General features: G+C 39.9%; 1 protein-coding gene across 2 annotated transcripts; it reads right to left on the bottom strand.

Annotated features, from left to right (window-relative positions):
- Window positions 1-41686: 41686 nt before the first annotated feature.
- LOC126187650 (trans-Golgi network integral membrane protein TGN38-like) lies at window positions 41687-106919 on the bottom strand. 2 transcript variants are annotated; one of them, XM_049928858.1, is made up of 4 exons: window positions 106335-106919; window positions 86417-87586; window positions 81203-81336; window positions 41687-42193 (listed from the first exon to the last, which is right to left on the bottom strand). In XM_049928858.1, exons 1-4 carry the CDS (start codon window positions 106777-106779, stop codon window positions 42053-42055), a joined length of 1890 nt encoding a protein of 629 aa, XP_049784815.1. In that variant the 5' UTR covers window positions 106780-106919; the 3' UTR covers window positions 41687-42052. The 2 variants fall into 2 exon arrangements, with proteins under 2 accessions (XP_049784815.1, XP_049784816.1); XM_049928859.1 differs by having other exon boundaries at window positions 86504-87586; window positions 106335-106918.
- Between the last annotated feature and the right edge of the window lie 37260 nt (window positions 106920-144179).

Raw genomic sequence — 144179 nt, 5'->3', positions numbered from 1 at the left:
ATTAAAATGATGTGACAAAAAATAGAAATAAAAATTACAGGTCAACCAATTAACTGAATAAAAATAATGATCAAAGTCATTTCGATAAAGATTAAAAAATCAGAGAAGCTGACAGTACTTGAATTCATAACCTTTTGCTTGCGAGACCCTTACCCTGCCCATTACGCTACACATCCAGTCTACACATCAGAAGTTTTTAATGGTAATGAACTTAAATCAAAATTACGAATTTCTTTTACGCCGATTATTTGCAAATAAGGGCCTACCCAGGTGGGTGGCTGCTGGGTGTGATATGTGAGATCTTAACTACCATCACTGTATAGATGGTTTCAAAAAGGCAATCCCATCACTAGAAAATTCTCCTTGTGAAAATTTTCAATTGAAAATTGTTTCATCTGCTTATCACAAGTTTCATCTATGTACTCTGGACCTTAGAAGCGGTGGTGCAATGTGTAGGTCTCGCCTGCATGAGAGCACTGACGCGACTGGCTGATTACAGAAGTGTGTGCGTCTGATATAGTGCTAAGGCACTGCCTCTAGATATCGACACCGTAAATTCCTGTTTACTCCATCTCGCGAGTGCAATCTGTTTGTAGAATTCGCACATTGTGACGGAGAAGTTGATAACTTCATTAACAGATAGCGCTACAGTAATCTCCATTTACAACAGTAGAGCAATGTACTTCGTTTTCACATAAAATATTCTTTTTTTAATTTTAATTCGAGTGTTCACATTTAACTTATGTGTTGTTTATAACTCGTGTCTTCTAAAAAAAAAAAAAAAACGCAGTAATGCAAAGAAAATAATGTACTTGTGCCGAAAATAAATCGAAGAAAGTAGCACATTTTAAAATGTGGTTTGTACTTCACTTACAAGGGAACCTCCCCATCGCACCCCCCTCAGATTTAGTTATAAGTTGGCACAGTGGAGAGGCCTTGAAAAACTGAACACAAATCAATCGAGAAAACAGGAAGAAGTTGTGTGGAACTATGAAAAAAATAAGCAAAATATGCAAACTGAGTAGTCCATGTGCAAGATAGGTAATATCAAGGACAGCGTAAGCTCAGGAGCGCTGTGGTCCCGTGGTTTGCGTGAGCAGCTGCGGAACGAGAGGTCCTTGGTTCAAATCTTCCTTCGAATGAAAAGTTTATTTTCTTTATTTTCGCAAAGTTGTGATCTGTCCCTTCGTTCATTGACGTTATGTTCACTGTAATAAGTTTAGTGTCTGTGTTTTGCGACAGCGCCGCAAAACCGTGCGATTAGTAGACGAAAGGACGTGCCTCTCCAATGGAAACCGAAAACATTTGATCGCAAGGTCATAGGTCAACCGGTTCCTCCACAGGAAAACATGTCTGATATATCCTATACGACACTGGTGACGGCATGTGCGTCACATGACGGGAATATGTTGTCGACCCACCTAACTTGTACACTTGGCGAATGGGTAAATAGATTCTTCTACCTTGCCCGATTTAGGTGTTCTTGTGGATGTGATAATCACTCCCAAGAACGTGATGAAAACATAAGAGTTTGTCACATAAACTGCAACAAATAAATGCAACAGTTTCACAGTCGCACAGTTTTCCTTGTGCTCTGACAAAACATATGTTTTTAACGTCTTCAAATTTTTCCACAGCTGCTCACGCTAACCACGGGACCACGGCGCTCGCGAGCTTACAGTATCCTTGATGTTGCGTATCTTGCACATGAACTACTCAGTTTGTATATTTTGCTTATTATTTTCATAGTTCCACACAACTTCTTCCTGTTTTCTCGATTGATCTGTGTTCAGTTTTTCAAGGCCTATCCACTGTGCCAACTTATAACTAAATCTGAGGGGGTGCGATGGGGAGGTTCCCTTGTTAGTATGTACACTGATAAGCCAAAACATTACGACCACTGCCCACCAAGATGCTGGATGCTGTCTGGTTGTGATGCAGGCACATGACATGGTAACAAAAGTATGGAAGCGGAGTGGGGGATCAGCCCAGCGAAGATATGGGCTGCAAATTGATAAGTCCATTGAAATATGAGACTTTAACAAAAGGCAGATTATTGTTACACAGAGCCTGTGAATGAGTATCTCCAAAACGGTGAAGCTCGTCGAATGTTCATATGCTACTGTTGTGAGCATCTATGGAAAGAGGCAGAAGGGCAGTGAAACTACAACTGGTGCTAAATGTTGGATGGCCACACATCTTCACAGAACGTCGGGTTCGGAGGCTTTTGTTTGCTCAGTAACATAGAACAGATGGCATCTCTATTGAACGAACACAAAGCTGGTGCATGCATAAGAGTCTCAGAGTACACTATTCAGCACACAGTGTTGAACACAGAGCTTCACAGCAGATTACCACTACGTGCTCACATGTTGACCCAATGACATCATCAATTATGATTGCAGTGCACACGGGACTATCAGGATTCGACCATCGATCAATGGAAAAGTGTCGGCTCTTTGGGTGAATTACATTTTTGCTACAATAGGTAGCTCGTTGTCTCCAAAGACGCTGTCATGAAGGTGAACCACAGGTCCAAAAGTGCAATGCATCACGGACATAGGCTGGTAGGAGCAGTAATATGCCACAGGAGACATTCTCCTGCACTTACGTTGGACATGTGGTAGTTATTGAAGACACGCTGACAGCTGCGAGACACCTGCATCCCTTCATGGTTGATGTCTTGTCCAATTTCAATATCATCTTCCAGCAGTATAACTGTCAATTTCTCGGAGTCGGAACCATGTTGCAGTGGTTTGATGAGTTTTCTAGTAAACTCACATTGATTTCTCAGTGACCAAATTCACCTAATGTAAATTCTACAGAACCCATCTACGTCGCTACTGGCTGCTGTCATCACGCACACAAATTAGCATCCCATTATTTACGATAATTACATGAAGCATGTGTAGACATCTAATGCCAATAACCTCCTACCAACAAACCGTCAGATCCCTAATATGCACAGTCAGTGATGTAGTTTGTTCCAAAGATGGACAAACAAGCTATTAAGCAGATTGTCATAATGTTTTGGCTCATCAGAGTAAGCACACTGCAAACGGCTGCATTTGCTCCTGGTGTGCCTCAGGCCAGGTATGGACTGGCCACACAAGCCACTGAGGTTCATTGACGCCATTCATCAAGTCGCTGCTGCCTGATATCTGCCTCCTGAATTAAAGATGACAGGTGACAGAGGCAAGTAGAGGAGCTACCATCAAAATGCTGGATTGTCATCACATCCTGGCAGTGGACATGGACTTCGTGTTGGACTTCAAGAAAACCCCAGAGGGATAAGAGGTGATGAGAAATAGAGGGAGAGGGAGAGGGAGAGGAAGCTGAAAATCCCTTTGTGGCTTCCTTTATGGGCCTGAAGGTTTTGCTGAAATTTATCAATATAAATTTTTTCTATATAAATGGAGCCACTACTCAAGAAGTTCAATAATGCAAGCAATTCTAATTTGTTTAAAAAAAATTAGTGAGCTACAAGCAAATGTTCCATTCAACATTACCAACTGTGAATACTTGAATATTAGATATGGAGAAAAAAATTGCATGGGTCTTAATAACTATTAGATATGGAGAAAAAATTTGTATGTACATTAACAACGAGTTTAAGATTATTTTGCCTGATAGATATTTGAAGTTAGTAACTGATGGCATTTTCAGTTTTTTGGAGAGGGAAAGGTTAAATTGAGATACAATGACATGAAGAAATTTAATAATAATAATAATAAACAAGAAGATTACATATTGGATAACCACAGCGACTGCATAGAAGCGACGGAAAAACAGATGCCTATAAATATCTAGGATACAGACAAAAAATAGGAATAGATAATACAAATATTAAAGAAGAACTAAAAGAAAAATATAGACAAAGACTAACAAAAATACTGAAAACAGAATTGACAGCAAGAAACAAGACAAAAGCTATAAATACTTATGCTATACCAATATTGATCTATTCATTTGGAGTAGTGAAATGGAGTAACACAGAACTAGAAGCACTCAATACACTCACACGATCACAATGCCACAAATATAGAATACATCACATACATTCAGCAACAGAAAGATTCACATTAGGCAGAAAGGAAGGAGGAAGGTGATTTATAGACATAAAAAACCTACATTATGGACAGGTAGACAATTTAAGAAAATTCTTTATAGAACGAGCAGAAACTAGCAAAATACACAAAGCAGTCACTCATATAAATACATCAGCTACACCATTGCAATTTCATAACCACTTCTACAACCCTTTAGATCACATAACATCAACAGATACAAAGAAAATAAATTGGAAAAAGAAAACACTACATGGCAAGCACCCATATCATCTACCACAGCCACACATCGATCAAGACGCATCCAACACATGGCTAATACAAGGCAATATATACAGTGAGACAGAAGGATTCATGATTGCAATACAGGATCAAACAATAAACACCAGATATTATAGCAAGCATATTATTAAAGATCCCAATACCACAACAGATAAATGCAGACTTTGCAAACAACAAATAGAAACAGTAGATCACATCACAAGTGGATGTACAATACTAGCAAATACAGAATACCCCAGAAGACATGACAATGTAGCAAAAATAATACATCAACAACTTGCCATACAACATAAACTAATAAAACAACACATTTCCACATACAAGTATGCACCACAAAATGTACTGGAGAATGATGAATACAAATTATACTGGAACAGAACCATTATAACAGATAAAACGACACCACATAACAAACCTGACATCATACTCACCAATAAAAAAAAGAAATTAACACAACTAATTGAAATATCCATACCCAATACAACAAATATACAGAAGAAAACAGGAGAAAAAATTGAAAAATACATGAGGAAGTCAAGGACATGTGGCATCAGGATAAAGTTGACATTATACCAATTATACTATCAACTACAGGAGTCAGACCACACAATATCCACCAGTACATCAACGCAATACAGCTACATCGAAACGTATACATACAACTACAGAAATCTGTAATTATTGATACATGTTCAATTACATGAAAGTTCCTAAATGCAATGTAACATATACCGTACAGTTAAAAGGAACTCATGCTTGATCAAGGTCTGCGTCACTTTCCATTTTTAACCAGATATAACGTCTGAGACAAAATTAATAATAATAATTATTATTATTATGAATTTTATGATCTGGAATTCATTCCATGAATTCCATTAAAATTTTCACCTTACTTTATTTCAAGAGAAAAATATTTTATATTTCATCCAATATGGAAATGCATGGGGGATGAACATTACCCTTGAAATTATTAGAAATATAAAGAAATCAGGAAAATTTCAAATATAAAATAAAAAATACATATGATAACACATTCCTTCAGATGGCATTCCTTTATTTTTCCCCATTTACCTACGTTTCCCTCAATTTCATACTGTTTCCCTGATAATCTTTAAAAATCAGGAAAAAATAGCTTATAGTAGATTAATTATGTAAGTTCTGGGTAATTTTTCCAGAAAAATCGTGGAAAAAATCATGAAATTTTGAGGAAATCCAAGAAATTTTATGATTTTCTGGTGATCTGGGAAAAGTGGGCCAGAATCTACATATTTGTTCTACAGAAACACTACACAGGGTGCAACAACACCTGTCGGGTGTTTGGCAAAGCAGTTATGATACTGAAACAAATTGATTAAGCCAATACAGCAAAACTGTGGACTCCCATGGGGTGATACCAATTTGGCCATTATAAAGGACAGTGTACAGCAAAGCAACTCCTCAACAACATAAATACTCCACCACACTAGCCTAGAGGCAATCAGTCAGTAGGATCAATGGTAACATCTTGTGTGAGGATGTTCCAGTACTGGTCATACTCTTGCTGCCTGATATAATGACCACTAATCTGTAATCATAAATGACTACAAACCAGCATCCAGTATTGAAGCCACCACTGATGGGTAGTCGATGAGTCTGCCAACATCATTCCACTTCTGGGCACAACTGTTCTAAAACTTCTGCATTGTTCGGGTCAGATGGCTGGCGGAATAAGTGAACCAGGATCAACTTCCAGCTTCACATTACATCATCTGATATCAAAGTCCATCTGATGGTATAAGATGGGCAGAGGCCTGACAGTTACTCTCAGAATGGCATGTGAGCTAGACACACATGTGCCAGAGTCACTTCATCTGTAGCACTGATGTGCTACAGATGAAGTGACTCTGGCACATGCATGTCTAGCTCACATGCCATTCTGAGAGTAACTGTCAGGCCTCTGCCTTTGGGAAGTGCCACTGGGTGGACAACTTGCCACACCCCAAGTCACTGCCATGTGCTCTGGGCTGATGAAGCGAGTTTTGGCAGCCGTAAGTCTGCTTCTGCAGTCAGGAGACCCCACTCCAGCTCATGAAGCCCCAGTCACCACAGAAGACACAGTTACAAGATGTATTCTGAGGAATAAAAAAAGTAACATTTAATCACATTTATTCTTGTTTTGTTTCATCTGATAATGCTACACAGGTTCCTCAGTCTTAATCCTGAAGAAACAATAGGGGTTACCAGCTCTGAAGTCGGTGAGCCCTACAAACAGGATTCAGAAGTGCTCGAACTCAGTACAGTATTCAACTAGAAAGCAAGCAGTATTGTTCAAGCCTAAGGAAGTTGTTCCAAGCCCACATGCCAACATCTGCAACTACAAGCCCACACGCCAACATCTGCAACTATCACATAGGATGAGTCGGAAAGAAACAAAGTACTTGTTCTCATGAAACTTGCATTTTATTGTGATTTGCTGAATAGGACTTAAAGACTAGAAAGTTACTTTTAGTGAGCCAAGTGAGTCAGCTGTTTTATCTCAGTTTAAGGGTAATAGTTGGCAAGAGTACCTTGGAATGACATACAAAATTTGTAGTTTAATGTGTCATAGTGCACCTTGTGACAAATTTATAGCTGTGACATTTGTTACATGTAGAAGGTATGGGCACACAGCAGGTGATTGCTCAGATTGTCACTTAACAATTGTGATACATAAGAATTACATGTAACAACCTTGGTCACAACTGTAGTTGTTGAGATACTGTTTGGAAGTGATACTAGTTTGTTCATGAAAACAGTTTAAATAAATTGCACAATCATGGTGCAGACATGAGCAGCTAGTACTAGTAATATGATAACCACCTTTATGGATCAAGTTTCTCAGTTGATAGAGGATAGTGAACAGCAGAAAGTTCGCAGTGAACAGTTATATCAGCAGTTATGTGCTTTATTGGCAGGAGAGCAGCTACAATCGGATGTGGTTGAAATTAGAAGTGTAGTAAAAGTTCCTTCCTCATCTGTAGATCCTGCAGTCATGAATCTTATAATCCCCTTCTCTGGAAAAACATCAGAGAATGTTGCTGTACTTACACACATTTTACTAACCACTGCTGAGTTAAGTAACTGGTCAAATGAAACATGCTTCCAGGTGGCCAAGCTATATATTAAGGGTGGCGTTAAAATCTATATACCTGTTATGAACTTCTTAATAAGGCACCCACAATTTGTAGAACTAGCAGAGGGTTTACAGCCAAGGTATAAAAAACAGAACAATGCATGGTTCTTTAGGGCAAAAATCAATAGTTTGATGCAGAAAACGAATGAAACAGCTGAGTCATTTTCCTACAGGATAAGCAAAGTGACTGCATAGACTGACAAGCTGACACAAAACCAGATGCAAATAGCATCATGTTTAAAGGAGCAGGAAATGAGACATTGGCTGTTATACTGAAAAGGATTCCCTCAGATTTTTCACAGTGTGTGTAAATGGAAAATCCTAAGGATTTAGCTGCAGTATTTACATTTGCAATACACTTGCAAGAAATAAATAGTGCAACAAGCATGCACAATGAATGAAATATTTTTATGTCTGGCATCAAAGTTTACTTTTATGGTCAGTAGGGGCATTTGGAGGCACAATGTCGCCAACACAATTCTACAATTTCTAGTTCTTTGGACAATAGCTCAGGATTGTGAATTCAAAAAGTAAGGTCAAATACAGTGGGAAGAGAAAACCGTTAAATGGCAACAGCAATGTTCCGCCCAAAGGAAACCATTTCCAAAAAATCTCAGAATAGTAAAAACATATGCCAAGATGGATTTTTGTTTCATAGCTTGGGCGAATAATAAAAAAATATAAATTTCTAGTTGATACTGGGGCACATTATCAGTTGTGAGTCTGGACCTAGTGGCCAAGAGGAGACTGAAGACTGAGATACAGATTCAGTAGGGACAACTCAGGTCGAGTTCAAGGTAGAAAATATGTTTTTATGAGCAAATGGAACTGTTGTCAATTGTGGGACAGGAATTTTCTGCAATATTTGGATTAGACTTTCTGGTTAGGTTCCGTGCTAAAATCAGCCTATGGCAACAAATGCTGAACTCAGAGGGAATTTTCTTCCAATGGGTACAGCAGTTGCAAATATTTCTATGCCATGTGGTACACCCATTTCTAAGACAGTGCCAAATAGTGTGCACAAGTGCATTAAAAATTGTTTCACGCAATAGAGTACTGGCAGGTACAGAAAAGCTCATTTGGATTACAGTAGATCTCAACATACCACAGCAGCCTTTATGTTTAACAGAACCACTGCTGAGTAGTGACATTTTTTTTATAACAGGACTGTTTTATATGAAGTAGTACAGCACATGATAGGAATATAGATAACCAGCTTATGGTGGCAGTAAGCCTAGAAAATTTTGGAATGGACAAAGTGAGTCTCCTGAAAGGGTTAGTGATAGCTACACTAGAAGCACATGATGAAGAAGACATTGACAGGTTAATGATAGAGCATAATGCCAAACAAACTTTCAGCACTCCTATGTTGCATTGTAAAGTTAGTCATTTAAAGGGCAACAACTGGTCAATCATGGAATCATTGCTAATGCAGTACAAAGATTTATTTAATTCAGAAGGTACACTGCCAGCCACACCCATAACACAGTATCAGATTTCGATGAGCAATCATACACCAGTGTACCATTATGCAACATAGGTCACTGAAGCACCGCCAGCCACTCATAGACTGGTTTGTGGATCAGCACCTTGAAGAAGGCATTATAGTCCACAACAGTAGAATTTGGTCAGCAAGTATAGTTATTGTACCAAAAAGGTCACATACTGGAATGAGAAAACATCAGTTCAGTTGTGATTGGAGATATTTAAATAAACACAAAGTAACCAATGCATATATATTTCATAATATAACTGAAACTTTAGATAACCTGGAACAGAGCAAATTCTTTTTCACAAGATATTTAAAGCGCGGTTTTCATAAAACTGAAGTATGCCTGGAAGATAAGTGTAAGACAGCATTTACAGCACTGTCTGATCACTAAGAATATCACAGTATGCCTTTTGGTTTAACGACTGCACCTGCAACATTCCAGAGCTTGTTAGATGGAGTCCTTTGAGGTCTGAAACTGAAAAATAACATGTTCTATTTGGATGACATCATAGTTTTTGCTGAAGATTTAGACGAATGTGTAAAGCATATAAGTGAAGTATTTGATAGGTTAAGTACAGCTCATCTGACAAAATCTTTTACACATTTTGCAATATTATTAGCCAGGTTGGAGTGAGGACAGATTCTTGTCTCACTTCAGCCATGGATGATTTTTCAGCTCCACAAACAGTAACACAGTTACAATCATTTCTTTGGCCAGCAAATTATTACCAAAAATTCATCAAAGAGTTAGTACAATTTGCACAACCACTAACTAGATTTCTAAAAGAAAAAGCGGGTGGGGTTACATTTGACTCGACATCAGAATATCAAATAACGTTACAAAATTTAAGGAAATATTAATATCAGACCCTGTATTAGTTTTTCCTGATTTTATCAAAGAATTTATAGTGACATCTGACACAAGCCATGCTGCTTTAGATGCCATTTTTAGTCATAATATAGCTGGAAAGGAGTATCCAGTGGCATATGCATCTCATCAGCTAAATAAGGCTGAGCACTAATATTCGACAACAAACAAACAGATGCTAGCTTTAATATACAATATTTCATATTTCCAGTATTACCAAGTCCAGTCAAATTAGGATTTTTTGAGGAAAATACTAGTAATAAGCTGAATGTTTGCATATTCCTTCCTTACACCTTTGTAAACAACATACTAAAAGTCCCTGTCAATCAGCATGGAGCTTTGCCTGCCATATTGGCGAAGTGGGGCAAAGATCACCTTTTAACGATTTTATAGAAAATGGCTCTATTTATGAGCAAAATACATCATTAAAAATTAAAGAACACAACATTATCTACAAAGAAGGTCCTGTGTACTGTTTTCATACGATTAGTAATGGTTCAGCTTCAAAACTATGTTTGTTAATCTGTTCTGACTGTACAATGGCAGGAATTTCATTCCTGATTGAGTATCAGTGTAATTGCTGTAAAAAGAGCATGAAATGACACATAATAAAGGTTTAATTAGCAGTTAGTGATCAAGTATTAATTGTTCATATATTTTGTAACATTACATACATAGTGCTATGATTCATAAAATTGGCTGATTATCTTCCTATGACTCATAATCATAACCTTCTTGATCATCAGGATCCTGGTCTGTTGGTATAACACTACTTTCAGCTGCAGCTGTTTCAGTACCTTCTTCTTGCAGTGCATGTGCAGAGCATTTATGAAGGCAAGATACACCTCAACAAAAGCTTGATTTATTGGAGCATTGTAGAGTAGACTTCCTCCAGCTACACTTAGACCCACATCCCTTTGCACATTTGCAGCTCATCAACTTCAGCAGGCAGTCTGGGATGGGAGGGCGCTGGATAGTTACTGGGACTAGTGTATTTACATATTTCCTCCACCTCATTCCTCAGAGGAAATTTGCAATAACCTGATGGTGCACTCTTTAAGAATGTTGTCTAGCGGTCTCCTCTGTTGAAGGATGAGATGAAAGATTTATTTTATTCCGAGCCACTAAGATTATGAAGCAGTGGTAAAGCAACCTATTCAGAGATGTTTCGTTGACAGATTCCCCGTACAAAGCCATAAACCATTGAAAGATGGACTAAAAAATGGTGTGATGTGATGCACTGGTATCCTTAAACAGTGACACTGCAGTTACCAAGTATTTACTTGTTTGAATTTATCTGAAGTTTTTCCCCCCCTTTCGTGAATGTTAACGATGTGGTGTCACATCCACTGAACGCCTGGAGCAACGACATATGTTCCTGGAAGTTCTGATTTCCTTGCAATTCTTTAATGAGTATAATGTTTGTGTCTTGTATATCTTTCTTGGTTTAAAAAAGGTAATGTCTTTCTGAGGAGTTGATGCAACAATAACAACTAATAAATCTACATCCTCTCCTACCAGAACAACAACAATTTAATCAACTGGGTAATAGCTTGTGATATCAACTGCAACTATTAACTTATTGGCATTGTCCTTTTCTGGTCTCACTTTGATACCTTGCCATTCATGTTTTTCAGATGGCATGGTTATGACCTATGTTTTATTTGTAGCATTTCCTAAGAAATTGTTCTGACTGATCAGAACTGACATAGTTTCAGTGACAACCAGTTCAACTGAGCACTTCATAGTAGCTCTCCTTTGCTTTTCTGCTATCTTTGTACTACTAGTACTCTCAGAATAGCCACCAAAGACAACCTCTAACGTTTTTGACGACTTAAAGAGTGAGTGTGGGTCTGGGTTATACTGATTTATTTCCCCAAACCACATTCCACTTCTTTACGAGATGGTTTACTTGGGGTTTGCAGCCACTCTTCTTTACTGGATAGCCAGCTGCTCTAAACTCTCTTGACTTCTTCTCCATCGAATAACACTAGGTACAGGAACTTTCAAGCCTCTTTCTACTAGTGAAATAAGTAGCCATACAAACTTTACGTTTCATCAATCAACTTCCCAGCACAATAAAAATTCTCACTTTCAACATAACGTGTAACTTCAGTAAGTCAGTAAGTATCTCAAACTGTCGTATGTTAGAAACAAATTGACTGACATTCAAAAGAAAGTCTGCTTAGACACCATGACTTTCAGAAAAGGAGATTGAAAAAACGTCTTTCCTCTAACAAGGCTGAGTCAAGATATGAGTACTTCTTCAACTGTTCTTGTTTCACATAACAATAGTCAGTGACACAATAAGCACAAAGCTGCATATAGATTCCATGGTTCTTCCATGCACACTCACTATCACGTTTATGGATTGCCCAAAAGGTACTTGTTGGTGCAGTTCGACTGCCGTGTCTACTTTCTTCCCGTGACTGATTTTAAATCTGCACACACAAACATGTGACGTGCAGTAGGTAGGATTTTACCATCCCACACTCGTATCTAGAATATTGTGTGTTCGAGACGCTAGAAGGCTGAGTGGTTCTAGAATTTACACAGAAATTCTCGAATTACTACATATCCCCCCCCTCTCTCTCAGACTGAACACACGATATTTTATACATAATCATTATTCACGTATCACTCATAATAACATTTCATATCTTAACAGTATACATTTCTTACATATGTTTATATACATATCTTTCGGGAGGGAAGCGGCTAAAAATGATCAGTGATGTGGGAAAATGGAAATAAAGTGATTTTTCCCATATCACTGATCATTTTTAGCCGCTTCCCACAGGTTTTAATGTCATTATACATATCTTTCCTTTGAGTAACAATTCTCTGTCCTTTCTTGCACAATCTTTCGTTTATTCTTTCTCTACTCACTTCTTATTTTACTTTGTTATTAAGCTATGAGCATTTATTCATTGTTTTAGTCAGCTTTACTAATATTTAGTAATTGTGGGGACTCTTTTATTTTTCTTTAATTTTTTTTTCAATCGTAAACTTCAAGTGTTTAGGACACTTAAGTAGTCTTTTTTTTCTGTTCTTATCTTTTGTACTATCTTTTCTCTAGTGTGTACTATTTTCATTATTTGTGGGTGAAGGAACTCTGGACGAAGTGAAAGTGTTATTTTGACACTCATTTACTTCCACGAAACATAATAATGCTAGTCATTCATAGAATTTACACTTTCCAGAATAATTCCTATAAAATTTGTGATTTTTGTCATGATAGTGTCCCGTTCTCGTAGGATCAGCACCTATTCCTTGCTTGTGGGTTGACCTTACGAGAACACTTCCTCTTTCCATTCTGGCAGGTATGCCCCTTACAAAAGATCACTATTTTTTGGGCCACAGATCGTCCTATCTCCATGTAGGTAGGCCTACATCTGCCTTTTGTACTTAGTGAATGACAGGTACACCCCCCTTATCCTTCCTGAGTAGGCCTCACTGTTCATTACCCTACTATGTATACCCTACTATGTATACTATGAGTAATTAAATATCTTCTGGTAAAGCTATAAATCTATTTTAAACTTCTCATTCATTCTTTAATATATCATTCACTCCCTAGAGTACTCCTCTACTTATCAACTTCTATACTTTCAATAGATATTATGTCTATTTATACTACTTCTATGCCACTATCCTTCAATTCAACAGAATTTTTATTGCATTGACGTTGCATAGTGATCAACCTGACTCATTCTACTCCTACTTTCATTTTCTTTCTTTGCTCATGCCTCTCTCTTATTTATCCATTATTTATTACTACTTTTATATTGTTCATTATGTATGTGCACCTCTTCTTAAGTATATGCGATATAGAACCGTCATAACTCCCTATATAAGTGGGCATAATTCCCAATGTACACACCTTTTCCCCTACAACACCTGGCAGTTCTCATATAATGACAGGCTTTGTCTTATGTAATTTAATGTTTGCATAGAAGTGTATATTTGTGCATATGTGGATGTGTGTTCGTGTAGTCTGATTCTTCAACCTTCTTATCTTTAGATAAGATGTAGGTTATTAGTAACCACAGAAATAAGGAAGAGCTTCAGTGACAGAAGTTTATGAATATGAAAAGAGGGAAAATATAAGACAGGTCCTCAAGATGGGAAGTAAGAAAGAAAAAAATGGTTGTGATTGCTAGGATTGAAGAAGAGAAAGAAGATAGACCCAAAGACAGGAAACCCTTCCAACCCCACTTCCCCAGGATCCCTACCTCTCAGGTACTTGAGAGAGATGGCGGTGGAGGTTTGGTGTTATATCATCTCCTACAGAACGGACTTGCCTCACCTTCACCCTTTGAGGTCCCCGAAGGAAATCCAAGGAAGCCTATGGGAATGGCAAATGAAGAAGAATCAGGCACACTTATTTGTGCAGGTTGTTTGAAAGGTGTGATGTGTATGTTTGTGTTAGTCATCATTTATCTGTTCTTGTAAATCAAGCTCTTAGCTACAATACCCATCCATTTCAAAATTTATAGAACCCCCCCATCTACATCACATCTCATAAAAGGTATAAAATACTCTATACAAAATAGAAAAGTTATACATTTTGGTATAACAATTGTTCTGTTAGTCATATCATATTATATTTTCCATGAACATAATAGTCTATTCAGTTTATTTCGTCTAGACATCACTTTCTTTTGTGATTCTCTTAAGTTGTTCTCTATTTCTTGGTCATATTCAGGACTTTTTTAAGCACTGTAAATGTAAATGTCGTGTGACTGGGGCCTCCTGTCAGGTAGACCATTCACCGGGTGCAAGTCTTTCAATTTGATGCCACTTCAGTGACTTGCGCGTCGATGGGGATGAAATGATATTGATTAGGACAACACAACACCCAGTTCCTGAGTGGAGAAAATCTCCGACCCAGCCAGGAATTGAACCCGGGCCCTTAGAATTGACATTCTGTTGTGCTGACCACTCAGCTACTGGGTATGGACATTTTAAGCAATAAGATTATAGGATAGTTTTAGATTTTAAAGGAATTTGGTACACGAAAACTATTTTGGAAGAAACACTGAAAACAACTCGGGATCCGACGGTCGTCACTCTGCCCATTAACGTCCCTGGGGAATATACAATTTTACATCTTTTACATTGTATTTCCCCTTTTCAAATCCAGTTGTGGGATCTGCTAAAAATAACATCTTAGGGTGGACCACAGTTTGTACCTGGTATGGCCCCTCATATTTTTGAAAAAACTTATGAGTCTCTTTCTTCAGAGTTGAGCTGGAAAGATGTTGTTTTATAAGAACCAGGTCATTGACTTCGTGCTGAGGTTCCACAGTCTTTTCATTATGCTTACTTACTTTTTGTTGTGCCTTTTCAATAAAATTTTTAGAAATTGTTTCCTGATATACTTTGTAATTGACACTAGGTTGTTCAGGCCAATTAAAATACTTAATTATAGGTTCTCCTACAAAAGGTTTGCCTATAACATCTAAAGGTGTCAACCCAGTCAATAAATGGGATAATTCATTTAGGATAAGTTCGAAGTCCTTAATTTTCGTTGGCCACGAAGTATGTTTTTCATCGCAGTTGTTGTTGTTGTTGTGGTCTTCAGTCCTGAGACTGGTTTGATGCAGCTCTCCATGCTACTCTATCCTGTGCCAGCTTCTTCATCTCCCAGTACCTACTGCAACCTACATCCTTCTGAATCTGCATAGTATATTCATCTCTTGGTCTCCCCCTACGATTTTTACCCTCCACGCTGCCCTCCAATACTAAATTGGTGATCCCTTGATGCTTCAGAACATGTCCTACCAAACGATCCCTTCTTCTGGTCAAGTTGTGCCACAAACTCCTCTTCTCCCCAATCCTATTCAATACCTCCTCATTAGTTATGTGATCCACCCATCTGATCTTCAGCATTCTTCTGTAGCACCACATTTCGAAAGCTTCTATTCTCTTCTTGTCCAAACTATTTACCGTCCATGTTTCACTTCCATACATGGCTACACTCCATACAAATACTTTCAGAAATAACTTCCTGACACTTAAATCTATACTCGATGTTAACAAATTTCTCTTCTTCAGAAACGCTTTCCTTGCCATTGCCAGTCTACATTTTATATCCTCTCTACTTCGACCATCATCAGTTATTTTGCTCCCCAAATAGCAAAACTCCTTTACTACTTTAAGTGTCTCATTTCCTAATCTAATACCCTCAACATCACCCGACTTAATTCGACTACATTCCATTATCCTCGTTTTGCTTTTGTTGATGTTCATCTTATATCCTCCCTTCAAGACACCATCCATTCCGTTCAACTGCTCTTCCAAGTCCTTTGCTGTCTCTGACAGAATTACAATGTCATCGGCGAACCTCAAAGTTTTTATTTCTTCTCCATGGATTTTAATACCTACTCCGAATTTTTCTTTTGTTTCCTTTACTGCTTGCTCAATATACAGATTGAATAACATCGGGGAGAGGCTACAACCCTGTCTCATTCCCTTCCCAACCACTGCTTCCCTTTCATGTCCCTCGACTCTTATAACTGCCATCTGGTTTCTGTACAAATTGTGAATAGCCTTACACTCCCTATATTTTACCCCTGCCACCTTTAGAATTTGAAAGAGAGTATTCCAGTCAACATTGTCAAAAGCTTTCTCTAAGTCTACAAATGCTAGAAACGTAGGTTTGCCTTTCCTTAATCTTCCTTCTAAGATAAGTCGTAAGGTCAGTATTGCCTCACGTGTTCCAGTATTTCTACGGAATCCAAACTGATCTTCCCCGAGGTCGGCTTCTACTAGTTTTTCCATTCGTCTGTAAAGAATTCGTGTTAGTATTTTACAGCTGTGGCTTATTAAACTGATTGTTCTGTAATTTTCACATCTGTCAACACCTGCTTTCTTTGGGATTGGAATTATTATATTCTTCTTGAAGTCTGAGGGTATTTCGCCTGTTTCATACATCTTGCTCACCAGATGGTAGAGTTTTGTCAGGACTGGCTCTCCCAAGGCCGTCAGTAGTTCCAATGGAATGTTGTCTACTCCGGGGGCCTTGTTTCGACTCAGGTCTTTCAGTGCTCTGTCAAACTCTTCACGCAGTATCGTATCTCCTATTTCATCTTCATCTACATCCTTTTCCATTTCCATAATATTGTCCTCAAGTACATCGCCCTTATATAGACCCTCTATATACTCCTTCCACCTTTCTGCTTTCCCTTCTTTGCTTAGAACTGGGTTTCCATCTGAGCTCTTGATGTTCATACAAGTGGTTCTCTTATCTCCAAAGGTCTCTTTAATTTTCCTGTATGCAGTATCTATCTTACCCCTAGTGAGATAAGCCTCTACATCCTTACATTTGTCCTCGAGCCATCCCTGCTTAGCCATTTTGCACTTCCTGTCGATCTCATTTTTGAGACGTTTGTATTCATTTTTGCCTGCTTCATTTACTGCATTTTTATATTTTCTCCTTTCATCAATTAAATTCAATATTTCTTCTGTTACCCAAGGATTTCTACTAGCCCTCATCTTTTTACCTACTTGATCCTCTGCTGCCTTCACTACTTCATCCCTCAAAGCTACCCATTCTTCTTCTACTGTATTTCTTTCCCCCATTCCTGTCAATTGTTCCCTTATGCTCTCCCTGAAACTCTGTACAACCTCTGGTTCTTTCAGTTTATCCAGGTCCCATCTCCTTAAATTCCCACCTTTTTGCAGTTTCTTCAGTTTTAATCTACAGGTCATAACCAATAGATTGTGGTCAGAGTCCACATCTGCCCCTGGAAATGTCTTACAATTTAAAACCTGGTTCCTAAATCTCTGTCTTACCATTATATAATCTATCTGATACCTTTTAATATCTCCAGGGTTCTTCCATGTATACAACCTTCTATCATGATTCTTAAACCAAGTGTTAGCTATGATTAAGTTGTGCTCTGTGCAAAATTCTACCAGGCGGCTTCCTCTTTCATTTCTTAGCCCCAATCCATATTCACCTACTACGTTTCCTTCTCTCCCTTTTCCTACACTCGAATTCCAGTCACCCATGACTATTAAATTTTCGTCTCCCTTCACTATCTGAATAATTTCTTTTATTTCATCATACATTTCTTCAATTTCTTCGTCGTCTGCAGAGCTGGTTGGCATATAAACTTGTACTACTGTAGTAGGTGTGGGCTTCATATCTATCTTGGCCACAATAATGCGTTCACTATGCTGTTTGTAGTAGCTTACCCGCATTCCTATTTTCCTATTCATTATTAAAGCTACTCCTGCATTACCCCTATTTGACTTTGTGTTTATAACCCTGTAGTCACCTGACCAGAAGTCTTGTTCCACCTGCCACCAAACTTCACTAATTCCCACTATATCTAACTTTAACCTATCCATTTCCCTTTTTAAATTTTCTAACCTACCTGCCCGATTAAGGGATCTGACATTCCATGCTCCGATCCGCAGAACGCCAGTTTTCTTTCTCCTGATAACGACATCCTCTTGAGTAGTCCCCGCCCGGAGATCCGAATGGGGGACTATTTTACCTCCGGAATATTTTACCCAAGAGGACGCCATCATCATTTAATCATACAGTAAAGCTGCATGCCCTCGGGAAAAATTACGGCCGTAGTTTCCCCTTGCTTTCAGCCGTTCGCAGTACCAGCACAGCAAGGCCGTTTTGGTTATTGTTACAAGGCCTGATCAGTCAATCATCCAGACTGTTGCCCTTGCAACTACTGAAAAGGCTGCTGCCCCTCTTCAGGAACCATACGTTTGTCTGGCCTCTCAACAGATACCCCTCTGTTGTGGTTGTACCTACGGTACGGCTATCTGTATCGCTGAGGCACGCAAGCCTCCCCACCAACGGCAAGGTCCATGGTTCATGGCAGTATGTATGACATAATTTACCAACTTCCTTCATTACCTGTTCACACAGATTTGATGATGGGTTATAATAGGATATTAACAGTTGTCAAATACTTTCCCACATGAGGAATTCTCTAAATTTGTTGCTCACAAATTGTGGTCTGTTATCTGTAAGAAACCGTTATGGTTTACCTACTTCTAGAAAGTATTGTTGTAAAGAGTGTATAAGTGTCTTCGTATTTGCTCTCTTAATAGGATATAGTTTAACATATTTTGACCAGCATTCTATGATAACCAAAATATGAACAGAGAAGCATATGTTATAGAAGATGTGTGATTTAACTGAATGTTTTTCACACTTTTATTATTTTGAATGCAAATAGTGTGCTTTATTTTATTGTTTGTTAGTGTTTATAAAGCATATATTACGCCATTTTGGAATAGAGTAGTCAATTAGAAACGTAGCTTTATTTTCGAAAATCTTAAATTTCATGCTGTTGTGTGTCAAAAAGATTTCGACACTCTTGAAAGAGTTTGATGAAGTAGTATATTAAACACATTTCTGTATCTGTGCCGTGCCCGAATCTCGTCCGAGACAAAGCGAAATGAAACAATTAGTCCATTCCAAGCACAAGTGGACTGAAACAGCATTATTTTGAAACAACGATACAGTTTCTGTGGCTGGCTTGAGGCCGAAACTGGTCCTGTTATCCGACACAAAGAGAAATGAAACACCACTGTTTCGAAACAGTGAAACAGTTCCACGTATCGATATGCTGTACCAAAACATAGAAACAATGGCCAAGTCTAGTTAAAATAAAAAAATCATCTATCCATATGGCCATGATTGCAATTTCTTCATTGCTCCTTTTATGATATATACTTGGATCTGCCTTTGACTGTAACATGCCTAGTTTTATCAAACTTTTATGCAAACATTTATTCCAGCAATGGCCACTTTGCTTTAATCCATATATGCCTTTCTACAAATGCCAAATTCTCCTTTTCCCTTGATAAGGTCACTTAACTTCCTCAGGTGGAATCACATATATTTCCTCTTCCAGTCTTCCATTCAGGTAGGCTGTTTTCACATCCTTTTGATGAACTAATAAGTCGTCCTTTACTGCAAGAGCCAAAAGGTATCTTAATGATGAATACTTCAGCACTGGTGAGAAAGTTTCATTGTAATCTATTCCTTCTTTCTGAGAATATCCTTTAACTACCAATCTGGCTTTGAATTTTGGTATGCACTCTGAGGATTTTTAATACTAAACATCCACCTCGTTCTTAGTGCCTTTTTATTTTCAGGCATGTCAACCTATTCTTATGTATCATTATCCACAAAAGATTGCAGCTCCTTCTCAGTAGCATTTTTCCAACCTTGAGCATTTGAACTTGCTAAAGCTTCATCATCTGTGATTGGTTCATTGTTGATTGTTTGAGCAGCATACATTTCATAATCCGCATATGCTTTTGGTTTTGCTATATGTGAAGACCACCTTAAACTGACTTCCTCTGTTGAATCTTCTTCCTCAATTTGATTCTCGGGTAGCATATCAGCTTCCTCTTTATTCTCATCTTCCTCTGTTTCAGTTTCCATCTGTTTCAGCACTATCACATGTTATGCTTGGTTGCATTACTGTATCATTTTGAGTACTTTCCTTTATATTAGGTCTATAATCCTCCAAAAATACTACATCTCTACTACTTAATATCTTCTTATTCACAGGATTATAAAATCTGTAGCCTTTTGATTCCTCACAGTGACCAACAAAAATATATTTTTGAGATTTTGCGTCCCACTTTCCTCTTAATGGTTTTGGAATCTGAACCATGGCTTCACATCCAAAGACTTTTAAGTGCTTTAGATCTGGTTTCTTCACAGTCCATACTTCATAAGGTGTCTTGTGTCTCACGGCTTTGGTAGCTGATCTATTAATTAAATGCACTGCTGTTGACAAGTCATCTGCCCAAAAACACTTAGGTAGCTCAGCATCACTTAACATATTTCTTGCCTTTTCCACAATGGTTCTGTTGGAACGTTCTGCAATCCATTCTGAGAAGGACTGTAGCGAATGGTAGCCTGATGCCTAATACCAATTCCATTCAACTGTTCCTTAAACCGTCTGTTTACATATTTTGATCCTCTGTCTGATCTAATAATTTTTTCTTCCAAGTGTGTCTTTCAACCATTTTGCAATAAACAACAAATACATCAATCACTTGATCCTTGCTACTTATAAAATAAACATGCATGTATCTATAAAAATCATCTATGAATGTCAGGAAATAGAAGCTACCTCCTAAGAATTTATTCTCCATAGGTCCGCAGAGGTCTGAATGTAAGAGTTGCAAGACTTCCGTAGATCTGCTCTGACTCGATTTAAATGGCAATCTAGCCTGCTTCCCTTGCAAACACACCTCACATTGAACGTTATTCATTCCATAATTTTCCATCTCAATTGCCATATTCTTCACTAAAGTCCTACTTTTCCTATTCAGATGTCCAATTCCCTGCGCCACAAGAAACCTTTTGCAGCATAAACAAAGTAATTTCCCATTTCAGCAGTATTTTGAACTGTATTCACCTTGTAAATACCCCTTACATTACTTGCAGTAGCTACAATACTAGTGCCAACATTGTGAATGCTCTGTTGCCTGTGTCTATGTGCCTGTGGTTCTGTCAGTGTGATCATGTGATGTATCTGACCCCAGGAATGTGTCAATAAAGTTTCCCCTTCCTGGGACAATGAATTCACGGTGTTCTTATTTCATTTTCCAGGAGTGTACATATGGTTAAATTCCACAGAGCAAAATACACTGATTTGTGATAGAAGAATGTTGTGTGAAGAGGCATGGCACTGCACTTTGGCACACTTAAGACCAAATAACTTGTCCACAAAAATGAACATATTTTGGAAAAATCTATTTTTCTTTTAAATTTTTGACGTTTTATCTCAAATGCTCAAGTGTGTGTGTGTGTGTGGGGGGGGCGGGTGGGGGGTGGCTTTTTTAGCCCAGTTTGGAAATATTGTAGATCGGGGGCTGGGTTCATGATAACTCCTTTTTCCTAGGTGGTGTCAAAGATTATGTTAAAATATGTTGTTATGAGCATAGTGGTCTTATACGTATGTGGGGCAAAAGTAGTTAAGAATCAACCTTTGGAAAATTGAATCTGATTCTCACAGCAACTGTACGTTCTTCTTGCGAACTACAAGTGGTCCCTAAAACTCACTTTTGACATATGAGTGTTATGAAATGAAGTTTGATGATTACTGGGTATGTTCAGAGACTTGTTTACTGACGTAATCAAAGGAGAAATGCTAACAGATATACATTATGAGTTTCAGGAACTCAAGTTTTCCTACAAGAAGCTATGGATCAGTTGCTGTAACCAACAGAGATGATTCCAGAGTTGCTAACATGAACAAAGATAGGTTGATTAGGTGCTGTTGGAAGGCTGTTAAAAACAATATTGTTTGATAATGAGGATATCATGCACGTTAATGATGTGCTAGGAGTGGCACAAGAAGTAGCCACGAACACAGATACAACTGTATGTTGGCATATGACACAGATCACAAATATGGAACAGAGAATGTTGAATATTACAAAACCTATGCACAAAATAACAGCCGAGTTGAACCAGTGTGCAAAAGGAATGATGAAAACACTAAACAACATTTGAGGGGATACAAATCATTTACGGACACTAGATGAGAAACTAGTAGTAGCCAATTTTTTGTTTTTTTTGTTTTTTTTTAGGTAGTTATGTTTTGCTGAATTGGAAATAATACAGTTTTTACAAGAAAAGGATCTGCATACTTTTTGGACTTACAATAACAATGATTTAATTCATATCTTCAAGAGTAAGGTAAAAAGAAAGTATTTGTCATTTTTTGTATTACTTGTTTTTACACTCTTCTCTTGTTATCTGTTCCATCATTTTTCTCCTGGTTGTTTCTGTACAGCATGTAGTCCATGTAAGCTGACTTGTTGAATAATAAGATGAAAAGAAATCTATTGCATTGTGGCCATTTTAATCACTATTATACTAGCTCCTCTCACAGGACAACCAGTGCATTTTTCTAATTAGAATTAGCCAGTTCGGTCACAATCTGTTCAGCCACCATTGTGGCCAGTTCATTAAGATAATTATTACTCACATACGTTATATAAAACCTGCTCCAAACGTTTTGAATTGAAACTCTTGCCATGTGTGAGCAGGCATTATCTTGCTGAAGTGTAAGCCCAAGAAGCCTTGCCATGAAGAGCAACAAAACAGGGCATAGAATATCATCAACATACCACTGTGCTGTAAGGGTGTTGCAGATGACAACCAAAGAGACCCTGCTATGAAAACAAATGGCAGCTCCTGGTCGTCAGACTGTATGGTGGGCGACAGTCAGACTCGTGTCCCAGTGATAGTGAGTCTCAGTCTCTTCTTTCTTTAGCAGTGCACCGACACGCTCTTCCATAACAGGATCAAATTGAGATACCAACTTTACTATTTTTAAGAAATTATCATTATTATACCTGAAGAATTTGTCACTGCTACCTTGGAATCCCACACCACTTTTACCAAGCATTTTAGTAATTGCTACGATTCTTAAAAGCACCTTGTTCCAGTGATTTGTTTTGGCATTAATAATTATTTAGGCAGTCCCATCTATAGTTTTACAACACTTTAACCTTTCGTTTATTTATAGCCATTATTTCTGGGATTAAATATGATTTTTTGAAATTTCATGCTCTTTTAAAGTGTCACTGAGGCACTTACAACTCGTAAAACCCTTCTGTGAAAGAGAACTATCTATGCAACCAAAAAGTTTGCAACAGAAACAATAAATGTGATTATGTGCAAGTGTGTACACTAGCTAGTCTCATAAAACTTGCTTAAAATTCATGTATAATAATTTGTGCTAAAATCTTGACATGGTCATTGGAAGGAAATTTGTAATTATGCAATGGTTTAGGTGGATACTGTCTTACTAAAAATTTATTTCATCTTCTAAAATTCTTGGCCATAATGCTGGATCTGTACTCAAAGTTTGAATGTTTTTTGTGGGTGTCAGTTTTTTCAGTGCTTTCATCTGATTATGACAGAGATACCTGACTACATAGTGAACCAGTTTACAAATGATTTAGTCAGCATGGCCTACTAAGGATGCATTTACACTGAGTTCAAAACATGTTCTGCAACATGGTTTGCAGCTAGTACTGGACTGCCAATGTTGTCAACGCAAAACCAGTGTTCTGTGGCTGCGTCAGTGCAGATAAAGGAATAATGTTCCTGTCGTGCTATAATTAAATCAGTGTTCCCGCTATTAGAGATTTCACCTCTTTTTTGGGCGAAATGTCTTTTATTATATGTGGTTTAGGGCTCTTTTATTTTGCCGGGGATTTAGAGAAATTCGAGGTAAAATTGGACTGAATGTGGTAACCCTATTAGTTAGAGTAGACACCACTTAAAAGTGTTCCTCAACTCTGTTGCCCCACTGATTTATTAATTTGGATTCCCCAAAACACTTATGTAATGTGTATAATTTTAGTTTACTATATTAATTGTGTTTGCAGCATTGTTAAGGATGATATCGGAACTTAGTCGTATTATACCTAGAGTAATTGCATGAAAAGTCGACTGATAACACCAGGTGTTCAAAGTATAGAGGAAAAGCACGTATGCCACTGCGTGGTGCTGGGACACAAGAGTGTAAATGTTTTCATGTTTGTTCTCCAGGCTGTCAACTTCACAGCTGTGTGCACCTCACACCCATCAACTGATATGGGAAAAATAGCACATGCAACATGGACTCGTGTATGTGGATTATACACTTTTCATCTACAAATGTGTCACTTATATCTGGCAAAGAATATAAAATTAAAATAAGGCTGCTGTAATACCATGCAATTAGTAGTGCACAACTATTAGTTCACTGATGCTGGCTGCAAGGGGACAAGAAACCAGTCAATTCGGAGTTTACCAACTGGTTTGACATGTAACAATCAATTTCTTTGTGCCCTCGGCCACTTCTCGTGCACATATTGTACAGTTGGTGTGTTTTTAATTCTGCATTGCAGAACAATACCAACAAAATATTCTATTAATTATTCATTTGATTGTTGTTATAATCAAAAATGGAGGAAAATGGTGAACAAGCTCCTTCTTTCCTTAAGGTTTATGATCATCATTAGGTAAAGGGGGGGGGGGGGGGGAGTGCAAAAATTTAAAGCTTCTTGATTGAAGTATGTTTAAAATGTCTGGCACTTATTTGTGTCATGGAATCTTTGTTTTTAATATATTTTTCCCATGTGGAATGTTTCTTTCTATTCTATTTATATCATTAATTTGAACCCAACAATTACGTTTGTTATTGTCACTGTTGCATTTTGAAATCTTTTCTGTCATCTTACTTTCTCTTTTTGTTTGTACAAGTAGTTTCACTTTGTATTCATCTTCCCTTTATTCCGTAATCTACCATACATTTTATCCTGCCTAAATATACTCAATAATACGTAATTTACTTCCTAACCATAACCTAAAAAATTTTAACGCTTTCAACATTACCACTGCTATAAAATCCACTGTTCTCAGTTTGCAAACATTTCGTGTAACCTCGTGAATACTATTTCACAGCTTCAGTTCCTTTCACCCATTAAACAACCATTTCAGCTATTTCCAACAACTTTTGTTTTATTTCCATTCCCGTTTTTTCCCACATAACCGATCATTTTTTAGCAGCTTCCCACATGTTTATACGTTATTATTTCTTCGTCAGACAATTGTTAGCCCCATTTTCATAATCTGCCAGCACATAACCAGTCCTTTAAATACATTTACACACAGTTTTTTCGAAATTTTCCTGAATTTCTCCACCCTTTAACGTGTTTTGGAGGCAACACAACTACCTAACCTTTGTACCCATCGTTGTTCACCAACCTAAGTTCAGCACAGGATCACCATAGCTCATCTCAAACCAATACTTTTTCGACTTTTTTCACACCTTTATCTCTCCCTATATATTTTTATTTTCACTTTAGCCTCATGTTACCATTTCCACCTTCTAATACCATGTCACCCTCACAACATCCCTACAACGACCCCATTAAATTTTATTTACATTCCCTCCGCAAACATGCCTTCACCCTAGCCAGATTACGCTCCCATATTTTATTTACTCAGGCTTGTCTGACATTTGGCATTACCCCCAAAGGCCTCACACTTAAAGTTCCCATCTGTGGCTGTAATCCTTCTTTCCATCAGTCCCTATACCAGTTCCAAACTGCACACTCTTTGCCTTTAAATATGTCTGCTTGTGTCTGTATATGTGTGGATGGATAGGTGTGTGTGTGTGTGTGTGTGTGTGTGTGTGTGTGTGTGTGTGTGTGTGTGTGTGTGTGTACCTGTCCTTTTTTCCCCATAAGGTAAGTCTTTCCGCTCCCGGGATTGGAATGACTCCTTACCCTCTCCCTTAAAACCCACATACTTTCATCTTTCCCTCTCCTTCCCTCTTTCATAGAGAAAGAGAGAGAGAGAGAGAGAGAGAGAGAGAGAGAGAGTGGAATGCAGATTTTTTTTTTTTTTTAAGTACGACAATATAATTGACAGGATGGCGAAAAGACATCTTCCAAACAATAAAAGATGAATCTGTAACACGTGAAATATAACTTTTTCATGCCTTTGTATACACATCACATACAATGGACATTAAGATGGCAAAGCACAATTTGCTTCAGGCTTTACTAAAAAAAAAAATTTCTCATCTTGTCATTATAGGTTGCTCATGTCATTTAATTCACATTGTGACATTACATGCCTCCTAGAAACTACCTAAAAATTTAGAAGATTTGTGACCTAACAGATCTGCATACTGTGATATTGCGACATTACCTAATGGATATTCTGCTCAGTAGTAGTTTCTCAAGTAGCATTCCATACAAACAAACCAACTGTGACATATATGTTGTTGCATGCAACTAAGATAATTGGATTACACATGGTTGTGTTTAAAAAGAATAGCTCAACAATGTCATAAGGCTGAATTGCACAGGACTGCTTTCAGGTGGAGCAGCTAACTTGATGTAAATAATACACTATAGCTGTGCTCCTGCAGTCAGATAGTCTATGCACTGTTTAGAATTGCAACTTAATAACATGTAAAGAGATACAAAATAAAAGGTAAATGAAACATTAATAAAAATGGTTCTATTCTAAGGTCTGAAATTGATGTAGATGACACCAGAGAACTGAGTTGAACAATGTTTATCCAATAAAGTATTTTGGTTCTGCAATAGCCAATTACATTATATGCAGAATGATAACTTTATTAAACACAGTGAAGCTGGACTGGGAGTATTACAAGAATTGTAGCAGAATTTCCAAGCTAAATAGTTATCCAAGAAGTACATTTCGTGATCACAGTGCACAAAATTCGCTAGCTCAGTATAATTCAGAGTTTAGCATGACGATCTGTACATTAACACACAAGAGATAATGAGTCATACTCTGTCTATCTTGAATTCCTTAATGCAAGTGAAAAAGTTAAAGTTCAAACCTCACCAGAATTAGAGTTCCTTCAAAAGTTAAAGAACTGTAGCAGCCTTTCACCACACAGAAACAATCATGTAATGGCCATACAACACATTACCAGAGACAGGTCCTCATTCTTCCAGCCATAACGTAAAAGCGTCCAGAATCACTCCCTTGAGCATATCACCCAAAATATGTTCATCTCAACTCAACTCCAGTAATCGTCTGTCACTGAATATTTCACTATTGGCTGAAAGCTATGTGTATGTCATTTGTTTCCTTCATTGAGGCCTCTCGCTACCATTGCTTCGCTGACATCGTCTTTTCAGCATATCGCACATCTACCGCGCTTTCTTCTTTGATGTGGAGTCCATTGCCATACATGTTTTGGCCATCTTGTGTCTGGCATATGCTGTAAGTGACCATACGAGAGTAGACGCTTCCTTTCTATGTAGTCTAGGACTGTGCTTTTGACATTCATAACCTCCTATCATTTCTAATACGATCAAGCCTGGAATATCCACAACACCCTCTCCAGAAATCCATCTCGACAGCCAGCAGGCAATCTTTCTGCTTCTGAGTTAGTTCCCACAACTCTGCACCATATGTTGCGATACTTTCAATAATTGTGTGGTAGGTGGTATGTTTTGTTCTGAGCATTATGTTTTTGTTCCAGAGAATACCATTTAGTTGTTTTATGGCTCACTTGCCCTGGTCAATTTTATTGTTTATATCATCCATACTTCTACCACTGGACGACAGTGTCACTCCCGGGTACTTAAAATTATGACAGCCTTTAACAGTATCAGGATCGAGTTGTAAGTTGTTAACAGCATTTTCTCCCACTTTCAGACATTCTGTTTTAGATACTTTTGTGACAAGATCCCATTTTTCATATTCTTCTTTTGATTTGCAGGGCATGTAATTTGCATTTTCCTCAGCTTGAGCTACTAACACTTGGTCATCAGCAAACAATAAAGTGAACAAGATCTCATCATCTACAGGGATACCCATTCCTCCGCACTTGGCATAGTCCCTTCGACACCTCAAACTCTTGACATGGTCGATTTCTCACTTTTACCATTGCCGTACAACCTTAGTAGAGGAGTCTGACAGCTGTCACATAGCTCGGTGACATGCCATTATCAATTAGACTTGTTCATAGCTTGTTCTGTGGAACTGTGTCATAATCTTTCTGGAAGTCTACAAAGACAAGGTGGGTCATAAGGCCCTTTGCTGTCCTTTTCTCCATTAGGTTTCTTAGGGTAAATACATCAGTACACGAGCGACCAGATCTGAATCCATTTTGTTCTTCAGATTCAGTTATTTCTTCTTCTATCCTCTTTTTTAGAATACAGCCATAGACTCTCACCATGGATGGCATCACACTAATACCACGATAGTTTGCACGATTTCTCCTGTTGCGCTTCTTAATATTGATGTAACTGTTGCCTTTTTCCAATCTTTTGGGGCTTCATCACCTCTAACACATTTGTCAAAAACCACTGCCGATATCTCAAAGAGTTTTGATGGTGCTGCTTTAAGCAGTTCTATATAAATTAATCCTGGACCTGGCAACTTTCTGTTTTTCATGGCATTAATTGTATTTTGGACTTCCTTTGAGGTTATTGGTGGTATATGGTCATTACCAGTTTCAATGTCCGGGGGGTTCTCAATGAATGCTGCTCTGTTCTCTGTTAGTAGTCCTTGGTAGTGTTGTACCCATTCCTGTATGGTAATGAGATTTATAGCTGCTTTATCTTTATTCTGTGTTCTCATTGTTTTTAACACCTTCCAGGCTTTATTCACTCAGGTATTCCCCTTGCTTTTTTCTACCTCTTCACCAGTTTTCTGCCAGGCTTCATTTTTTGCCTTAATTATTGTTTTCTGTGCATCTTTTCTCCTCTCTCTGTATTCCTGCCAATCATTGTCTGATCTTGAGTGGTTCCACCACCCATCACATATTCTATTACTCTTTCAGATTTCTTTTTTCCCCAGTGCTTCATAAGCTGCATAATGGATGGCTTCTTTAACCATCTCATACATCTTATCTGCAGGGGTTTCTTCACTGGCAGCAGGTTTTTCTGCTAGCCTTTGCTGATACAAGAAGTGGTTAGAACTACGGTCAAGGATTTGTAAATTATATTGGATATTATTGGCTTTCTCTGGCTTGGTTTCCACTTTAATTTCTGTGTCTTTGATAAACTTGAATAATATCTTAGACATCAGCAAAAAATGGTCTGATCCGCACTCTGCAGCTCTCATAGCCCTCACGTCTTGTACTACTAGCTTTGTTGTTTGCTTTATTATGACATAGTCTATAATGGACTTGTGGTTAACACTTAGTTTTGTCCATGTGTATTTGTGGATGTCCTTATGCTTGAACCATCCATTCAGAATTCTTAGGTCATTTTGCATGCAGAATTCTGTCAATCTTTCACCATTATTATTTATAGTTTCTTCACCATATTGTCCCACTACGTTGTCATTAGCTTTCCAACCTGTTCTGGCATTTAGGTCTCCTCGTCAAATGACTTCTTTGCGATTCCCTATATTTTCAAGATATCTTGTCAACTGAGTGTAGAGTAAGTCTTTCTTTGCTACATCAGTGTTGTCGTTAGATGAATAGATCACAATAATCACCACAGAATGGTCCTTTATTTTCACATGTACTTGCAGAATTCTGTCACTCACATATTCCCAGCAGTTTAGGTTTTTCTTGAGTTGTTTCTTTATGGCAATGGCAGCTCCACTTTGGGCTCGTTGTTCCTTTGGTACACCATTATAAATGTATATGTAATTATTTTTGTCTCTTCTGTACCATGCCCTTTCACTTTGTTTTCCTTTAGGCCCATTATGTTGACATAAAGGCACTTCACATTTCTTTGTAGAAATTCCTTGTATATTCCATGTTGCAATTTTCATTGTCCTTCTTTGTGCCTGTTGTCTTCATTTTGATCCATTCTGTTCCTAGGCTAAAGCTATGCCCATCAAAAATACATCATTCTTGTGTTATCAGTATATATCACAATGAAACAATGCATTCGTACGTTGGAAATAATATTGTTTTATTGGATACACCCTACTTCCTGAGATAGCAGATGAATTAGGATTTGCTTTTTTATGTAATGATGCCATATTTCCGACTGTCTTACATTCCGCCATTTCTGATGCATCATCTGTTCTTAAGCTGACTGAGCAACCACATCATAATTCCTTATTCTGGCTTTTACCCGTTTCTTGCCTTTCTGACCTCCCTTGTGCCTGGGCAGTGCTGGACCAGTTGCCTTACCAGACAGGCCGTGGTGCACCCTCACCCCAACAATTAGTGTTCACCTACACAAACAAATTTTTCTTACCTCCTACCAATTCTAGGTGGCTGAATAACTCATCTATATATGCATAATGTTACAGTAAGAGCCTGAAGCAAACAGAATCATTAAAGCAGTTTCAAGATTTTCTTAAGACTAATCAACATAAATTACTTTCTACAGCTAATATGAGGTGGCCGTCACTTCATGCTTGTATCGACAGGATACTAGAGCAATATGATGCCCTGAAATATTACTCACAACAGCAGTTTTCAAGGACCTCTGTAATACTAATGTTTCTATATTGAACAGTCTTAATAATTCATTGAATGAAGCACTATTACATTTCATAAGTTATGTCCTCAGACCAATGTTTTTAATGCCATCTTTCAATCAAAATCCTTAAAAATGTGTATACTACCTGAGATGGTTGGAAGATGTTTCAAACTTTTCTGTGCAACTTCATAGAAAAAAAGAGTAGCTGAGCACTAGATCTGATTTAAACAGCCTCATGAAACTAGAGTTTAGTAAAACAGAAATTCGCCTAAATAACAGAAGAATTTATGTTGTACTGGAAACATGCAATACTGGAAAATTTATAGACAAATGCTTCAGTAGAAGAAATGAACAAATTTTATGCAACTTGCTAAGAATTTTATGCATAAGAGCCATCAACAAGTTTATGTTTGAGAGCCTTGCTGTAGTGTATATGCAACAGAGCGCGACTCTAATGCAGCTGTAGAAGTACCAACATGTAGGTAAGGGGTTAGTGTGGCCTTCGATTGGAAACTTCTTGATTGGCCCTTATAATACTGTAGAAACAACATCAGGTTGACTTGGACGAGACATTTCTTGACTTACTGAAACGTGCAGGTCCATAAGCAGCATGAAATCTGAAATAACAGCTGTGAAAGATGTGATTAGTCATATTACTTTTTTGGTTACAAAAAGCAACATGCCAAAAGTATACAATGACTGGAGTCAACAAGATGTCTTTTAAGCCAAGCATTTTAGGATTGAAAGTGAGCAGGAAATTAAAACATTTCCAACTGAAATTTAATGGAATTAGGTACTAAGCTTGAAAGATCACCATGGCAATTTTATTTATGTAAACCTCGAAGTGGTCATTTAATTTTTACTAGCAATTCCATCTTCAGATACTGAGGTACAAAGATTAATCAGTGTTCCACAAAGTGTAAAAACAGACAAAAGAATAGATTCACAGCGAAATTTTTAATGTGCTGTTTCATACAAAAATGGGAATTCTAGCACACAATTGCTCAATTTTAGAACTCAAAGTGTCGTGTTAAATCCTGCAAAAAGGTGTAAAAATAATGTTTCAGGTTCTCATACAGTAAATGTACAAATGTTTTTTATAGTGTACTGTAGGTATTTTATGTTATTAAACACATAAAATAATGTGCTGTTGTTTATTATAATTATATGCCCAAAATCTATGGATTTTTTAAGACTTTTGGCAAGGCAGGTGGGTATTTTAAGGGATAATTCCAAAAGAAACTAAGACAAAACCAAAACTAAGCCGAAACGCTGCACTAAATGCCACTGTAAAGTGTTAGTTCTTGTATTTGCTCTGACTGTAGTGTTGCATGTTCTCTTTACAAAATGAAATTTTCGTCATGCTGTTTCGCATCTAGTTTCTTTAACCAACAACTGATTGCCCTACAATTCTAATTTCACAGTTGGTTTACCGTTTTTATAGCAAGTGATGCTTACTGTTTCAGGTGTAAACATGGAGTAAATCCAGTGATCTACTTTTTTCTCACAATCTACTGTTTCCATTTCCCCTGAGAGCAACTGGATTTCACACGACTTCTTGTTCATGTCACTGTTATTGGATACATCCAACATTTTCTCTAGTACAATCTTTTAAACCTGCTACAGATATAACGACATGAGCATCTATACATAAAGTAACAGTACTTTGTATCTGTATCCATTTCCCAATTGTGCTGTGTAAGTTTTTGATATCCTCATTATCGGCTGTTCCTAGGGTAGTTTTTAACAGTTTTCCTGCTGTGTATAACCAACTTTGTTTTCTATGCACCGATATTAGGGTTTGTCGTACCATTTTTGTTGATTGTTGTGAGTGAGTCCTCAGTTTCTCATACGAGTGTTTCATTTTCTGGGAGAAAAGGAATTATTGTCAATCCCCTCCCTCCTTTATACAATAAACACAGAACATGACAAGTAAAGAAAATTAAGACTTACCCAAAAAAACTCACAAATACCATACATGAATTTTACCTTATGTTTACTCTATTTCCTAGACCTAAGTGCATGATGTACATTTCTCTGATGTTCCTTTTTTCCTAGGTAATTCTTCTTTCCCGACAGCTGAAGTAATCTGTGGCAATGCCTCAGTCTTACCTCTAAATGGTTTGACTCCACTTATACAGACTAGCTGGCAACGGTAATTTTATGTTGACTGGCAAAGTCATTTTGATAACTTGGCAAGGTCCATGATATTTCATTAAAAACATTTTTGTTTTGCCCTTTGGGGTATATGGATTAGCTAGTAATATGCACCATCCTATTCTCTATTGTGGCAGTTTGCTTGTCCATTGCCCAAGATGTTTTTGTTTCTCGAAAGCTTTTGTGTTAGCATATTTTACCCTTTGTCAAATTTCTCTGTTTCTAAACATAATTTTTCACTGGATCATCCTGCAGACCCAGCTTAGGTTGAATTACATAAAAACGTGATGGCACTTTTCACCCATATACTACCTTGTATAACGAGAGGCCAGTTCCAGTATGAACTTTTGAAATGTAAGCACTGATGACAAAATTTAAATAGGTATATGTCCCAAACTGAATGTTGTGAATTTATATAATGCCTTAACATTTTGGATCAAGTATGGTGAACTAGTTCTATCCATCCGTGCTTTGAGGATGGAATGGGCTGGTGTGCAATTCTTTCATTTTGAGTAAGTGGCATAACTGTTTCATCAGTTAACATACAAAGTTAGTACTCTGGTCTCCAATAATGGTTTCTGGGGTACCATGTTTCAGTAACTAGTTCTTTGTAACAGCCTGTACTACTGTACTCACCTTCTGATCTGGGATGACTACGATAACTAAACATTCCGAAAAATTAGCTGACATAGTAAGGACATATTTATTACCCAATTGTGTGCTATTAAAAGGTTTTAAAACATCCAATCCTATCATAAAAATTGGTTTGCCATTTTCTGGTAGCCTCTGTAACTGAATCTTTTGATGACTCCAACTTGCTCTTTATGAACACAGGATGCAGTTTCTCACATATTCATAATTTTGATTTGCACCTCCTTGTATTGGCCGTGTTTGCAGTTAAAATTGCTGGATGTGAGGTCCACCAGTTATGCAAAACACCATTTTTTCTCAGTACCGAAACATGTTTGCATAACTGGCGGACCTCACATCCAACAATTCTTACACACTGTTCTACATTACTGTGAAGTATTTTCCAATAAAATGCTAACTTCCTGCTTGACTCCTGTCTTATAAATTACTTCATAGCAGAACTTACTTAATTTTTATACCTACCTCATTAACCAACATTAAGGATCTTTTAACTGTAACAACCATTTTAAAGATGTGTAGTCTGTAATCACTCTGAATATATGAGTGTACCAGTAGCAATGAAAGTAAGAGCTTCTGTGAATAACTGCTAATATTTCTTTTTCGGTTGTAAAATAATTAGTTTGAGCCTTATTCAATTGCCTGGATGTAAGCCCCCAGGTGTTCTTTCCCATCAACATACTGACATAAAATACAACCCAAAGCATTGTTGGAGGCATCACACACAAGTATGAACTCCTGCTCAAAGTCAGTGAATATTAACATAGGATCTCCTAGAGTTTTTCGAAAGCTTATTGATACTGTTATCCACTGAAAACTAACACCTTTTTGCACCAGCTTAGTTATTGGCTGTGCAGTTTCAGTGAATCCCTGCACGAATTTTACATCTACATCTACATCTACATCTACATCCATACTCCGCAAGCCACCTGACGGTGTATGGCGGAGGGTACCTTGAGTACTTCTATCGGTTCTCCCTTCTATTCCAGTCTCATATTGTTCATGAAAAGAAAGATTGTCGGTATGCCTCTGTGTGGCCTCTAATCTCTGTGATTTTATCCTCATGGTCTCTTCGCGAGATATACATAGGAGGGAGCAATATACTGCTTGACTCCTCGGTGAAGGTATGTTCTCGAAACTTCAACAAAAGCCCGTACCGAGCTACTGAGCGTCTCTCCTGCAGAGTCTTCCACTGGAGTTTACCTATCATCTCCATACCACTTTCGCGATAACTAAATGATCCTGTAACGGAGCTCGCTGCTCTCCATTGGATCTTCTCTATCTCTTCTCTTAATCCTATCTGGTACGGAACCCCCACTTGTGAGCAATATTCAACCAGTGGGCGAACAAGTGTACTGTAACCTACTTCCTTTGTTTTCGGATTGCATTTCCTTAGGATTCTTCCAATGAATCTCAATCTGGCATCTGCTTTACCGACAATCAACTTTATATGATTATTCCATTTTAAATCACTCCTAATGCCTAGTCCCAGACAATTTATGGAATTAACTGCTTCCAGTTGCTGACCTGCTATATTGTAGCTAAATGATAAGGGATCATTCATTCTATGTATTTGCAGCACATTACACTTGTCTACATTGAGGTTCAATTGCCATTCCACACACCATGCGTCAATTCGTTGCAGATCCTCCTGCATTTCAGTACAATTTTCCATTGTTACAACCTCTCGGTATACTACAGCATCATCCGCAAAAAGTCTCAGTGAACTTCCGATGGAATCCACAAGGTCATTTATGTACATTGTGAATAGCAACGGTCCTACGACACTCCCCTGCGGCACACCTGAAATCACTCTTACTTCGGAAGACTTCTCTCCATTGAGAATGACGTGCCTCATTGTGCTGATTTACCCAAGAAAACTTGATTTCATTCCAGGCCCAAACAGCCTCACAGGCGGATGTTCTACGTAAGGGGTTAAACTCAGTCTGCTCATTCAATGAAGAATCTGAAGCTCTCTTTCTACAACAGTACATCTCCTACTTTTCCACTAAACGTAATTTCCTTCCTTTGGGTGCACTGTGTAGCACCAGCATTCCTTGTATAATACCCCGCACTGTGTTCCTCCTTACTAACATGTGCACCGAAGACCATCTTATTTTGGGTGTAGGTGTCTTCTTTAATGCAGACATTGAACGAAGTACCAATTTTGTCCATATAATAGTAGTGAGAGCCATTAGAATTTATCCTATATACTACTGAATTACTAAAATTGTCCTGTCTTTACATATGTACACTCCTGGAAATTGAAATAAGAACACCGTGAATTCATTGTCCCAGGAAGGGGAAACTTTATTGACACATTCCTGGGGTCAGATACATCACATGATCACACTGACAGAACCACAGGCACATAGACACAGGCGACAGAGCATGCACAATGTCGGCACTAGTACAGTGTATATCCACCTTTCGCAGCAATGCAGGCTGCTATTCTCCCATGGAGACGATCGTAGAGATGCTGGATGTAGTCCTGTGGAACGGCTTGCCATGCCATTTCCACCTGGCGCCTCAGTTGGACCAGCGTTCGTGATGGACGTGCAGACCGCGTGAGACGACGCTTCATCCAGTCCCATACATGCTCAATGGGGGACAGATCCGGAGATCTTGCTGGCCAGGGTAGTTGACTTACACCTTCTAGAGCACGTTGGGTGGCACGGGATACATGCGGACGTGCATTGTCCTGTTGGAACAGCAAGTTCCCTTGCCGGTCTAGGAATGGTAGAACGATGGGTTCGATGACGGTTTGGATGTACCGTGCACTATTCAGTGTCCCCTCGACGATCACCAGTGGTGTACGGCCAGTGTAGGAGATCGCTCCCCACACCATAATGCCGGGTGTTGGCCCTGTGTGCCTCGGTCGTATGCAGTCCTGATTGTGGCGCTCACCTGCACGGCGCCAAACACGCATACGACCATCATTGGCATCAAGGCAGAAGCGACTCTCATCGCTGAAGATGACACATCTCCATTCGTCCCTCCATTCACGCCTGTCGCGACACCACTGGAGGCGGGCTGCACGATGTTGGGGCGTGAGCGGAAGACGGCCTAACGGTGTGCGGGACCGTAGCCCAGCTTCATGGAGACAGTTGCGAATGGTCCTCGCCGATACCCCAGGAGCAACAGTGTCCCTAATTTGCTGGGAAGTGGCGGTGCGGTCCCCTACGGCACTGCGTAGGATCCTACGGTCTTGGCGTGCATCCGTGCGTCGCTGCGGTCCGGTCCCAGGTCGACGGGCATGTGCACCTTCCGCCGACCACTGGCGACAACATCGATGTACTGTGGAGACCTCACGCCCCACGTTTTGAGCAATTTGGCGGTACGTCCACCCGGCCTCCCGCATGCCCACTATACGCCCTCGCTCAAAGTCCGTCAACTGCACATACGGTTCACGTCCACGCTGTCGCGGCATGCTACCAGTGTTAAAGACTGCGATGGAGCTCCGTATGCCACGGCAAACTGGCTGACACTGACGGCGGCGGTGCACAAATGCTGCGCAGCTAGCGCCATTCGACGGCCAACACCGCGGTTCCTGGTGTGTCCGCTGTGCCGTGCGTGTGATCATTGCTTGTACAGCCCTCTTGCAGTGTCCGGAGCAAGTATGGTGGGTCTGACACACCGGTGTCAATGTGTTCTTTTTTCCATTTCCAGGAGTGTATTTTGTTTCCCAAGTAAGAACTTTTGTATTTTTGTATTCTAACATGACAGAATCTTAGGTTTTTCATGTGTTTTGAAAAAAATTCTGAGAAATTGGTGAAATAATGTTGTGAATACCAGTTTTTGGAGCTGTACCATAATAAATTCCAACAACTGTGATCAAGCAAATTTTTGTGATTCTTTCTTGCATGGCCTATGTGCCAAGCCAGCCTGTCCTACAGGACAAAAGCAATTCTTTCTAGTAAAAGATGCTGACAGAGTACACTTTCATCCGTCTGCTGAATGCACTAACATTTCACGTCACCAGCTAGTGAAGAGGGTGGTGTGAGAAAAGTGTTATGTGGCTGCTACAAGATGCGTCCTGGGGAGCACAGGGCAGTGAAGTTGTTCTCTTTGTTTCTAACTTTCAGACTGAGCAGACAACTTCATGCCATCTGCATCTATGTCTATGTCTGTGTCTGTGTCTGTTCTCTCTGACTGCCCACTGGCCAATTCAAATGTGAACCACCTTTCTCTCCCCTTCCTAGTCTTGTTATTTCCTTTACTCTCACACTGGCAGACATCCCTACAGTCTGGCCTGACTGAGCTCTCATGCACCCTGTACTGATGGAATATAGTCAGAAGTTAATTTTATTTCTTCTTTGTATATCCATAATTAAAATGGACAACTTGGGACGTCAGCTGGTATAATATATGTTAAAAAATGACGTAATTCCTCCAGTTGTATTAGGGTGTTGGTTTTATTGGCAACTAGTTTCAATGTTGTTACATCATCATCTTCAGGCCCATACTTGTTGACAGTAACCGTATGTGTCTAACACATACTACTACTGTTAGACACATACGGTTACTGTCAACAAGTATGGGCCTGAAGATGATGATGTTGCCAATAAAACCAACACCTCAACACCTTAATACAGCCAGAGGAATTACGTCATTTTTTAACATAGGTTCAAACCCTCTCTACCATCCTTAACACAGGCAACATCCACACAGGTGCGATCTGTACACAACTTTAAACATGCCCCACAGATGAAGAGATTGAAACAATGTACAATGAAATAAATAAATTATTCAAATCACTGGAGACAAAAACGTAAATGGAGCCTGGAAAACGACAAGAAGAAACTACATAATATAATTTTGCACATAGCACAATTTAGCCATTCCTAATACAAGGTGGGGCAATAAAAGTGGCCCAGGGAACAGAGTTCCAGGGTACAAAGAAACACAGCAGAAGAAAGGAAATACAGTACTAACCTGACAATACCAGATGTTGAAAGTGACCACCATTCATCTCTTCACACTTTTGGCTACTAGTCAGCAAGTTGCTGAAGGCAGATTGAACTTGGTCGGCTGGAATTGCTGCAATGTCATCTGAAATCATCAGTCTTGAAGACTGTGAGGGTTGTTGCTATACATCTTAGACTCCAGGGCTTGCACACAAAGTAATCGTACACAGATGGATCAAGTGTTCTGGGTGGCCAGTTGGGACCGTGACCAGGCTGACCTCTGCAAACAACTCTGTCAGTGCGAAGATCGTGTAAATGTGCTACAAGATTCAGCAGGCTGTATGGACAGTTGCTCCATCCTGTTGGAAGCAACTCTGTGTCTTTTCCTCCTCCTCAATTAATGCTGCCACTAGTCCAGGCCACTTTTATTTGCCCCTCCCCCCCCCCCCCCCACCCCTCCATACTTGACACACAAATCATGTGTAACTGGATACTATAGAAGACGAATGTGTTGTTTTGAGTAGTAGCATAATAAAGACAGCAGTGGGACAAATAGGCAGAAGCCCCACTAGAAATCCTTGTGTAACACAAAAGATACTGAATTTAAATGAAAAATGGGTACAATATATAAACACAGCAAGTGAAGCAGGCGAAACAGGAAAGGACTCATGGCTATCACAGAGATTCCATGCTACAGAAGCAGATAAAAGCTGCCCATTGAAAAATTAGAGAAACATGTGGAGAAAAGAGAACCACCTATCTGATTATCAAGAGCACTGATGGAAAGCCAATATTAAGCAAAGAAGGGAAAGCCATAAGATGGGAGGAATATATATAGAAGGGGGAAGGAAGGAAGACTGGGTTTAACATCCTGTTGACATTGAGGTCATTAGAGACGGAGCATAACTCGGATTGTGTCAAGGATGGGGAAGGAAATGCACTTTCAATGGGACCATCACAGCATTTGGCTGGAGCAATTTAGGGAAATCACAAAAAACCTAAATTTGGATGGCAGGACTCTGGTTTGAACCGCCATCCTTCCAAATGCGAGTCCAGCATGCTCACCACCTCGCTCGGTGGTATGCGTATAGGGACTACACAAGAGAAATGAACTTGGAATGCAATACAATGGAAAGCAAAGAAGAATTAGATGAAAAGTTGGTAGGTATGATACTGTACAAATAATCTTACACCACACTGAAAGAAACCCGACACCTGTAATATGATACTGTACAAATAATTTAACAGCACACTGAAAGAAACACAACACCTGTAACAGACACCCCTTCAGAATTATTGAGATACTTGGGAGAATGTAACATTCCACCTAGTATGCAAGATATGAGATGCAAGAAATATCCTCAGACTTCATGAAGCATGTGCTGACATGTGTGAATATTACTGTCCTACCAGTTCAATAAGTCATATTCAGGGTACTGATAGTTTACTGAATAATTTTTAAACAAACAGATCAATACATGGAGTCATTACTAAAAATAAGAATAAACTTTGTGAAGATTGAGTTACTCTGTTTCATTATTCTGGAACATATATTCTAAACAGCATACCATGCACTATAAGAAGTTCAGTTACTGATTAAGTTCAGTTCACAAGGAGCCCGAAATATTTATTGGTGGCCAACTCCTCCTACTCCAATGACCATTTATATAATAAAACCAACCGCACAGTTCAACACAGTAATGTGATTGCCATAAATACGTATTGTGAACTGTTTACCATTGCACAATGTGTGGTTGCAATAGCCTAAGAATGAGCTTACACACTTCCATGTGTAAACATTTAGGTACTAATGAGAAATACAAAGGACCATTTCATTTGGGATCCGTGGAAGAAACATTAAGACATCTTCCCCCCTCTCTTCCCCATAAATATGTATTATATATCCTTGTTTCATGACAGGTTCTACACTGTTGAGGAGCTATGAATCTATGAAATGAAAAGTATATTTATATTTCAACTGCTCTTTGACTATTGGAAAAGAGAGGCACTGAGCCAAATGATCTTATTCTTGTTGATGTAATGGGCCACAATTTTGGTTTAACAGGCAGATTACAACCTTGTGGCAAATACTTTCTTTCATTGAAGAAAAACTGATTTCATCTGTTATTAGCACATTCAACAAACCAACTGACGTTTTACTAGGCTATGACAATTAGGAACAGTGTATTTCCTTTAATACCATAGAGGAAATTATGAAATTTCATTTTCAATTTAGCCACTCAATGCTGTAGGCCCCAAAAAGAGATGTTTGGCTTTTCACCTGCTGAAGTTAAGTATTCACAAATGTCACATTCACAATGGAAAGATACAACTGATGACTAAACAGTACAAGACTTCCCATCAAGGAGAAGCACATTGCCTATTTCATCGGTGAACGAAAGACGGTATAAAATAATTTTGGTTTATTTGTGATAGAGCAAATTCAAAAACTTCTAACTGGTCCTAATAACAGTTGCAGTAAAGCCTTTTAGAATGCAAGAAATACTGATGATGGATATGGAGGGAGATGAAGGGTACTGGAAATGGAGCATGTCAGCAAGGAAGACAGAAGAATGAAGAAAGAAAGTAACAGAGCTTGTTATTACTTTAAGAACCAAATAAATGCATAGAAAAGAACCAGATTCCTTATTTATTTTTCTTGTTGTGTATATTTTGAGTGTTTAATCTGAACTAATGAAAACTACTGCAGATCACTGTAATGCATGGAATCAGCCACAGTGGACAGTTTTCCAAAGTTTTTGTATTTCTTCAACTGACACATAAAGCAAGAAGTTACAATGAACATGTTTATGACTGGTGCAAAATATAGTTATTTGTTTGTTCAGGAAATTTAAATAGGAATAACCCATATTTTTAAACAAGAAACTATGTTTCACAATGATCCAGTCTATAGTTTTTACAGATCTATGCTCAGTATTCACTATACAAAACCAACTTGAGTCTTTGTTGCAATTGTCATTACACTGACTCTACTTAAAAAACTAAGTTTCATGCTATTAAAGTGAACTGTGGCAATAAGAGTAAAAATAACAAATTTAGTGAAAATACTTGAGATATATCTTTACTTAGTGTCAAATGCTCGTCATTGTCTCTACAGAAAATACACTGAGGCACACACACTCTGATGACACAATATAACAAACATTCAGTTATTCAAATTTATTTGTTTAGCCTTGAGAGGGTGACATACACAATTTGCAACAAAATTCCATGTTTCAGTAGCTGTCAAAATATCTCTTGCCGCACTCCACCACCTTTATTAATTGGTCAGTTAAAAAACTTTCATGTAGAAAACAGTTGTTACACACACACACACACACACACACACACACACACACACACACACACACTGCTCAAGTCCAACAATGCCTTTAAGGATCACTTGAATATTTCCTTTTAGGATTCTAGAAGTTACTCTTATTCATAAGATCACAGAACAGCACTGTCATCTTCGGTTGCTTGCTTGTTCTTTCACAGCAACATAATTACAAATAAAATGGGCAGGAACATTCAATATATAACTTGTGTGACTGAGGCACTCTTTGACGATGAGATAGCTTCTTCCAAGTTGCTGTCCAGTTTGCGATATCCTGACGTATTAGGTCGTCTCCTGCCACGCCTGGAACGTCCTTCCAGTGCAAGAGCCAATATCTGCAACAATGCACACATTGCACACAGCCTTCCTTTGTACAATTATATAATATATACAAATATCTACCTTTTAAAGTGCTGTTTATCATACTGTGTGAAAGTGCTTCAGAAAAAGTGGTAGCACTGATTTTAGGACACTGGCAGAGTTTTGTTATGGCACTAAGCTACGTGTTTGATGGAGCCCATTTATGAAAGGTAAAGACACTGTAGAGGCAGTTCTGGCATTACACTTGATAATGGAAGCAAGGCTTAGGACAAATGAAGACATAGCCACATTATCTGTCGATCTAGAAAAATGGTGCAGGATGTTCAAAATTACAAGAAAATATGTATAACTTATGTGGGATGATAAGATGTACAAGCACCAAGAGGGAACAATAAAAATGGAAGACCAAGGATAAAGTACTTGGATTAAAAATGGTATAAGGAAGGGGTGTAATCTTCCACCTTATGTTCCATCTATACATTGAAGAAGCAATGACAGAAATAAATGAGAGATTCAAGAGTGGGATTACAATTCAATGTGAAAGACTACCAATGATAAGATTTGCTGATGACATTGCTATCCTCAGTGGAAGTGAAGAAGAATCACATGATCTGCTGAATTGAATGAACAGTCTTTGAGTACAGAATATGGATTGAGATTAAATTGGAAAAGGATGAAAGTAATGAGAAGCAGCAGAAATGAGATTAGTGGTTACTCTAACATCAATCTAATCACAAAGAAGAGGAAGTTTAAATATTCTGGACCTTTGGAATCAAAATAACATACAATCGACAAAGAAGGCAGACATAAAAAGTCAATTAGTACAGGCAAAGAGGGCATCCCTTGCCAAAAGAAGCTTATTAGTGTCAAACACTGGTCTCAACATGAGGAAGAAATTTCTGAGACTGTACATTTGGAGCACAGCTTTGTATTGTAGTGAATCATGGATTGTGTAGTGAAAGATTGGAACAGAAAAACTGGAACAGAAAGAAAACAAACCACTACAGAAGATGTTGAAAATGGGTGTACTGAGAAGCAGGCATTCCAGGTTAAAGTGAACCTAATGTGCGATTTTTGAAACCTGACTTTTGTAATAACAAATGCTACTTATAAATAACTTAAACACTGAAAACAATCAATTTTTGACAAAATAATTTAATTGGATAGATAAAAAATCTACTCACCAAGCGGCAGCAGAGCACACACATAAAAGACAGCTGTAATTAGGCATGCTTTTGGGGTTCCTTCTTCAGGAAGAAGGGTTGAAGGAGAAGGAAGAAGGGTGAAGGAAAAGGACTGGAGAGGACAAGGAAAAGGAGTAGAATTCGGAAGAGTCACCCAGAACCCCGGCTCAGGGGAGACTTACTGGATGGGATGAGAAGGAAAGACTTATTATCGGGGATTGCACCGGATGAGATTTGAAAACCTGAGAGTTAAAAGGTGGAAGAAGGGGTAATATGCAAGACAGAGATTGCTGCTTTAAAAGCTTGCAGGAGTTAATCAGAGTCGTCTTACCTGTCTATTCTCCACCGACCTTCTCCCACTTCTGTTACATACAATTAGCTTGAAGTTTAAGCAGTAATCTCTGCCTTGCATATTACCCTGCCTCCCACCCTTAAGCTCTCAGGTTTTCAAATCCCATCCAATGCAGTCCACAACAATCAGTCTTTTCTTCTCATTACATGTGATAAGTCTCCCCTGACCAGCAGTTTTGGGCAACTTTCTCAAAATCTAGCCCTTTTCCTAGACCTCTCCAGTCTTTTCCCTTCACTCCCTTCCCCTTCAACCCTTCTGCCTGAAGAAGGAGCCACTGGCTCCGAAAGCTTCCCTAATTACACCCATCTTTTATGTGAGTGCTCTACTGCCATTTGCTGAGTAGATGTTTTTAACTATCCAATTAAATTATAGCTTAAACACTGGATTTCTTACAAATAAGATTTGTTATTCAAAATATGTAGTATTTTTATTTCTAGAAAATTTCTTTTTGGTCAGGCTTCAACAAAATACATAACAGTAAATTTGCCATAGTAATGTTTTCTGCCCCATACTCAAATTAACTTTAACAGTACTTATTTTACTGCAACAGGAAGTTAGATAAGATTATTGAGAACATTATTACACTTACTGTGAATGTAAGGAAATGAATGATTTTAAGATAATTTTAAGATAATTATAATCTTTTATAAGCATGCTGTGAAAATAAAACTGTTAAAAAAATGAGAAAAGTTTCTATAAATTCCTAATTTAAAATGGCAGGATATTGCATTTTTGTGAAAGTTGGACTAAATACGTGGTATTTAAGAAACTACACCACAATTCTAATAAATATTTAATAATTATCTGATAATTTCCTGTAATGGGTGTTACATATTTTTTGTACTGGGTATTTTAAATGATTTTGTATTGAGAATTACATAGCACCTATATGGGTTTCCAGATAAAATATTACATGACCTAAAAATATTACACTGAATTACATGAAAATAATAATTTAAATTTTAATTAGAATTTAAATAATTGAATAACTCAGTGTGCAATTTTTGTGAATTTAAGGCTACTGTACATTACATGTTCATAAAATGGAGTCTCCAATAGTAACTGTTAAGTCTAGTCAGGAAAAGTTGAAATCTGACTCAGTGAAGTGGAGGTAACATTTAGAAAAACAAAAAGAATGTGACAAAGCTAGGAGACTGAAAGTGAAGGAAAAGGTAGATAAAAACAAACATCTTGAAGAAGAGAATAGAAGTAAGATTCGAGAAAGAGTAAGACTGCATAGAGAGAAAAAGAAAGGTGTAGTTTCAACTACAGGTGCTTCTGACTCACCTATTGGGACTTATCAATGTGCTCAGTCTTTTGGAAGGGCAGTAAATGAAGCAAAAACGTATTTCCCAATCTGTCCCAATAAGAAGATAATTGTTCTTAAACAACTGGCATTATTGGACCTGCTATCCCCTCAGCCCCTAAGAAAACCAGGCGATCATCAACTCTGACAAATGAAGTCAAATTAGCGATTCAACAGTTGTTCTGCAGTGACAAAATTAGTTGGCTGGCACCTGGCTGATAAGATGTCAAGTCTGACAAAAATCTTGTATCTGGGGAAGATCCCACATACTGAAGAGATATATAGTCAATGTATATGAGGGGAAGCATATGAAGAATTTGAGGCTTCTCATCCAGAAGTAAACACTGGCATGTCAGCATTCTTTTCTTTAGGTCCTCAGCATGTTATTTCAGTGATAAAACTCCTCATAATGTTTATGTTTGCATACACCACAGCACTATCATTAATTTCGTAGAGGCTCTTTCAAAACACATATTGGGCTTCCCAAAGACCCTTAAACAACTAATATTAGCTTTAACATCTGACTTAGATGATGACAAATGTATATGTGTCTGAAATGTTCCAATATTAACTTCCACATTAAAAATTAATTAAGTCCAATGCCATTAAAAAAAATTATCAGCTGGCAACAATGGGATGTTGATGTCGATGAGTGCCATAAAGCAAATAACACTGATGGAACATGTGAATTAGCAAGAGTTTAACTTGTGGGAAAAAAACACATTTAAAGCTGCATATTTTGAGACACAGAGGGAAGACTTACTTGAAAAAAAAAAAAAAAAAAAAAAAAAAAAAAAAAAAAAAAAAAAAAAAAAAAAAAAAGAGCAGTACTCCAGGGCGACTTTCCAGAAAATTATTCAATGATACCCCAAGACAAAATTTGGTCTGCTCATTGGAGTCATAATCAAATTTCCATTTTCATTTCAGTGGAATATTTCTAGCTTACATGAAGAAGCATGTGAAGGATATCAAAAGTGTACATACTGACAAAGAGAAAGTTCTTCAAAAAGAGTTGGCATTTACAGAAAGATAGGATCATGTGTGCTCCATACCACAAATACAGGGGTAACATGACTTCAGGCTGTATAACCAGAATCATTGTTGATATCTGAAGCATTTCAGTCAGAAGTAAAGACAGTTGGTATTTGTTCTCTGGAAGTTGAGCAACTAAGTGCTAGTACAAGGCTTTACTACAAGCAGGTCTACTCGATTGTGAAGAAGAGTTAGGCAAAGTACAGGAGGAGGATGTGAATGCGGAACTGTTTGTTTTTGTTCAAGTTGCTGCTGAAAGTAGCAAACAGAAAATATTTACAGAATATAAAACAATTTGTTAGTGTATGCCAAAGTGCTGTGGATAAAGAAAGTGATGAAAAATAATATTTGTGCAATTTGTGAAAGTAGTAAAATTATTTAAATGAAAAGAAAGTGATGTTTCTCATGTAAAATTAACAAATATAATGGCTAAATTACTTATGACAAATATTACAATGGAAGGAGGGAGAGTTTTTATGAAGTTGGCAAAAATATTGATGTTACAGAAAAATATGTTTAATATAAATGTATCGCACTCAGAACCTTGAAAAAGGTAACTTTGATTCTTCTAGAACATTGAATTAATAATGTTAATGTTACAAAATTGACAGAGTTTAGAATGTAAACAAGTCTACAATTCATAAGAATGATGTAGTACGTGATTCCCGTTACAACCTGCGTAACACCTGACGCATCATATTTATTTTTTTATATTTTGATGATTATTCAAATTACTTACTCTGCAATAGTGGGGAAAATCTTTTTGTTCTTTACTTGTACCTCAGAATTTTATCAAGACTGAAGTTCAAATCTCTCAGAATTTTTAGTCTTTACCCGGTTTTAGAAATCCATTTGAAATAACACCCGTTACCTTACTCACTCAAAAAAAATCCTAAACTTATGCACTTTCCTCTTCAAAACTCAATCTACCTGCTCATGCAATTCCTATCAATCATCTTATTTTAAATGTGAAAATTTTCAGCTTTTATTGCTTGCAAATGTAACACCCGTTACAATTGAATGTCTGTAAAATAAGGAATGTGGAGGTTCTTTACAAGAAATACTGAGTGGAGGAACTTATGGAGAACACTGCCAATAAGATGGAGCATGAGGATAGGGTAAATATGAAGACATCAGAGAATAACTTTCACAATACTATAAGGAGCTGTAGAGTGGAAATATTGTAGTGGAAGACCTGATTTGAATGATTTGAATATATCCAACGAATAATTGAGGACACAATGTGCAAGTACAACTCTTGAGATGAAGAATTTGATACAGGATAAGAATTAGTAGTGGACTGCACCTAACCAGTCAGAATACTGAGTTTTGTATGTACGTAAAATGTGTTTCAAATACCTAAGACAAATATATATAGCTGGTTCATATAGCCAGTACACTGAAACAGAAGCTACTACACACTGGCTCACCCATATTGCATCTGCATTCAATCCTGCACCTAACAGTTTTCACTTGAAACCAAGCATTGGTCTGCAGAGACCACTTCATGAATGTGGAGACAATTTATATACTAATGTTATTGTATTGCCTCTGAAGTCATTTTGGGCATCAGTGAATTATCTTATCACACCCTTTAGATGTTGCTTAACCTTTATGTATCAAGGCAATAAGATCTAGCTTGTGACACTTTAAAAACCACAGATTTTGTGGAACACAGGCCCATACCTTATGTAGACATAAGACTACATTACAGTACTTAGGAAACAATGCCTATCTGAAGTTAACTTAACAATGGAAGTGTTCTTCACATATCATCCAGCCACACTATACATGTACAACTTCTTTTCCATTAATCTACAGACATACTGCTCCTATTACCATTACACACTGTAAACAGCTTCTAAAACTACACAACAATTCATCACATTCTAGACTGAAAATTAATAAAAATAGTAAAAACTAACAGCAGTATAAAGTTTGTATGTTATTTTGTTTTTGAGGTCTTCTCAAATGGACAAGTCAGGGCATATAAGATACAAGATGGTACCCACTGAGGAGAAAATGTTAGTGCAGTTATGATATGTTAACTTTTTGTGCATCTTTACGCGGAAAATTAAGACGGCATGGATATCACAAACCAAAACCAGTCGATAAGATAAAAAAATGACATGATCAGTTTCTCGACAACAGACTGTTTATACATCTACATCTACATTTATACTCCGCAAGCCACCCAACAGTGTGTGGCGGAGGGCACTTTACGTGCCACTGTCATTACCTCCCTTTTCTGTTCCAGTCGCGTATGGTTCGCGGGAAGAACGACTGTCTGAAAGCCTCTGTGTGCGCTCGAAGCTCTATAATTTTACATTCGTGATCTCCTCTGGAGGTATAAGTAAGAGGAAGCAATATATTCGATACCTCATCCAGAAACGCACCCTCTCGAAACCTGGACAGCAAGCTACACCGCGATGCAGAGCGCCTCTCTCACAGAGTCTGCCACTTGAGTTTGCTAAACATCTCCGTAACGCTATCACGGTTACCAAATAACCCTGTGACAAAACGCGCCGCTCTTCTTTGGATCTTCTCTATCTCCTCCGTCAACCCGATCTGGTACGGATCCCACACTGATGAGCAATACTCAAGTATAGGTCGAACAAGTGTTTTATAAGCCACCTCCTTTGTTGATGGACTACATTTTCTAAGGACTCTCCCAATGATTCTCAACCTGGTACCCGCCTTACCAACAATTAATTTTATATGATCATTCCACTTCAAATCATTCCGCACGCATACTCATACTCCCAGATATTTTACAGAAGTAACTGCTACCAGTGTTTGTTCCGCTATCATATAATCATACAATAAACGATCCTTCTTTCTATGTATTCGCAATACATTACATTTGTCTATGTTAAGGGTCAGTTGCCACTCCCTGCACCAAGTGCCTATCCGCTGCAGATCTTCCTGCATTTCGCTACAATTTTCTAATGCTGCAACTTCTCTGTATACTACAGCATCATCCGCGAAAAGCCGCATGGAACTTCCGACACTATCTACTAGGTCATTTATATATATTGTGAAAAGCAATGGTCCCATAACACTCCCCTGTGGCACGCCAGAGGTTACTTTAACGTCTGTAGACGTCTCTCCGTTGATAACAACATGCTGTGTTCTGTTTGCTAAAAACTCTTCAATCCAGCCACACAGCTGGTCTGATATTCCGTAGGCTCTTACTTTGTTTATCAGGCGACAGTGCGGAACTGTATCGAACGCCTTCCGGAAGTCAAGAAAAATAGCATCTACCTGGGAGCCTGTATCTAATATTTTCTGGGTCTCATGAACAAATAAAGCGAGTTGTGTCTCACACGATCACTGTTTCCGGAATCCATGTTGATTCCTACATAGTAGATTCTGGGTTTCCAAAAACGACATGATACTCGAGCAAAAAACATGTTCTAAAATTCTACAACAGATCAAAGTCAGAGATATAGGTCTATAGTTTTGCGCATCTGCTCGACGACCCTTCTTGAAGACTGGGACTACCTGTGCTCTTTTCCAGTCATTTGGAACCTTCCGTTCCTCTAGAGACTTGCGGTACACGGCTGTTAGAAGGGGGGCAAGTTCTTTCGCGTACTCTGTGTAGAATCGAATTGGTATCCCGTCAGGTCCAGTGGACTTTCCTCTGTTGAGTGATTCCAGTTGCTTTTCTATTCCTTGGACACTTATTTCGATGTCAGCCATTTTTTCGTTTGTGCGAGGATTTAGAGAAGGAACTGCAGTGCGGTCTTCCTGTGTGAAACAGCTTTGGAAAAAGGTGTTTAATATTTCAGCTTTACGCTTGTCATCCTCTGTTTCAATGCCATCATCATCCCGGAGTGTCTGGACATGCTGTTTCGAGCCACTTACTGATTTAACGTAAGACCAGAACTTCCTAGGATTTTCTGTCAAGTCGGTACCTAGTATTTTACTTTCGAATTGACTGAACGCTTCACGCATAGCCCTCCTTACGCTAACTTTGACATCGTTTAGCTTCTGTTTGTCTGAGAGGTTTTGGCTGCGTTTAAACTTGGAGTGAAGCTCTCTCTGCTTTCGCAGTAGTTTCCTAATTTTGTTGTTGTACCACGGTGGGTTTTTCCCGTCCCTCACAGTTTTACTCGGCACGTACCTGTCTAAAACGCATTTTACGATTGCCTTGAACTTTTTCCATAAACACTCAACATTGTCAGAGTCGGAACAGAAATTTTCGTTTTGATCTGTTAGGTAGTCTGAAATCTGCCTTCTATTACTCTTGCTAAACAGATAAACCTTCCTCCCTTTTTTTATATTCCTATTAACTTCCATATTCAGGGATGCTGCAATGGCCTTATGATCACTGATTCCCTGTTCTGCACTTACAGAGTCGAAAGGTTCGGGTCTGTTTGTTATCAGTAGGTCCAAGATGTTATCTCCACGAGTCGGTTCTCTGTTTAATTGCTCGAGGTAACTTTCGGATAGTGCATTCAGTATAATGTCACTCGATGCTCTGTCCCTACCACCCGTCCTAAACATCTGAGTGTCCCAGTCTATATCTGGTAAATTGAAATCTCCACCTAAGATTATAACATGCTGAGAAAATTTATGTGAAATGTATAAATGCATGAAGGAGGACAGTGTATTTATAATGAACAGGTAGCTGATGACTGTGAAAAATTCTGAATCCACACTCTATCCGCATGCCCTACAGGAAATTCCACTGCCTACAACTACTACGTTTGCTCATCTCGAAGACCTGTCAGAGATGTAGGCACACAAAGTGCAAATCCTACAGAAACTGCTGCCAATAGATCAGTCACAGGGATGTAATTCTACGTATCAAATCTTAAAGCACATTGTTTCTGAAAAAAGAGCAACACTGTTCTTAACATTAAATAACATTTGATGGTCAAAACTTTTAAACTAACAGCTCATAACATTCATACGATATTCAGGAACACCTGTGACATCAACCCCACAATAATGTCTGCTGTAGACTGATGTGCAAATGATCAATGAGCCATTTTTCATCTTGAAGCAGACTATCAGAACTTAAGTTTGCCTGGACAGGCTGAATTAATTTTCATTTTCACAGCTTACATGCCCGAAGCAAACAATGTACTTTCAATTAGTTGTTGCCCATCTCTCATCACCAGAAATGTAGGGTACTCTTGATGAAACTTTCACAGGACGGTAGATCAATATTGGTGAAACAATACCATGGTCCACATGTTTTGGAGATTGCACACTTAAGTTCCTTGTGGCAATCATGATGCAGTTAAGTCAGTAAGTAACTGACTGCTCCTTTCTTCCTGCCAAGAAAAATTTACCCATTCTGCATCATATCTACTTGTGTTTGAAAGGCAAGCAACTCAATTGCAATAAATGTGAGTTCCACACTATTGAAAGTTAATATGATTGGTATGAAGGCAGGTTTCTAACTGTGCACTTTCTCGACATAACATTAGACAATATTATTGTTAATTTTTTGGCCTCACACTTCCTCGCGACATACTGACACACTTTTTTTATGCCTGAGAGGTGGATCCCATGAGAGAGCCTCATTACCAGTAGATGCTGAAGGAGAATTCTTCTCTGGCCAAGTGCAGAAAGTGGTTCCCAAAAAGGTATTACGAAAACCACAGGAAAAGAGAGTGGTGGGAGATCTGATTTGGTGAAGGTTTATGTGTGTGTGTGGGGGGGGGGGGGGCAACAATGATCATGATGTTAACATAATTGATCAATTTCGTCCATAGCTCAGTATATGACAGAGGTCAATAGATTTTAATTCCTGGATCTTCTGTTCTTTCTTCAGAACTGAGCGAACTAGTGAATATGGAGGGTGATGTTCTGCACAACTGACACACAAAGATGGATCATATTCACATGGACTGTCTTTGTGGAGTGATCACATACAATTACTGTATTTTGGGTCCACTGTGCAGTGGGATAACATATGCCAAAAGCGTAAACATCTGGAGCACTTCACAGGCAGTGGGACACGTCTCACATCACAACTGTACACCATGACCTTTACCTTTTCCAGGAGGACATTCTCCTCAAATGCTAATATAAAGGCACCTGTATCTGTGTGATTATGCTTGGTCCCTTTTAGTGCACGTCTGATAAAATATACTCCTCACTGCTGGAAATTAGTCAGGGGTTCCTTATCTGTTTGGTGCAATAAAATCTCTGTGGAAGATGATTCCTTGGACCATGTTCAAAGCCTTGTGTGGAGCAATGGTCAATGTATGCCACCTAGGTGATCAAATGCCTGAAGAGCTGTCCACTGGACAATAGAGGAATTAATAACAAATCATTTTGCTCTCTTCTTCTTCTTCTTCTTCTTCTTCTTCTTCTTCTTCTTCTTCTTCTTCTTCTTCCTTTTTTTTGGGGGGGGGAGGGGGGGGGGAGGTTTCATAGCAATAGAAGTATGCCCATCCATCCAAAGTACAGACCAGGTACTGGGTGAAGTATTTTGCTCCCAGACGTCTGGTTTGACCCTCTTCCCACTGCATAACCGGTGAAGGAAATGTTCTAGGCCGTGATGGCATTGCAAAATGACCTGATAGTAAGCGACTGCCTTTGACAGTGTATCGAAAAACAGTTTTGTTGCACTTTAGCAATGGTGCTTGTTTGCTTTTAGCCAACAGCGAAGATGAACTTGCTGAGCTACTAACAAGGATAAAGGACATTCGTCTAGCATATGGATTAGACATCAACCTAAGCAAGTCTAAATTCATGATAATTGATCGAGAAGAACAAATCCAGCTCACAGGTCAATTAAATGAACTGGAAGTCGTGCATTCCTTCTTCTACCTTGGGTCAACCATCTGCAACATGGGAAGTTATGAAGATGAGATAAGAAGACTGATCACACAAGGGCAAGTGGCTATGAAGCAGCTCACCAAGATCTGGCAGAGTGGAGCAATAACAAATAGCACGAAGATCTGGCTAGTTGAAACACTCGTGTTTTCTGTCTTCTTTTATGGTCGCAAAACACGGACACTCAAGGCCAGAGACAAACAGCACATTGATGCGTTTGAGCTTTGGTGCTGGCATAGGATGCTACGCATAAAATGGACCGAAAGAAGAACAAATGTGCCCATTATGGAACCCCCCTATAGCTCCAGACACCTTAATCTTGCAAGGAAAGATCGAGGGCACAAGACCAAGAGGAAGAGCAGTGAGCACATGGATGGATCAAATCAAGAAGATCTCCTGTCTACCTCTTCAGCAGGCACTAAGAGAAGCTGGCAAGCGTCTGGGATGGAGACGCTTGGTTCATGGGGTCATGACACTCAGCTATGAGCACAACAAATTATTATTATTATTATTATTATTATTATTATTATTATTATTAGCAATGGTATATCCTACTTCATTATTTTTTCTTGATTTTTGTGTATTTTATCTTTTTTACAGGTTAGCACATAATTTAGTTTACTGGTAACATTCTGATGTATATATTTAGCACCTACTATGCATGAGCTCCAGCTACTTAACAGATTAAGCGAGGGGAAAAATCAAACAGTTGGATAAATATACTATGAACATTAAAAATATGATATTTTGCTCTCCAAAACACAATTAATAATTCTTAAAAAACTGAAGCTTCTTGCTGATGATATTGTTGGAGAGCACCAGGGAGCTTTACAAGCTGGAGGATAACTGTGGATCAAACTCTCACCACAAGACAAACCTGGGAGAAGTGATGGGAATTCAGCCATCAGTTACAGGTGAGATCTGTATAGTTTTCAAAGGATTACGATTGTGTACACAGATTGAGTATGGACATCATATTGAGGGAGTTAGCCTAAGTGAGATACAGGGGATCTATTGAAGAAATCCATCATCAGAACAGGTGTGGGACAAAGTGGTGCCATTTTACGATTGCTTCTTAATTTGATTGTGCAGAATGTAAATCGGGAAATGGAAAGTGAAGGCAAAGGGGTGAAGTTAAATGAAGGAACGCAGTTACTGAAATACGTAGATGACTTTGCAGCCACAGAAGAAACAGAAAAAGAAATGGCAGAAACTATACGGTAATCAGTAACAAATGCCAGTAAAACTGGCCTGAGGATTAACTTGGAGAAGACAAATGGTAGAGATGTCAAGGAAAGTCCCTAATAGTGTCACATTCCAGGTTGGAATATGAAAAACAGCCAAAGTGGAGAAAAGTTTAAATACTTGCGCAACTAGTTCAACAGGCATAACAACCTAAATATAGAAAGTAATTAATGTATTGTCAATGGCTGTAAACCTTATTTTAGTCTGCAGCAAATAATTACATAAAAAAATATGCCAGTTAAGACCAATTTTAATGCCTATAATGCAGAGATAGTACCAATGTTCGTATGTGGGACAGAAACCTTACATATCACAAAAAAGATGAAGAGAACTTGTAGAGCTTTGAATAGAAAATCATGAGAAAGATCTTTGGATCAATACGTGAAGAGAACACCTGGAGACATGGCAAGAACTAGGAACTGTAGGACCAAATGAAAAAGCTGATCATACAGAAAATGAAAATGCGGAGAAGAAGCCTGATGGGGATTGCCAGGAGGCCAGACATTTGCCGGGCCAAGGCCACACTTATGGTAAAATCTGATGACACTTGCTGAAGACCTAGGAAGTGATGGTAGGATGACTTGCAGAGGTGCCTTCAGCAACTGTTTGTCTATGAAAACTGGATCTACGGTGCACAACATCGGCATTTATTTGAATGCAGGTACACGAACTTCAGGGACCAAGGCCAGTGTTATGTATGTATCTAACATTTAACCCTGCATCAGGGTAACTGCACACCAAGATTTCATGTACTAAATCATGTGTGAAACCCATCACAAATTATTTTGTCATACATCTAAGACACAAAATGGGTGCTCTGCACAGTATGGCAAGCAGGGTTAAGTCAAGACAGTATGTACACTGCTCCACTAATGTACACTGCTCTACTAAAGTTTGGAACACTATCATAAAATGTAGTCTATATTGCTAGAGGTCTTACTGACCTAGGCACTTCATGCATTATCCAGTTAAAGCCCACATACTGTACGGTATTTACTATTGGCATACTTTGTGGCTGTTTCCCAGTCATGTAAACATACCAATGCTGCAGCGGCACACCATGAGCAGTCCAGCATCAACAGCAGCTTCATTCAGTTTGTGTTCAGCACTGCAGTAACGTGCCATGCAGTGGCACACAACACTTTGATAGTGTCAGGACAGTGGCTTTACTTTCAACAGGTTATACGTAGCATGATATTGCCGATAACTTACATGTCACTCAATGTGGTGTGGAGAAAGTACAGAGAGATGGGAAACGTGAACGATAGACCTCACAGCGGTTGTCCTCGTATGGCAACACCAATGCGTGATTGTTTCCTGAAACTGTTGGCTTGCAGGTGCCCCACATCAATTGCCAGAAACATTGGAAATGACTTCTCCCAGGCAACAAGGATTCATATCTTAGACCAAACTGTAAGTAGAAGATAGGATCATGGTGGTCTTCATTCCACAAGACCAATGAGAAGTTTCGCACTGAACCAATGGAACCAAAACAATCTAAGGATCTGGACTCTTGCACATCAAAACCAGATCATTGCAGAATGAGTAATGACTGAGTCCAGGATTGATTTGCGACCAGACACTACACGTGTTAGGGTTTGGAGAAGTGCTACATGACATGAGGAACACTGATATGTTCAGGAAGTCCATCCTTTGCAACAGGAAGGGTAATGTTCTAGGTGACAATAATGATGGTACAGCAGACCCCTAATTCCAACCTATGGCAATTTGACTGGTCCCCGATATCTCCAAGAGGTCCTACAAATGATTGTAAGACTTTACAGATGTGAAATCAGTGACAGCTTCATCCTAGTCGATGACAATGCAAGACTACATCGTACTCTAGCAGCATCTAAGTATCTTCAAAGATGCAGCAACCAAATGCATTAGCCAACAAAATCCTCAGACACGAATGCAACTAAGCATGCATGGTATGCATTGCAGGTGCCCGTTGCACAGTGTTTGAAGCCACCTGACTATCTTCAGGGCCTCACTGAAGCTGCAATTGAGGAGTAGGACCTCATACCCCAAGATAATCTTGATGGTCTCATCCAGACCATGCCTTGCAGAATGGAAGAACTCCTCTGTGTGCGGGATAACATAATAACTACTAAAGACTGATAATCATCATCATGAGATAGAGATTTTCACTGTTTTTGCTGTTGAGATGTACACTTAGAAGAAAGCCTACTTTGTTTAGTAATTATTTTTGGTAACTAACCAAACTCGTTTTTGTGTTCAGAGGGAATTGTTGATTTTGTTAATAAGGTATTGTACAAACCTCAATGGCCATGCTATAAGAAGTCTGTTGTGAACTCTATGACATTCCAAACTTTAATTGAGGTTTGTATTACCAGAACAACAATTACACCAACAAGGCAATATTTATGGAATTCAACACACTACAGGCAGTGAATTCTTTCTCGTAAACACGAGACGAGCACCTGTCTATCATGTTATCTATCCAAGGCCACAACATTAATCTTTGAGCAGATACAAAAGTAATAGTGAACTTTCAATTTAGACACTTTTAGCATATTACCTTGCCTGCACGTACACACACCTGATGACAAAAATTAGTTTCAAGTTAAATACTTGTTCACCATCTGAAGACATGTTTACACCCATGCAACTCGTGCCTAGTCCTCGTGTGCCTGGGCTTGTCCCAAATGCATGTAGAGGCATGCATGTTGGTGCATGCCTCTTTTTCAATGGTGCATATGAGTGATTTCATTCACATCCAGAGGGAGCCACGCACACTACTCCAGTAATCCAGCTGCAGCTGCAGGTTAAATGCACCTGTCTGGCAGGCCAGTAGGCAGTGTGTTTTAATTAGAGCCTGCCAATTGTGGAAGCATAAATGTGTCCTCTAAGGGTAGACCAAGAACTACCTAATGTTACTTACTCTGCCGAACAGAAAATTTGCTAGATTATTAATATTTACAATGAACAGGTCAAGAATATGCAGTCACATTTATTTCATTTATCTTGCTAAACATATAATCATAATGATGAATTCTAATCATGACGAAACTTTATATTAATAAAAGAAGTTCCTCACAAAATCAACAAGCTTGTGTAGTCCTTCAATTTACATTATGAAAATATGTTCATGATTTCATTCTGGAGCTCACAGATTGAAGCATCACAATGTGTCTGCAACGTCTCGAAATTTTGTTGTTGCTTTGATGATACAGATTTGCTGTCTAAGCTGAATGTGTTGGGGGTTGATATTTGTGAACAATGCTGTATATTGATCTACAACAGGCTGTTCCAGCTCGTCAGCTCCGCTGTGAGCCGGTAGAGCGCTCCCTGCTCCAGGGAACCGTGTTGCTCACTATGACCATTGAAGTGGGCCAGCACGCCGGCACGTGACACGGCTGGCTGAGGCAGGTGGCAAGGCAAGGTAAGCATTCTGATATGCCAGCTGCATCCTGCAAGATCTACGACCTCATACTCTTAGCTGCTAAGACGTGGTGACATGCTACACCAGGAAATACAACGTTCAGGAAATAAATAAGAAACAACTGTTTTACAAGAAATTGCATAGTAAATTTATTGGGCCTCTGTAGCTGGACATTTTCTATTCATTAGAAGATTGGAAATATCAGGCGTCAAAGTGTTCGCAGCATCTTTTCATTGCTGAGAAAAGCTGCTCACAACAATACGCAGATCCAAACATGCACATGATCTGAGCGGCATTGTTGTGAAGCTTGGGAAATGATTTTTACTGTAATGAACAATACCGTCGTGACAAATTCAACTTGGTGTAGTACCTCTCTTTCAACAAAGTTGAATTTTGCAAATCAATAATCTCCAATTGAAGTGATGATGACAAGTCATTGGGGGTAACTGAAGAAGGAGTGCTGAACACCTTAAGTTCCATTGCCAAACTAGTGAGGCCTCGGAATCGTGTTTCAAACGACGTGATGAGCTGCTTTAACTTTGCTTGGTAATTGCTGAAAGACGTACCTTCAGGTAGTTTTAAAGAAGCAAGACGATTGAAGAACGTTGAATGTTCATTACTCATCTGCCTCTCAAATAAACGTAACTTTTCCATGAACACTTTGATCTGGTCGTGCATGTCAATGATTAGCTGCCCTTTGCCCTGCAATGACAGATTTAAATTATTCGGATGCATAGTTATGTCAGCTAGGAACGCCATGTCTGATATCCATTTTATGTCTTTCAGACAACTCATTTCTTCCCCTTTCATTTCAAGAAAAAGTGATATTTCCTCGCGAATGGCAAAGAAAACATCAAGGACTTTTCTCCGACTCAGCCAATGAACTCCGCTTCCATATCTTTTAGAAATCCTTTGAACTGGCGATGTTTCATACCGTGACACCACACAAAATTCACACACTTTCCAACATCTTTCATTAGGCCACCTAGCTCTACTGTTTCAGCACACAGTGCCTCTTGGTGAATAAAACAATGAAGAGTCAAAATGTATTTCCCGAATTCGTCACCGAGTTTATTTTTCAAATGAGAAGCAAAACCTTGGTGACGTCCGATCATTTGTGGGTCACCGTCTGTCGTTAGAGAATGGAACTTATCCCACGGCAAATTCATATTGTCCGCTGATTCACAAACAGCTTCAAAAATGTCACATCCTGTTGCGGTGTAATCGAGTGGTACCACATCCAACAGTTCTTCAGTTACTTGAGGCACTGCAGTCTGGAACCGAGCGACCGCTATGGTCGCAGGTTCGAATCCTGCCTCGGGAATGGATGTGTGTGATGTCCTTAGGTTAGTTAGGTTTAATTAGTTCTAAGTTCTAGGCGACTGATGACCTCAGAAGTTACGTCACATAGTGCTCAGAGCCATTTGATCCAAGCCATTTTTTCAGTTACTTGTAGCTCCATGTCGACACCACGCACAAAGACTGCAAGCTGAGCACAGTCCGATATGTCGGTGCTTTTGTCAAGCGCTAGCGAAAATGAAACAAAGCTCTCCGCCTTTTTCCTGACCTGTGTCTCTAAATCCGCTGCCATGTCCAGGATTCGACGAGACATTGTTTGCTTCGACAGGCAAACCCCTTCAATTGCCTGCATCTCCATTGGAAACAAACATTCTGCAACTGCTACCATGCACGATTTTACGAGTGTTCCCACCGAAAACAGCTTGCGACTAGTCGCAATGATGTGAGCGACCCTGTAGCTTGCTCAAATAGCAGATCCAATAGTGTTTTCTCCGCTCTCATTCACCTGAAAATTATAAACGCAATACAGAACACGAACTATGTTGCATGTTTTGATACCCTCCGTATTACGAAACCATTTTTAAACTTACGTCTCCTGGTATGTCGTTCTTAAGCCTGGCTACCAGTTCTCTGCGTGCAACGCCTTCTACCTGATCGTAGTGCGCTGCGTGAAGACGCGTATAATGTCGTCGTATATTGTACCTCTTCGCAGAATTAAATACTTCATGACATACAAGACACTGCGGACGACCATCCCTCTCAATGAATAGAAAGGTATCCTCCAATACGGGTACAGGGCTCCCACAGCTAGTCATAGCTGTCATTGAACACAGATTATCGCGTCAGTTGCGGCTGCATGCAGCCAGGGGGCAGTGAGTTCACTTTCCCCCTCTACGCTGGCTCCGAGCTGCCGCAGTGAGCGCTCCGGTTCCCTGGAGCTCGGTTGGAACAGCCTGATCTACAACATACAGAGACTGGCTGGCAGCTACAGAAGAAATACCAGATATTAGATTTCACGTTTCTGATGTTGTTGTTGTGGTCTTCAGTCCTCAGACTGGTTTGATGCAGCTCTCCATGCTACTCTATCCTGTGCAAGCTGCTTCATCTCTCAGTACCTACTGCAACCTACATCCTTCTGAATCTGTTTAGTGTATTATCTCTTGGTCTCCCTCTACGATTTTTACCCTCCACGCTGCCCTCCAACACTAAATTGGTGATCCCTTGATGCCTCAGAATATGTCCTACCAACCGATCCCTTCTTCTAGTTAAGCTGTGCCACAAACTTCTCTTGTCCCCAATCATATTCAATACCTCCTCATTAGTTATATGATCTACCCATCTAATCTTCAGAATTCTTCTATAGCACCACATTTCGAAAGCTTCTATTCTCTTCTTGTCCAAACTAGTTATCATCCATGTTTCCCTCCCATACATGGCTACGCTCCATACAAATACTTTCAGAAACGACTTTCTGACACTTAAATATGTTAATAAATTTCTCTTCTTCAGAAACGCTTTCCTTGCCATTGCCAGTCTACATTTGATATCCTCTCTACTTTGACCATAATCAGTTATTTTGCTCCCCAAATAGCAAAACTCCTTTGCTACTTTAAGTGTCTCATTTCCTAATCTAATTCCCTCAGCATAACCCAACTTAATTCGACTACATTCCATTATCCTCATTTTGCTTTTGTTGAGTTCACCTTATACCCTCCTTTCATGACACTGTCCATTACGTTCAACTGCTCTTCCAAGTCTTTTGCTGTCTCTGACAGAATTACAATGTCATCGGCGAACCTCAAAGTTTTTATTTCTTCTCCATGGATTTTAATACCTACTCTGAATTTTTCTTTTGTTTCCTTCACAGCTTGCTCAATATACAGATTGAATAACATCGGGGATAGGCTACAACCCTGTCTCACTCCCTTCCCAACCACTGCTTCCCTTTCGTGCCCCTCGACTCTTGTAACTGCCATCTGGTTTCTGTACAAATTGTAAATAGCCTTTCGCTCCCTGTATTTTACCCCTGCCACTTTCAGAATTTGAAAGAGAGTATTCCAGTCAACATTGTCAAAAGCTTTCTCTAAGTCTACAAATGCTAGAAACGTAGGTTTGCCTTTCCTTAATCTAGCTTCTAAGATAAGTCGTAGGGTCAGTATTGCCTCACGTGTTCCAATATTTCTATGGAATCCAAACTGATCTTCCCAGAGGTCAGCTTCTACCAGTTTTTCCATTCGCCTGTAAAGAAAACGTGTTAGTATTTTGCATCCGTGACTTATTAAACTGATTATTCGGTAATTTGCACATCTGTCAGCACCTGCTTTCTTTGGGATCGGAATTATCATATTCTTCTTGAAGTCTGAGGGTATTTCGCCTTTCTCATACATCTTGCTCACCAGATGGTAGAGTTTTGTCAGGACTGGCTCTCCCAAGGCCGTCAGTAGTTCTAATGGAATGTTGTCTACTCCCGGGGCCTTGTTTCAACTCAGGTCTTTCAGTGCTCTGTCAAACTCTTCACGCAGTATCTTATCTCCCATTTCATCTTCATCTACATCCTCTTCCATTTCCATAATATTGTCCTCAAGTACTCCATTTGCAAATTGTAAAGTACTTTATGGGTGTGTATTTCTGCTAGAAATTTTAGTGTTTTTTTATAACTCTCGCTGATGCAAGCTGTTTATGAATCAAAATGACTTGTGAAGGGACCAGAATGTCTTTAACAGAATCTCTCTTTTTCAACACGTGATCATCTGAGGCACATACAAAGGCTTTTTATTTTGCTCTTATTGTAGTGGTTTACTCCAGGTTGTTTTTATTTGTGAGGAACTGTAGACAGTTATTTACCTTCACTATGTCTTTATGCTCCATGGAATTAGCCATGTCTTTATAATCCACGGAATTAACCAGCCAAAAAACTAAATACAAGATAATAAAGGATGTCCATCATTGAAGTTCCAGTTTCAAAAAGCTGTAAAAAGAGAACCACTGCCAGGATGACATGAATTTGAATGACATATTATTGACATGGGAAAAACCACCAGGGGGGAGGGGGGGGGGGGCCATGACTAACAGATGGTGCTGTAAGCATCAGAATATGCACACTAACAGATGGGCAGCATATGGCTGTTCTTTAGTTTGCATCTTAGATGCCCAACATGACTGTCTCTATGAAGGATCACATGCTGCTGGTAAAGGTCTTTTACAAAAACGGTGACTGTGTGCCAGTAGCTCTGCAGAAGTTCAGGACACTCAAGGGTATGAAAGAAGGCATTCGTATTATGTCTGCTAAGGGTCAGGAGAAAATGATTACAAAATTTGAAAAGACAGGTGCTTTTTAAATGCAATGTGGAGAGGGAGGAAAGCAGTGGATCCGATATCTGTTGAAGATACAATCACAGCACTGCCAGGGGGGTTAAGCGGTGGTATCCAAACATGTAGTGCAAGGGGAATTGCCTAAATGTTCAACATGTCTGCGAGCACAGTGCGCAAAATCCTATGGAACATCCTGGATTCCTATCTGTACAAAATCACCCATGTTCAGAAGTTGCTTCCTGCTGCCCTACCTGCAAGACAAACATTTGCTCTGGAATTCCTGTTCACATGGAAGTGGACATTGAAAAGTCTTGGAATATTCTGTGGACTGACAAAGCCCATTTCCATTTCCAACTTCAGAATACGAGAAACAGAAAAAATACATGCACGCCAACTGGTACCACTTCATTCTGCAAAGGTGACACTGTGGTGCAGGTTGGTGGCATTTTTACTGTAAAGCCGTATTTGTTCAAGTATAGTAGCCCAGTGGGTCCTGTTACCTGTACCATTACTGGTAAATTTTATGGGAGTCTTTTGCACACCAACAACATTCCAACCATTTGACAGCATGGATTTGTGGGTAGGATTATTTTTATACAAGATGGCACTTCTTAGCATATTGCACAGTCAGTGAAGTGGCTGCTGTGGAGGCATTTCGGAAATGTTAGAATCATCTTATCCGACCATTATTCCCCTTCATCCTACACTCCAGATCACCTGATCTTAATCCATGTGACTTCTGGTTGTGGGGTTATCTGAAAGATGCTGTGTTCGGTGCTCCAATTACGAATGCAGCTGAAGTGAAGGCATGCATCGTGCAGCAAATTCTGAATGTGACCTCCGATACAATCCAATCTGTTGTGAAACGACCTGTTTTTCAATTACAACTTGTGGCAGAACACGATGGACAGCATATGTAAAATCTTGCACCAGCATCGCAACAATTAGGAACTGACAGAATTTTGCTTTTTTATGTGGCTTTTGGCTTCAGGACAATAAAAAACGATTTTACCCAACTGATGTGGTACACAGCATTGTCATGATGGATGTGCTTACTTAACTAATGGTGCCACAACTGTTGACTGCCGAACCTGTGCAGTCACGCACACTGAACAGCATGGGTGGTGTAATGCACAAATCAAATCATAGCCATTGTATTGTGATTCATTTGTCAATTGTAGCTGACCCCATTTACAGTAAGGCACTTACAGCATCACCTATTGGTAAAATTTCTGTTTCTCGTCAACATCCACCCAACAAAATGCTTTTAAAATTTGATGTCATTCTGAGCAGTGATTTTCTTTTTACAGTGTTTTGAAAATGGAATTTTCATTATGGACAACCTGTACTGTTTAAATGCTTGCATGCAAAAAAACAATCTTTTAATCATCAGACACAGTGAAACAAGCACCAAATAGAGATAATTGTGGAAGGGCTCATGAATGTTGCATGTGTCTCTCCGTCTGGGATATGGAGACACTTTCGCACGGTAGCCTGTGCACATGATTCGGAAGCATGCATGGCTTTGCACTAGTGCATGCATCTCCTTGTCCCTTTGTGCAATGGCCACATGCAAACAGTGCACATGGAAAGTTGCACAGCTGGAAAAGCACCTTCAGAGATATAAAAAGTGTCCAGTCATTAACTACAGTAAGAGTAGTTAATTAGCTCGAAGTCATGATATGTCAGAAAATATGCACAGATATCAAACAAATTCAGAGATGCACTGCTAAGACCATAACAGATTAGTATAGCTCATATGAATATAACATTAATTCTGAAAGTAGAGAATGTGTTTTTCCTACAGAAATTTTTATGTTATATAATTAAATGAAACTTTTCTATGCAGTCACCATTCATATAATTTTAACTGCTTTTCTGTATACTCAGTTGCCACAAAGTCATTGAACCACAGATTGAGGGCTTCTTAAAGACCACCATCACTTCCCAGTAGGAGCTAAGCCTGGACTGCATGGCAGATATTGAAACATTTCCCACTGAGACTGATAAACCAATTCCTGTGTCACTAGCATTGCATGCGGACATGCATCTTGAAGGAGGATGACTCTACTGGTTAACATTACTCATCACTTGTTTATAAGAGCGCGGCGAAGTGATTTAAGTATCTGACAGTAGGCTGCTGCATTTATGGTCTCAACTTTAGACATGTAGTCGATAAGCAGGACACCCTTATGATCCCAAAACACTTTAGCCAAAATCTTCCTGGTGCTCAAAATTTGTTTTCCTTTGATTGTTTTTGTTGAAGATTGTGAATAATGCCATTCCATTGACTAGAGCTTTATTTCTGTTGTGAAGTATGTCAGACAAGTCCAATAACTGGTGACAATATAATTCAAAAATCCATTGCCATACTTTTCATAGTGACTAAAAAATGTCAATGTAGCTGCCATTTGTTTAGTTTTGTGTTCATTTGGCAAAATTTGAGGAACCCACATGTTTTTATAGCCCATATATGCACTAACAATCTCGTACAACACACTTCTTGAAATGTCTGGAAAGGATGAGTGCATTCCACTAAATATGAAACACCTATGTTCTTGGATTTTTGTTTCAATCCTTCCTTTGACTCTGTCAGTCACCATTGAGGGCCAGCCTGAGCAGCCTTCATTGTGAACATTCTTCTGTCCACCATTCAACGTTACACACGACTTCTGAACTGAAGCTTTGTTCATCACATTACTGTAAACCAAAGTTATCTGTCTAAAATTTTTGATAGTTAAGAGTTTTTGTGAAGTTAAAGCAGATACCACTGCGCACCTCGAACTTGGCAGGGTTGTCAATTTGTCACACATTTTAAAGTTGCACAGCTAAGCAGTAAGCAATCATATTGGATCATAGCTGCTGCCAAACTGAAGGAGATGAGTACCAAGATGTTTGGCAGTGGTGATGGGAGGATGTGGTCACATGTCAAAACAAAACATTCTTTACTTTCTGAATGACCCTCATGTATATATATCTCTCAAGAGGTTTATAAGAATAAGCTAAGTCTTCTGAATGATTTGGTATGACCTGCCAGGATTTTCTCTCTTGTGCCTTCCCTTTCATCTCACTTTTGCACAGTAACTTCATACATTCCAATATCTGTGTTCCATTTATTGTCTGCCCTTTATGGTTCTCTTCAGTATTATGAAGGTTATTCCCTAAAATCTTGTCACATGTCCTATCATTTTCCCTTTTTCTTCCTGTTAGCATTTACCAAGCATTCCTGGTCAATTCTACAGCAAACTATCTCACCTCTTATTTCACAAATGCAGCTAATTTCAAGCACCTTTCTTCAACATAATATCTCCAATTATTTGAAGATTCACTGTAATGCAGTGCTAGTTTGTTTCTATCCTCATTTTAGCCATAATGAATTATTTTGCTCAGCTATATAGACAAAAGTTTTTCACCTCTCTAATGCAATAAGACAGAAAATTACTAATATTGGCAGGAAGTACACACTGCCAAGCTCTTGTACAGTGGCCTGCAGAGAGAGAGAGAGAGAGAGAGAGAGAGAGAGAGAGAGAGAGAGAGAGAGAGAGAGAAGAGAAACCAATAAGGTTGTTTTCAAAAAGTATTTCCCTCATGCCAATTTTGAAAGTAATTCTTCAAGTTTCTTTTTTAAGATTTTCTGTGTGTAATGGTACATACACAATTTCACAAAGCATACAGTCAAACAACAGTCTAGAGCAATGGGCACTGGTGGAAGAAACTGTAATAACATGGCATTTTTTCAACCATTTTGACAACTTTTGTTTTAAATTTATTACAATTTCTGTGTCATTAGTTACGGTTTAAAATTGAAGTAACTGTTTAAAAAAAAAAATAAATAAAAACTTCAAAATAAGCAGGGTGTTCTACCAAAGTATCAGGACTCTCAAAGTTGGGGAAAAGTTTGGGAATCTTTATCTCTGGTCTGGTGACTGACGGAGTCAAAGCAAGGACTGAAACAAAAATCCAAGAACATAGATGTTTCACATTTAGTGGAATGCACTCATCCTTTCCAGACATTTCAGAAGTGTGTTGTACGAGATTGTTAGTGCATATATGGGCTATAAAAACGTTCACATGATGCACAAAAAATTAAAACTGAAGCCTTGATAGGAATTTAAACATACTCATACATATTAAATTCACCTTGAATTAAGTTTTTAAAGCACATAATCTTATGTACTTCAGGAGATTTCAAGTGTGTGATAAACTGAGTCTAAAATAAACAAATAACCCATCTCTTAACCAGAAGATCTATTTTTAACAGACAATCTCAAGATGTAGGCATTACAAAAGGAGATTCTACGCTTGCTATATCAAAACCATGGGGATAAACATAAGCAAATCAACTGGCTTCTCTACATCTACACCCATACTCCGCAAGCCACCTGATGGTGCGTGGTGGAGGGTACTTTGAGTACCTCTATCGGTTCTCCCTTCTATTCCAGTCTCTTATCGTTCGTGGAAAGAAAGATTGTTGGTATGCCTCTGTGTGGGCTCTAATCTCTCTGATTTTATCCTCACGGTCTCTTCTCGAGATATACGTAGGAGGGAGCAATATAATGCTTGACTCCTCGGAGAAGGTATGTTCTCGAAACTTCGACAAAGCCCATACCGAGCTACTGAGCATCTGTCTTGGAGTCTTCCACTGGAGTTTATCTATCATCTCCGTAGCGTTTTCACGATTAGTAAATGATCCTGTAACGAAGCGCGCTGCTCTCCATTGGATCTTCTCTATCTCTTCTATCAACCCTATCTGGTACGGATCCCACACTGGTGAGCAGTATTCAAGCAGTGGGCGAACAAGAGTACTGTAACCTACTTCCTTTGTTTTCGGATTGCATTTCCTTAGGATTCTTCCAATGAATCTCAGTCTGGCATCTGCTTTACTGACAATCAACTTTATATGATTATTCCATTTTAAATCACTCCTAATGCCTACTCCCAGATAATTTATGGAATTAACTGCTTCCAGTTGCTGACCTGCTATATTGTAGCTAAATGATAAAGGATCATTCATTCTATGTATTTGCAGCACATTATACTCATCTACATTGAGATTCAATTGCTGTTCCCTGCACCATGCGTCAATTCGTTGCACATCCTCCTGCATTTCAGTACAATTTTCCATTGTTACAACCTCTCGATATACTACAGCATCACCGCAAAAAGCCTCAGTGAACTTCCGATGTTATCCACAAGGTCATTTATGTATATTGTGAATAGCAACGGTCCTACGACACTCACCTGCAGCACACCTGAAATCTCTCTTACTTCGGAAGACTTCTCTCCATTGAGAATGACATGCTGCATTCTGTTATCTAGGAACTCTTCAATCCAATCACACAATTGGTCTGATAGTCCATATGCTCTTACATTGTTCATTAAATGACTCTGTAGAACTGTATCGAACACCTTGCGGAAGTCAAGAAACACAGCATCTATCTGGGAACCCGTGTCTATGGCCCTCTGAGTCTCGTGGACGAATATCGCGAGCTGGGTTTCAAACCATCGTCTTTTATGAAGCCCATGATGATTCCTACAGAGTAGATTTCTAATCTCCAGAAAAGTCATTATACTCTAACATAATGTGTATTCCAAAATTCTAGAACTGATCGATGTTAGAGATATAGGTCTATAGTTCTGCACATCTGTTCCACGTTCCTTCTTGAAAAGGGGATGACCAGTGCCCTTTCCAATCCTTTGGAACGCTACGCTCTTCCAGAGACCTATGGTACACCACTGCAAGAAGAGGGGCAAGTTCCTTCGCGTACTCTGTGTAAAATCGAACTGGTATCCCATCAGGTCCAGCGGCATTTCCTCTTTTGAGCGATTTTAATTGTTTTTCTATCCCTCTGTCATCTATTTTTATATCTACCATTTTGTCATCTGTGCGACAATCTAGAGAAGGAACTACAGTGCAGTCTTCCTCTGTGAAACAGCATTGGAGAAAGACATTTAGTATTACGGCCTTTAGTCTGTCATCCTCTGTTTCAGTACCACTTCCTGCAATTTACTATTACCACATTAATATCATTATTCCCTGTTGCGTTTTGCCTACTACTACCTTGTCGCGTCTCAGGAGGCGTCTTGTCAGCCGCTTCCTGCGTGTAGTGCATGCCTGACCTATTCAGAGGACCCTACATTTCTCCACCCGATAGAAGAGGTCTAGAAATTTGCACCCCAGATCTCCGCAGAATCGTCTGCGCCTCTGGGTGAAGCCTTCCACTTGGCTTCAAACCAGGGGACCGCGATCAGTCCTGGGAACGATACTACAAACAGTTAGCTCAGATGCCACCCTGCGAGACACCAACTCCACCAACCGCCTGTGTGAACTGAGGATGACCTCTGAACCCAGGAGTCATTGGTGCCGACATGAACAACATAGAAGTTACTGGACAGGAGGGGAGATTGCTACAGAAATCATCACTCACCAGTGTTAAATGAGCTCCATGCATCAAGCTGCTCTATTCAAACTCCTGATTTGTACCTTGCAATTCTCTGAATGATAATCATTGGCTGCGCTAGGCCATTTTTTGGCTCAAGTATACTTATTTCAATTTGCCACACTCAGCATAACTGTTGCTTACATTTGGTGATGAATGGTGAGAACTATAAACAAAACCTTCTCCGTCCAAGGCCTACTACTACAAATGGCGGCAAAAAGTAACAGATCACAGATCAAAACCAATGATTTTTTGCGTTGTTTTGCACAAAAATATTTCTTAACCCTTTGGTGCACATGTTCATTGCAGTGGACAGCTGCTAATATTGCTTCTTTGGCATATTCAATCAGTCCCGAGGCTTCAATTGCATGCAGTCCACTACAATGGACCCTTCCTACAGGTGCTGTGCCCTGTGTGCTCAAGACTGATTGAAATCACCAAAGAAGTGACAAATACCAGATGTCCACTGCAGTGGACATGTGCACCACAGGATTAAGCATTTCCTTGTGACTCCTTTCCATCACAAATCAAATGACAGAAAACCCAGGATAGAATGTAACAATATTATGGAGAGGAAAGCTGCTACGCACCATACAGCAGAGATGCAGAGTCGACTCAACATCTGCACTATATCCTGAGTAACAGCTTTCATTTTCATAGTATTGTCACAAATCAAATGAGAAGGACAAGAAAATAGAATAATTAAGAACCCTATGGAAAAGCAGTCCATACATCAAAAAAGCTCAAACAAACTTACTCTTGGAATAGCATATTGCCCCCGTGAATGGTAAGAGCTGAACAGAATTATTTAAAAACTCATACAGTACTCATTCAGTTGATGGAAACAAATTTATATATCTAATCAACAGGGGAAAGAAATACAGTAGAAGAAGAATGGGTAGATTAGATTAGATTTACTTTCATTCCAATTGATCCGTAGTGAGGAGGTCCTCTAGGATGTGGAACATGTCAGAAAAACAACAATACATGACAAATATTTACAACTAAAACAAATAAGCTAATGTACCATTCCACAGGTCCCAAGTGGAATGATCGTCATTTTTTAATGAACACTAAGAGTCATTTTACAAATACTAATGCACTGAATTTAAAATAAAAAAAGTTTTTATTTATTTATAAGGTAATAAACATGTAATACAACTACTGTAATACTTATTTACAATGAACACATTACTGCACTGAAATGGTGCAGAAGTTAGATTATATACACACACACACACACACACACACACACACACACACACACACACACACACACAAATTTTCAATGAACACATTACTGCATTGAAATTGTGCAGAAGTTATGTTGTACTTATATACAGATCAGTTGGTTTTACTAAGAAATTCATCAATGGAGTAGAAGGAGTTGGCCACCAATAAATCCTTTAGGCTTCTCTTAAACTGAATTTCATTGGTTGTTAAGCTTTTTATGGCTGCTGGCAAGTTATTGAAAATGTGTGTTCCTGAATAATGCACACCTTTTTGTACAACACTAAGTGACTTTAAATCCTTGTGAAGATTATTCTTATTTCTAGTATTGATTCCATGAATTGAGCTGTTGGTTTGAAAAAGTGATGTATTTTTAATGACAAATTTCATTAAGGAATAAATATATTGGGAAGCAGTAGTTAGTATCCCTAGTTCCCTAAACAGGCTTCTGCAGGATGTTCTTGACTTCACACCACATATAATTCTTACTGCACGTTTTTGTGCCCGGAAAACTTTAGCTTGGCTTGATGAATTACCCCAAAAAATAATCCCATATGACATAATGGAATGAAAGTAAGCATAGTATGCCAGCTTTTACATTTTTATATCCCCTATGTCTGACAAAATTCACATTGCAAACAGAGATTTGTTAAGACGCTTCGGCAGTTCTGTGGTGTGCTCCTCCCAGTTGAATTTATTATCAAGCTGTAATCCCAAGAATTTAACACTGTACACTTCTTCTATCTTCTTGTCATCGTATGTTAGACATATACTCTTGGGACACCCCTTACAAGTTCTGAACTGCATGTAATGTGTTTTTTCAAAGTTTAGTGACAAAGAATTGGCTAGGAACCAGTGATTAATGTCCACAAATATTTTATTGGCTGATCTTTCTAAGACTACACTTGATTTACTATTTATTGCAATGTTTGTATCATCGGCAAACAAAACAAACTTGGCATCTGGTAATGTTACTGATGAAAGGTCATTGATATACACAAGAAAAAGTAAGGGCCCCAAAATGGAACCTTGTGGGACCCCACATGTAATTAGTTCCCAGTTGGATGATGCCTGATAGCTTGATACATGTCTCTTTCCTAATGAAAGATGAGATAGTGAAGGCAGCAGAGGATGAAGTAGGTAAAAAGAAGAGGGCTAGCAGAAATCTTTGTGTAACAGAAGAGATACTGAATTTAAATGATGAAAGGAGAAAATATAAAAATGCAGTAAATGAAGCAGAGGGAAAGGAATACAGACATCTCAAAAATGAGATCGATAGGAAGTGCAAAATGGCTAAGCAGGGATGGCTAGAGGACAAGTGTAAGGATGTAGAGGCATGTATCGCCAGGGGTAAGAGATACTGCCTACATGAAAATTAGAGAGACCTTTGGAGAAAAGGAACTACCTGTATGAATATCAATAGCAGATGGAAAACCCGTCCTAAGCAAAGAAGGGAAAGCAGAAAGGTGGAAGGATAATACAGAGGGTCTACACAAGGGCAATGTGCTTGAGGGCACTATTATGGAAATGGAAGAGGACATAGATAAAGATGAAATGGGAGATATGATACTGCGCGAAGAATTTGAAAAAGCACTGAGAATTGTAAGTCGAAACAAGGCCCCGAGAGTAGAGAACATTCCATTAGAACTGCTGATAGCCTTGGGAGAGCCAGTCATGACAAAACTCTTCCATCTGTTGAGCAAGATGTATGAGACAGGTAAAATACTTGCAGACTTCAAGAAGAATATAATAATTCCAGTCCCAAAGAAAGCAGGTGTTGACAGATGTGAAAATTACCGAACTATCAGTTGCAAAATTACTTACACAATTTCTTTATAGACGAATGGAAAAACTGGTAGAAGCCAACCCCGGGGTAGATCACTTTGGATTCAGTAGAAATGTTGGAACATGAGAGGCAATACTGACTCTACGACTTATCTTAGAACACAGGTTCAGGAAAGGCAAATCTATGTTTCTAGCATTTGTAAACAAAGAGGAAGCTTTTGACAATGTTGACTGGATACTCTCTTTCAGATTCTGAAGGTGCAGGGGTAAAATACAGGGAGCAAAAGGCTATTTACAATTTGTACAGAAACCAGATGGCAGCTATAAGAGTCGACGGGCATGAAAGGGAAGCAGTGTGTGAGAAGGGAGTGAGACAGGCTTGTAGCCTATCCCCAATGTTATTCAATGAGGAATTAAAATCCATGGAGAAGAAATAAAAACTATGAGGTTTGCCGACAACCTTGTAATACTGTCAAGAGGCAGCAAAGGACCTGGAAGAGCAGCTGAACAAAATGGACAGTGTCTTTGAAAGAAGATATAAGATGAACATCAACAAAAGAGAAACGTGGATAACGGAATGTAGCTGACTTAAATCAAGCAACAATGACGGTATTAGATTAGGAAATGAGACACTTAAAGTAGTAAATGAGTTTTGTTATTTGGCCAGCAAAATGACTGATGATCGTCAGAGTAGAGAGGATATAAAATGTAGACTGGCTATGGAAAGGAAACTGTTTCTGATGAAGAGTATAGATTTAAGTGTCAGGAAGTCTTTTCTGAAAGTATTTGTATTGAGTGTAGCTGTGTATGGAAGTGAAACATGGACAATAAACAGTTTAGACAAGAAGAGAATAGAAGCTTTCAAAACGAAGCAGCAAGGGCTCACCAATTTGGTACTAGAGGGAAGCATGGAGGGTAAAAATCGTAGAGGGTGACCACAAGATGAATACACTAAGCAGATTCAGAAGGCTTAAGTTGCAGTAGTTATTCGGAGATGAAGAGGCTTGCACAGGATAGAGTAGCAGGGAGAGGTGCATCAAACCAGTCTCCGGACTGAAGACCACAACAACAACAACACATGTGGGTTCTGGGGACAATCACAGAAGGTTTGCAGTTAATAACATTCAAGCAGCTCATACACTTTGAGAAAGTCACAAGACAGTGAAACGAAGTATACCAGTGGTACAGTAATGACCACAGTTGCACAATAAGAGTACTGCGAGAAACAATCATTTTCTTACAGTAGGTGTTACTCAGCTTATGAGTTCCAATAATGCCTCAAGAATCACTTGATAATGAGGAGCACCACACCAAGCCCTACCCACATGAATTGGGAACTTCAACACTTCAATCTTCACATGACAAGAACTCTAACACTGTGGAAACACGATCTGTCCTTTGATACACAGATTATATATTTCCCGAATGAAATTTTCACCACAGTGTGCTCAGATATCAAACTTCCTGGCAGGTTAAAACTGGGTGCCAGTCCAGAACTTGAACCCAAGACCTTTGCCTTCCACAGGTAAGTGTTCTGGCAACTGAGCTACCTGGGTACAGCTCACAATCAATTGGTTGGCTGGCTAGTTTTATTTTTAAAGGGACCAAACTGCGTCGTCATCAGTCCCTTGTTCCATTGAACCAAGTCCATGGGATAAAACAGAAAACAAACAGTACACACCACAGGAATTCTAGAGGGGGAAAAAAAGCTGAACACACTGGAGGCAAGAGAAGACAAGAAAAGCACAGACACACAAGAAACAGACAGAAGAGCTTAAAACAGTAGAGTAGATGTCCTGGTCTGGCTGGTCACGGGGATAAAAAAGGATGAGCCAACCAGGTTTGGGTAGACCAATCTCCAGAAGCGACTTATGAGTGGCCTGTTTGGTCAGCCTATCAATGAGCTCATTTCCCGGAATTCCGACATGCCCCGGGGTCCATACAAAGACCACTGAACGACCAGACCGTTTGAGAGCATAAACTGGCTCCTCAATAGTTGCTACCAGAGGGTGGCGTGGGTAGCACTGATCAATGGCCTGTAAACTACTCAACAAATCACTGCAGACCAGGTAGGACACACCAGGGCAGAAACGAATATGGTCAAGGGCACAAGAGAAGGCCACCAGCTCGGCAGTGAAGACACTGCAGCCATCTGGCAAGAAGCACTGTTCGATATGTGCCGAGTGAGCATAGGCAAAGCCTATGTGACCATCAACCTGCAAGCTGTCGATATAGATGACTTCAGAACCTAGGGACGCATCAAGAATTGATAGGAAGTGACTGCGGAGCACCTCGGGAGGAACGGAGCCCTTATGGAAACACGATAGGTCTAGCCGTAGTTTCGGTCGAGGCATACACCACAGAAGCGAATGTTTATGGACCCGCATGGGATGCTGTAAAGGAAAGGACTCAAGTTCAGACAATAGGGAACAGACACGTACAGCGATCTTTATCCCTGACTGAGGTCGCCATTCTGGGAGATGAACCACTGTGTTCGGGAATAAAAGACAGTAATTCGGATGCCCGTGGCGCCTGAAGTGCCCGTCGCTAGATGAACCCCGCAGTGGTGCACAGGATCAAGCAACTTCAATGCTGAGGGCACCGACGAGCCATACACTACACTCCCATAGTCAAGTTGTGACTGAACAACGGCTTTGTAGAGCTGCAGCAACGTAGAGTGATCTACCCCCCAAGTGGTGTTGCTCAGGCAGCGGAGGACGTTGAGATGCCGCCAGGACTTTCGCTTAAGCTGACGAATGTGGGGGAACCGTGTTATCCGGGTGTCGAAAACCAGTCCTAAAAAGCGATATGTTTTGACTACCCGTAGTGGATGGCCAACAAGAAAAAGTGCAGGGACAGGATGGACTGTCCGTCACCAACAGAAGTGCAAAACTCAGGTCTTGTCGGCAGAGGAGTGAAACCCATGGGCAAGAGCCCATGACTGCGCAGTCCGAATGATGCTCTGTAGGCAGCGTTCAGTAACACCAATAGTTGAGGAACTGAAGTAAATGCAGAAATTGTCAGCATATAATGAGGGAGACACTGACAGCCCGACAGCAGCTGCTAGGCCATTTATGGTGACTAAAAACAATGGAACACTGAATACAGAGCCCTGTGGGACCTCATTCTCTTGGATAAGGGAGGAGCTAAAGGAGCCCCCGACTTGAACACGGAAGGTACGGAGGGAGAGAAAATTCCGTATAGAAATGGGGAGCGAGCCACGGATGCCCTACTCACGCAGTGTGGCAAGGATGTGGTGGCACCAGATTGTGTCGAAGGCTCTCCTTAAGTCAAAGAAGACGGTGACCACATGCTGGCACCTGGAAAAAGCTGTTCAGATGTCAGACTTCAGGCACACCAAATTATCTGTTGCTGAGTGGCCTCGACGGATACCACCCTGGGATGGAGCCAGAAGGCCCCGAGACTCCGGGAGCCAACACAACCTCCGGCTCACCATTTGTTCGACTAATTTGCAGAGAACGTTGGTAAGGCTAATGGGGTGGTAGCTGTCCAACACTTCAGGGTTCTCCCCAGGTTTCAACACTGGGACAATGATGCTGTCCTGCCAGTGGAATAGGAACATTCCCTCACCCCCAGATGCAATTGAAGATAGACAGAATCTGACGCAGTGAGGCCACAGACAGATGTTTAAGAAACTAGGAGTGAATTCAGTCAGGGCCAGGATCTGTGTCAGGGCAATGGGCAAGGGCACCTAGGAATTCCCACTCAGTAAAAGGAGCAATGTACAGCTCAAGGTGGCGTGATGTAAAAGACAAATGCTGTCGTTCTGCCCGATTGATAGTTTGCAGATGCAGAACTCCGAGCAAAATGCTGGGCAATTTCACTTGAGTTGGTGCACACTACCCCATTTACTGAAATCCCAGGCACCCCCAGCGGTGTCGGGTAACCATAAAGGCGGTGAATCAGAGTCCACATCTGCGAGACAGGGATACGAGAACTAATGGAGGAAACGTATCTTTCCCAGCATTCTTGCTCCTGTCTTCGTATCAGGAGGAGGGCATGGGCACAGAGCCACTTAAAAAGAATGAGACACTCCAACGACGGATGCCGCTTATGTCATTGGAGGGCCTGCCTATGCTCTTTGATGTCCCCAGCGATGTCTGGCGACCACCAAGGCACAGTTTTACGCTAAGGGCACCCGAAAGAAAGAGGAACTTCGCATTCTGCAGCTGATAGGACCAACACAGTGATCCGCATGACCACCACATTAATAGCGCCATGTGTGGGAGTGTCAACAGACACAGCAGATGTGGAAGCCAGCCAATCGGCCCTATTAAGGACCCATCGCGGCAGACGTCCAGAAGTGTGACACTTGGCTAGTGACAGGAAGATCCGAAAGAGGTCACTGCCACAAAAGCCATCATGAACCCCCCAGTGGACAGATGGTGAAAGTCCTGGGCTGCAAAGCAATAGGTCAATGGACGAATAAGTGCTGTGAACCACACTGAAGTGTGGGGGGTCTCCTGTATTTAATAGGTAGAGGTCGAGCTGATAGAGAAGATTCTCGACATCCCTACCCTGGCCAGTAATCAAGGTGCCACCCCACAAAAGGGGTTATGGGTGTTGAAGTCCCCCAAAAGCAGGAATAGTAGGGGATAGTTGGGAGATCAGAGCAGCCAATTTGTTAAGAGGTACTTCACCATCCGGAGGAAGGTAGACATTGCAGATGGTAACATCCAAGGTCGTCCTTATTCTCACAGCAACAGCCTCTAAAGCTGTATGAAGAGGCACTGACTCAGAATATACAGAGGTAAGGACATACATACATACGCCACCTGACGCTCTGTTACAGTCAGTCCACCCCGATCATGAAGGGCAGGGGTCCGCATTGTTGGGAACCAAGTTTCTTGGAGGGCAATACAGAGAGCAGGTGTTGAGCTTAAAATCTGTCTTAGTCCAGCCAAGTGGTGGAAAAAACCGCCACAATTCCACTGGAGGATAACACTTTCTGTGTTCTGGGAAAGCATGAAGGGACATAGAATGTAGGATAATACTCCCTACTCGGGAAAGGCCACTGTATTTATCTTGACAACTGGTACACCACTACAGATTTGGTGGACAAACTAACCAGCAATAACACTGATGATGTCGGCACAATGCAGCAAGACAGGAAGGGGTTCCCTGACTTCATAAAAAAGGAAAAACTGAAGAAAGGGGAGTACATAACAGGGTACAAAGGCAAGCACATGGTAATGAAATGGAAAGACAAAAGAGACATTGTTATGGTCAGCACCTTCCATGATCATACATTTGTAAATGTAAACTCGACAAAGGGAATCGTTCAAAAGCCACAAGTTGTCATTGACTACAACAAGAATATGGGGGGCATGGATAGGTGCGATTCTCAGTTACAAAGCTACCAGATGGCCAGAAGCAGGCTGAAAAAATACTATCAGAAGCTTTTCTGCCACTTGTTGGACATTGCATGCTACAATGCATACATTCTGTACAAGAAGCATGGTGGCGAACAAAGTAGAACGAGCTTCCTGATTAGTCTTGGTGAACAGTTGACCATATCTTCACCACATCAAGGGACATCAGTAGGACGCCCACCTCGAACACCAAAAGCAACACGCCTTACAGCCAGGCATCTTCCAGACCTTCTGCCATCCACAACGAAGAAAAGACCAACAAGGAGGTGTGTGGTGTGTATGAGAAAAGGCCTTCGCAAAGAGACTTCATACTGGTGCGCAGAATGCGAAGTTTCCTTGTGTGCAGCACCTTATTTTAAAACGTTTCACACTGAAAACGATATGTAATATTGTGAAAATACAGTTTTGTTAACTTCTGCAATACATTTTATTCATTTCCACCCAATATCAATTTAAATTCAACAATGAAAATGTGAAGGAAAACGTGAGAACAGTGCACAGCACCACCGCGAACGGGCGTGCTGACGTATATTACCCACTGTGGAAGAGGCGCATGCACACAAACTACCCACTTAACAGGTTAAAATCGACTGTGAGACTGAGAAATCTCTTACGTTCTTCAAAGTTAAAAACAGTAGCTCTCATTCTCAGTTCAGGAAAGTTAAAAATGGAATACTAATGGTGCAAAGGGCACAAACAGAATTCCCAGCTGGGTCAAATCTCTCTTTTCAGTCCATTCTGCCAGCCTACTAACTGGTAGATGTCTCAGACTATTTGCTACTTATTGGCTGTAGGGGAACACAAAACAGAGAAGTCATTCAAAACTAGGCACGACTTACTTTCAACATTACACTATTTAATAACTACAGCAAAAACACTAAAGCACTACCTCAAGGTGGTAACTGGAGAGGATTCTGCCACTTCAATATTTAAAATAACATGGAGAAAGGAAGGACTGTATAAAGACAGGAAGAGGACCTCAGAAGCCACATTCATTGAACTGTATGAGGGTACTGTATCGCTAAGTAGTAACATGGGCTTCCTTGGTGTCAAGAAATATACTTTTATGTAATGCCTGAGCAGGAAAGCCTGTCATACAGCCACTTTCAGAAGGGCCTGGTCATCAAAGGTGTAGTGATATCCCCTGAACCCACACTGGCAGTGACTAATGACCTGGTTGGATACCAATCCAGACAAGGCAACTTAACCATTCTTTCCCATTTATCTACTAAGAGCAACATAATGATTACCTGAGCCTGTATGGTCCTTCCTGGTCTTTAAGAACGGGGTTAAAATACACTTCTCTCTGTGAGTTGGAAAATTGTCCTAATCAACAAATTCAGTTAAAAATAAGGATAAGTATGTCTTTGCATCTCCCTATGATGTTCCACAATATGCTGTAATGTATCAATTCATGACTGGATAATGCCACAGACAGAGTACTATCCAGCTCACACATGTAGAAGGCACAGGTATTTGCTTCTTCACTGGTGGAGCTAAATTTCTAGTGGGCACTCTTAGTGGCCACTATTTGGAGTAAAAAATGCGTATATTGACTGGCAATGGCAGCAATTTTAGTGAAATTCTCTGCCATTGTCTGGATTATATTTTCCTGCGGGCCCATCTGGATACATCCATTTACTGTGTTTATGCATAAGTTCTAAGTGTTTTGAACTTTTCCCACTGCATGCAAATGTCGCATATTGGTGGAATGATCACAGTTAATCATGTTTGCCAGTTCTCGAGTACTCTGGCACAGATCACTGTGGATTAATGAATTTTAACCATCTTCATCAAAACACAAACGTCTTTCTGAACATGGACAGTCACTAATGTCAAAAATATCCTCCTTAAAATGAGAAAGCCATTTTCTTGCTGTGCTCTATCCAGTGACATTATCCCCAGACATCATGCAAATGTTTTGGCTGCCTCTGTTGTTGTCACCCCTCTCCTAAACTCAAACAGAAGAATATGTCATAAATGTTCTGACTTCTCTATTTCGCAGTCCATTTTCTAGCATCCACAGCTCATCACTTGACACTCCATTATCTAGCGTCCTCAGCGCCACTTTACTATCTCCGAATAACAAAATGACAATATGTAAACTCAAATAGCAGCAGTGAACTACAAATAAAAATAGATAATTGATGAGTAACCCATACCAACTGGAATACCAACATGCAAAACAAAAATGCTATGAACTTTTGCACCAAACTAATAGCACTGAAATGGTGACTGGACACCTTTCCCCTTGACCTGAAATTCTTTTGATGAAAACACACATCAGAGTGTACTTGCATGGACACAGTAACTGCTTGTAGTCTGGTGGTGAGGTGAGGATACTTTGAGTGGTAGGCACGGCTTAAAAATAGCTACTCTTCCTTCAACTTTCCTCCTACTAAAGTTTTCCTTCCCATGGAGGCTATATCCACCAAGTACAGGGACATCAATAACTTTAAAAACTGTGTGCAAAGACACATACTCTCGTCGTTTTTTCCTGTGATAAATATCTTAGTTCCTCCACAGTAACAGCTCACAGTTACAGAAGAGAGGTGCTCACCAGTGCCCTGCTGGAGAATCCCAGCACTAAAGCTGTGCCCAACCGAAGCAGGCAAAGTTTGCTCAGGAGCACATCGTTTGACATGGTAAGAGGCCACAAGTGACTTATCGAATACCATTGATGTGATAAATGTTACCCCCTTTCAAAAAAAAGATCATCCACCAAACTTCAATGACAAGTTTTGACCAAACATCATTCACATCTTTCAGTTACATGTTTTACTGACGGTGGTCACACAAATGTGCATAGAATGAGATACTCCCCATCAGCCACAGGCCCAGGTTATGCTGTTGTTCTCCTCCACTGTCTCTCATGATATCTCCATACTCACTTGCAGTCTGTGACAACTTTCTGCTGTAGTGATTGTTAAAATGTGTGTGCTTTATTTATTTAAGATCTGTGCATAGACAGTAGATCAAGAGGTCCAGGGCTGCCAAACATGAATTCAGCAGTCAGTTTTACTAATGACAAGATCGTTATTTAGTATCATTTGAAGGAATGCTAACATTGTGGTTAGCATTACAACAAACAAGAACAGGAATTTAGTCAAGCATAACCAAAAAACAAAGATAGCAGTCTATGTGCAAAGGGCCTAATATAAAAGGAACTGAGGTTCCTTTTCATTAGCTATTATTGTTTTATCCTGAATGATTCAGTGATTCCGCAAAAGATTTCAATTTCATGGACATGGCCAGCCAGTACCAGTCAGTTTTGTGTCATCTGTTTTTAGTAGTACTTTGGAGGTGCAGAACAACACTAAATAACGACATGCAGATGTATGTGCTATCTCTGGTTCCTTAAAGTGGTCTTACAAATTGGGAGTATAACTTCTTCCTTCACAGCAGGAACCACAAGAAGCTACATCGAAACTTATATGGCCACTACTTTACAACAGGCAGTGACCCTGTCCACTCCATTCCTGTACGAATTGTATATGGCTTTCAAGAACAGGCCTAGCCAAACGGCTGACTATCACAGCAAATCATGAATCATTGTTCTCACTGATGCAGCTTCTCTTTTTTACTAAGTTCCTCTCACACTGTCATGCTCATGCTGCAGCTCATAATAAGAAAATGAAACCTGTCAGAAAATGTGCATGAATAGTGCCATTTTTCAATAAAATTTTCTCAGTCCAGTACACAGTTTTAATCTACCGGAAAGTTTAATATCACAACAGTTTCTTCACAGAACTACAGAGTATCCAACTTAATTTCAGTATAGTTCATTTATGAGTATGGAGGAAACTTGGCAAAGAAAATGCGCGAATAAGATGAGTAATGTGGCTGGGTGGAGTGGGTGGAAGAGAGGAGCACAGGGAATGAGGAAGGGGCAAGAGAGGTGTAAAGAATGGTGATAGAAGGGCTGAGGAGAAGATGGGAGGAGGGGAGGGAAGAGGGGAGGGGAGGGGAGGCAAGAAGGAATGGAAAAGCAGCATTCCACTGTTGTTAAAGGTCATAAGAAATGGGCAACTACACTAATGGTAAGAGCTGACCACTTGTGACCAATAAAAGGAACCACAACACTAATTTATGGAAACAAAATTTGTGTAACTGTAGAAAGTCGTAATGTTTTAACCACTGATAACTTCATTTAACACATGGAGAGAAATTATATAAATCAGTTATAATGTCACTTGCAGCACTTTTCAAGCAACAAGCAGATGTTTAATACTAAAACTTACCTTCTGTTTATTGTGGAACAATAAGTACCCTACGATACAGAAAACCATTGTTGTCATGAAGTAAGCGAAGAAATGGGAATCATCATCATATTTTCCACGAATCACTGCAGTTCCAGCTCCCATATTATTTTTATCTGCAAAAAAAGGAGGAATTAATTTTTGAAATTGGTATTTACCTTTTTTAAGATTGCAGATAAAGCACAAAAGTCTGGTAAATGATCTTCAAACTTTAAGATACTGCAACATTTTCTTCATTTGAATGCAATGGAATTTACCCTATTCTACAGATGTATTACTTAATATAAGAATATCTGACTAAACAGTAATAAATAATGTGAATTAACCTGGGCTGCAAAATCATTTGGAAAATTTAATTTCTTGTATTCTTTTAGTTGCAATGAAAACATAAAATGTCACTTCAGTCATCAACCGTATTACAGAAACCCAATGAAGAAATTTATATTTATGCTTTCAGTTTGGAAGATTATTTTGCTTCACACATTTGCCTACCCATTGTCTCCTTTGTCTTTTCACAAAGTGCAGCTACTTACAGTTATTGCCATGGTTTATTTACACAATGCTCTTTTTGCCCAAGCTCTCACCTTCCAACTCCTAACTTCTTCAACCTTTTGCCAGAACACTGCCACTGCTGAAGCTTCCAGTCACAGCACACTATCACCTTCATATAAATTCACTCTCCTATATACTTTCAGTAAATGTACAGAGCCATCTAATTTAGTGCCACTAGAAGTACTTATATCTACAGAATGAACATTTTTTTTTAAATCAGAGGCAATGTTAATCTACTCACTCTACCAACTAATGGAGCACAGGAAGGTACCTTCGGTACAGCCAATAAATAAAAATTGTGTGAGTATTGCCTGACACAGACTTTACAGTCTGATGGCATATGATCACCAAACTACTTATGTTGATCCCTAGATTTAGGCAGGTAGTTTTGTCAGCAACAAAAATGGATGTGCTGCTCATCAACCCACACTGTAGACAATGTGGTAAGATAGTTTCTATTTCTGCTACCCTGTCAACTGGAATACTTTACAAAACATACAAAGAATTACAGATTACTAAATGAAAATTTTTACTGAAGACTCATGAGCTGTGGCATCCAGCCAGAATATGAACTGGTCAAATTGATCCGAGATTCTGAGATTTTGCACTCGGGCCTGGACTGAGACTGCTGTGAGCGTAACTCTGTCAAGGCTTAGCACAATTTGAAAAAAAAAAAAAAAAAAAAAAAAAAATTGGGTTTATGTCCCTTGGATGATGAGGTCATTAGAGACACAGTTCAAATTGGGATTGGGAAAGAATGCGGAAGGAAGTCAGCTATTAAAGGGAAGTATGGGAAACATAAATTTGGTTCACTGGATAGCGATTTGAACTACTGGCCACCCAAACCTGAGTCCAGTGTCTTAATGAGTACACCAACTCACTTGGTGCTCAGCAAAAATCAGATGTTTGGTCGAATTCTTCATACTACGGCAGGCTAGTGTGTCATTCATAAGGTTGTTGTCACATGCAAGAGCTTAAAAGCATGTTAATCAAAAACCTGAACTGAACACAGTAATTCTTGCCACATATTCTCACTATGGAGAAGTTTCATGGACACATACTGGTAACTATTTACGTAATGTCTGTTAATGCCAACATTTTGGAGAGCTATGAAAGCCATCCTTTCAAGCCAGACATGAAAGGAGAATACACTACAAATCCAAACAATACTAACACTGTCATTCTTAATGTTGGGTTTAAAGTTGGTGGCTTTGTACGAAATTCCTCCTAATCACTGAGAGGGCCACAAAGAGGGGCAAGATGACATTTAAGGTGATGGATTGACCTGAGACGCATGATCTCAGTCCTAAAATAGAAAATCCTTTAAGTTGGCTACGTGTGTAATGTACAGAAACTGCACTTGGTTGGTTCTGTGACACCTTCTACACTAGTGTGCCACATTTAAAACAATCTAGTGTAAGGTTACACACTCCAGTTACTGAACATAAGCCACATGCACTATATCTAGAAATGAACTAAACACGCTCAGATTAGCTATTAGAGATGAAAATGTGTGTATAAGAAATGTTGACAAAAGAAATAAGGTGACAGAGGAAATATGCGAATGATGATGTCATATGAAGGAATGGCAGTGCATCGACAGTGAGGAAATGAAAAGCTTGCAAACAGCATATAAGCACTGTGTGATGAGTGAAGTGTTGTGTGGTGTCAGTTAACAAGAACACACCCAATTGTAAAACAATGATGGAAACTCCTGGATGGTATAATAATCAGCTATATGTAATTGTAAGTTATCTCACAAATCACGAGTCACAAACAAAGCATCACGGGCAACTACAATACAACATTTGAGTAGTCAACAGCTCGCCATTATGCGACTCTTATCTGCCTCCACACATAGGAGTAATGCATCGAATGTGCCATACGCTTTGACCATTAACTTTTCACCTCTATGCCTCAGCACTGCTTCACCATCAGAATAATTCCTAAAACACATTACTGAAGTGCACTGGAAGGGAGTACCTAAGGGACCCCTTCCTAGCGAGAGAAGCCGAAGAAGACTTACGCTTCTCTGGCTTAGAAATAGGGACTGATGGACTGATGTCACCAATGGTTTGGGGGGGGGGGGTGCAGCTCCCAAGGTAGGTGGTGGGTGTTGTGGGAGCAACAGGGAGGGAAGTGCCCCCCCTCCCCCCCCCCCACCATCAAGGGGGCAAAGGAGGCAGGAGTCATTTTACGGCTCTGAGAGCTGACTGCAATTGGTTCAACGGATGGGGCTGCAACAGTAGTGGCGTAAGATCTTGTCACGCGCACGGGATGGAGCCTTTCAAATTTCCTTTTAGTCTCAGTGTGTAGATTACTCGGTCCAGGGTCTTTTCTTCCATTATCTTCCTTTCTTTCTGTAGAATCTTACAGTCCGGCAAGCAAGGGGGATGGTGCTCTGCACAGTTAACGCAGATGGGAGATGGGGCACATGGAGTATTGGGATGGGATGGATGACCACAATCTCGACATATGACGCTGGAAGCACAGCAGGAAGACATATGGCCGAACTTCCAACACTTAAAGCACTGCATCAGGGGAGGGATATATGGCTTGACATCACAGTGGTAGACCATCACCTTCACATTCTCGGGTAATGTGTAACGCTTTAAGGCCAAGATGAAGGCACCGGTGGCAACCTGATTATCCCTCGGACCCCGGTGGACGCGCTGGACGAATTGGACACCTCGTCACTCTAAGTTGGCGCGCAGCTCGTCATCGGACTGTAACACAAGATCCCTGTGGAAGATAATGACCTGGACCATATTTAAGCTTTTATGGGGTGTGATAATAACAGAAACATCCCCCAGCTTCTTACAAGTGAGTAATGCCCGTGACTGGGCAAAGGATGCTGTTTTTATCAAGACTGACCCAGACCACATTTTTGACAAGCCCTCTGCCTCCCCACACTTGTCCTCTAAATGCTCTACAAAGAACTGAGGCTTCATGGACACAAAAAGGATTCCCCATCAGCTCTCGTACATACTAAATACCGGGGCAAATAAATCTCGCTGTCATTCTTAGCCTTTCGTTCCTTCCAAGGTGTGGCCAGGGAGAGGAACGATTTGGGGTCATATACATTTGCATTAAATTGAGCCCTCGAACACTTAAGAGACTGCTGGCAGCTGGCCACCAGCAAGAGATGATGTACCATGCTTCATTGCGGGTCATCCGCCCGATGCCACCCACTCCGACCAAGGGCCGTCCCCACGGGTGCCATCCAGCCGCAGCAACAGCCACCTGGCAGGATGGCCATTGCCAGGAGTCCCAATGCCCCAGGGAGACAGGCATCTACTCCTTGGCATACGTGGGAAGTTAATGGCACAGGTACCAGCAGAGCAATTCCTGTGTTGTGAACAACCAACAGGGTACATGGTGGCCCCACCATAACGGACTGGCTACTGTGCTGGATATTAGACGCAAAGAAGTCCATGGTCATCGTCGGTGCAGATGGTGGAAACTGCACCCAAGAATGTATCCTCGCCCAAGAGATGGAGAATGAGCAGGGCTGTAATGTGACGATGGGAAAGTGGGCTAAAGATCTCAATGCACAATGGATACGATGCACCAAGTACAGTGCCCTTCCCCAATTGGCTCGCTCTTCGGAAAAATTTGGAAATATGGAGGTCAAACCCTACAGGTAACGATCACATAATGGCCGAAATGTGTGAAACTCCTTTTAGTCACCTCTTACGACAGGCAGGAATACCGCGGGCCTATTCTTACCCCCGAACCCGCAGGGGGGGCTCGAAGTAAAGCGACTTCTGGCTCCACTGGTACAGAGGTTCACAATGCAGCTGAGACAATCACCGCTCTGAGCTCTCAAGATACACAAGATATGGCCCAACAGACTTCTCAACACAGCTGTGATGTGCACACAGGCATGCTTAGCAAGCCACAGACACCAGCAGAAGCCAGCACGTTCACACTATAATGATGGTGAGATTTACGGGCAGCGCTGGCAGTATAAGTCATGATGAATTTAATGACAAAAGTAGCCCAACAATTTTAATTATATTCCAAGAATAAATGCAATCACTGCTATTACGCTGCTGATTTGGGTCAGTTAAAATTTAATATGTTAAGTTGTTGTTGTTGTTGCACCTGGAGCAACTTCTGCTGAATTACTTGACAATGTTTTTAATGAATTCAACTTGTGGCAATAACCTCAGGAATTTATTGTATCCTTGAATTTCATTTCATTTCATAGCTATTCATGTCTGTGAATTTATTGTATCCTTGAATTTCATTTCATTTCATAGCTATTCATGTCTGTGTATCATTAAGGAAACTATTTGATTACTCCCACCCACAGTTCCATTGCTGTGCCAAAAATAATAAAAAAAAAGCATTTATTACCTCTGTTGCATACACTTTAACCAGTATGGTTCAGCATGAGGGAGATATCTAGACAGATAACTAACTAGCACCATTTCTCACTTTCTTTAATAACAAGGAAGTTATCACAAAATGATGCTTTAATGTGAATGCAGCTAATTAACTATGCTGTTATCTGGATGGGACACGTTCCCTTTGTTTTCACAAGGCAAATATTTTTATGCAACAGAAGCATTTTAAGAACTGTATATACTTTATCTACAACAATATCATGCAAATTCTACAATGGAGAAAGAAACTTACCTACATCAAAGGCATCAGAATCAGGTGTACCATAATCTAAACCTGTTCCTCCACCACTAGGGTACCCTGTGTTGTCATTTGACTCACCATCTTCTGGATTGTGCGTGTCTTGTTCTTGTACACCAGCTCCTGTATTCTCTGTGAACTGCATTTCCTCGCTGACTGCCTTCTGTGTACCATCTCTGCCCGACTGTTGTGCAGTTTGAGAATTTTCATTTGTATATGCTTTTCCATTATTCTGAGTGGTTGTTTGCTCATCAATATTGCTCTTTGGCATTATTTCAGTCATGCTACTAATTTGTATCTCTGCCTCATCCTGTGGGGAACTTTCTGTTTCTTTATTCTCAGCTTGTGACTTTTTGCCATAAACAACACCTTTGTCTTCCTCGACATTTGGCACCTTGGAAATACTTGCCCCTTTCTGATGGGCTGTATCTACTTTCTTGGATGTTAATCTATTTTCAATGGTACTGATCTTTTCTTGTACGTTAGACCCTGTTGCAGTAACCTGGTCATTTTTATTATCATCAGAACTCTCGGGCAATGCAACTGAAGAATGCTGTGGTTCCTTTTCCCCAGATAGTGTGTCTGGCTTTCCCTGGTTTTCATTTTCAGTTACTAATCCTCTAGTATTATTTGAGTCCTTCTTCAAGTTTTCAGTTTTCTTCAATCTATCACTGACAATATTCATGTTTGTAGTGGTAAGAGCATTCCCCTCCTGTGTTCCACTTGAAGATTCATCCTTCGCTCTACCTGCAACTGGCATCTCTTGGCCACTAGTCACCTTTGGCTTCTCTTTAACTGAGCCAGGTCCTGTTAGGTTTACCTGTTGTGTCAGTCCATCCAGTTTACCTACATCAACTGCTGATGCCGAATTTATTCCCTGAGACGTTTGTTCCTGGTGGTTACTTTCTGTCATTTGTACTGGAGATTTATCATCTCCATGTAATTTTTGTTCTTTAGATGCCTGTGCCTTTTCTTCATCAGTTACAACACCTTTACCACTGGCTTTCGGTTTCTGTTCATCAGGAATTCTATTGGGAACCTGTCCCATAACATTTCTTGACTGCTCAGAGACTCCATCATCATCGTTATCTGCTTTTTGACCAGGTAGTGTAGTTGAAGGAGTTTGAGCACCACTTCCAATACGATTTTCTTTGGAATGAAGACCTGTAAAAATTAAAATAAACACAGATAATGATGAAAATTTAAAAAAAAAAAAAATCATTGTGGAAGGTCTTCAAAAGCAAATTTCTATCTTCACCATAACACTGAACATGATGAAGACAGCAAAAACACATTGTAAGTGTAATTTATCACATCCACCAATAAGCAAAACATTAAAGTTACAACACTGCCCCCATCTTGGCATTCACAGGACATGGAAAAAGCACTTCCCTAACCATATCTTTCAGCACCTCATCAAAACAAATAGGTCTGTCACCGCAATATTTTACAGAAAATAAAATTATCAATTAGATGATGACCATCTATAAATAAGCGGTACTCATCCAGAGATTATCTTGTTTGCACACCGAAGTGAATAAAACAGTAGAGCCTAGAGGCTCTGTCTACTACCTTCTGTACATATAACCAATTATGAGTCCTTTACACTAAGTCAAGTTCATGCACAGGCTCTGTTAAGGCAAAAATATATGGTGTGAACAAACATAGATCTGTTCATGTAACAATGAAGCACTCAGCTGCAGTAATTTAGAGAAACACTGAGTACTTTATTAGGATGGATAGCCTTAGATTCTATGTCTAAACTTATCATTTATGACAATGAAAACAATCAATTATTGACAAAATGATTTAATTGGACAGATAAAAAAATCCCTTCTGCTTGAAGGAGTCACTGGCTCTGAAAGCATGCCAATTACAATAGTCTTTTATGTGTGTGTTCTGCCGCCACTTAATGAGTAGATTTTATCTATCCAATTAAATAACTTATCATTTACAAATATTATTTCACCACTCCAAGATAATCTACGTCAGTATGAACGATACCATCAAACACCAGCAAAATACAACTGTGCTTATTAAAATAAATTTCTTTAATGTTTGCCCAACAAGGACTACACACACGTCTGTATTGCTCTTGGCTTTCTTGCATCCTTTCCTTTCAAATATTCCTTCCTCCAAGCTACAAATTATGCATTCTCCTCAGATGTAAGATAAAAACTTCAATAAACTTCAATGTAAATGGAATAAACATGAAGCTCTGTTATCAAGGGCAGGGACTCAATTCAAATTTGACAAGAAACTTAATTTTGTAAGACTAAAAATCGTTTCTACAATAACAGACCTTTTAGCTGAAAGTGGCAAGTTAGTGGTTAAAGTCTTAAATGTTGTCTTCAGGCAACTGTCAACAGCGGGTATACGTTTCAGGAACCTCCTAACACTTGGTTCCATTAGAAAAATTTATTAATTTGCCACTGGTTTCGGTCAACAACCGTAATCTGGACAAAAAATTGGCTAATGCAAGGAATGTGTCAATCATGCTGAACCATAAAATCACTGCAGCACTCAAATTCATGAATAATAATAATAATAATAATAATAATAATAATAATAATAATAATTACAGATAACATTAACTTTCCCAATCAGCAACCTTTGTCATGCACACAACAGGAAACTGGACATGTTGTTCTATATTATTACTGAAGTTGAGAATTAATACAATTTTTATGGTTCAAAATGATTGGCATATGTCTTGCATTAGCCAATTTTTCATGCCAGATGATGGTAACTGACAGAAATGAGTAGCAAATTAAGAAACTGTTCTAATGCAGTGTTATGAGTTTCCTGTAAAATAATAACAGCAGGGCTATTCCACGTGACAGAATGGAACATTTGCATTACATTTTAACACATTTCAAATTCCAAAATAAAATTTCTATTTAAGCAATAACACACTCTCTGTGGCCATAAAATGGTATAGACAGAAATATAATTTTAATAGTCAAATTATTGAAATGTCCTTTAGTGCTGTGTAAATAAGTAAAGATTTGTGTGTGACAAAATGGGACTCTCACAGAATGTAAACATACAGTAGTAAGATACTAGCATAAGAACTCCATGATACTACAGCCAACTGGATTCCAAATTTTTTATGCTTCATAAGTCAAGAGGCCATCTGCACTAAAAATCTTCTATTCCCATCTGTTATTTCAATATTAAAATTATTTCTTCTGGCAACAGAATGGGTCAAACACTGTGACAGAATGGGAGTAGTACCACAGAATTTCAGATTAATCTGTTTTATTTCGAAAATTTCCAAATGAATGCATATACTTTTCTTTTTAGCCGCAAGTACACCAGCCTATGAAATATTGGTATCCAAGCCACAGAATGAAAACCTATGTTGATGCTTAGTATCAGGCAAATGAAGTCTGAAGAATGTTATACCTTTGTAACCATGCTATATTATCAGCTGGAAGTGTAAATTTAGAAAAAATAGATGGCTGCTCGCAACAAAGAAGGTGATGAGTCACAAGCAGGGGCAAATAAAGAAGACTGCTGAAATAGTTAACCTTTCCGACAAAGTCCTTCTTCAGAAATAGGAGCACTCATACATTTACACAAGCACAACTCGCACATACATGGCCACTGCCTCCAGGTGTTAGGATCCAACTCAGCAGTTGCTGAAACAACAGGGACAAAAAAATGATCCATTGAAAAACTTACTTAGACGACCAACACATAATCTAGCACCAGAGATCAGTTTTGCCAACTTATCTGTTAGAGAGACCACAAAAATCATAAGGTAATTAAAAAGTACAATTGGAGCCACGAATGATAGAAGTCAAATTTAATCTTCTTCTGCACAGCTACATCACACATTCTCTGACAGCCAATGAGTGTTCAGTAATGTTTTAATTGCTCTGTTGTGAATGCTGTAGCTTCTGCAAGCATTAAACATGACTTTAGTCAGTTGTTTAGCGAATTTCTGTTCCATTTGTTGCAAGATGTCATCACAGATGGCGGTGCTAAGTGACAAATCCTGCATAAGCAACCGAGAGACAAATTGCAAGATATGTGATTTCTTCAAGCGCATGCATGTACTGCAACTTTCACTTGGAATCGGCAACCATGCAGTCCCCATCCATGCCTTGATGTGCGCGAACCACCATCGTTCGTGGATCGAACTATAGTAACTCTTCTGGCTATGATGGTATCTCAGCCAAAATAGAGAGCTCTTGTGCTTACTTGGTAGTACTATCACTGAGTTACCTCTGCAACCGAAGTACGCATCGGTAACACAAATATACACATATGTGGAGGCAAAACAACAGATCTCTAATTGTAGACTGCTCCTTGTGTTCTAAAAATTTTTGAGATAGTTTTTTATGACAGAATGCTGAATCATTCTGAAAATAACTTCTAAAGAACAGCTTAGTTTGGCTTCCACAGAGCCTTCTCTACTGAGAATGCAATACATGATCTTAAAAACTCTATTCTCCTATAACCAGACAAAAAGATTCTTCTGTGGGCATTTTCTGTGATCTTTTGAAGGTCTCCGATTGTGCAGGTCATATCTTAACAACAGAAAACATATACTAACTGTAGCAAACAATATGACACGAATAAAATTAAATTCCAAGTGATGAAACATAGTCTCAGATAAAAAACACTAGGGAAATGCAATCAGTCTGCAGAGGAGACTACATACAAAACACTTGTGTCACCCATCATCTTTGGGAACTGTATCAAACAGGAGAGGGGTTATTGAATGTATACAGAAAAGGGCAGCACAAATGGTCACAGGGCCAACTGGCCTCAACACCTGGTGACAGTGACAGTGACCGTGTGTGTGTGTGTGTGTGTGTGTGTGTGTGTGTGTGTGTGTGTTTTGCCTTCCCCCCCCCCCCCCCCCCCTCGGGAAATTGACTTTATCTGTAAACATTTCAGCAGTCCCTTTCATTGTTCTTGCAGTGACTCAATGCATCCTCTAAAAGTGGTGAGTAGCAATCTATTCCTTCCGTTTTGATGTTATTCCATCTTGGACTTTCCACTGTTTAGGTGTGAATTTGGTGGGTTAACTATAGCATTCTATACCACTTCAACTCATAAGCAAACCTATGTTAAACTTCAGATTATGCTACATATAATTCTGTTTCCACCCCCAAAACTTCCAAATCTAATATAGGTGCAAAACAAGTATTGTCAATATCTCTTTCTGTTTACGTAGATATTGACCTCAAAAATAGCATCATCATTATATTATGGGATGAAGTTGGCATCCAGTATCTGCGGGTTCAGCTGATTCAATCTACTGTCTGCAACATTCTTTCTTGGGACTGTTACTTCTTGTTCATCAATGTGTACTGTTAGAATTCTGCCTATGAAGAGTATAATTGACTTTTTGGTTGCAAATTATCAGCAACATTGGAACATACACACAAATTTTTCTTTTTCACACTCATCTAACTTCGTTATTTTAGCGTGTACTCAGCAATCACTGTTGCTGTTTTTCCTGAAACAAAGATAAAATCAAAAGAATTTCTGGCGTGGAGTGCTCTTCATAAATTATCATGTAAAGTGATAGCACTTCCATACAGTGTGCAGAGTGTGTGTCAGGTGTCGCATGGATATCATGAATAGCTCCATCAAATAAAGACTTGTGCTGCTGAACTTTATCTTTAGGGCACAATGTCACCACAACTGATTTTCTCTCTTTTTAGCAATCTCAATCCCATGAAAGGACACTGCATTTGAAACCCAATATTTTCCACCAAAATTTGCCTATTATAACAACACAGATTTCACTGCCAGCTCCTTCAAAACCATCTTTTCAACGAACTTACTAGCATGCTATGTTAGGCCAATACTATATAGAACATCATCACTGTAATCATGCTGGGGCCAGTCATAACTGAAGAAATGTTAAGAAAAACTTCTTGTTGTTTTTGTTGTTGTCATTGTTGTTTAATTGGCCCAAAGACTGGTGTGATGCTTCTCTCCGTGTTAGACTGCCCCACGCAAGACTCTCCATCCCTGCATAACTACTGCAGCCAACATCCATTTGAACCTGCTTCCTATGTTCACATCTTGTCTCCCTATACAGTTTTTACCCCCTCCGCACACTTCTTTCCACTACCAAACAAACAATTTCTTGATGCTTCAGGATGTGTCCTATCAACTGACCTTTTCTTTTAATCAAGGTGCGATATAAATTTCAGTTCTTTCCAATTTCAGTAGCTCCTCGTTTGTTATTCAATCTACCCACCAAATTTTCAGTGTTCTTCCATAGAACTTTTCAAAAGTTTCTATTTCCTTCATGTCCATGTTTCACTCCCATACCAGGCTACATTCCTGACACATACTTTCATAAAATATTTCCTAACATTTAAATTGATATTACAAGTTGACAAATTGCTCCTTCAGAATAGTTTTCTTGCTACTGCCAGTCTGCATTTTATATCTTCTCTAATTTGCCCCAGATAAGTTACTTCACTGCACAAATAGCAAATCTCATCTATCACTTTCAGTTTATTTCCTAATCTAACTCCCACAGCATCACCTGGTTTAGTTCATTTCCTAATCTAACTCCCACACCATCACCTGGTTTAATTTAATTTCATTCGATTACCTTTATTTTATTTTTGTTGATGTTCATCTTATAATCTCTTTTCAGGAGACTATCTATTCCATTAAATCATTTTTTCAAATCCTTTGCAATCTTCTGCAGATAACAATGTCAATGTCAAACTTTAAAGTTTCTATTTTTTTCTCAATGAACTGCAATTACCTTTCCAAATTTTGCATTGGTTTCCTTTAATGCTTGTCGAATGCACAAACTGAGTAGTATTGTGGATAGGCTACAGCCCAGTTTCACTCCCTAATCAATTATGGCTTCCTTTTCATTTCCTCTGACTTTTTATAACTGCAGTCTGCTTTCTTTACAAACTGTAAATAACCTTTCACTCCCTGGATTTTTAACCCTACTACCTTCACAGTTTTAAGTCCAGATAATATTGTCAAAGGCTTTCTCTAAATCTACAAATGCTATAAACCAAAGTTTTGTCTTTCTTCAACCTACCTTTTACAATAAGTCGTAGGATCAGCACTGCCTTGCATGTTTCTACATTTTGCCAGAGCCCGAACTGATATTCCCAGGGGTGAACTTTTACTAGTTTTTCCATTCCTCTGTGCATAATTTGTATTTAAAAACTGTTGGTTCGATAGTAATCACATCTGTCAGCACCTGCCTCGTTTGGTGTTGCAGATTTTAAATTCTGAGGGTCTTTGGCCAGTCTCATGTATTTTGCACACCAAGTGTAATAGTTTTCTCATAGCTGGCTCTCCCATCAATATTAATAGTACCGAGGGATTGCCAACTACTCCAAGAGCCTTTATCGACTTAGATAATTTAGTTTCCCATCTCACCTTCATTTACTTCCGGTAAGTTTATTTCTCCTGTAGATTCTCTCTTGTAGAGTCTATTCCCTCCTTGTTTCAGCTTTTCCTTCTTTGCTTAGTACTGGCCTGCCATTTGAGCTCTTCATATTCAATCAGTTACTTCTCTTTTCTTCATGGATCTCTTTAATCTTCCTATAGGCAGTATCTATCTTTCCCTTAGTTATACATACTTTACAGCCTTACATCTGTGCTCTAATCATTCTTCCTTCACTATTTTACACTTTCTCCAATCTCATTTTTTAGACTTCTGTATTCCCTTTCGCCTACTTCATTTGCTGTATTTTTATATTTTCTACTTTCATCAGTTAAATTCAGCACCTCCTGTGTTATACAGGGAATATTGCTAGACCTTGCCTTTTTTACCTATGCAATCTGCTGCCTTACATGCATTAAGTTGACAAAAGTCATGGGATAGCAATATGCACATATACAGATGGCAGCAGTGTTGCATACAATGATATAAAAGGTCCGTACATTAGTGGGCTGACATTTGTACTCAGATGAAAAGGTTTCTAACATGATTGTAGGTGCACAATGGGAATTAACTGACATTGAATGCAGCATGGTAGTTGGAGCATTCAATTTCAGAAATTGTTGTGGAATTCAACACTCAGAGATACAAATTGTCAAGAGTGTGCCAAGAACACCAAATTACCTCTCACTAGAGACAATGTAGTGGCCGACTGACTTCACTTAACAACTGAGAGCAGCATGGTTTGCTTAGATTTTTCAGTGCTAACAGACATGCAACATGGCTGGCTGACCGTGAGAATAAAAAAGGAGAAGCCAGCCACTCTGCAACACATTAAAACCTCCACTCTAAAAGCCCTAGGGTGGAGGATACAGAGGGACAAAGGACATGCGCTAAAACTCAGATCAAATTATAAAACCCACCCTCACTAATAAAACGTAAATCTAAAGTTGCTGTTGAGGCACTGTCGCCAACACCAAATGTAGGGTGCTGGGAAAGTTAAAAGTTCACCGCAGAGCGGCTAAAAGAGGGCAGTCCAGCAAGAAGTGAACGACCATCATTTGGGAGCCACAGCGACACTGAGATGGGTCCTCGTGAAGGAGAAGGTAACCATGTGTGAGCCACATATGGCCAATGCAGAGCCAACAAAGGACAACTGATTCCCTGCGAAAAGCCCGCAGGGAAAACTTCCACACATTCACTGTCTCCTTAATGACATGCAGTTTGTTGTGCATACTGTTATGCCACTCTGTCTCCCTAAGCCAAAAAACCTGGATGTTCACTACCAAAGGGTGGCGAGGGTAGCACTGATCGATAGCTTCTAAGGTGCTCAGGGAGTCATAACACAGAAGAAATGACTACCCAGAATAGGAACGGATGTACTGAAGTGCACAAGAGATGACCACAAACTCTGCAGTGAATACACTGCAGCCAGCAGGCAAGGAATGCTGTTCAGTATGGCCTCTGAGGACATAGGCAAAGGCAACATCACCATCAGCCACTGAGCCAGCAGTGTAAACAACATCAGAGCCCCGGAACATGTCAAGAATTGAGAGGAAGTGACAGTGGAGAGCAGCGGGGCTAACGGAGTCCTTAGGGTCACGCAAAAGCTCCAGATGAAGCTTCGGCCAAGTTGTACAGCATGGAGGTGTACATGAATGGACCCCAAGTAGAGGTGGTAAAGGGAAAACTGCTGCAAGTGGGAAAAGGAGAAGGTAATTCGGATGCTCAGGAGAACTACGAATGTGTGCAACATAACTGGCGAGCAGCTGTGCACATCGGATCTGCAATGGAGGGACTCGGGCCTCTAACAGGACACTGGTCACCAGGCTCATTTTAAAAGCTCCCATCACTAGTCAAATGCCACACTGGTGCACTGGGTCTAGTAAACACAATGCTGAGGGCACTGGCGAACTGTAAACCAGACTCCCATAGTCAAGGCGGGATTGAACAAGGGCTCTGTAGAGCTGCAGCAGCATACAGTGATCTGCGCCACAGTTGGTGTTGCTCAGGCAGTGGACAGCATTGAGGTGCTGCCAGCACTAACACTTAGGCTGACAAAGATGAGGTATCCAAATCAATCAGGCATCGAAAACCAGTCCTAAGAATCGACATGTCTCCACTACAGTGAGTGAATCGTCATTAAGATAAAGTTCAGGTTCTGGATGAACGGAATGACGCCGACATGACTTCGTGGCTGAAACCTGGAAGCCACGGGCAAGAGCCCATGAACGCGCCTTGTGAATGGCTCCCTGTAGGCACCACTCAGCAACACCAGTACTGGAGGAGCAATACGAAATGCAGAAGTCATCCGCATAGAAAGAAGGGGAGAGAAACGGCCCTACAGTTGCTGTTAGGCAGTTAATGGCCACTAAAAATAGAGATATACTCAATACAGAGCCCTGTGGAACACCATTCTCCTGAATACAGGGGGAACTATGGGAGGCACCAACTTGGACACAGAAAGTCGGAGCAACAGGAAGTTATGGACAAAAATCGGAAGCGGGCCCCGGAGACCCACTCATACGATGTGGCAAGGATATGATGTCAATAGGTTGTGTCGTATGCTTTACACAAGTAAAGAAAGATGACAACCAGATATTGGCGTCTGGAAAAAGCTGTTTGGATGGCAGACTTGAGAGACACAAGATAATCAGTGGTAGAGCGACCCTGGTGGAAGCCGCTCTGACATGGAGCCAGTAGGTCACGTGACTCCAGTACCTAATACAACCACCGACACACAATACATTCCAGCATCTTACAGAGAACGTTGGTGAGGTTGATGAGTCAATAGCTATCCACATCAAGCTGATTTTTATCGGGTTTCAGCACTGAAATGATGGTGCTCTCCCGCCACTGCGATGGAGAGACGCCATTGCACCAGATCCAGTTGAACATGACGAGGAGATATCACTTGTAGTCAGATGAGAGGTGTTTAATCATCTGACTGTGGATCCAATCTGGCCCAGGAGTGATATCGGGCCAATGTGGAAGGGTACTGAGGAGCTCCCACTCTGTAAATGGGGCGTTATTGGGCTTACTGTGGCTTGTAGTGAATGAGAGGACTTTCCTTTCCATCCACTGTTTGAGGGTGTGAAAAGCTGGGGGGTAGTTCTCTGACACAGAGGCTCGAGCATAGTGCTCATTAAAGTGCTCGGCAATCGCATTGGCATTGGTAGAGAGCACACAATCGGATGTTAACACCAGGGCCACCTATTGGGGTCTGGTACCCGGAAAGACGTCTAATCTTCGTCCAGACTTGGGAAGGTGACATAGGGCACCCAAGGGTCGACACGTACTTCTCCCAACACTCGTGCTCCTGTCGCTTTATAAGCAGGCGAACGTCGTCACAGAGCAACTTAAAGGCTATTAGGTGCTCTAGGGATGGGTGCTGCTTATGTTGCTGTATAGCTCACTGACGCTCTTTAATTTGCTTCGGCGACTTCTGGCGACCACCAAGGGACTGTCTTATGCCGGGAGCACCCTAGAGAATGAGGAATCGCGTTTTCTGCTGCAGAAATTACTGTTTTAGTGACCTGTTCAATCACAACATCAATGGTACCATGTGGGGGAGATTCAACGGTGACAGCAGAGTTGAAGGCTACCCAGTCTGCCTTGTTTAAAGCCCGTCTGGGTAGGCATCATGGGCATGACGCCAGGGCAGTGATAGGAAGATGGGGAAATGGTCACAGGTCGTCATGTGATCTCCAGTGGATGGATGGGAGAAGTCATGGCTTCAAATTGATAAATCAATGGCTGAATAACTACCATCAGCTACACTGAAATGTGTGCTGGCCCCAGTATTTAAGAGGCAGAGGTCAAGTAGGGACAGTAAATTTTCGACATCTCTGCCACTGCCAGTAAGCATGGTGCTACCCCACAAGGGCTTATGGGCATTAAAATCTCCCAAAAGTGGGAAAGGTTTAGGGAGTTCATCAATCAGTACAGCCAATACATTGCGGGGAACTGCACCATCTTGAGGCTGATATATGTTGCAGGCAGTTGCTTCCTGTGACGTCCGTATCCTGACAGCCACAGTCTCAAGAGTTTGGCAGGTTCACTACATAGTGAGTTCAGGACATAAACGTAAACTCCACCTGACACTCTATTACATTTGCTATGGTTCTTGTAATATCCCCTGTAGCCTCAAAGGGCAGGGGTCCGCATTGCCGGGAACCAGGTTTCCTGGAGGGCAATGCAGAAAGCAGGTGTAAAGCTTAACAGCTGCCGTAGCTCAGCCAGGTGGTGGAAAAAACCACCACAATTCCTCAGGACGATGGTGCGACTGTGAGACTGGGAAGACATGAAACACTCAATGAGGCAGTCTACGCCTCAGGGTCACCTGCTGCCACTGACTTATTTCCTAAACAGACCATATCCATTGTGTCTGAGTGTCTGGCGAGATCAAGGTCCTCAGAAGATGGCAGAATCTTCACCTACTCAGGCGCAGAGCTTGTAAGCAGCAGTGGTGTAGGTGCCACCGCAATTCCTTGGGTCTTGGGGGTCTTCTTTCTGGATTTGTCTCGCTGATCCTTGGGTTCCTCTGGCTGGGAGGGCTTCACCGATTCAGTCTCTGGGACTGAGGATGATTGTGAAGTCCTACAACCAGCTGCTTTTGGGCACCCTTGAAGGCCAAGATGAAGGCACCGGTGGCAACCTGATTATCCCTTGGACCCCGATGGACAAGCTGGACGAAATGAACTCCTCATCGTTCTAAGTTGGCGTGCAGCTCATCGTCAGACGGCAAAAGAAGGTCCCTGTGGAATATAATACCCTGGACCATATTTAGGCTCTTATTAGGCGTGATAGTAACGGTAACATCCCTCAGCTTGTCACAAGCGAGTAATGCCCATGACTGGGCAGAGGATGCCATTTTTATCAAGACTGACCCTGACCGCATTTTGGACAAGCCTTCCATCCCCCCAAACTTGGCCTCTAAATAATCTACAAAAAAATGAGGCTTCATCAAGACAAAGAAGTCTCCATCAGCTCTCATACATATGAGGTACCAGGGCAAATAAGGTTCGCTGCCATCCTTAACCTGGCATTCCCCCCAAGGTGAGGCCAGGGAGGGGAACGATTTAGGATCGTACTTCCTTGCACTGTACTGAGACTTGGAATGCTTAGGTACACTTCATTGCGCGTCACCCACCCTGATGCCACCCACTCCAACCATGGCCCTCCCCACAGGTGTCAACCAGGTGCAGCAAAGGCCACCTGGCAGGATCGCCATTGCCAGGAGTCCCATTGCCCCCGGGGTAAGGCGGCTACAACCGACAGGTTACATGGCGGCCCCACTACAACGGGCTGGCTACCTTGCTGGATATGAGGTGCAAAGAATTTCATGGTCATAATCGGCACAGAAAATGACAGTGCATAGTTTGTGGTGGAAAATGCACCCAGGAAGATGTCCTCGCTCAAGAGATGGACAAGATAAAAGAAAAATCTAAGACAGCGCTACCCATAATCCAGCAAGAGGCATACCAAGACCGTTTCCTGAAGTGGAAACAGCACTGGTAGTGATGTATAAATTGTGGAAGAAAATATTTCGAAGGACGCCATGTACAATAAGTAAAAGGTAAGTGAAAAATTTTGTGGATAATGTTCCGGAATTTTTTGAACAGACCTCCTATTTGCACTAAAAACATCATTTGTACAATTTCTAGTAATGAAAAATATTGTATGTTTTACTGTGATGAAATGGGACAGTAAAACATCCATTTTTTGATTCCTTTAAGAAGTATGTTTGTATTAGAGCAGAACAATTAAATTTCACATTTGTTATAGAGTTACTAAAGAATATGTGTTGTTTTCAATACGATTAGATTAGATTCAATTTCTGTTCCATAGATCCAAAAAATGAGATGATTCTTGTGGGTGTGGAACAGGTCAGAAAATATAAAACAATTGAATATAATACTTACTACCTGATCATTTATCAGGATATTGTCAAAACAGGTGAATACAATGCGGTTAACTGTAACAGCTAATATTTACAGAATTAACACACTGTCAGAATGAAACACTGTTATGCACTATTAATAAATTTATCATACACAAATACCTAATCTTGACTGTTGTGACCGAGTGCTGTAAAAACTGAAATCTAACAGATATTTTTGCTTAAGCTGGCTTAACAATCTCTGTTAAGATATTCATCTGTGGAGTACAAGTTGCCTATCAAAAAATCTTTCAGACTTTGTTTAAACCGTGCTTTATCTGAAACCAAGTTTTTAATGGTTGCTGGCAATTTACTGAAAATGTGTGTTCCGGAATATTGGACCCCTTTTTTGCCAAGGTAAGTGATTTTAGGTCTTTATGAACAGGGTCTCCCACTCAAACCTCCCTGATTTCAAGGACCCAGGAGAATAAAACCACAGCAGATACAACACTGAAAAATGCACCACACTGTAGAACATCTCAAAGAATTTATATTCCCGCATGAGAAGTGCCAAGTATCATTGCCACAGTGCAGCATGGTTGCATGAAGTGAAAATGGCGACTCCACAGCAGTGCGCGCAAGCAGTAGTGTGGTTTGCAGACACAAAATCACTGATTACTGTGCAAAGAAATTATCGCTGTATGTATGAATGTGATCCACCGGATGTGAAAACAATTAAGGAATGGTATATGAAGTTTCTGGCAACAAGAAGTGTTCTGAAACATTCTGGCGGTGCACGTTACAGAGTTTCAGAAGAGACAGTAGAGGACATCAGACAAACATTTCTCAGAAGTCCACATAAGTCAATTCATCAGGCATCTAGGCAAATTGATGTACCTCAATCAACATTGCATCGTGTAGTTCACCAGCGTCTTCATATATCTGCTTACAAAGTGCAAATTCTGCAACATCTGATGCTGTACGACAAACCACGCTGACAACAATTTGCTGCGGATATGCTGCAGCATATTGATATGGATGCCAGCTTCCTTAAAAGAGGTTTATTCTCAGATGAGGCAACCTTTCACCTATCAGGATGGGTTAATAGGCATAGCCTAATGTTCGGATTTGGGGTTCACAAAATCCGCACGTTGTCACTGAACATATTCGTGATAGCCCTAAACTAAACATTTATTTGCAAGTTCTGCCATATGGTAGGTACGATAGGCGATAATGTCTCTATCAACAAAACTTTCAAGTCCAGGTACGTTAGGAACTCCCGTACCTCCACGTACAATGGCTACAGTGAGCCAACGATTACCATGATCAAAAGTATCATTAATGTCAATGCTAAAATTAAGTCTACAACCACAGAAAACACAAGGTCCGACGACAAGTGCAGTAGCAGCAACACTCTTAACTGGTATGCGGTTGTTCTTGTCTCCAGATGTTGTGGTGAACTCGATGTTTTTTCCCCCTGGGTCTTTGAAATCTGGGAGGTTTATCTGGGACACCCTGTAGGATTCTTGGACTGTTCTTCCTTGCAGAACAAACAGTGAATGGGTCAGTGTATCTGGACATGTCGGAGCAGTTTGTGTACCCGCAGATACAAGACTTGCAACCCAACATCATTTTTCAACAATATGGAGCTCCACCGCATTGGTCAATGGCTATTCACAAGTTCCTGGATAGGAAATTTCCCAATCATTGGATCGGACATGGAGGACCTATTGTCTGGCCACCACATTCATCCAACATTATGCCGCTTGTTTTCTTCATGTGGGGATTCATGAAGGACCGCATGTATGCGACCAAAGTGGACAATATTCCTACGCTGCGACATCATATCACTAATGAGATTGCAATAATAACAAAGGAAATGTTACAAAGAACTTGGCAAGAAACTGAATATAGACTAGATGTTCTTCAAGCTACAAATGGTTCACATGTAGAGGTGTAGTGATGATAAATAAATAAATTCTTTGCGGTGCTCTACAATGTGGTGCATTTTTCATTGTTGTTTCTACTGTGGGTTTTTTTCCCCCTGGGTCTTTGAAATCAGGGAGGTTTGTCTGGGACACACTGTAGATTGTTCTTATTCCCAGTATTGATAATATGTATTGAGCTATTGGTTGGAAATAGAGACGTATTACTTGCAGCAAATTTCATTAAGGAGTAAATATACTGAGAAGCAGTGGTTAGAATACAAAGTTCCTCGAACATGTTTCTACATTATGTTCTTGAATTTAAACCACAAATGATTCTTATCACACACTTGCGCACCCAAAACTTTTGCTCGGTTTGATGAGTTGCCCCAGAATATGACCCCATCTGACCCAAAGACTGGTTTGATGGAGCTCTGCATGCTGCTCTACCCCATACTAGCCTCTGTATCTTCAAATAATTATTGCAATATATATCCTTCTGAACTACTCACTGTATTCAGCTCTTTGTCTCCATCCACAATTTCTAACCCCACTTCCCTCAAATACAAATGCAGTAATTACCTCAGAATGTGTCGTATCGACGACCTCTTCTTCTAGTCCAGTTGTACCACAAATTTCTTCTCTCCACAATTCTATTCAGTACGTCCTCATTAGTTACATAACCTCGCCATCTAATCTTCATCATTATTCTGTAGCACCATATTTAAAAGGTCTCTCTTCTCTTTTTGTCTAAACTGTTTATAGTTCATGTTTCACTCCATGTATGGTTACAGTCCTTACCAATACTTTCAAAAAGGACTTCCTACACTTAAATCTATATTTGATGGCAAATTTCCTTTCTTCCGAAACTCTGTTCCTGTCATTGCTAGTCATGTTTTATATCCTCTCTACTTCGGTCATGTCCTTTGTTGTCTGACAGAATTACAATTTCAACAGCAAATCTCAACGTTTTTATTTTCCCCCTCCTCCCTACTCCAAATTATTATTTTTTTCCCCTCCTTTACTGCTTGCTCAATGTATAGATTGTATAACAACAGGAATAGGCTACAGCCCTGTCTCAGTCCCTTCTCAACCAATAGTTCCCTTGCATGCCTCTCGAATTTCATAACTGCCATCTGTCTTCTGTAGAAGCTGTAGATAGCTTTCCAGTCCCTGAATTTTACTCCTGCTACCTTCAGAATCTCAAAGAGAGTGGTCGACAGAAGTGTCCGATCCCATGTGTTTGCTTTTACCCGAGACGTAAGGGTGTTGTCGTGTGTGACGTCATGATGGCGCGGAGTTTCGTGGCGTGTTTGTAGATGTCGTCATGTTGTGGTTTGTTGTGCCCTCTGGTGGTATGTTCAGGGTTTTCGTTTGTGTTGTGTAGTGGGCTCAGTTTGCTATTGCTCATTATCAAGAATTGTTCGAGTGTCAGCTGTGTTTATAGTGGAATTCATTTCAGAGAGTTATCGATTTTGTGTGAAGGTTAATTTAGTGTTGTTCGCTGTACGTCGTGGGATAATTTTAGTAAAATTAATCAGTTGTTTTTGCTCAGGAATGGATATGACGGATAAAATTAACACTGTGCAGGTCAAGGGATGTGTCCGATTCCAGATGATATTGTGTTTAGTGGTATATGGGTAGTTTCGTGATGTTGGTTTTTTTCGTCGTTTTGTGTGGTTTTGTATGGGGGTGGGTGTCTAAATTTGTTTATATTTAGTTTGCACCCACCCAAAAACACCCCATTTTCTGTACTTGTCCTGTTAGTGTCATTAGGCTATTTGTGGAAAGTGTGTGTGTTTGTTTTTCGATGTATTTTCGTCCTCATAATATGTACGTAATGACTTTATATGTGCCATATTGGAATTGTGGTTTATGGTTGTTTCTGTCATAGTCTATTTGTGACATCATGGGTCAAAGCAGATGGGCGGGATCAGACGCTTCCGTATTTCCTTAAGTCTAGAAATGCTATAAGAGTAGATTTGCCTTTCCTTAACTTATCTTCTACGGAACAGAGAATTTATTGTAACATAGGCCTATCTTAGAAAACTTGTCCTCTGAAATGGTTGTTCAAGAGCATGCTTTTTTATTAGCAGATACCAAGGGTAAAATTCATGGTTACAAAGGAATTGCAGTATTCTTGTGTGCATATTATATAATGTACGTAATTTTGGACTCTACAGCAAAAAATTTACTAGTAAACAGATTAGAAATCATAAGAGTTTTGTTTCACTCTTTGTGCACTGGGCCAGCTGAGTTTGTAACAACATTCTGAGTGAGAGTTAAATGGTAACTGACCCGTGGGTATGAACTAGCTGGTCCTGGGATCAGTTGTGGAGACCACTGTGGCTTTGGTAATCGGGAAAGAAGTGCTATAGGCTTCTTTTTTTTCTTAAAAAAGGTGGGGGTGATCTCTGACTGATCCAAAATTTACACCTTATAGTCAATTTGGCTTTCACGGATGTTTTGTGAAGACTAAAAAACAAAGTGACAGTGTGGTTTGTTTCATAAGTTGAATTTTAAGCCTCCCCAAAACTGGATGGCTGTCGGCTTCCAATTCTGAGAATAGCAAAGATATTCCATGCACAATAGGCCCTACAGACCTACCTCATAGAACCCTGTGGTATTTGAACAAACTGATGAGCTGACTGACGTATCAACAACCATCTTAAGCTGTTGGATTTGGTAAAATGAAGATGGAACATTGACACTACGTATTACACGCTGATCTGGAGTTTCAAGTGATGGATGAGAAAACAGCAGTAATGTGAATCTCAGCTCTCTCTCCGTTTGTTGAAGAAGAGTCAGAAGGCAGTAGTAGCACCCATATTGATGCTGTGTTCTATTTTTTTTAGAATATGTTTAATTTAATACAAATCCACATTACTTACTAGTCAATAGAGTAAAATTTAATGTTATGTAAGAAAAGTTTTGTGATTACATTTATAATTTTCTAGGTTTTTTTAACAAACTCAAAAGAAATAATCATTGAGATATGAAATCATCTTCAACCATAGAACCACCCGAAGGAAGTGTTACAATAACTGTAGCCTAATGTTAACCACATATGATTCAAAAATAACCTATTCAACACTTTTCACTAAAGAAAAGTAAAACTGCAAGCAAATTCAGAAAACCCACATCTGATAATTGACAAGTCACTGATGAGTATTTTGACACCCATCATGTTGGCTCCATAAATTGTGAAAACTCTATTTTTAACTGTCTTTAATACAGAGAAAACAGTAAAATATATACAGTTACACATCTGGAGTGATATTTGGGGGAACACTAGCCAAATTAGTTGTAAAAAAAGTAGAGGGCAGGCACAGTGGTTAAAGAACTCTTCAGGAAATGTAAGGGACACAAAGCCCCACTTAACAAATTATTTAGTAAGGCTTATCTGGAAGGACGCACTACCAAGTATGATTAATACTGAATAAAGTCAAGATTCAAAGAAGACCTGTGCACTGTGTCGTGTGTGCTTAGCCGGTGCAACACTTTCATTGAGATTCCCATCCAAATCCACTGTTATTTTTGCATCCCCAAGATGCTTCTGGTTAAAATTATGTAAAAATAAGATTCCACAAAATGTCAAGCAAGGCACCACTTCTTATAATATCACAATACGATCATGACTCGAATAAGCGAATTCTAGCCTAAATCTATGGTCATCAACAATTTCCTCATTGACACTATTTGCAAACAAAATAGTAGTATGCTGGGGGGGGGGAGGGGGGCTGGCACACAGAAATGATAGTGGTACATGCCGTTCCCCATGCCATCACACCATAAGAAGGCTTCTGAAGTACAAATGTAAATCTATAATGATGCTTTCCAATCCTTCCGTAAAATTCAACCAAATAATTCACAGGACAGTCGAGTCTTTCCGGTTATATCTGTGAAAGCCACTGTCTCTGTTTTATAATTAATGACTGAAATTTTCTGCTACTCCTCCATGCTTTAGAGTATTGTCCACATATCTATTAATAATAGCAGTATTGACATGTTAAAGGTACCAGTACTTTAATGCAATTGGTGTATGGGCGCATCAATGATCTGAAATGTCAAATTTTATTTTTATTAAGAGATCTACTATAAACATGTCTGAACAAGTAAGTTGCCTGGGAGCAAGTGAAGATGCAAATTATGCATTCTTATGCTATTATTTCACACACCTGTCTTGAAACATGTAGGAACATTTTTATGCATTTATCCGATTGATTAGTTTTGTTGATTTACACTCTGCTATGGCTGATTCTTAGGTTATCTTTTAAGAATGAGAAAATTTTCTCGCACTGTTGCCTGCACGACTGCAGCTTCCTAATTCTGTATCCTACTTATTAATTTTAGTAATTTCTTGGAACTTCTGCTCGTAATCGTCAGCACTTGTGAACTATGAGGCTCTAGTTACGACATTTAGTTCCTTCAACCAGTGTCCATAATAAAATAACATGTAACGAAAATAGTTCGAATCATTCCACCCATAGGAACGTACTAATTATCACAGGTTCCCTCCCTTCTGGTCCCCCATATAGTCGGTAACTTGTCATCCGGGAATTATTGTTAACTAACAAAGAAACAACAATACAAAATAGGATCCTTACGTCAACATATACATTTTCTCTGAATTACGAGAACGAAAACAACATAAGATTGTGGTGGTCTGTAGGATCATCCAGATACTATCAATTCTGTATGTATTGTACTTACTTAACGCTAATAAAATGCTGCAGATAGGATTAACATGCTCCATAATATCCAGACAAACTCGTTCACATGTGTTCTTATCGCGAAATTGCTGATTGTATATTACTACACTATTATTCATATTTCCCAGCGGGGAATTCAACATCATTTCTTGAAAATGTTCACAAACATCTGTATCGGATTGCTTTTGGACTTCTTCAAAGACTTCACTTTCCGGTACCCCGCCAGGAAACTGCTGAGAAAACACTTTCAGACCGAAACATAATAGGGTGTCTTGCTCCAAAAAACTGTTTTTTGTTATGTCATCATACACTTCCTGGCATTTTTTAAATATGTTCTCAACATTATTTAAACCATCAGGACGCTGACGGGGTTGGGGTATACCAAAAATACAAGTACACGCACAAAACATTAAAAGGTGTACGGAATACAAAAACAAAGTCTTCATTGCTGATACTAAACACTTCAAACGAGATACCAATACAAACTTCCCACTCTAACTCACTTAGCTAAACACTGCAGAGTGCAGACAGTCCAGAACACCGCTTTTCACGCCAATAACAAATACAACTGTTCTTCAGTACGCCAACATTTGAAAACAAGTAGACTTTACTGTCTTGAAATTACCCAGCAGCAATGACTTCGACAGAGATTGTGAACAACGAAAATTTATTTAGTAAATTTAGTACCGTGCAGTTAATCGCAGAACTACATGTAATTTTATCTCTAGTGCTTTTAAAACGCTACTCCTGAAATTTTCAAGAACGTGAATAAAGTCCAGTCTCGTCGGTGGTGCCACACCTGCTTTCTGCACATGGTCGGTAACTAGTCATCAGGGAATTATTGTTTACTAACCAAGAAACAACAATACCAAATAGGGTCCTTACGTTAATAAACATTTTATGTGTAATTATGTAGTAAGCAAATCAATGGGAAAAACGTTAAAACGTTGCTGCACTCTTCCTAGGACCCAGAACTGTAAAATCTTAGTATGATTCACGACTTGAAACCAGCAATGTATGATAACATTTGCCGTAGCTACTTTTGTCAACATTTCAACCTTAGCAAGAGAAAGCTTTTTGTGGTTTATTTCCACGCTACTTTTCATATACTTTCAGTCAAACTGGAATGAGCGTGATATGGAAGTGTTTTGATTATGATATGCCCCTACGCCATAGGCAGTTCGCGGATCTGGTAGCGAGTGTCTTTTTTCTACACGTTCTATTAACACCACTTCATTCATGCTATGTTCGAATTTCGCTGAAGGAACATTTCTCTCTATGAAAAAAATATCAGTTTTCTCTGCATTGTTGGAGTTTTATGTTGAGGTATGGCAACTTGTCCCATTGCTCCTTGCTACTGTCGGATTCTAAGCAATATTTTGAAGCAGAAAATCAGAAAAATATACCCATTTACTTTTACTATTGTTGAAATATAATGAATATTTCGATGCAGAAAAACAGAAAACCATTTCCTAAAACATAGTTTTCCTTGCAATAGTGACCTTGCTTTTTGGAACAAAACAGCAACAAACTGTTTGGAATTAAGTCACAAGCCAAGTCAGTTTGGATGACGGTTGTCGTCCAACCCTTCCTCATCTGTCCTTTTGTTGTGTAATCCATCGAGCCTTTTGTCAATGCATGACATACATTTACTCTCTTTTGTCTAGCCACTGGCTTTCGACTACAGCTTCAGTTAATGTAACGAGCTGAGTTTAGGGAGTACAAACAAATTTAAGTGATTTTTATGTGGTTCGCAACATGAGAAAAGGCTGAACTTTATAGCAGATCACAACACTGTATTACCATTGAAACTATACATAAATGCTCTGAAATGAAATACGTTTATGAAAAGTGTATCTTTTATGTACATGTTCTCTGCTGGTGACAGCAGGAAATTCCATTGATACTGTCAGAAATTTTATTTCAGTGGGTAGACTGTCAAAGCCTTACAGCTGTATGTTTTACCACTTTCTGTACCTAAGTTAAATATTCATTAAAGGATGTCAATAATGAAGATCATTTTTCTTTACAGTATTGTACTTATGAGTACCACTGTTACTCTCTAACTGAAGTGAACTTTTGAAAACGGATTTCATAAGTGAATAATTGTACTGTGAGGCAATGGTTAATATTCCCAGCTGCTTAAAGAGAAACTGGTTTAATGTACATGTGTAAAACTCACACATACTTCTAATTATTTGTTTTTTCGATGAATAATTTTTACCTATTTGAGGTGTTAATCCTGAAAATTATCACATAAGACATCAGTGAATGAAAATATGCAAAATAACTTACTGACTTCCATATTCAGGAAGTTAGCTATTACTCTTACAGTAAAAATAGACAAACCCAAATCCTTTAGCAGATCTACACTGGTATCCAAAATTAAAGCAACAAACCGTTATTTCTCTGTCCTGAGTCTAATTCACTACATAATCATACAAATTGTCAACCACATGTCAGTACGATCTTGTCCTGCATGGAAGATGGCACTCCGGTCAACGGAGAACCACGCCAATCATGACGTCATGGCACCTATGAAACGAGGTAGTGTTTGCTGGGAAGTCCCACATCCACAATCTCAGCGTACAAGGTCACAGACTGTGCAGTACGGCACAAAGAAGATGTCTACCAGACTCTCTGCAGCGGAGGGTCATAGAAAAAACGGAAGCAGGACAGTTGCAAATTATGTGGCCTGATGGCTTAGTGTGAATAGTTCTGTTGTTTCTCGGATGCGGCGACAATTTATAGAGACCAAAACTGTATTCTGAAGACCAGGGCAGGGCCGACAATGTGTTACTTCAGAAGAGAGGACCCTCATTTGGCCGCAAGGGCACAACTGTACCACCTCAGTACTGCAAGGCAACTGACGTGTGGGCTCGCAGCATCCGCTGGGCGTGTTGCATCGAGGCAAACAGCGTGCAAAAGGCTTCGGCAGAGTGGCCTTTATTGTCGTAGACCCGCTACATGTCTACCTCTGACGCATCTTCACAGAAGGGAACATCTAGAGTGGACTTCTCAGCATGTCATCTGAGTGGTCAAACAGTGGGTCAATGTTGTTTTCAGAGATGAGCCCCGATTTAGTCTGGAGAGTGATTCTCGAGGGATTTGCATCTAAAGGAAACGTCGAACATGATTTAGAGACCCAAACATTGTGGAAAGAGACCGATATGGAAGAGGATCCCTAATGGTGTGGGCAGGGATTATATTTATCACTCGAACCCTTCTTCATGAAATTGTGTGGGTGAATTGGCAAGGTTTACCTGCTATCAGGTATTATGATGAGATTTTGGGACCTCATTTGCGGCTGTTTCGATGTGCTGTGGGCCAAGACTTCCTATACATGGATGTAACGCTCGGTCTTATAGAGCATGGGTGGTTGGTATTTTCTTGAAAACAGAATATATTGCATTCATGGCGTGTCCTGCTCACTCTCCTGTTTCAGTTCCATGGAGCATGTCTGAGATACACAAGGGAGATGTGTATCAGCATCCACCAGTCACTTTTCAAGACTGCAGGCAGCTCCACAGAAAGAATGGGCATTATTGCCTCAATATGAGACTGATGGCATCATTCACAGGATGCACCATCGTTGTCAGGCCTGTGTTGCTGCCAGAGGGGGTCACACCCCATATAGAGCACCTTAAGCAGCTGTCAGAATGTATCCACAAATCCATTCAGTTGGAAAAAACGAAGAAAGTTTTTTTGTCTGCCATTATGCATGTTGCAATTGTTTATGTTCTGAATTCTTTGCAATGTCCCTACTTTAATATCACCTGTATCTACAGTTTTGTGTCAAAATAAAAGCAACCTTGTAAAATTTCCGTTTGTTGCTTAAGTTTTGGACACCAGTGTATTATATGTTTCTCCTGTTTAAGCTTTCATCAATAACCACACCTAATAAATTCGTTTTCTGTTTAGTATTTCTTGTTGTTATACTAGGTTAACAAGACGTGGAACGTTCGTAAACTGTGATTCTTAAATGTTTAAAGTTAACCCAATCGTGAAAAATGAGTAATGACTTGCTCAAAACATTTTTTTTCTGTTGATGCTTCTTAACTCATGTTCACAACGTTGCTTTCATCTTCTGCAAACAAGATTAACTTAAAATGATAGATCATTAACATAACACAAGAGTAGTAGTGTACCAGTGTTCGAATCCTGTGGGAATCCTATTATAGTTTCTCCCTATACAGATAATGGGGTGTCCCTCTTTGCTTGACTTGAACAGCCTACAGAAAAACTATACACCACAGACAACTATAATCAAACCTGAGGAAATGCACATGAAGCATTAAACTATCTGTGTTACAATTTACACACACATTATGGATCCTCAAGGTACATTAAGGAAGTGTTACCTCTGGGGATTGTGACTACATCAGCTTTAACTTTGTGGCAGAAATAATTGCATTACCCATGACCTATGAGGAGGGGTGCTATTTAGACTCGAAAAGGAATTGATAAACGCACTTGGCACATTACTGAACAATTAGTGAAGTCCAGGATCTACTGTAATAAGAATCCACTCAGAAAATACGAAATAATTGAAATAAGTAAAATGAAATTTATTAATAAAATGTTATGAAAAATCAAACATTACCATGACATTCCTAGAGACTACATGAGGCCTGATAATTACATCTTACTCAGTCTCCTCTCAAATGAAACAGTGGAGCGAGGTACACATATCAGTCTGCACCATGCTGAAATCAGACCATGATAGATAACAAACTTTGCATCTCAAAACTTCCTGCCATCCTATGAAAAAAAGTGTGTCAACAACTAGGCGTCAGCACATGTGGCAACATACACTGATGATGTCACTGGATAACATAATGGGTTTTCACCCGTCCCCTGCTTGTCCCCTCTGACCTCTCACACCCCTTCCCTTTCCACTCCCCTCCCTCCACCAGTCTGGGAATTGGTAGGAAAAGTTGTCTATGCTGAGCTATTGGTGTGATGGGATCTCTTTATTTCATCAATTTTTTTCTTGGGGTGGGGGGCGTGATGTGCAGTCGTTACCCCATTGGAAGAATTTTGCAATGCCACACGAAATTAGCAGACAAAACTCATTCACTCATCAGCTTCATTGGTGTGCACGATGTTTTCAATTGACATGATGTTGGTGCCAGACAAAGAGGACTTTAGTAATTAAAACTTCCGGGCTAAGAGGCCGTGGTCCAACAGTAGAAATACTTCTCCCTGACGTTTCGTTGCCAGCTGTGGGTAACATCATCTGAGGTGAGTCTACGAGTAGTATGTTTCAGTCGTAGACTCATCTCAGATGATGTTGCCCGGAGCTGGCAACGAAACGTCAGGGAGAAGTATTTCTACTATTGGACTATGGCCTCTTAGCCCAGAAGTTTTAATTACTGAAGACGCCGGCCGTGAAAGCCTACACGCTATGAAAAGAGGACTTTAATAACAATATTACCTGTGAGCATGCAGCTGAGGTCTGCGTCCATAGCTTCCTACATGAGGTTTGGAAAGAAATGATAATGGAAGATTTTTAAAGCCACATTTGCATGCTGAGCTTTTATTAGCAGAAAGCGTAATTACAAGTAATAAAATAAATAAATAATTTGAGCCATAGAGATAGACCACGGCTGTATAAATGTACGCAGGCACTGGAAACATTTGAAGATTTTTTTATAATCAGATTATTGGCAGAATAAGAGGCACCTTTTGTTTTCTAGGTCTTGTCCAGATCGGACGTATTTTGGCACACCGCTATTGACACTACATTATTTTATTAATACATTCACGAGTTGCAACAAAATGGCACTCGTAATTGCATAATGCAAGCCTCTATGTAAGTGTCGTAATTTAAGTGTGCTTCATTTCAGAGTATACTGTTATTACTAACTTATGTATGTTTTATTTTGTATCTTTAATTATTCTAAACAGCCGACCAGTTGCAATGGATAAAGAATTCTTTACCTAGGTTTCGACAAATGTAAATTTGTCTTCTTCAGAAGGTGGCCTAAGGACAATGAACATCATAGCTTACACTAGAAAAATATGAAACTTAAGTCAAGAATAGATTTTTAACACAAATTAGAGAGCTCTTGCATTACAGAAATATGAGAACGACGACTGGTAATTGATCTTGCAGAGCTCACAACCGACTGAGTGTAATCAGCCAGCGTAGTTACTCTGCGACCAGGGCAGGTGGCGCTCATGGCGCGAACCATGTGCCAATTGGCATACAAAAGCAACATGTAAATTATCAGTATTAATAACGTCCTTAGATAAAGTAACAATAAAAAGAAGGAAGGCGTTTAACACTCCCGTTATAACAGTATGGGAGCCTTGGTACAATTAATGTAATTATACATCAAAAAGGCAGGTGGCGCTTACGCCGAGAGAATTACGCACAGTGGCATATGATTGATTACTTGTTCAGTAAGAAAACTTCCCAAAACTGTTCGACTTTGAGCAACAACCTCCCCACTGATAGCAAAGAAGCCAAAAAAATTCATTTCCATTCCTTTCTTGGGTAATATATCATATATGATAAAACGTCTTCTAAGGAAAAAATATAACTGTAACGTCTCCTTCTCTGCAGATAACAGTTTAAAAAGAAATCTTGTACATTCAGTAGAGATTGCCAGCGATTGGTTTTCCAATTCAGGTGTTTACAAACTAACCTGTAATAACTGTCCTTCATATTATATTGGTCAAATAGGCAGAGCTGTGAAAACAAGATATAAACAACACCTATTAGGTAAAAAAGGAGCGAATATACATAGCTCTACTTTTGCTGAACACCTCTTGATAGCCGGTCATACACCTAAACAGTTAGAAGACACTGTTATCCTACACAGAGAAGTCAAAGGGCGTAGATTAGATCTGTGGGAAGAGTTACAAATTTTTAAACATCTAGAGCTCAAGGACGGTAATATACTGAACGACCAGTTGAACCTTACTTGAAGACAATTTTTCGAAGGCTTTAAACCTGTACTGTTTATGGTATAACATTAATGCTGGTAACCTTAGTGGTCTATTTCCTCAGGAAGCTACGATGCACCTTCAATGCTTTAAGCTCACTACCCTTTATGTAATGTGGTTTTCTCACGATGTATGGCTGGCACTACATCGGACCTTATGTGATTTTGTCTGGCTCTAAAACGTTGGTTCCCTGCGAATGTGTATTAACTGGATTGTGTACCAGGGTTCATAATTCTGTCTTAAGAGCCATTATTGTCAATTTTAAATTTCTGACATATACACCGTTTGTGGGCTTCACTGACATAGTAATGTAATTTTTATATTTTGGCTGTATATGCCACTGTGCGTAATTCTCTCGGCGTAAGCGCCACCTGCCTTTTTGATGTATAACTACATTAATTGTACTAAGGCTTCCATACTGTTATAATAGGAGTGTTAAACGCCTTCCTTCTTTTTATTGTTACTTTATCTAAGGACGTTATTAATACTGATAATTTACACGTTGCTTTTGTACGCCAATTGGCACATGGTTCGCGCCATGAGCGCCACCTGCCCTGGTCGCAGATTAACTACACTGGCCGATTACACTCAGCCGGTTGTGAGCTCTGCAAGATTCATGTACTAATTTATATTTACGTGAAAAACTGTAATTCTAGGGCTATATTTAAATTTTGACAAATGGATCTATGCCGACATTCGTAAAAACGGCGATGGTACATTAGTCCTTACTAATGTAAAATTGTAAGTACCAGTCGTCGTTCTCATATTTCTGTAATGCAAGAGCTCTCTAATTTGTGTTAAAATCTATTCTTGACGTAAGTTTCATACTTTTCTAATGTAAGCTATGATGTTCATTGTCCTTAGGCTACCTTCTGAAGAAGACAAATTTACGTTTGTCGAAACCTAGGTAAAGAATTCTTTATCCATTGCAACTGGTCGGCTGTTTATAATTTTATTACGTGGAACCGTTGCTGTTGTGCAGCTATGTTTAAAATATTGTTGGGTAACTTGGAATGTCAAAAGCTTCCGTACTTCTAAGCAAAAAGTCGTCCAGCTCGATCCACCATCGTCTTCGGGTGCTGTCTTGTTATGAAGTCCCATTTTAGTGAAAACACAGAGAGAAGAAACACAGTTAAAATACATGAACGGACCTTTAACTAAGAAAAAGCCATGCTCAAGCGCCGAGAGTTTGTAGGATATTTAATATTCCTTTCTATACTTCACCACATTGTCTCAATACAGGAACAAACGAGCTAAAATTAAACTGACGATTTCGTGTCTGGACACATTGTTATATATACTATACTGTCTTCCTTTTGTTACATGTTTATTGGTACTACAAGCTGGATACGTGACCCTATTATTGGAGTACATTGAAGTAAGACCAGTTGTATGTCGACACCTGAAATTATGCTGCAATTGTGGATACAAGGTAAGGCACCAGCAATCTTGTCCAAGCGCTTTGTATTATTGTAGCTTGCTTGGTAGATTTATCACAGTTTTCTGTTTCCATAGCAGTGATTTTTAAGCTACATCATGGTTTCCAAAATTATTTTCATTATTCATACAATGCCACAATACAGTTTTATCATTTCACGATATGGTCGGCGTTAGTCCTGTGTGACGTAATATGGCTTGCAGCCATTAGTGTTCAAAATTCCATCATTACTTATGACAATTATTTTCTTGTTCAGACATTGTCGCACAGTGATATTAATTTTTAAATTTATTCTGATTATGCACACGAGTTAACATTTTTCTTGTGTCATACATTACATGTGGCATGGTATTGAGAAGAAAATAATTAGCAAAGATGGAGAACCAGAGACTGCAAACACAGATGCAATCAGACTCTGAAATGCTATCAAATAATGAAAGTGACATTAAGGTCATTGACTATTCTGTTGACACAAATTTAGAAAATAGACTGTTCACCAGTAATATGCCTAAATCTAGTTTCAAACCTACTTTGGTGTCTGACACCATGTAGTAGCAGTAGTAGTATTAGTTGTAGTAGTAGTTTTATTCATCCATAGATGTCTTTTTACAAGGATAAAGGACATGTCAAAATTATTTACAAGTTTAGAACCATTTAAAATAAACTAATTTGTATACAAATACACTTACAGACTTCTAGTTAGGGACAATCATTAGATATACACCTGGTATACAATACTAATTTTACAAATAACTTATTACATAATGTAATGCCACACTGTTCACTGATATCTCACTGCCAGTCACTGCACACACTATACACACATTGCTTTGTAACACTTCACTCACTGTGCAGACACACACACACACACACACACACACACACACACACACACACACACACACACACACACACTGATGATCTCTGGGCCATTTTTGTACCAATTTGCTATCCTGAAAAACTGAGTCAGCATCCCTCTGTAATGAGTGAGATGTTGAGCTCAGAAAGAGGAAGAGGTGTTAGTACTGTGCTATGCATAGCTTGGGGGTAAGTTCTTCTAGAAAAGGAAAAAAGAACGAAAGAAACATAGTGTGAAGATGTAATACGGTATGTTGGATGTTTTATAATCATTATTATTATTTATTTGTGTAACTTTTTTAACCAAACCCCTACTCTCTTTTGTCTAAGTAATTCTTCAATGTATAAAACGTATTGCATAACAGGTACCTTTTAGCTGTCTTTTTAAATAAATGTATTTTTGTTGTTCCCCAAAAAAGAATGCCATAGCTAAGAACTGAGTGTACTTATGAATAGTATGCTACTAAAAGACATTGCATGTTACACACTGATGATAGGACTCTTAAGGGCATAACATGCTGATGACATTCTGTTTGTAAGTACCTTTGTGTGTTCACACCACTTAAACTGGGAATCAATATTCATTCCTAGAAATTTTGCATTGGTACACAGTCTATAGAGGTACCACCTACATTTAATTTAACATTGTCATTTTCCCTCTTCAAACTGAAATTCATGGCATTAGTTTTCTTTATGTTCAATTTCACGTTATTGCTTATTGACCAATTGTAAACTTCCTTCTTTTGCTATCTCTGCAAGGAGTTCTCTTGTTTCCTCAGTGACTATAAAATACTATTGGTCCTAATATGCTACCTTGTGGAACCCCTATATTAATGTATTTTGGTTCTGATAAGTGTTTTAATAAATGTTTAGATCTATTTGAAGTATGTGTTATCCCTAGTCTTTTTTCCCTATCTGCTAGGTATGATCGAAACCAGTCATTAGCTACCCCTCTTATTCCTGATGCTTCTAACTTATTTAATAGAATCTTGTGATCCAGAAATATGCCTGTGACACACTCATCTTTGTCAAGAACATCAAGTACAACTTTTGTAAATTCTACTACAGCTAACTCCGTATTTTTGCCACTTCAGAAACCAAACTGTGATTCGCTTAAAATATTGTATTTATTCAGGTTATTGATTAATCTGTCTTTCATAACTGCTTCAATTAATTTTGAGAATGGTGACAGCAGAGAAATGGGCTTGTAATTCTCTATGTCTTTTGCATTACCTTTTTTAAGCAAAGGTACAACTCTTACCTGTTTTAGCTGCTCTGGAAAGGTCCCTGATGTGAAGGATTCATTTATTATATTTGTTAAGGGGCCTTGTATAATCTCAATGCTTTGGTTCAGTACACACATTGGTATTTCATCTAAGCCTACTGACATTTTATTTCTTAGTTTTTGAACAGTTTTATTGACTTCATTCTCTGTGGTTGGAAGTAGCATCATTGTATTTAGTGCAACATTATTTACAGGTGTTATACACTCCTGGAAATTGAAATAAGAACACCGTGAATTCATTGTCCCAGGAAGGGGAAACTTTATTGACACATTCCTGGGGTCAGATACATCACATGATCACACTGACAGAACCACAGGCACATAGACACAGGCAACAGAGCATGCACAATGTCGGCACTAGTACAGTGTATATCCACCTTTCGCAGCAATGCAGGCTGCTATTCTCCCATGGAGACGATCGTAGAGATGCTGGATGTAGTCCTGTGGAACGGCTTGCCATGCCATTTCCACCTGGCGCCTCAGTTGGACCAGCGTTCCTGCTGGACGTGCAGACCGCGTGAGATGACGCTTCATCCAGTCCCAAACATGCTCAATGGGGGACAGATCCGGAGATCTTGCTGGCCAGGGTAGTTGACTTACACCTTCTAGAGCACGTTGGGTGGCACGGGATACATGCGGACGTGCATTGTCCTGTTGGAACAGCAAGTTCCCTTGCCGGTCTAGGAATGGTAGAACGATGGGTTCGATGACGGTTTGGATGTACCGTGCACTATTCAGTGTCCTCTCGACGATCACCAGTGGTGTACGGCCAGTGTAGGAGATCGCTCCCCACACCATGATGCCGGGTGTTGGCCCTGTGTGCCTCGGTCGTATGCAGTCCTGATTGTGGCGCTCACCTGCACGGCGCCAAACACGCATACGACCATCATTGGCACTAAGGCAGAAGCGACTCTCATCGCTGAAGACGACACGTCTCCATTCGTCCCTCCATTCACGCCTGTCGCGACACCACTGGAGGCGGGCTGCACGATGTTGGGGCGTGAGCGGAAGACGGCCTAACGGTGTGCGGGACCGTAGCCCAGCTTCATGGAGACGGTTGCGAATGGTCCTCGCCGATACCCCAGGAGCAACAGTGTCCCTAATTTGCTGGGAAGTGGCGGTGCGGTCCCCTACGGCACTGCGTAGGATCCTACGGTCTTGGCGTGCATCCGTGCGTCGCTGCGGTCCGGTCCCAGGTCGATGGGCACGTGCACCTTCCGCCGACCACTGGCGACAACATCGATGTACTGTGGAGACCTCACGCCCCACGTGTTGAGCAATTCGGCGGTACGTCCACCCGGCCTCCTGCATGCCCACTATACGCCCTCGCTCAAAGTCCGTCAACTGCACATACGGTTCACGTCCACGCTGTCGCGGCATGCTACCAGTGTTAAAGACTGCGATGGAGCACCGTATGCCACGGCAAACTGGCTGACACTGACGGCGGCGGTGCACAAATGCTGCGCAGATAGCGCCATTCGACGACCAACACCGCGGTTCCTGGTGTGTCCGCTGTGCTGTGCGTGTGATCATTGCTTGTACAGCCCTCTCGCAGTGTCCGGAGCAAGATTGGTGGGTCTGACACACTGGTGTCAATGTGTTCTTTTTTCCATTTCCAGGAGTGTATTTTTTTTGGGAAATTTTTGCTATAACTTCTCTGTAATACTTGAAAAATGCTCGTTTATATAGTTTGCGAAGTCCTGTGGATCATTTATTACTTTATTCCCCTCCCTTAGCAGTATATTATTCCGTGTTTGTTTGTCTCTCCCACTTTCGTTTTTTATAATGTCCCAGGCTACTTTGCTTTTATTTTCTGCATTTTATATTATTTTGTCATTAAATGACTATTTTGAAGTAATCAGCACCTTCCTATAGATCTTTTTGTATCTATTAGTTGGTTCATTGCTTTTGTTATTTGCTTATTTGTAGTTATGCACTTGGTCTTATTGCTGATGTGGGATGTCATGCCTAATCGTACTCTAGTTCTTCAAAAAGAATTCAGCATTTCAAGGTTCTGCATTGTGTTTATGCGGGATACATTACTGAAGACTTTGGAAGTCCCAAGAAAACAGACTTGTGAATTTAGATGTTGCTGCGTGCCGTATGTTAAAAAAATACAAATAAGATCTATTATTTCGACTCAATTGCTGACCTGCAGCTTCCAGAAGAATTACACTACTTCATTCGCATAAGAGATGTGTTCTACAATTTTCAACACTATCACGACTTTAACACATACCTGTGTGGTCATCTGTGCATTATGTTCCCACTGACGTTAATGAAGAATGGTATATAAGGAGGTGCATTAAGCATCCATTTACCAGTTGAGGTTCAGATGCGTCATACACTCTGATTTTAAAAGAATGATCGTCAGTACTACATACAAATTACTTTGCACCAATTGTTTTGTACACTGGGGACTAGAGTGTCGCGCTGATTGGGCTGAAGACATACAACAGAATACCAAATATCACAAAGGCTACCAATAAACTGCATCTGGAAATGAATGGTAAAAAAGAAATTGTAAAAACAGAACCCAGCGTATACAATACTGACCATTTGAAACAGTATGGAAAAGTGACTGAGCTATAAGCAAACATCAATTCACTTAAATCTGAAATAAGAAAGACAAATGCAACGACTGACTTTAACCACAAAGGTTCTTTAGGACGACTACTGGGTTTCATAATGGGACAGGTTGTGAAGAATAATTCTACTAAATTTTACGTGTATGATCAGACTGTGTATATATTCCTCATTGGTAAAATCTGTGTTCATTGCAACATTGTAAGAAACTTCTATCTCAAAGATAGACTGATTCACACAATTTCCAGATTCTTCCCCTCAGTTGGATCAGGATATAAGACTGTAGAGACTCCCACCAATGTTGTATACCTTCCAGTGACAATTCAGACACTGGACAATCTGGAGCAACGTATGGTGGACCAGAATAATAAACTTGTTGAGTTTCATGGTGAGGAAATCGTTGTACCACTACATCTAAGTCAGGATGGGCGTAAGGCATAAAACCAGTGCACAAAACTTACAGCAATTCACAGCAGAACCCCAATGTGATAACACATACAAGCTTTAAATTTGTTAAAACAGTAGATATGAAACCCTGCAATGGCATCAGTCAATATAACTGTCCCAGTAGAATTTGATGAATGAATTATATGCTAGGAATAATTCTCACAAAAGCCTTATGCTTCAGCCATATTTAACAACCTCAATGAAATTAGGACTGTTTTCCAGTATGAAGATACTTTAACCCCCCCATCCCCCCCCCCCCCCACCACACACAAGAGATTCATATATCTGAATGGAATATTTAAAAGAAAGGATGGTGCTTCTACAGTGAAATCGAAGCTTACAAGTAATGCTTCAGCACTCCTGTTTCAGGAGGCGCTGTATGAACTTAACAGCATTGAGACTGACTGTTCCTGTAGTGTAGGCATAACATCAACTCTTAAAACATATGTCTATGCTTCACCCTCGGATTTGAATGGTTCAGAAATTGCAGGATGGTACGTAGACGAGCCAGTGGGTAGAACAGTGGAAGAGTACAAACGATTTACTGCATGTGTACCTCTAAAACTGTTTGTGGGGTATTTTGAGGATATGCAGCGAATTATTATGAATGCTAAACATGAACTTATTCTGGTACGGCATGTGAGAAATAACCTCTGTTCGACTGGAGTAACCTAGATTCATCATATTTGCATTTCACACTGACAGAAGTGGGAATACAGCAAATGATTCTACAGCATTTGACATCTGCAAGTTAACTAAAGCCAGAATCTATTAGAATTCGAAATTCTATCTATATGACAATTTATTGGTACAGTGGGATGAAAATGTGTACAGTCTAGCATTTGATATGTATTCAAGATTTCGCACTTCTTACTTTGAAGCTGCTGAAGACAAATGATATCTACTCAGACTATGGAAATTTAAGGAGATGGCACCAGTCATCATAAGACTGCTAAAAACAGAACGACATAATTAAATCATGACCAGTAGATGTATGAACTTAATTTGAATCTTCAGCATATTTCCCAGAATGCTCTGCACATATGCGCTAGTTCTACATGACCAGTGTTTTTGCAGCTAGCTGTATAAATGAACAGGTGTTGTGTCATATCCAGAGCATTTTACAAGTGTGAACATCATTGCAGACATTCAATACGTCTATGATGATGAGTGCAGACAGTTCATATTTAATGATACTGCATTCATAGCGTTCGCAAAAGATGCCAGTGTAATAGAGACAATCTCAGCAACTATTTTATAGAGGAAGGCTCTCAGGATGTGATGTGTGCTAAAACATGGAGGAGTACAATGTGTTTAACACGTTTCTTCCATGACATTCAATGGGAAAATCCTGGTATATCCTAAAAGATACGGTGGCATTGCCTCGATTATTCTTCGTCTGTGTCAAAGGCAAGGAGAAGATCTCATGGATACATGGAATCTACACGTATGCAGCTATTCAAAACCTGGAATTCTGTGGGTGCCCTGCACTCCATCAGCTCAAGAAGACATATGGATATAAACAAACTAGTGGTGTGTCTGCTTCCTGAAATGTAAAATTACTTTGAACTTAAACAAAAAATAAATGTATTTTCTCACATTGTGTACTTTTAGCGATTTTACCTGCTCTCACTTTGATACGTGTGTAGGTGTAAAGCTTTGTCCAGTTTGTCCAGGTACTGTCTGTGGTTTTCTTCAAGCACATGTGATACAGTTTTAGATATGATTGCTATATGTCTTTGTAAGTGGATAGGATGATGTGCCACCTGCTCTCATAACCCAAAATGTGTAGCAAAATGAATTCATTTATTCAATTCACTTAGACAAAAATGCATACAAATGGTAGATAGATTTCAGTTCTTAATTTTTTAAAACATTTTGCATCTCTTTTAGTTATAGAAACATGAAAGAAGATAGATACAATTTGGTTCTTAAGAAGTTTTCATAAAATACTCTTTTATCACTGCAGAAATACTTTTTTACAATTACTATTACTATTACTATTACTATTACTAGTAACTATAACATGACAATAGTCCATGGTCCACTCAACACTAACACTGGTTGCATCCAGTGGACTTTAAAAATATTTTCAGTTTCGATGGACAGGAGACCAATAGTAGTACTGGTTGAGGCTATTTACAATTTCGATGGACTGGGAACTTATATGTACTGTAAAATCTAATCTGACTAATATAGCAACAGGTGGAACTTGACAATTACTCTGTTTACAAGTGCACTTGGTACATACAAGACGTACAGGGTATAAATATCTGTAAGTGATATTTTTTCATGACATGGATGTGTTTGGAAGTGACATTCTGATTACATAATATGGAAGGTGTATTTTTTTGTCAGCACACATTGTGTAGCTATGTACTCACATTTTTTCAGAGCACAGATGCACATGTACCACACACACACACACACACACACACACACACACACACACACACACACACACATTTACATACTTACATGTGAAGGGCTTAATTCAACAGTGGTACAAGTCCACTTTTGTTCATTCTGAGGTACAGAGTCCTAAAGTTGAATGAGCATTGAAAAATCTGCAGTTGAGATACCAGAAATATATAAGCATATGGCTTCTTGCTAGAGATGAACCCTTCTTTCTGTTTGTTTGGACCATTAATGTCAGAAGCATTACAGACAGAAAAGTGGAGGTAATGGACTTGTATCAGTATTGAAATAAGTCCTTCTAATGTACATGGTACAAAAATATGACAAATTGGTAACACTGTTCCACAAATATGTATACTATTCACGCCCACTATCACACTCACTCTCTCTCAATCTCACCATGTTCATCAAGTGAACTGTGTGAGTATAGGCGAGTTTCAAAACCATCCTCACAAACGACCTGCTTCCCATCATGGGAAGACAGTTCCACTTTAGACTGCAACACAGTGTACACCTTGTGTCCTGATAACTGATTACTAGTTTTCTGCACCATATACTGCAGCTACAGTGGAGCACTGCATACATTACTGTACAAGAACTGCGAGTAGTCTTCAGTCATGAGAGACGTTGATGTTGCAAAATGCACACTCTTCACTCACCTCTGGGTGGCACCTCCTAGTGTGCAATAGGCATACCTCTTTGATCTGAGACCAACAAACTCCACAATCAGGAGCCCACTCACCTCATCTTTCATAAGGCCAACAACCTTCTTGTTCTGTGGAACAATACTGTAATAGTTATCGACCATGTATGAAGACATGTTGAACGCATTAACATGGCCCCTTATTGCTTCATATGGATCATGTGATGGAACATCACATAAATTGATATTTCGAGAAAAATTAAAAGGATTTTTTTGTGTGTTAAGAAATAGTGACTTGTCAATTATAAATTACTGAAAGACTGTGTCCGTGTGTGCGATGAATATCAAATATTAAAAACTGTAGTTTATTATCTATAAAGCTCACAAACACCGATGCTTTTAACAAATAGCCTTTTGTTTATAGTATCTGTGTAATGTAGATGAAGAAGAACAGAGATAATTTCTTTTAGGTTAGAATTTTTTTCCTAGCTTGTTTCGACTGGTGGAAGGCCGACATTGTACCACAATCTGATAGTTAATGTAAGTCCATCTGTAAGTTATCAGAATATATGTCCAATTGTTATTAGAAAGTGCTGGTTATTGAAGTAGTGAACACCTCCCATAATAACCACCATTACTTGTAATTAATAAAGTGAAGACAAATTCCATTCGTTAATGTTTCCCTACTGAATGAGTTCAGTATGTTTAAGATTGGCTGCTTAACAGCATATGAGAGTTTTTGCCTTGCAGATAACGAGTAGTAAATACAGAAATATATTCCGTTTAATAAGCATAAAAATATCTCAGTTTCTTTGTGAAAGTTGGTACATAAATGACCAGTAGCCCCTGAGAACCAAATTACTCATTACAGTTTGTGTAAAAGCACGCATATTTTCTCTCCATAATAGCAGCACTACACTTACACCACACTTACAACAGAGGAGACTTGGTGCTGCCAAAGAACCATCCGAAGTCTTCGAATATTAAAAAGATTAACAAAAAGTGGCAACCCTTATACTCAGGGCCAAACAGAATCATGGATGTACCTCATGACGGGTATTACCTTCTGGCACACCCAGAGACAGGGAAAGTAAGAGGATTATATCCTCATAAGGATCTAAAGCCATTCATACCCATGGGTGCGCAAGCAGATGCATGAATGAACAGAAAACTCATCTGGGTAGTGTACAGATATTAGGTATAAGATGTAAATACAGCACTGGTTAAGATTCATTTCATGTATGTTAATTTTGGGTGTATGCTTGTTATATACCGGTATATGTGGTAGTTTTTAAGTATGTGTGAGTAAGTTTCTTGTGAATGAGAGTCATGCATTTAAATGTGTGCATCTAAACAAAGTAATAGTAAATGAATCCGTTTAGTGGCGCCTTGCACACACTTGGAAAAAAGGCATTGTGCATGGTTGCTGGAAACACATACTAGCCATGGATGATTAACAGAATGTGTGAAATCTAACGATTTATCGTTTAAGGAGTATAATAATCAAAGGTATGTCAGATGATTAATGTCTGCATAGATTCCAGCCTGGAAGTGCTTGCAGCCACACAAGGAGAATCAAGGCAACTGCAAGCGCAACAATAATAAAATAATTAAATGGTTCTAAATACCATCTAGGCGCTCAGTCTGGAACTGCGCGACTGCTACGGTCGCAGGTTCGAATCCTGCCTCGGGCATGGATGTGTGTAATGTCCTTAGGTTAGTTAGGTTTAAGTAGTTCTAAGCTCCAGGGGACTGATGACCACAGATGTTAAGTCCCATAGTGCTCAGAGCCATTTGAACCATATTTTTGTAAATACCATACGTAAAAACGTTCTGAACTCATAGGTGCAGGAAGACCAGTTGGTCGAAACTTTAAATAAGAGGTGCTGGCTAGATCAGTCACTTTATGCAGAGTGAAAAGCCATATCTAGAAGTAACTCTGATTTACCTAATGTATGAAATATTACTATGTAATTTTAAAGCCATATTTCTTACATAGTCTAAGTAATATGTGTTAATATGTTCCAAATTATAAATGAAACTATCTGGACGCTTACACAGTGCAATACAGATAAGGTGAATCACTAATTGGAATGTGATTTGAAAAGTGAACATTAGACTGTGTGATGACGCAGTGAGTGTTGACTGTATTTAGCAGTGTATAACAGTTATTCAAGTACAGTGAGTTAATGGAAATAAAATTAGCAGCATACATGGTGGTGCCTTCTGCAAGGTATATAACTTAATATGCGAATAGTTCTGACATTCATAGTGTGAAGAAATGTTTATGTGGACAAGGTAAACTTCATATGAACGGAATATCCCAAGTGGACTGTGAAAAGGATGCTATGGGTAGTGCACAGCGAACTGCGGATTCCGGGGCCGACAAACGAAAGCTAGAAGCGACGTAGTGCCAGCATAGCGACGTGAAGAGGTGTCACAGCAATGTACTCACATGGACGGTTGCCACAGTGACAGTGTGTAGTGCAGAGCACTGAACACTTAACAAAAAGCAATTATTAAGTTGAAATAGTGAAATGTGTGAGATCGAGCCATAGACGTATTTAAGGAACTGGGTCTCATACATTAGTAGATTACATCAATGCAGACAAAAACAGTATACACGAATGACTGAGGAGTGCTTGAAAAATTAATAACATTTCTTTCAGCACCTTTGGTATGTGTATTTGTCCCGCTTTGCTGATGAACTGATGCTCGGTCGAATATTTTCGTGCTGTCCGCGAGGCGAGCGGCTGGCCGACGTTCCTGACTGCCCAGCTGATGCGTGGCGCCTGGCGACCGACCGTCAGCTGTCTGCTCGGACGTCACGGCGCCCGCCAACGAACTGTCGCCACTTGCGGCAGGCTGCCGTACACGCTTCTGTCATCGCGCAGCAACGATTCTCCGACATCTCAACCACTACACCATCATCGACGACTCTTACTTCGCTGAAACTTCGAAATGTGTCTGTTGTTTACGAGGAAATAATAATTACTATGTACAATGTGAACTTGTAACAAATAAGGTGTGCAAAGGACACGTAAATCAAAAAACTGACTTCATATGTAAAACCAAATGTATACCACAAATATTTTTGTAAACTGTGCGAATTGTGTGCCAAGACAGTTATGTATATTGCTTGCAGCGACAAATATTTCTTCATGAAGATGAACTTTAATATTTCAAATGAAATGTACTGTGTACTTAATATCAATTACTATCTATTTCTTGTTGTGATGTATATGTGCATGTTACACAAAATGTGTGCCAAGACAGTTACAACTAATGCAGGCACAGACAAATATTTTTTCGCAAAGACGAACCTTGTTATTCTAAGACAAATGTACTGTGTATGTAATTTCAATTACTATCTGTATCTTGTTGCGATGTATATGTTTCTTTGTTGATTAATTCAATTGCTATACTATCAGCATAAAAGTAACTAAGAATACAAGAAACTTGGATGTCAACAATCCGAAGGCTCTGGACGGGGTGTTTGACCCGTTTTTCCTTATGCCTGTAACCCAAATGGGGGAGCATAAGAGTATTCGTATTGGGTCTGTAGGATTCCGGATTGTTCACATTCTTGCTAAAAAGTAGGGTTAGACCCAGCAAATGTACTAACCTGTAATAATAAGGAGAGGTTGAAATATGTCTATAGCACATGAGCTTTATATGACACATATAATTGTGACTTGAATCCAGATGTACCTATCATACTCATATGAACATGAACACAAACTAATGTTGTGATATGGTAGTGAAATTGTACGTAAAAAGGTAAACAATGTTAAGCACACTCTCACTAGGGGGCCCATGTGACGGAACGTCACATAAATTGACATTTCGAGAAAAATTAAAAGTGTTTTTTGTGTGCTAAAAATAGTGACTTGTGAACTATAAATTACTGAAAGACTGTGTCTGTGTGGCGATGAATATCAAATATTAAAACGTGTAGTTTATCATCTGTAAAGCTCACAAACAGCGAAGTGTTTAACAAATAGCCTTTTGTTTATAGTATCTGTGTAATATAGATGAAGAAGAGCATATATTTTTTTTTGCTAGACATTTTTGTCCTAGCTTGTTTCGTCTAGCGGAAGGCTGACATTGTGTCACAATCTGATATTTAATGTAATTCCGTCTGTAAGTTATCAGAATATATGTCCAATTGTTATTAGAAAGTGTTGGTTATTGAAGCAGTGAGCAACTCCCATAACAGCCACCATTACTTGTAATTAATAACTCTATTTCAGAACTTCGTTGTGTGGGGAGCTCTCTTTCCCTAGCAGCATTTGGTCGGCCATTATACTGACAATATTTTTTAGTTAGAAATTCAGTCTGTAATATTAAATGTAAATGCGGGAGACTTCTCTATTTTGATCATTTAATAGTTTCAAAACTAGTAAAGTAAATACAAATTCCATTCATTAATGTTTTCTTACTGAATGAGTTCAGTATGTTTAAGATTGGCTGCTTAACAGCAGATGAGATTCTTTTCAGTTTTTGCCTTGCAGATAATGAATAGTAAGTACAGAAAAATATTCCGTTTAATAAGCATAAAAAATATCTCAGTTTCTTTGTGAAAGTTGGTACATAAATGACCAGTAGCCCCTGAGAACCAAATTAATCATTACAGTTTGCATAAAAGCATGCATATTTTCTCTACATAATAGCAGCGCTCACGCGAACTATCTGTTAGAAGACCGTGAGTCGCGCGCTGTGTATAAAATATTATTTCGAGCATACTTCGGAATAGTCGAAGTCCGTACGTATGTTATCGTGGTATTGGATTATTTCAGACTCTCATGCTAGTCCGCAATATTTAACAGAGTAAATAATATTGCAGTACAGAGTAAATAATATTGTAGTCTTTAGTATTTATATTTTTGATTAATCACTGCGTATATAGAATTTAACAAAACTCCCAATCCCGAGCACCGCGATAATCACAGCCCTTCACCTAATAAATAAAGCTATCAATATCTATACAAAGTAATTATGGATCTGCGAAATGGGTTTTTGTAAACTCGTAAATAAATCGGTACATGTGGAGTTTGGACAGGTCTAATATGCATACTCTGGCGAAGGTAGGCTTCAAGAGTTCTACTGAAACCTTCGCCATCTCCACCACGACGAAGTTATTATTGAAGATTGTGACCCGTTTGAAATTTGATCTGGCAATACATTTCCTTATACCATAACGCCATTCCCATTCTGCTCTAATATGAATTTCGCGGTCTTTTGTCAAATTCTCGTTGTCTCGCCGAAAACTGCATTATTCGTTAACTTAAAAAACATCTTTTTCAAAATCAGTCGTCGCATAAGCCTTATTTTTGGTATTTAAATCAATTTACTCCTTCCACTAGGGCTGAAGATAATGACAGGGATGAATGTATCCCTTCTTTTTCCCCAGCATGTCGTCAGTTTCTGGATGGAGCCTCCTCACAGAACTAATCGCTGTGTGCATCATGCAAACTAATAGGGCATATGAGTTCTGCCTGCACAACATACCTTACACCAGAATCAGCCACCACTACTATTATTTTCCCCTAATCTGACGCATTTGTCTTCAAAAAGATACTAAGACTCGCCAATCGGCAGCTTTTGTTGCGCAGCGTGCCCATATAAGTTAGGTACATAATTTAGCTCGAATCGTCAGATACACTAAACCCCTCACCTATCAATAAGTTATTTGTCTTGGCATGTCTATGGACATACCGGCAAAGTCTGCCATGGATCCCTCGCTCAAAGAAAAGAAGCATGTCAGCAGTTCGATGTTGACTTTCATTTTCTTCAGCTCAGCATCTCAAGAAAACCCATGTACCATGTAATAAAAGACAGGATACATAGTATATGTGGTCATGCACACACGCCAGAGTTTCTCAAAAACATCAGCATGCAAAAGCATGTCAGTGTCATATAAAATTTCACATACTCACATACATAGGATGCTGAATTCTTGCCAAACAATGACAGCATACTTATGCTCTGTATCTGACATGACATCCCTTGTAAAGTTACTGGTGAATGCAGTTAGTTGGGTAGTCTGGTTTCGTCGAGTTTTTCCATATAATTCAGATAATCTAAGTGGAAAATCCGCTTCCTCAGCACAAGCTGAAACTTGGCATCATTGGGATATGCACCTTGAATGATGTGCGTATTCTCCTGAGGAAGAGTTTCAACAAGTTTCTGTAGTGGTGCCTGCATAAAACATAGTGATTCTAAGAAGCGGAGCGTAATTCTTGGCGTCATTCGTTTGGAGTTCGAAATACACTACTGACCTTTAAAATTGCGACACCACGAAGATGACGTGCTACAGCCGCGAAATTGAACCGACAGGAAGAAGATGCTGTGACATGCAAATGATGAGCTTTTCAGAGCATTCACACAAGGCTGGCGCCGGTGGTGACACCTACAACGTGCTGACATGAGGGAAGTTTCCAACCGATTTTTCATACACAAACAGCAGTTGACCGGCGTTGCCTGGTTAAACGTTGTTGTGATCCCTCGTGTAAGGAGGAGAAATACGTACATCCGACTTTGATAAAGGTCGGATTGTGACCTATCGCCATTGCGGTTTATCGTATTATGACATTGCTGCTCGGTTGGTCGAGATCCAATGACTGTTAGCAGAACATGAAATCGGTGGGTTCAGGAGGGTAATACGGAACGCCGTGCTGTATCCCAACGACCTCGTATCACTAGCAGTCGAGATGACAGGCATCTTATCCGCATGGCTGTAACGGATCGTGCAGCCACGTCTCGAGCCCTGAGTCAACAGATGGGGACGTTTGCAAGACAACAGTCATCTGCACGAACATTTCGACGACGTTTGCAGCAGCATGGACTGTCAGTTCGGAGATCATGGCTGCGGTTACCCTTGACGCTGCATCACAGACAGGAGCGCCTGCGATGGTGTACTCAACGACGTCATTTTTTCGGATGAATCCAGGTTCTGTTTACAGCATCATGATGGTCGCATCCGTGTTTGGCGACATCGCGGTGAACGCACATTGGAAGCGTGTATTCGTCATCGCCATACTGGCGTATCACCCGACTTGGTGGTATGGGGTGCCATTGGTTACACGCCTCGGTCACCTCTTGTTCGCACTGACGGCACTTTGAACAGTGGACGTTACATTTCAGATGGGTTACGACCCGTGGCTCTACCCTTCATTCGATACCTGCGAAACCCTACATTTGAGCAGGATAATTCACGACCGCATGTTGCAGGTCCTGTACAGACCTTTCTGGATACAGAAAATGTTCGACTGCTGCCCTGGCTAGCACATTGTCCAGATCTTTCACCAACTGGAAACGTCTGATCAATGGTGGCCGAGCAACTGGCTCGTCACAATACGCCAGTCACTATTCTTGATTAACTGTGGTATCGTGTTGAAGCTGCATGAGCAGCTGTACCTGTTCACGCCATCCAAGCTCTGTTTGACTCAATGCCCAAGCATATGAAGTCCGTTATTACGGCCAGAGGTGGTTGTTGTGGGTACTAATTTCTCAGGAGCTATGCACCCAAATTGCGTGAAAATGTAATCACATGTCAGTTCTAGTATAATATATTTGTCCAATGAATACCCGTTTATCATCTGCATTTCTTCTTGGTGTAGCAATTTTAATGGCCAGTAGTGTATATTTTTTCTACGCTATCGAACAGGACACCAACCTGATCTTTCTTCATAACGAAATTGGCCAAGTGCTCAGCACGTAAGTGAACATCAAACCCACTCAAATTCTGAAGGGAAACAGGTATGTATCGTGATAATTTATTCTGCAAGTTGCTTGCATTGTGGGCAGCACCACGTAACTTCCCTGTTAGGTGACAGTGTTCCCTATGAGGAGTTTCTTCTTTTCTGTATAATGGCAGCCCACGAATATGAAGAGTAGTATTGTACAAATCATAATTCTCCTTCGGCTTGGTCTTGGAATGTTGCTGCTGTACAGCTTATTACCCTCCCAGAAGGTGTATCAAACCTAGCGAGCTGCCAAATTGCAGGATTATTCCCGAAAAATGATGATTGACGGTTAAGGTTCTAATCATACATACACACAACCAGGTTCTCAGCCACATATGTTACATTTTTTGCTGTAAAGGCGCTATGTGAGGCTGTAGGATCGCCTTCACATTGTGTCAGAGGAGCGAGGAGGCACTCAAACTCAGCATACACTACAAATGGACATCGCTCCTGATGATGGGCATTCTTAAACTTGTAGAATTTGTTTTCCTCTGTGGGCATGACAACATATACCAGTTCCTTGGTAGATTAACCCACAAAATGGTTTGGTACTAACTCACTTGTGGAAAACGCATTTAGCCATCTTAAGCAAATATGCTGTTTATACCCGTGTTTACTAAGTTGGAATGAAAGGAACTGAGACATATCTTTAATCCACACGTAGTGATTATTATTATTCTCTTTGCAGAGTAGCAGAATGTTTACATGCAGAGCCTGCTGACCAGCAAATTCAGAGAAATGAAGGGGTCTGACCGATTTGGTTGTAACTTTTTATCATCTGACTTCCACTCCTTCAGGCTATAAATATGAACCAAAATACTGGTTTCCTGAACCTCAAATTTAGGAATGTCCTAGATGTTAATGGGGAAATCGATACCATAAAAGTTATAAAACCCATGTGCATAATCTCCACCGTATTGAGATACACGCTCAGGTTGAATCAAGTAATATCTCTCGCAAGCCAGGATTGACCATGCAAAACAAATCTCGTCTTTTTTATCTTGGACATTAATACATGCCTATCTGGCGCTGTATGCTCAGGAAGTGGGATATAGCTGGATCCCCAATTTAAGGTATCAAGGATGTGTGTGGATGTCGAGGTGCAGTACTCGGTTGAGTGATTTACCTGAGCCTCTAACTTCCGTCTACTAAAACGTGAGCTGTAGAGCACTCAGGGTGAATTCATGAAACCACTTAGGTGCTTCATGATACTACGCCACTATGCCATTTTCCCCTAAATACACGCAATGCTCGTCTCCTCGACACTAGAGCTCTGTTTGGGGCAATGCATGAGTTTTCAACATAGCACAGAGCCTACCTCATGGCAGGGTACTGTGGATGATTAACTATTTTGATGAACTCTGTTTCCAGAATAGAAAGCACACTTTTGCAAAACTGGTCGGATCTCTATGCCTTCTCCTGGGTCCTTGATGCGAGAAAATGAGATACGTTTCTCAAATGTGTCCTTTATCACCTCATGGCATTACTGATCCAGTGTCCTTCACAAACAGAACGAGGGAGGGAACTGCCACTAGCCACAGTATCACTATTACTATTGCTATTACTACTACTACTACCACCACCAATACGACTAACAGATGATGACTGACTCCATCCAGTTGACAAAGCTGATTGCATGGAGGGGCAAGGAGGAATGCTCGTTGTGAGATTGTCAGTTTGGACAAGGAGGAGATGCTGTATCGGGACAGAAAGAACACCCATGCTGCAGGGATGGCTGTCATGTGCTGCCTGCAATGGTGACTTCCAGCCCTGACCTGGATGGTGGCAGCAGTATCCTAGCGGGTGGAAGGGGTAGCCGTAACGATGCCATACCAGTGTAGGCAGCGGCAGGGGCTGTGGCTTGGGGGGGGGGGGGCTGTTGTGATGGCGTTGTGGATGGCGGCTGAGGTGGCGACCTGTGCAGCCACGAGGCTCGTCCAAGCAGGTAAGGCGTGTCTTGACAGGACCGTGTCTTTGTGGTGCTGTCTACACCTGCCTTGAGACTATACTGCAGGGATGGCGGAGTGGATCACATCCCAGGCGCTATGCACTTGTCAGCTACACAGAAAGAATAATGAAAATAAGTACAAGTGTTATAAACTCGCCTGCTAGTGCTGCAAAGAAAGAACATTGATTATATATATTACAAAGAATCGAGATGGGTACTTAAATTACCAATATCGCTCTCGACCCAAGATGAAACCATATCCATGAGGTCACCTCCACCCACATTGGCATCTCTGACTCGAATTCAAGAAGCTGCAGGTCCTGCTCCATTTGTTCTACCCACTGCGACATATACTTGTCTGAACCAGCGTGGAGCCATCAGTCCAGCTCCACTACTGATGTAACCATATACTGATTTAAAAAGGTATACAGCACCACAAGAAAAAAAATTGAACGAAAGTACTTGCAAGACAGCTGCGATGGATTCGCTGGAGGTTGTGTACCCCTGCCCTCAGAGTCATCAACTGCCTGCTCCTAGAAATCACTTACAACAACAACAACTCATTTAAAACATATCGAGAAGAGAACAATATGCACAAATTACAACACGACAAAGTTTTTTTTTAACAAGAATGTTTACTTACATGACTGCTGGGATGGCTGAATTGCGCTGGAGACTGCTCCAAGATCTCGGATACGCTGGCTTGTTTGGCTACAGTCTACAGCAACTGACCGAGATCGACCAGTATATTTGCTGTAACAACGCGAAGAAGAATTGTATGCTACTAACACTTGTCAATGCAATCAGAATGACGAAACTGGAAGATGAATTCATTTTTTTACGAGAATGTGTACTTGCATGGGTATTGTGTCGACTGAATTGCCCTGAAGGCTGCTCCATGATCTCAGACTCGTTGGCCTACCTTCCCTCAGCCTCCAGCTGCCAGTCGACGTCAGCCAGCAAAAACAGCAAGGAGAAATTGCGACACAGGAAATTTTTCTAACGAAAATATACTACAAATACAATGATTTGATAAACACTTTCTACGAAATTCGTTTTAACTACGAAATTTGAAGATGAAATCATTTTTTGACGAGAATGTGTACTTACATTGCCATACCAAAGAAAGTATGTACTTTGATGACAATTCCTCTTCTGCCTGTCTCAGACATTTGTTGTCACCGAAACTGCTGCTGTTTGATGCTGATCAGCATTTCATGATGGTTCTTCCATTTACACCGACGATAATCAAACAAGTAAACGTAACTGCGAACTGACGATTAATACACACAAACAGGTGTAACCACAGACTGCAGAAGTATGAGGATGACTGTGGAGGGGATAGGTTTTATATAGACTCAAGTCCTGGTCACTAATTTGGCGGGGACCAATCGGAGCCCTTGTACAGGGGGAAAACTCAGGCCTGCAATTGGTGGGAACTGATAGGTTTGCTTCTACAGGGTGAGAACCCAGGTCTGCAACTTCAGACATGTCAGATAGTGTTCATATTCTTCAGAACAGGAAACATACTGTTAAGTAACCAGTCCTTCTAGGAAGGCCTTTGATCCATCCTCTAAAAAGCAGATGTCCCACATTAAAGCAAACTTCGGCTTGCACAAATCCCCTGGGACGCTTGGGATGGGGCAGTATTGTTCATTTCCCTCAGCATCCAGGTGTTCCAGAAATGTCTTTGAAGCAACCCTACAGAAGAAGCATCTGGTATTTCTCCCTACTTCAGGTGGTCAGTGGGCTTAAGTGTACAGGTGTTTGCCCACCATTTTGAGAAGAATAGAATATGAAACTTAGTGGCAGATTAAAACTGTGTGCCAGACCGAGACTTGAACTCAGGACCTTCGTCTTTCATAGGCAAGTGCTCCTCCATCTGAGTTACCCAACCACGACTCACGACCTGTCCTCACAGCTTCAATCCTGCCAGTAAATCATCTCCTACCTTCCAAACTTCACAGAAGCTCTTCTGAAAAGGTAGGAGACGAGGTACTGGCAGAACTGAAGCTGTGAGGACGGGTCGTGAGTCTTGCTTGGGTAGCTAAGATGGTAAAGAACTTGCCCGTGAAAGGCGAAGATCCTGAGATCGAATCTTGGTCTGCCATACAGTTTTAAAATCTGCCAGGAAGTTTTATATCAGCGCACACTCCGCTGCAGAGTGAAAATCTCATTCTATAAAGAATAGATTAGCATTTATGAATCTGACCCATATCTTTGAAGCACCTGCTTTTGTGTGTGTGTGTGTGTGTTTGTGTGTGTGTGTGTTTGTGTGTGTGTGTGTGTGTGTGTACGTCCATGCTATCGCGCACAGAGACAGGAAATGCACTGCCCTTTTGTCAGTGTTTCAGGTATTTGACAGTTCTCCCTGGAAGGATGGAATGTCTTTCTTCCATCAGCTACAGGTTTCCACAAGCCAGAGGCCACCTGTTCTGTCCTGGCAAGTATGTTAGCTGACCTTTATAACAGAAACTCTTCCTTCTTTGTTGGTGTTTCAAGCGATGTCGGTGTTAAGTGTACAGGTGTTCCGAAACTGCCACTGAACAACAGAGCAAGTTGCCGCGAGCGCACGTCTCCAGAGGCTTACAGCACTCACAGGTTGAGTGGGAACCTTAGAGCGCTAGAAACAGTAGACAGGAAGTCGACATGTACCATCTACTCCGCAAGCGCGGTAGTTCTCTCTGCTGCCTCCACATAATGCGAGGGTGCAGTCACAGGTATCAAGCATGGCGCGAGTTAGTTCAAAATCATTCAAATGGCTGTAAGCACTATGAGACTTAACATCTGAGGTCATCAGTCCCCTAGACTTAGAACTACTTAAACCTAACTAACCTAAGGTCATCACACACATCCATGCCTGAGCAGGATTCGAACCATCGATCATAGCAGCAGTGCGGTTCCAGACTGAAGTGCCTAGAACCACTCGGCCACATCGGCTGGCCAAGTTAGTTCCCTGGCTTGCCACACTGCTGTGTTAGTCATTAAGGGGACCAGTCAGCTGTCCACTACCACAGCAAGTGGATGCAGTGGGATATGAATGGTCTTTTCTTTTATAGTAACAAATTCAAGTAATGTTGATCATAATTATCAATTAATTCCTTACAGAATTTTCCATCATATGTCAGACAATCTGTTCCATCAGCACCAATAATTCTAAAACTCACCACTATTTGGCATGATCTGAATTAACCCATTCATCACCATTATTTACATTAATTTCAGTATGTTTTTAGGAATATTTAAATTATTTTTAGTGTTCTCACTTACAGGAAAAGAATACAACTGATACTTCTCAAATTGTTCATTTATAAATATTAAAAGTTATTAATAAATTTCTAAAATTTATTAATTCATTTTAAAAATTTACTAATTCATCTTTAAAGTTTATTAATTCCTTTCTAAAATAACTATTTTAGTAGCACCATTAAAAATCAATCAAATTATTATTTTAATCTGTTCTATTTATATCTAAAACCTGAATTTTTCTATCATGAACTGGAAAAAAATATGGATAATTGGGTTCATAAATTACACAAGCACCAGATTCTAAATTAGGCATAAAAGTTATTAGTTTACAAATGAAATTATTCATAATTTTTTACAGGCATTGCATCAGTCAAAGTAAAATTAACATTAACTGTTTCAAATGGTATAATTTTTGGAGTATTATAACAACAGTTTTTTTCTCAGCTTCAATAATTTGCTCATTGAATACTAAAATTTCTCCAATACTGTCCTATATAGTGTTATATAATTTGACATCACTCTCAATAGTAATTCTGCTTAAAATTTCGTCTTCAACGTATATGTATTAGAATAAATAAATTTTTCCAAGTTTTTCAAACTGTATTGACCAACAGGAGTTATAGTTCCTCCATTACAATATCATTTACAATTTTTTTATGTTACATTTGGAGTTACAAAAGTTCTACAAAAATCAACTACTAAAGTATTTTTATAATGAACTCTTGTAAGCACAGTTAACCTTTTTTTGTGAACCCATGAAATACCTTATAATAATAACTTTGTATTAATTAAATAAATGGTTGGGAGCCAAAAACACGAATTCCAAAAAAAGTTAAAAATAAAGAAACTTCTATTTGATGTTCTATACGTGGATCAAGTGTCTGGAGAAACACTGTTAATGATCTGTAATTATACTTTAGCACCAGGGTTACTAAACTGGGATAAAATCAATGTTTTATATATTTATTCTAAAAGCTGAGGTGAATTAAAATATAAAAAAGTTAAAAGAAAATATTGTTACTTTTATTGAAAATAATGAAGCCATTACGCCATTAGATGAATGTGAAGAAAATTCAGTTGCTTTATTTACTGATTTAATTCTTGAAAATATTGTTATTTTTATTGAAGGTAATGAAGCAATTATGCCACTAGATGAATGTGAAGAATATTCAATTGTTTTACTTGTTGATTTTATTCTTGAACACCAAGAAGTTGTTAAAGAATATTTTACTGGAGGAAGACACAAAGAAATACACTGAAGAGCCAAAGAAAAGGTTTCACCTGATTAATAATGCCGTAGAAGAAGCTAAGTAGCACTTTGGTGTAGTGGCTATGATCCTAAACTGTTGCAGGAAGTCCGACCGTGGTGGCCGAGCGGTTCTAGGCGCTATAGTCTGGAACCGCGCGACCGCTACAGTTGCAGGTTCGAATCCTGCCTCGGGCATGGATGTGTGTGATGTCCTTAGGTTAGTTAGGTTTAAGTAGTTCTAAGTTCTAGGGGACTGATGACCTCAGAAGTTAAGTCCTATAGTGCTCTGAGCCACTTTTTTGTTGCAGGAAGGGTCGCAAGTTCAGTACTCAACTGAACTGTACAATCTTAATTTCTATATCCGGTTCGAGTACATTGTAGAAACATCCACAAATGTCAAGAATCAGTGTTCTGGAATGTTTTGTAGATGCATATATAGTGTATCGCAATCTATCCGCGACAGAAGAGGATGTTACGATGACAGCAACTGTGTGCCACCACACGAGACATCCTTCCGGGTTCTCTGGTGACGATGGCCAAGATCCAAACAATTGGTTGAAGGTATATGAGTGTATAGCCAAATTTAACAAATGGGATGACACTGTGTGTTTGGCTAACGTATTTTTCTACTTGGAGGGCACTGCGAAGCAATGGTATCAGAAGAAGAGGAGAAGTTCATAAGCTGTGAAGTATTCCAGGCGGAACTGCGTTAGTATTTCTGCGACACACAGTGTCAGAAGTGCAAGGCTGATGATAAATTAAAGTGCAGAGCACAGTGCCCAGGAGAAACTACAGCATCCTATATTCAAAACGTCTTGGAGCTTTGTAAAATAGTGGATCCTAGAATGAAGGAGGAAGATAAGGTTGCACATCTCATGAAGGGTGTTGCTGAAGACATGTATCAGGACCTACTCCTGAAGGAGGTTTCGACAGCAGAGGACATCATAAAATGGTGCCAGTATATCAAGACAATGCATCAAAAAAGAATTACATGCAAGAAGTTTGAACAGCTTCCAAATGTCGTGTTGATATCTGTGATGGAGGAATCAACTGATTTCACAAGTGTTCTCCGTCAGATAGTGAGAGAGGAAGTTCAGAAGGCTCCAAGCACTATGGGTCTTAACATCTGAGGTCATCAGTCCCCTAGACTTAGAACTACTTAAACCTAACTAATGTAAGGACATCACACACATCCATGCCCAAGGCAGGATTCGAACCTGCGACCGTAGCAGCCGCGTATTTGCGGACTGAAGCGCCTAGAACCGCTCTACCACAGCGGCTGGAGTCATTCAGTTCACAAGGCACCTGGATTGCACGGTGAGCAAAAAACCGAGACGCTTCAAGAGGTCATCAGGGAGGAAGTGGAGCAAACATGGAACCCAATCTCTCGTCCTTCATTTCCCTTTAAAATGGTGATAAAGTCGAGATCCAGGCGGAGTTATGTTCCAACAATGCCGCATGAGGGACCTGTTTGGGCACCAAGGAAGACTGACGTTTGGAGGATTCAGGATAACCAACCAGTATGTTTCCACTGTGGACGACTGGGACATGTGGTGCGCTATTGTCGAGAAAGGCGGCGGATTTTGATGACGCCCGCGTCAGAAGACAGCAGACCGATCTTAGTCGACGCCAACTCTGGGACGACAAAGATGAAGACGACGACGTGGGTGCAGGACGACGGAGATCACCATCGCCGCTAGCTGGCCGCTGGAGAGGACGCTCCCCAACACGCCTATCAAGGTCTTAAGGATCCAACAGGACGACTCGCAACGTGGGCACTACGTCTTCAAGAGTGTACAAAAGTGGAAGGAAACACCAAGATGCCAACTACCTCTCTACAAACCCTGTGCAAGACCATCAAGACTTTGATGAAGGTAGTGACTGTCTCGCTGCACCCCAGGATCTCTCTGCTGAACAGAAGAAGGATACCAAGGTAACTCAAATTATTCTTGCCTTAAATCGGCCAGAGGATGTGAAAGGACGATTTAAGGTAGTTAATGGATTACTTTCCAAAAAAAACTTCGATCCGTTTGGGAAGAGGTGGCTGCCAGTGATTCCTAAACACATGAGCTTAGATGTTCTACAGAAATTCCATGATATACCTGAGACCGGACATTTAGGATTTATTAAGACAAACGATAGAATCCGCAAGAGATTTTTCTGGCCAGGTTTATTTAGGAGTGTCCGTCACTAAGTGTTGCACTGTCGAGAGTGCCAGAGGAGAAAGGCAGTTCCTCAAAAACCACCAGGCCGACTCATGCCAATTCCACCAGCCGAAACGCCTTTCCAGCGTGTTGGGATCGACCTTCTCGGACGATTTCCAACGTCTGCTAGTGGAAATAGATGGATTACTGTTTGCACTGATTATCTGACACGCTATGCCATTACAAAAGACGTGAAAACAGCCAAAGCATCCGAGGTAGCCAAATTCATCGTGGAAGACATTGTATTAAAACACAGTGCCCCAAGGTCGTTAATTACGGATCGAGGGAAAGTTTTTCAATAGAATCTTGTGACAGAGATAAATCGTCAGTGCAACATTACTCATAACATGAGACTGCCTACTATCTGCAAAGTAACAGGCTTACTGAACGCGTTAATAAGACCTTGGACGACATGCTATCAATGTTCATCAATGTTGAGTAGAGCAACTGGGATGAGGTGCTACCTTCGTGAAATTTGCCTACAACACTGCCAAACAAGGCACCACAGGATTTACGCCATCTTTCCTGGTGCATGGGCGTGAGGCGACTATGATGATGGACACTGTGTTTCCGTTACGTCCTGATGACGTCGACGACGACTACATAGGCCAGGTGTTAACCAGAGCTGAGGAAGCTCGGCAGTTAGCTCGACTCCGCACGCTGCAGGCTCAAGAAAACGATCGCCGAAGGTATCACGGGAGCCACCGCCCTGTTGTCCACCAGCCTGGTGACCTTGTCTGGATCTTCACTCCTGCCCGGAGGGTTGGTCTCTCTAAGAAGCTCCTCAGGTGCTACTTTGAACCTGATAAGCTTGTAAGACAGTTGTCTGACGTTACTTATGAAGTTGAAGATTTCGACCCCGACACAAGACGACGAAAGATAGGAGATACGGTCCACGTCCTTCGAATGAAGCCCTATAGGGATCCTGCAACCCAGAGTAAATTCGAAGCTCCAGTGACAGGCAACAAGTCGAAAGGTGACGAAGAGCGTAGCCGCAAAAGAAGTTCCAAGAAGATCACCACTAGGGCGAGAATCAGTCATCGGGAATCGGAGTATGCAAGACTGATGACTCGTACCCGGACTAGGACGACGTAACACCGAGACTGTTCTGTTAAGGAGGGAGCAATGTCTTAGAAGCTAAGGAGCGCTTTGGTGTAGTGGTTATGATCCTAAACTGTTGCAAGGAGAGTCGTGAGTTCAACACACACCTGGACTGTATAGTTTCAATTTCTGTATTTGTTTCGAGTACATTCTAATAGCATCCTCAAATGTCAAGAATCAGTGTTCTGTAATGTTCTGTAGTTGTATATACACTATATGTGTTCTGGCCAGGGGCAGTTCGGTCCGTGCTCTTGTATGTGCAAGGGCTGAATAAACTTTCGTTAAGTGAAGTTAGTGTACGTCATTCATCTACTTACACCTTCTTCTGCGTGATAATATCTCGTAGGCCCCCCTTGAGCACGGAATCGAATAATGTCTGAAGTAGTGCTGTACGGAATTGGCACCATGACTCCCTCAGGGCTGTCCATAAATCCGTAAGAGTACAAGGGGGTGGAGAACCTTTCTGAGCAGCACATTGGCAGGCATCCCTGATACGCTCGATAATGCTGTCTGGGGAGTTTGGTGGCCATCGGAAGCGTTTAAACTCAGAAGAGTGTATTCCTGGAGCCACTCTGTAGCAATTCTGGACATGTGGGGTGTCGCATTGTGGACGGATGCTGGTGATCAAACAGGATGCTTACAAATGTGTCACCTGTCAAGAGTCGTACCTAGACATATCAGGGGTCCCATATCACTCCAACTGCACATGTCCCACACCATGACAGAGCCTCCACCAGCTTGAACAGTCCGCTGCTGACATGCAGGGTCCATGGATTCATGAAGTTGTCTTCATACCCCTACACATCCATCTGCTCGACACAATCTGAAACAAGACTCGTTCGACCAGGCAACATGTTTCCAGTCATGAACTGTCCAATGTCAGTGTTAACAGTCTCAGGTGAGGCATAAAGCGCTGTGTGGTGCAGTCATCAAGGGTATACGAGTTGGCCTTCGACTCTGAAAGCCCATATCGATGATGTTTCATTGAATGGTTCGCATGCTGACACTTGTTGATGGCCCAGCATTGAAATCTGCAGCAATTTGCGGAAGCGTTGCACTTCTATCTCACTGAACGATTCTTTTCAATCGTTGTTAGTTTCATTCTTGTAGTATCTTTTTCCGACCGCAGCGATGTTGGAGATTTGATTTTTTACCGGATTCCTGATATTCATGGTACGTTCGTGAAATGGTCATATGAGAAAATCGCCACTTCATCGCTACCTCTGAGATACTGTGTCCATAGCTCGTGCGCCAACAATAACACCACGTTCAAACTCTCTTCAATCATGATAACTGCCACTGTAGGAGCAGTAACTGATCTAACAACTCCACCAGACACTTGTTGTCTTATAATGGCGTTGCCAACTGCAGAGCCATATTCTGTCTGTTTACATTTATCTATATTTGAAGATGCATGCCTATACCAGTTTATTTGGCGCTTCAGTGTAGATTGCTTTTATTTGGCTCAGACTTACAAAAACAATTAGACAGGATGATACAAATCTAGATCATATTTACGAAGAGTTTGTTGCAGGAGATTTAAAATATGATTATTTTAAAGACATGTGTAGTAAATGTTGTAATGACAACAAATTTTGAGCTTTTACAGTAGATATGAAAAGAAAAAGGGGTAACGCAGGAGTAGGTTTAATAATGAATTAAAAAAATAGAAACGTGGATAAGCTACTACGAGCATTAAAGTGAACATTATTGTAGCCAAGATAGACACGAAGACCACACCTATGATAGCAGTACAAGTTTATATGCCAACTAGCTCCGCAGATGACGAAGAAATTCAGGAAATGTATGATGGGATAAAAGAAATTATTGAGATAGTTAAGTCAGATGAAAACTTAATAGTCATGTGGGACCCAAATTCGATAGTAGGAAGAGGAAGAAGAGAAAAAGTAGTAGATGAATAAGTAAGAAGTGAAAGAAGAAGCCACATGGTAGAATTCTGTACAGAGCATATCTTTATCATAGCTAACACTTGGCTTAATAATCATGAAAGAAGGCTGTATGCATGGAAGAGACCTGGAGGAAGGTTTCAGATTGGTTATATAATGGTAAGACAGAGATTTAGAAACCAGGTTTCAAATTGCAAGACGTTTGCATGGACAGATGTGGACTCTGATCACAATTTATTGGTTATGAACTGTAGATTAAAACCGAAGAAACTGCAAAAACGTAAATGGGAACCAGATAAACTGAAAGAACTATGGGTTGTAGAGAATTTTACAGGGAGCGTTAGGGAACGATTGAGAAGAACTGTGTAAAGGAATACAGTAGAAGAAGAATGGGTAGCTATGAGAGATGAAATATTGAAGGCAGCAGAGGATCAAGTACGTAAAACGACGAAGGCTAGTAGAAATCCTTGAGTAACACAAAAGATATTGAAATTAACTGACAAATGGAGAAAATATAACAATGCATTAAATGAAGCAAGTGAAAAGAAATACAAACTTCTCAAAAATGAGATCGAAAGTAAGTGCAAAATGGCTAAGCAGGCATGGCAAAAGGGCCAATGTAAGGATGTAGAAGCACATATGACTAGGGGTAAGACAGATGCCACCTACAGGGAAATTAAGGAGACCTTTGTAGAAAAGAGAACCACTTGCATGAATATCAAGAGCTGAGAGGAAAACCAGTCCTCAGCAAAGATGGGAAAAGTGGAAGTTGAAAGGAGTATATAGAGGATCTGTACTAGGGGGATGTACTTGAGGGCAATGTTATGGAAATGGAAGAGGACGTAGATGAAGATGAGATGGGAGATATGATACTGCATGAAGAATTTGACAGAACACTGACAGACCTAAGTCGAAACTAGGCCCCAGAGTAGACAACATTCCATTAGAACTACTGATAGCCTTGGGAGAGCCAACCATGCAAAACTCTTCCATCTGGTGAGCAAGATGTATGAGACAGGCGAAATACCCTCAGACATCAAGAAGAATATAATAATTCCAATTCCAAACAAAGCAGGTGCTGACAGACGTGAGAATTACCTAACTACCAGTTTAATAAGTCACAGTTGCAAAATGCTATCATGAATTCTATACAGATGAATGGAAAAACTGGTAGAAACTGACCTCAGGGAAGATCAGTTTGGATTCCATAGAAATGTGGGAACTCGTGATGCAATATTGTCCCTACGACTTATCTTAGAAGACAGGTTAAGGAAAGACAAACCTAAATTTATGGCATTTAGACTTAGAGAAAACATTTGACAATGTTTATCGAACTACTCGCTTTCAAATTCTGAAAGTGGCAGGGGCAAAATACAAGAAGAAAAAGGCTATTTATAATTTATACAGAAACCAGAAGGCAGTTACAAGAATCGAAGAGGGACAAAATTGAAGCAGTGATTGGGGATGGAGTGAGACAGGGTTGTAGCCTATCCCCGATGTTATTAAATGTATGTGACTACACTGAGCAGTCAGTAAAGGAAACAAAATAAAGATTTGGAGTAGAAATTAAAGTCGAGGGAGAAGAAATAAAATCCTTGAGGTATGCTGATGACACTGTAATTTTGTCAGAGGCAGCTAAGAATTAGATTAGGAGATGAGACACTTAAAAGTAGTAGATGAGATTTGCTATTTGGGGAGCAAAATAACTGATGATGATCGAAGTAGAGAAGATGTAAAATGTAGACTGGCGATGTCAAGGAAAGCATTTCGGAAGAAGAGAAACTTGTTAACATCGAGTATAGATTTAAGTA

Source organism: Schistocerca cancellata, chromosome 5 (assembly GCF_023864275.1).
Source record: "Schistocerca cancellata isolate TAMUIC-IGC-003103 chromosome 5, iqSchCanc2.1, whole genome shotgun sequence".
NCBI lineage: Eukaryota > Metazoa > Arthropoda > Insecta > Orthoptera > Acrididae > Schistocerca > Schistocerca cancellata.
This window is presented reverse-complemented; position numbering and strand designations above follow the sequence as displayed.

Coding starts and splice junctions, on each gene's coding strand:
- LOC126187650 (XM_049928858.1), bottom strand. CDS start 106,779: ATGAAGACTTTGTTTTTGTATTCCGTACACCTTTTAATGTTTTGTGCG. Junction 81,337..86,416: donor TTCTGATGCCTTTGATGTAG/GTAAGTTTCTTT, acceptor CTTTTTTTGCAG/ATAAAAATAATATGGGAGCT. Junction 42,194..81,202: donor TGTTCCACAATAAACAGAAG/GTAAGTTTTAGT, acceptor GCATTGTTGCAG/ATATTGGCTCTTGCACTGGA.